At 33.3% G+C, this 144,179-nt stretch overlaps 2 protein-coding genes across 2 annotated transcripts; both read right to left on the bottom strand.

The window, feature by feature from the left end:
* Positions 1–23,425: 23,425 nt before the first annotated feature.
* LOC134691509 (caspase-7-like) lies at positions 23,426–34,373 on the bottom strand. Its single transcript, XM_063552056.1, has 4 exons — positions 34,356–34,373; positions 32,683–32,767; positions 30,729–31,028; positions 23,426–25,977 (listed from the first exon to the last, which is right to left on the bottom strand). The coding sequence occupies exons 1-4, from the start codon at positions 34,371–34,373 to the stop codon at positions 25,754–25,756; spliced, it is 627 nt and encodes a 208-aa protein (XP_063408126.1). The 3' UTR covers positions 23,426–25,753.
* An 18,558-nt stretch (positions 34,374–52,931) lies between these two features.
* On the bottom strand, positions 52,932–113,010 carry LOC134691505 (uncharacterized). The gene is made up of 11 exons (XM_063552042.1): positions 112,891–113,010; positions 112,466–112,564; positions 111,755–111,862; positions 110,070–110,141; positions 101,529–101,580; positions 86,853–87,110; positions 81,888–82,337; positions 78,945–79,102; positions 77,275–78,498; positions 74,193–74,277; positions 52,932–53,149 (listed from the first exon to the last, which is right to left on the bottom strand). The coding sequence occupies exons 1-11, from the start codon at positions 113,008–113,010 to the stop codon at positions 52,932–52,934; spliced, it is 2,844 nt and encodes a 947-aa protein (XP_063408112.1).
* Between the last annotated feature and the right edge of the window lie 31,169 nt (positions 113,011–144,179).

The raw sequence follows: 144,179 nt of genomic DNA, 5'->3' as shown, positions 1-144,179 counted from the left end.
CGGGCAATAGATAACAGGATTTCGCATTAACACAAAACTTCCTACACCAGTCTTTTCGAACAATAGATGACAGGATTTTCCTTTAACACCAAACTTCCAACAGCCTACTCTTAGGACAAAAGACAACAGGATTTACCATAAACACCTAACTTCCAACACCTGATTCTTCGGACAATAGATAACACACAAAGATAGCAAACAACGAACAACATATGGTTAACATAGTCTGACTTGGTACAGTAACAACATGCAGTGGGGTTAAACCAGTTATACAAACAAAGATAAACAACAACAAACAACATATGGTTAACATAGTCTGACTTGGTACAGTAACAACATGCAGTGGGGTTAAACCAGTTATACAAACAAAGATAAACAATAACAAACAACCCATGGTTAACATAGTCTGACTTGGTACATGATCAACATGCAGTGGGGTTAAACCAGTTATACAAACAAAGATAAACAACAACAAACAACACATGGTTAACATAGTCTGACTTGGTTCATGAACACCATGTAGTGGGGTTCAACCAGTTACTTAGTAAATAAAGTAAAAAGACAACTAACAACACATGGTTAACATAGTCTGACTTGGTACAGTAACAACATGTATTGGGGGTTAAACCAGTTATACAAACAAAGATAAACAACAACGAGCAACACTTGGTTAACATAGTCTGACTTAGTACAGTAACAACATGTATTGGGGGTTAAACCAGTTATACAAACAAAGATAAACAACAACGAACAACACATGGTTAACATAGTCTGACTTGGTACAGTAACAACATGTAGTGGGGGTTAAACCAGTTATACAAACAAAGATAAACAACAACGAACAACACATGGTTAACATAGTCTGACTTGGTACAGTAACAACATGTAGTGGGGGTTAAACCAGTTATACAAACAAAGATAAACAACAACGAGCAACACATGGTTAACATAGTCTGACTTAGTACAGTAACAACATGTAGTGGGGGTTAAACCAGTTATACAAACAAAGATAAACAACAACGAACAACACATGGTTAACATAGTCTGACTTGGTACAGTAACAACATGTAGTGGGGGTTAAACCAGTTATACAAACAAAGATAAACAACAACGAACAACACATGGTTAACATAGTCTGACTTGGTACAGTAACAACATGTAGTGGGGGTTAAACCAGTTATACACACAAAGATAAACAACAACGAACAACACATGGTTAACATAGTCTGACTTGGTAAAGTAACAACATGTAGTGGGGGTTAAACCAGTTATACAAACAAAGATAAACAACAACGAACAACACATGGTTAACATAGTCTGACTTGGTACAGTAACAACATGTAGTGGGGGTTAAACCAGTTATACAAACAAAGATAAACAACAACGAGCAACACATGGTTAACATAGTCTGACTTGGTACAGTAACAACATGTAGTGGGGGTTAAACCAGTTATACAAACAAAGATAAACAACAACGAACAACACATGGTTAACATAGTCTGGCTTTGTACAGAAACATATATGGCAAGCCGCTTTTTCCTTCTATTCTTACTTCAAGATATCTTATATAATATAATATATAAGATATCTTATATAATCTAGCTTTGATAAGATATCATCAGACATCTTCTAAAGTTTAAAAGTTATCTTATAAAGTATTTTAAATATCTTATAAATATTTTTGATATAAGATATCTTATAAATATTTTTGATATAAGATATCTTATAATATATTTTTGATATAAGATATCTTATAATATATTTTTTATATACAATATCTTATAAATAGTTTTTATATAAGATATGTAATAAATATATTTTTTTAAAAGTTGGTCTAGTTCTAATCAGAATAATGTGTCAAGATAGCTTGACATGTCTACCAGTAGACTGTTACCTTGTGAACTACCACTTTAAATGTATGCTTGTCGGTCTATTACTTATCAGAATAATGTGTTCTTATATTATGACATGTCTACCAGCAGACTGTGAACTAGCACGTAAAAGGTCTGTGCGTGTCGGTCAAGCATTACTCAGTATAATGTTCCAAGAAAGGATAACATGTCTGCCTGCAGACTGTAACCTTGGTAACTAATATGTTAAAAGTATGTGTGTCAGTACAGTACTCATCAGAATAATGTGTTCTTATATGATGACATGTCTACCTGCAGACTGTTGCCTTGTGAACTAACACGTTAAAATTCTGTATCTTAGTTCAATATTTATACCAATAAAAATAATTTTCAAAGGTTTAATTGCATTGTTGAATAAGTAACCTTTTAGAATAAGTTTATTTAAAGGATTGATAAGTTAACCGAGATCGTATCTTAATTTCCGGTCTCGGTTAACAACATCGCTTTAAAATTTAAGATGTGCTATTCCGTTTGAAATAAGTTTTCTACAGGTACAGTCAGACTTCTTCTGTTCTTCATTAAAACTTTCATAAGACGAAAACAAAATCATCTAAATTGCAACAGAATACTTAGTTAGATATTAACTTTGAGAAATTCTTTAAGGTATGTAAAACTATAGATTTGTTTTTTAAATCATGTTTCGCCTTATCGTAACTGATTGTATCGACAAGTGTTACATGAATTGTCTGATACACATAAAACCACGTAAGTCCTTAAGATACGTAGTAATCGTAGTACTTATTTGTCGTCGGGCATGTAGAAAAATCCCTCCGTTCGGAACAAATCTTAACTTAAGCAGCTTTATGCATACGAGCCCAGATCTTTATGAATGTATGATTAATTATCGCCCAGTGGCAAATAGTGAATGGATATTTTGGACTAGCTATATATACGTGTACATGTGAATGAAAAAAGATGAACGCTGAACAATGACCCTTTATCGGTAAAATTCTGTGCAATAGGACAAACTATGTAATGTTCGTTAGAATTTAAAAAAAAAAATGAAAATGGGGAATGTGTTCATGGGACAAAGATGAAGCCCCCGCTTACATATCATATAAAGTTATAAAGGGAAATAACTGAAGAACGGTACAAGTGACGCTACCCAAAGTTGTACTAGATCTGAGTTTTGTGGTAATAAGTATATTGTATAAGTTTCATAAAATTTGGTTGAGGCAAACTTAAGTTAGAGAACGGAAACGAAAAATTCAGCATTTTTTTCATTTGTTAAGGGGCATAATTCTAGGAACAGTAAGAGTGATACCACCAAAATTCAAACTGGATCTGTATTTTGTGGTAATAGGTAATGTGTATAAGTTTCATAACATTTGGTTGAGGCAAACTTAAGTTAGAGAACCGATACGAAAAAATCAGCAATTTTTCCATTTGTTAAGGGGCATAACTCTAGAACGGTTAAAGTGACGCCACCAAAATTCAAACTTGATCTGTATTTTGTGGTTATAAGCATTGTGTATAAGTTTCACAACAATTGTTTTAGGCAAATTAAAGTTTGAGAACGGAAACGAAAAATTTGGCAATTTTTCCATTTGTAAAGGGGCATAACTCTAGAACGGTTAAAGTGATACCACCAAAATTCAAATTTGATCTGTATTTTGTGGTAATAAGCATTGTGTATAAGTTTCATAACATTTGGTTGAGGCAAACTAAAGTTAAAGAACGGAAACAAAAAATTCAGCAATTTTTCCATTTGTAAAGGGGCATAACTCTAGAACGGTTACGCCACCAAAATTCTAACTTGATCTGTGTGTTATGGTAATAAGAATTGTGTATAAGTTTCATAACATTTGGTTGAGGCAAACTAAAGTTAGAGAACGGAAACCAACTTTGGGACGTACGTACAGACGGACAAGGGTAAAACTTTATGTCCCCTCCGCTACGGCGAGGGTCATAAAAAGTAGGAATAACAACTCTTTTATTTTCTCTTTTGCTGTAAAACTTTTAGTTTTATTATTTTGAAATGTAAAGACTATTGTGTTTTGGTTTACTAACGTGAAAAGTCTCAGAACGAATAATGTAAAAGATATCTCCAATTGTAAATGACCATCTGTATGACGGAACTTCTTACACTTAAACTTCGATTGTTTCTGATAATAAATAGAACTATACATTTTAATTATAGTAAGTGATTCGTAAAATATTATAATTATCCAAGGGTGCAGTAAGTATAACTATCTTTATCAAATATATCTCCAGTATCAACCATATTATTTGAATAGAACACAGCACATGTCCCTTCTTTAATTGAAATGTGTATTTTATATGCTTAGCTTGGCCTATTAATCATTGTTTTATGAGTTAGTCTGAATTATGGCTTCGTTTGGTCTTCAATTACAGAAATCCTGCTTGGCCACTTCTAGTTAACGTCTGGATTTTTATAATGACTTGTCATTTTATCATTGTTGCCATACCATTTGTTTATGTCTCGATTAATTTTATTTCATTTAAGAATGTGGGCTTTATATCAAGGAATTTACTCATCCAGTATTAAGAAGTTTCAACTCTCTGGATTTATTTTCCTTTGACCTTTTAAACATAATATGTTAATAAACATATTAATATAATAAACACAAGAATAACATGTAATATGGGAAGAACTCTTTGATCTAACAAATATTACGGTAGGAGAGACAATACATTTTGTGTAAGTGTGAAACGAGTAAAAACCTAAAGTAATCCTGTGAGAAGTCAACGACACTTATATTGTTACTGAAATTACACAGAGATACATGTATATATTATTACGCCCATTAAGTAAGCTTTAACATAAACAGAAGTGCTAAGTGGTGTGACATTAATTATACACGAACATGTAACTTAAATCATTCCGTCAGTTTTCACGCTTGAATTGTTTTTTTATTTCTATTTCGGTGCCTGTTAAAGCTTACCATGCGGTATGGCATTTGCTCATTGTTGAAGGCCGTAATATGACCCATACCAGTTGCTAACTTCTACGTCATATGATCTCTTGTGAAGAGTTGTCTCATTGGCAATCATATACCATATCTTCTTATTTTTCTATTACGACGACTATCTTGCGTAAATTTCACTTCGACATTAAGGCTAAGCATACGAGCAATCTGTGTGCGTTCCTTAATCAAAATCAGTTAGAAATAAGAGATGTAAGATAATTTTATGCGCTTTTGTGTCATATTCATATTTACTGGTATCTTCTGTAACATTTTATGATTTATTAGTTTTTACCTACAAACACATGTGCAGTAAGGTAAATTATTAGTTTTTACCTACAAACACATGTGCAGTAAGGTAAATTATTAGTTTTTACCTACAAACACATGTGCAGTTAGGTAATTTATTAGTTTTTACCTACAAACACATGTGCAGTTAGGTAAATTATTAGTTTTGACCTACAAACACATGTGCAGTTAGGTAATTTATTAGTTTTTACCTACAAACACATGTGCAGTTAGGTAAATTATTAGTTTTTACCTACAAACACATGTGCAGTAAGGTAAATTATTAGTTTTGACCTACAAACACATGTGCAGTAAGGTAAATTATTAGTTTTTACCTACAAACACATGTGCAGTTAGGTAATTTATTACAAACACGTGACTGTACAGTTAGGTAATTTATTATGTATTTGTCGACATCAATTACAACGATATTGGTTTGTAGTTTTTCTTGCACATCACTTTGATTGATCGTTGTTGGTTAACTAATGCAGTATCGTTGATTAGGGTGTTCGCTGCAAGTGAAAAAAAGGGGGTGGGGGTGCACGATGATAGAGAAAGTGATAGAAACTCTTTCTTTATTAATTCATTTATTTTGAAAATAAAAAGGAACATGGTTTCACAAAGTATGCAGTATTTTATATAACTGCAATTAAAGCAAATTATGGAGCATGGTTTCACACAGTATGCCGTATTTTATATAGATGCAATTGTAGCAAATTAGGGAACATGGTTTCACACAGTATGCCGTATTTTATATAACTGCAATCAAAGAAAATTAGGGAACATGGTTTCACACAGTATGTAGTATTTTATATAACTGCAATTACAGCAAATTAGGGAACATGGTTTCACACAGTATGCAGTATTTTATATAACTGCAATTAAAGCAAATTAGGGAGCATGGTTTCACACAGTATGCCGTATTTTATATAGATGCAATTGTAGCAAATTAGGGAACATGGTTTCACACAGTATGCCGTATTTTATATAACTGCAATCAAAGAAAATTAGGGAACATGGTTTCACACAGTATGTAGTATTTTATATAACTGCAATTAAAGCAAAATAGGGAACAGGGGTTCACACAGTATGTATTATTTTATATAACTGCAATTAAAGCAAATTAGGGAACATGGTTTCACACAGTATGTAGTATTTTATATAACTGCAATTGAAGCAAATTAGGGAACATTGTTTCACAAAGTATGCCGTATTTTATATAACTGCAATTAAAGCAAATTAGGGAACATGGTTTCACATAGTATGCAGTATTTTATATAACTACAATTAAAGCAAATTAGGGAACATGATTTCACACAGTATGCAGTATTTTATATAACTGCACTTAAAGCAAATTAGGGAACATGGTTTCACACAGTATGCCGTATTTTATATAACTGCAATCAAAGAAAATTAGGGAACATGGTTTCACACAGTATGTAGTATTTTATATAACTGCAATTAAAGCAAATTAGGGAACAGGGTTTCACACAGTATGTATTATTTTATATAACTGCAATTAAAGCAAATTAGGGAACATGGTTTCACACAGTATGTAGTATTTTATATAACTGCAATTGAAGCAAATTAGGGAACATTGTTTCACAAAGTATGCCGTATTTTATATAACTGCAATTAAAGCAAATTAGGGAACATGGTTTCACATAGTATGCAGTATTTTATATAACTACAATTAAAGCAAATTAGGGAACATGATTTCACACAGTATGCAGTATTTTATATAACTGCACTTAAAGCAAATTAGGAAACATTGTTTCACATAGAATGCAGTATTTTATATAACTAAAATTAAAGCAAATTAGGGAACATGGTTTCACACAGTATGCAGTATTTTATATAAGTTATAGTTATTGACCAAGCAAGTCGGTATGTATCATTTAATCTGCACAGCTCAGGTGACCCTTATTCATCCGAACGACGTAGGAGTTCGGGTTAAAGGGTCATCCTGAGCGTGCAGATTAAATTATATATACCGATTTGATTGGCCAATAACTGTTTTAACACATGACCGTGACGTTATCAATTTACGTGAACATTTGGGGAATATGCAGACGATATTCCGTAATCCACGGCTCGTAGAGAAGTTTCTTGTAGGGTAAAGAAATACGCATTTATGTAGTTAAAGGTTGGTACGTATTAAGATATTTTAACCTTTTTTTACATTATTTGTACATGATGTAGAATTGCGATTTAATGGTAGATTTTTTTAATCGTTTCTGTTAAATTTATTCACAATTTTATATAAATAAGTAACGATTTAGAAATTGCCATATTGTGTAGACACCTATCTTTTGTTGAAAAACTATACAACATGTATATGACATATATGTTTCCCTCTAGTAGTCATTAGTTTGTTTGATTGTTGTCTTACATCTCCTTGTTCAGTTTGATGTACTTTTAAATCTGTGTTTAAAAAATCATAACTGAAAGGGTTATTGAATATATATCAATTGCCTTTCTTTCCCTCAATAATATGCTTAGAGGAAGATGAACCGAGGAGAGATGTACCTAAATTTAAAATATGAAGTAAACAGAAAAAATAATGTTTCATTTTTTAATCTTTGACTTCCCCCTTCCTCTCTATTTTTTTCTACTGTATTGATTTTTGAAGACATGTCGCATCTAAACAAATGATCTGCAACTTTTCCCCCTCTCCCCGCTGTTTTGGTACAAACTTAAATATGATCCTCATTACATTCGATCCCAAATAGTCACTGAAAAGGCATACATATCAAATTAGTCGTAAGACAGTCCAATGAGCACACAACTAATTCAAATCAAATTTTATTTGTTTTGATATTCTAAAATACATTTCTTTTTTGGCAGAAATTACAAAAAATAATCATTATCTGATTTGACCGTGAAACACTGATTTGAGATTTACATTAATGCATTATACACAAAATATTATAAAATATTTTGCGTCCAACCATAAGATTGGAAAACATTAATCATGTTTAGCATAAAATCGTCAAAAATTGTTATAATTGTCGCTATACTCGGTGATATTTTTGTAATTTTAAAGAATAACACCCCTTTCAAAATCCAGGAACCACCCCTAAAGGTCAGAGTACTGATGAACTGTGCAGTATAGCTGAGGTAGTAAATGCACCCCTTAGCTGTGCATTATCCAGTGATATTATAGCACAGTAAGAACAAAGAGAATGATTTTACCTGTGTCATGTGTTAACTGCAATTAAAGCAAATTAGCGACAAAACATACATTACTAATCACAGTGACACCTACATGTGTTGACATTGTAAGACATAATAGTGTCCTGTGAAAAAAGTGTCCACCTGGACAGTTTTTCATAGAAATTTAGTATTTAATAATGTCCATTGCCATCAAATATTGTACCTCAAGTGGACAGATTTTTACTGCAAAAGTTATGAAATAGTGTCCATCCACAGGACAAGTTTTCATAGTAGTTGCTATTAAATTGTGTCTTCCAAGGGAAGTAATATAAAAGTCATTAAAAAGTTTTATTATCCTTGAATTTTAATAAAATCTGAACGATTGATTAGAAATTGATTAATATACAAATGTAAACAAACAAATAATGGATGGAAGTTAATATAGAGACAGTTAAGTTCTAAGAAATACCCAGTTATAATGCTGATGACACTGAAAGACGAACAATAAGAAGGAAGTGTGTAAAGTACATGTATAAAATCAAATGTGAAGACTTTTACTATGTATATTATGAGAAGAAGGGTAACATAATTTTGGTACTAAATAATGTCCAATTGCCATGAAATATTGTCCCCTAAGTGGACAGCATTTTACAGAAACAGTTATGAAATTAAGTGCACCTACAGGACAATTTTTCGTAGTAATTGTTATTAAAAATTGTGTCCCCCAAGTAAAATAATGCTGAACAGCATCTGTTACTTATTTGAATTTAAATCATTATACATGTATATATATAAAAAAAGATATAAATAAGAAGATAAAGATGGTATCATGAGCGCCAATGAGACAACTCTAGATCAAAGTACAATGTAACAATGTATGCAAGTTCGCAATTATAGGTAAAAACACGTCAAAGCAATGGATATCATTTAATACTTTAATCATATCAAAAAATGTCGTGTGAAAAAATGTCCAACTGGACAGAATTATGGTATTGAAAAATATCCATGTCCATGGAAACTTTTTTTTTTTATAGCTGAGGACATATTTTCATAGGAAATTCTGTCCGGGACACATTTAAATAAGTAAATATTGTCCATGGACAGTATTTAATATGAAATAATGTCCAGTGGACATTATTTCATGGGAGACATTATTAAATCATACATCATCACTAACAATACTGTTATTCTAGTGATTTGTTTGCAGCAGTAAATCAACGACATCCATATTGTCTTAATGTGACACATTTGCAGGATTTCATGTTTCGCCTATATTAAACATGACTTTTCTGTATGCATCAATGTTTACTATATATTTCCATAACATATATAATTTTATAATCGCAGGATTTCGAATTGATAGATTCTTCTAAACTTGAGGCAGATTTTCGCTTATCAAGGATGAAGTTACGTCTAATTAGTTTCAAGTCGTTCCAGAAGTCTAAAAGTAAAAAGAAAAAGACAAAGGAAGCTTCAATTGAGCAACACACTACACCTGTCGATGCCAATGACAACCTCGTAACAGCCGCCGACAGCTGCAAATATTTCGACGTCGCCCAGGACGTATCTCTTCGCTGCTCACTTCGTAGGTATAAAACATCTGATACTCCACGTAACAAATACATTATCACAAACCGGCGAACAGCCATTTCAGAAGATGAGGAAGAAACCGACAATGGTGTGCTATATGAACTCGACCATATAGACAAGGTTTTGAATTCAGTCCGTAAAGAGCGCACACGCATTAAAACAAATCCTTGGATCTCTCCGCGTAAATCTGTGCACGAAGAAGACTTGATTGATCTTGTACCGGAAGGTGCCAACACTCAGGATTATTTGAACGTTTGTATCCTATCTGAAGAGGTGGGAAAATCTTATAATTCTACAGAATCTACCCTGACAGCAGCCGACACTCCAATGATATCGAAGTGTGTAGAACGACAGCAGCCGACACTCCAATGATATCGAAGTGTGTAGAACGACAACTAAGTTTAACATTTGTTAACTGATCTGAACATTAATTTATGGTCCATTATCTCTGAAGTTGATTTGGATATAGAACTCAATTCTCCTACAATTGAAGAACTGAATGAACGATTTGCAAACATCGGTCAATGATTTATTGGAGGACTATAGTGAGGTACAAATGTATCATCCGATACATCTAACAGTAGCATTGAAATCTCAGACAATACCAGCTGCACTGGCTCATACAGCAGTGAAGGGTCAATAGAAAACCAACTTCCGGTTTTCTCGACAAAGTTTTCAGAACGACCTGACCGAATGGAAGAATCTATTGATGCTGGTTATTCAAGTCTTAGCCGCGACTCACGATTCCCTTCAACATCTGATTCCGATAATGCTGAACATTCCGGTAGTGACTGCGAAGGAGAAACAAATATGACTCTTGTTGATAGCGCATGTGCAGAATGTGATTCCGCCAGAACGATCCCAGATATCAGAAACAGTCTACAAGACAAAGTGAGTCAACTTAGAGCTGAAAAAAAATGATCGCTGGGGAAAAAATCCGCGAAGCGCAAGAAGACGATATAATTCGTCTAAAAGATACTCAGCGATTGCGACGCCATCTACCTGGTTACAAGAAACAGATGTTGTTGAAAACATTGACCAGTCTGAAGGAAAGACTTGAAAATCAAAGCCAAATATTACAGAAAAGTTATTCAACAGTGTTATCAATGCAAAGAAGATTTGCTCAGTGACACAATCCGTTTTTCATTGTCCCAAACACAAACTTTAGTTGAGAAAAGTAGTACTATTGCGGATGAATAATTAGTGCTATGTTTGATTGTATGTAAATATGAATAATATTTATTTATTGCTAATGCTCTATAAATGAGGAATTGAGAATACAGAACAAAGTGATCATAAGACTTGGAAAACAACTCGTTGTAAACTTTTCATTTTCTGGACTATTTTCGATATAAATCCTGTGTCTTCTGCAAAGAATGACTGTTGATAATTTGTTGTTACCTTTGAACTAAATTGCAGTTCAAACATTGTTTATGTTGCGTGGTGCTTGTACAAAATTAATTATTTATTGAATCTCTATATAAATGATACTGTATTTTTTTAATATACCTCGCCATGATTAATGGCATTACAACTACATTTCCTGAATTTGACATATTCCCGTAATTCGCATAAACCGCTATTCTATACCCTGCTCAAATACACACAAAACCGTTATACTATACCCGCTCCAATACACAAAACCGCTATATAATGCCCCGCTCCAATACACAAAACCTCCAATACACACACAATATATAAACTTTACCCCGCTCCAATAAACAAAACCGACTATACTTTACCCCGCTCAAATAAAAAAAAAAAAATACTATACAATACCCCGGCCATTATTATACACAGAACTGCTATACCCCGCTCCAATACACACATAACTGATATACTATACACCGCCCCAATACACAAAACTGCTATACCAGCTCCAATACACAAAACCGATAAAGCCTATACTAAACTTCGCTCAAATACACACAAATGTACAACATAAAAATGAAAAGCAAGCAAACAGAAAACAACCGGTACATATATGAATACCGATGCACGAGTCAAAGAATACGAGTTACAAATGTACTCCGATAATCAATGTACGTACAAAAGAGGTTATCTTCAATCAATTTCTTCAAAGATAAAATGGTCGGTTAATCGAATCAGGCCAATGTTGTCACTCCTCAAATCAAGAACACTAGCCACTTGCTCAAACTGTCTGTACAAAAATTGAGAGATATCTGTATTGTATTTCAAACTCCGACGGCATTAATTGATGATTTGATGGTTGCAAATTAAGTTTACTGGCGACGCGTTAGCACATGAAAGACAAGAATGTGTCCATAGTAGACGAATGCCCCACTCGCACTATCTTTTTCTATGTTAGTGGACCGTGAAATTGTGGTAAAAACTGTCATTTGACATTGAGATTAGAAAGATCATATCATAGAAAACATGTGTACTAAGTTTCAAGTTGATTCGACTTCATCTTCATCAACAACTAAATTGACCAAAGTTTTTAAAAAAACACTTTAACCTGAAGCGGGACAGACGTACAAACGGACGGACGGACGGACGAACGGACGCACAGAGCGAAAAACATAATGCCCTTAAATGGGGCATACAAAAATACAATAGATCTGACATGATCAACTTTGAAGGCGTGATATAAATTATCTAAAATTTGAGGTAAACCTATAAGTGGCTCTTTAAGACGATAACTATCTGCTGCAGTATTAGAATGCATGCATCATGTCTGCATATATCATTTGTATTGTTTAAACGATGGCTTATTTTATCTGATTGACGAGACACATTCTGCTTTAGCTGGTGTTCAGATAACAAATCCACGAAATCGGTCATGTCCAGTATTGTGTTATACCTAAGACACGCATTCTTCAATAAGTCGAAACATTGTCAGCAGATAAAATGTCGATGGTTAATTAGATGGCGTCTAGACTAAAATAAACACGAAATGTTGATACATATTATCGAGCCCATGCATTATAAATAGTTTATTTTAGACCTTTTTATAATTTGGATATACGTTTTAGTATGTTATAAATCAAATATGAGAATTTGAGTCAAACCAGTGAAAATGAATCTGACAGCTAATGCCCCTTTAACTGAAATGTACTTATCATATAGAAATGGTCAGTGGTCAATCAAAGTTGCATGCTTTTGAAACGTTCACATGGTTTACAATTATGGCTTTTATCATTACCCCTCCTTCGAAAGCTGATTTGAGCAGTTTCTATTCATATGCATGCCATATTTTATATTGCTCATATAATATGTCTTTTTTTAATAACTATGTTTGTTAAATGAAGAGAATGATAAAATATATGAATGTTCATATAATTCAGCTCATTGATTGGTCTAAAACACAGAACCAGAAAGGTAAGTGCAAATTTAAGCTTTCATAATCTAAAACAATACTCGTTTTCAATTGTAAGCAGACACCAGAAACTTGTTAACTTCCTCTGTTTTGACAAACATCTTTTTTTTTATCCTTTCCCATTTAACAAAAATCAGGTGAACAATTAAAACCGTTAAGTTTCTTCCAGGGAAAATAAGATCGAGTAAATAAAAGATAACACTTTTATGCTAACCCTGTAGTCGGCAAGTTTATGAACTAAAAAACTCGGTGATTTTCATTTGCATTTCGTACATGTGACATAATATAAAATCATTGTGTTGTTCTGCTACGTCTCACTCATGCAGATATTAACAGATCATATTTTTGTCGTTACCAACTTCAAAGTCAGTTAATCCAGCATAATATTTAAACATTATTTAATATGATATGAAATATAAAAGATAAAGCTCCAGTTCTGTACGTAATGTAAGATTGGAAGCCTTACCATGGACACTAAGAATAATGTTTATCATACTCATTTAGTTTATTAAGCATTGCATTTGTATTGCTTTTCTCTTTTTTTATAATCGTATGACAAATTTACTAACTTAGCAGAACCTGCAGAAAGTCCAGTTTAAAAGATATGTTAACATCTTTACGGTCATACGATTAAACATACCGGTAACACTCTGTGAAATGATTAAACGAAAATCGCATCAGGTAATTTAAGTAATTAAATTAAAAAAAATCCGTTTAAAAAACTAAATTGTACACTTTAAACTAAGCTACATATTAAAGCAATTATTCGAAGACATTACAATAAGCTACATATTTAAGTAATACCAATTATTCGAAGACATTAAACTAAGCTACATATTTAAGTAATACCAATTATTCGAAGCAACCCGAATTTTCCTTTTTATGTCTACCGGAGTTGATAATTTGCAGAACTTTAAATAAATTATCTATTAGGAGTAAAATAACATTGTAGTTTCAATTGAGAAAAGTTAATTTCTTTGAAAATTTTGAAAAACTTAGTATTCCTATATCTTTTATAATTAATTATAATTAGTGTCGGTATATCTTCCATGTTTTGTTAAAACTAGCATAAAAGAGAGGCGAACAGTACCAGAGGGACATTCAAACTCATAAGTCAAAAATAAACTGACAACGACATGGCAAAAAAAGAAAAAGAGCAGCTGACAAACAATATATCACAAAACACAACATAGGAAACAAAAGACTGAGCAACACGAACCCCACCAAAAACTATAATATATTCATATGCTACCTAACAAACAAAATCATTACGAGAGAGGGAGAGATAAATAAGAATTTGTAAAATGATAGTCATTAATTATTTTTTCACAATCCGGGGATACTCTATATAGGCAGGTTTAACATGATAACATACACATGAATACCTCGTGATCATGACTTTTCCAAGTAGATACCAAAAATAAACCAAACAAATATAAGATAAAGAAAGAATAAAACAAAAGAGCAAAGAAAAGTTAAACCTTAACATAGAAATGTTGCATTTTTTCTCTCTGGAAATAATAAAAAGGAGACAGGAATTTCAACTTATGAGAAAGATTGTTGAGAAAAGTGTGGTTGTTTAATTTGTGTTTTGCGCTAAATTGCTCTACGATGTATTTTCATTTGCTCCTGGATAACAGTAAAAAGTAAGAACTATCGAGATCTATTATCGATAACTATCCAGTTCTAACAAAACAATATATAAGCAGGTGCGCAGGATCCCTGTATCTTTTCAGTAAAGGTAACGATGGTTAATATAAGCATCCGATTAAAAAATAAAAAAATACAAGTCAAAGACTCATAATAAGTTAATGATAAAAGAAGGAGTACCAAAAACTTAAGCTATCAAAATTATTAGTTTATTTCATGGATGCGGAGAGTATGTATTTCTGGCTTCAGCGGTTTAATATGGAAGCTATAAAAAAGAAAGGAGGCGATTACCCACCTAAATCTCTATATTACATAATGTGTGGTCTACTCAGACACATCAGAGACATGCACGTTAACGACAAAAACTTTCAGGATGAAAAGGATGGTCTCTTTGCTATGTTTAGGCGTGTATTAGATGCCAAGATGAAAGATTTGCTGTTCAAGGGACTAGGAACGAAAACGCGCAAAGCCGATCCAATATCACACGAGGATGAAGAACTCTTGTGGGTTAATGGTGTTTTTGGAAAGAGTAGTGCTACAACTTTACAATACACCGTTTTCTTTTATAACTGCAAGTTATTTGGATTAAGAGGCCGCGACGAGCACAACAATCTTGATTATTATCAGTTTGAAATTGGTATTGATTTAACAGGAAAGTTTATTAGATTCACCGGGAGAAATAACAAGAAATTTAAAGGTGGACTAGGACACATGCAATTAGCAAATAAAGATATAAAGCACTATCCACAGGGCGGTAAGTTGTTTAATTTACATAAAATAAACACGGAAAATTGTTTCACAAAATTATTCTACGCGTGTATCCGTTTCATATACCTTTTTTCAATTTAAATTTCATTCTGAAAAGAAATATTTTATTCAACCCGATGTCCACAAAAAAAAATGACCGCCAGGATATGGCCAATAGTGCTGAAAGTGGCATTGAACACCAACAATCAATCAATCAATCAATCATATTGAAATCAAGATCACATACGAAATTATAATATACACGATAAGGTTTTCTGAATATACATGCACTGCTATAATATTTGATTATTTGAATAAATTATTCTACGGATTTATCAGTTACAGTATTATATTCTTTTAAATATCATTTTATTCAACCCGGGTATTTCGACTTCAGTTTCCAATAAAAAATTTAAAAAAACCGGACCACTACTGTATGGCCAATAATGCTGACAGTGGCGTTAAACAGCAACAACTAATCAATCATTTAAAACCAAAAGCTCATATACAAAATTATATAAAAATACACGATTAGTTTTGCAAAATACTACTGCAACTGTTAAAATTTTTCTTTGAATTGAAGCAAGCGGAAAAAAATCTCGATTTTTTTTTTACTTGTAGGTCCAAGATGCATAATTGCTTACTACGACGAGTACTTGAAAGCTGTATGCTCCGGAACATTTTATTGAAAACCGCTCAACATAGATGGTAAAGATCGTTTTCGGTTTTGAAAATCAGCACTTGGAGTAAATAAATTACACGGACAAATGCGCGAGATATGTCAAAAAGGTGGACTTTTAGGGAACTACACGAATCATTCCGGAAAACGCACTTGTGCAACCGCCCTATACCATGCAGGTATTGATGAACAAGAACTGGTCACCGCTCCACGGCATCAGTGAGAGCTTACAAAACTAGCCATGGGACCATTCAAACTAGGAGCCTGTGTCGCTCACCTTGGTATATGTGAATATTAAACAAAGGACGCATTTGAATTCATGACAAAATTGTGTTTTGGTGATGGTGATGTGTTTGTACATCTTCCTTTACTGAACATTCTTGCTGCTTACAAACATTCTATCTATATTGAACTTGGCCTAAGAGTTTCAGTCGAAAATGTTAATTAAAATTTACAAATTTTATGAAAATTGTTAAAAATTGACTTTAAAGGGCAATAACTCCTTATGGGGTCAATTGACCATTTAGGTCATGTTGACTTATTTTTAAGTCTTACTTTGCTGTACATTGTTGCTCTTTACAGTTTATCTCTATCTATAAAAATATTCAAGATAATAACAAAAAACGGCGAAATTTCCTTAAAATGACTAATTCAGGGGCATCAACCAAACAGCGGTTTGTCCGATCCATCTGAAAATTTCATGGCAGATAGATCTTGACCTGATAAACAATGTTACTCCCTGTTAGATTTGCTCTAAATGCTTTGGTTTTTGAGTTATAAGCCAAAAACTGCATTTTACCCCTATGTTCTATTTTTAGCCATGGCGGCCATCTTGGTTGGTTGGCCGGGTCACGCCACATATTTTTTAAACTAGATACCCCAATGATGATTGCGGCCAAGTTTGTTTAAATTTGGCCTGGTAGTTTCAGAGAAGAAGATTTTTGTAAAAGATTACTAAGATTTACGAAAAATGGTTAAAAATTGACTATAAAGGGCAATAACTCCTAAAGGGGTCAACTGACCACTTTGATTATGTTGACTTATTTGTAGATCTTACTTTGCTGAACATTATTGTTGTCAACAGTTTATCTCTATCTATAATAATATTCAAGATAATAACCAAAAACAGCAAAATTTCCCTAAAATTACCAATTCAGGGGCAGCAACCCAACAACAGGTTGTCTGATTCATCTGAAAATTTCAAGGCAGATAGATCTTGACCTGATGAACATTTTTACCCCCTTGTCAGATTTGCTCTAAATGCTTTGGTTTTTTAGTTATAAGCCAAAAACTGCATTTTACCCCTATGTTCTAATTTTAGCCGTGGTGGCCATCTTGGTTGGTTGGCTGGGTCACGCCACACAATTTTTAAACTAGATACCCCAATGATGATTATGGCCAAGTTTGGATTAATTTGGCCCAGCAGTTTCAGAGGAGAAGATTTTTGTAAAAGTTAACGACGGACGACGACGGACGCCAAGTGATGAGAAAAGCTCACTTGGCCCTTCGGGCCAGGTGAGCTAAAAAATGTGACAAAAATCTTGAACCCACCCGTTCTTTCGAGCGACTGTTTCAAATACAGGTTAATTGGATATCGAGTTTGCAAAGGTGATACGGGGTTCACAGGACATCATTCAGAAGGGATGACAGAGTTTGCGAATGTACTACATGGTTCACTGGACATTGTTCAGAAGGGCGACGGAGTTTTCAAAGTGCTACAGGGTTACAGAACATCGTTCAGAAAGGACGCAGAGTTTGCAAAGGTACTACAGGGTTACAGAACATCGTTCAGAAGGAAGGCAGAGTTTGCAAAGGTACTACAGGGTTACAGAACATCGTTCAGAAGGGACGCAGAGTTTGCAAAGGTACTACAGGGTTACAGAACATCGTTCAGAAGGGACGCAGAGTTTGCAAATGTACTACAGGGTTACAGAACATCGTTCAGAAGGGACGCAGAGTTTGCAAAGGTGCTACCGGGTTACAGAACATCGTTCAGAAGGAAGGCAGAGTTTGCAAAGGTACTACAGGGTTACAGAACATCGTTCAGAAGGGACGCAGAGTTTGCAAAGGTACTACAGGGTTACAGAACATCGTTCAGAAGGAAGGCAGAGTTTGCAAAGGTACTACAGGGTTACAGAACATCGTTCAGAAGGGACGCAGAGTTTGCAAAGGTACTACAGGGTTACAGAACATCGTTCAGAAGGGACGCAGAGTTTGCAAAGGTACTACAGGGTTACAGAACATCGTTCAGAAGGGACGCAGAGTTTGCAAAGGTGCTACCGGGTTACAGAACATCGTTCAGAAGGAAGGCAAAGTTGGCAAAGGTACTACAGGGTTACAGAACATCGTTCAGAAGGAAGGCAGAGTTTGTAAAGGTACTACAGGGTTTCAGAACATCGTTCAGAAGGAAGGCAGAGTTTGCAAAGGTGCTACAGGGTTACAGAACATCGTTCATAAGTAAGGCAGAGTTTTCAAAGTGCTACAGGGTTACAGAACATCGTTCAGAAAGGACGCAGAGTTTGCAAAGGTACTACAGGGTTACAGAACATCGTTCAGAAGGAAGGCAGAGTTTGCAAAGGTACTACAGGGTTACAGAACATCGTTCAGAAGGGACGCAGAGTTTGCAAAGGTACTACAGGGTTACAGAACATCGTTCAGAAGGGACGCAGAGTTTGCAAAGGTACTACAGGGTTACAGAACATCGTTCAGAAGGGACGCAGAGTTTGCAAAGGTACTACAGGGTTACAGAACATCGTTCAGAAGGAAGGCAGAGTTTGCAAAGGTGCTACAGGGTTACAGAACATCGTTCAGAAGGAAGGCAGAGTTTGCAAAGGTGCTACAGGGTTACAGAACATCGTTCAGAAGGAAGGCAAAGTTGGCAAAGGTACTACAGGGTTACAGAACATCGTTCAGAAGGAAGGCAGAGTTTGTAAAGGTACTACAGGGTTTCAGAACATCGTTCAGAAGGAAGGCAGAGTTTGCAAAGGTGCTACAGGGTTACAGCACATCGTTCATAAGTAAGGCAGAGTTTTCAAAGTGCTACAGGGTTACAGAACATCGTTCAGAAAGGACGCAGAGTTTGCAAAGGTACTACAGGGTTACAGAACATCGTTCAGAAGGAAGGCAGAGTTTGCAAAGGTACTACAGGGTTACAGAACATCGTTCAGAAGGGACGCAGAGTTTGCAAAGGTGCTACAGGGTTACAGAACATCGTTCAGAAGGGACGCAGAGTTTGCAAAGGTACTACAGGGTTACAGAACATCGTTCAGAAGGGACGCAGAGTTTGCAAAGGTACTACAGGGTTACAGAACATCGTTCAGAAGGAAGGCAGAGTTTGCAAAGGTACTACAGGGTTACAGAACATCGTTCAGAAGGGACGCAGAGTTTGCAAAGGTACTACAGGGTTACAGAACATCGTTCAGAAGGAAGGCAGAGTTTTCAAAGGTACTACAGGGTTCACTGGATATTGTTCAGAGGGATGACAGAGTTTACATAGGTGCTGCAGGATTCACTTGACATTGTCTAGAAGGATGAACTATAGTTTGAAAATATGTTTTATGGTTCACTTGATATATTCCATAAGAAATTGATAGTTTCAAAGGTCTGACATGGTTCACTGAACATTCGATTCACAATGAGGGCAGTGATTTTTGTTTTTCTTCACTGAACATTGGTCAAAATGGAAAAAGGGGTATAATTAACAAATGTGCTGGATGATTAGACCCAGTAGACAATTATAATGTACAGGTTTAAACAAAATTACCTGTCAATTAGTTTTTACAAGCAGGGTAAATTTGGACAGCATTATGTTCAGATGCTGCATAATCCTGTTAAGTACACCAAGCACACGTGAAGCAAGTAACATCTTGAGCTGTTGGTTAAATTTCATGAGAACAAAGGTTCCTACATTTGTTTTAATAACAGACCACTGTTGCTTCTCATTTTCTTTCGGGTTCATTATGTCGTAGATTTTATTTAACATGGTCTGAATTTATCCCAATTTTGGTAATTACATGTAAGAAAAGTAAAAAAAAATTCACGTTGGATAGTCTGGAAAATATAATCAGGAACTTTTAATGCGAGACTATTAGGAAATAGTCTGACTGGTTTAGTTGTCTGAACAGAAGTATAACAACCAATGTACTACTGATTGCGTATGTACATAATATAAGAAAATTATTTTTCTATACATTTATTTCTCAAGAAAGACTAGCTGCAAATGAAATTTCACAAATGATGACAAATGATAGTTAAACCAACACATAAGTCATTATACATATCATATACATGTAAGGTAAACGAACAATACACTATATATATTTAAAAGATATATAAATTGAAATTAGAATCCTGAATAATTTTACAATATTGATTGTCTCTTTAATGTCAGTGCTAAAATATGTCAATTATATGTACAATGATAGTGATAAAATCCGTCTGTTATTATATGTAAAATAAAACAACATGCTAAATTCTTGCAGTTATACATGTATGTACAATCATAGTGATACAATCTGTCAGTTATCTGTACAATTAAGGTGATAACAGTTATCTGTATAGTGTCAGTGATAAAATATGTCAGTAATCTGTACAATGACAGTGATTAAATCTGTCAGTTATATGTAAAATGTCAGTTATAAAATATGTCCGTTATCTGTACAATCATAGTGAGCAAATCTGTCAGTTATCTGTTCAATGATAGTGCTTTAACATCTGTTATATGTATAATGTTCTATGCAATGATAGTCCTAAAATCTGTCAATCGACCATTTTCGAGTTCATGCATTTCCATCAAATATTTAGGTTTTAGTTGACATCATTCGTATTGTCACTTCCTTCCCATATTGAGCGGTTGAACAAATATGATCCTATATATATTGCACAAATTGTTCGGCAAATTAAATTCTTATAATTGATTATCAGCACTGCTGTCATTATGGAACCTATGGAAAAAACATTATATTTAGTTTATCCTGCATAAAGACAATCCCAAAGATGATTGGTGAACTTGATAGTACAGGGCCCATGTATGTAGTGACGTTTTATATTTCAATGTATTACTAGTAAATTATAATGTCAGAGATTTTGTAACCAAATATTACTTAAAATATTTCCAAAATTTTTCCATAGATACAAAAATTGAGTTTGCAAGTTTGGCTGTACCTGTAGAATACTTATTTCAAACGGAATATTAAATTTTGTCGGTGATGTTGTAAACCGAGCCAGGAAATTAAAAGTAGATACGGTCCAAGTAAACTTTAAATAACTTATTCTGAAAGGTTACCAATATCACATTGTAATTAAATCTTTGAATGTTGTTTTTATTGTATAAATATATATGTGTTTATCAGTAAATTAAAACCATACTTAATATTATTGTTATACACATGTTTATTTCACGGTACAATCTGTTGATACCTATATTTTGGCATTGCAGAAGATCATGTTTTTCCCTGACTCTTAATGTCATCTTTACACAATTCAGTGGGTGTTGGGTGTGTACTGAATGATATTTCATTAATTTCAATCTGATATACATGATTTTTCTTATTCGTTGCTATTGACTTTGAATTAATTGTCAGTAACTGGGAGGACTATCAAATCTATAATTAGTGTCTTATTTGTTGTTAGGGATGAGGGATGGATAAATACTCTGCCACGTCCATTTTATATTTTTTTTTCTGCCTGGTATCGATCTGATGAGTTAATTATCCCTCTGAATTTATAGTGTGTTCGTACCATTGTCCCAGGTTAGGGCGTGTTTGGCGCTCATAAATATGAATAACCCTGCCACATAATGTATGTGCCTGTCCCAAATCAGGAGCCTGTAGTTCAGTGGATGTTGTCGGTCCATTGTCTGTCATATTTGTTTTTTTAGTAAATTGTTCTGTTATGAATTAGGCTGTTTTCTAAATTGGAGCGTTTCATATTTTTCATGTCAGAGCCTTTTATGGCCGATTATTTAAGGTATAAGTTTCTCATTGTTGATGGGTGTGCGGTTGCCTGAAAGTGCTTACACCCACTTCATTTGAACTTTGGTGGATAGTTGGCAATTATACCACATCCTTTTTTTATAGTGATATATACTAAATGCTAATTTTTTACAATTATTTGTAAATCTGTTAATTCTTTGTGAAATATTATATCTAAAATTTGTCAATTATATGTACAATGGCAGTGCTTAAGTCTGTCAATAATATGTACAATGACATTGTTAAAATATGTCAATTATCTGTACAATGAAAGTTCTAAAATACATCCTTTTATATGAACAATGATAGTGCTAAAATATGTCCATTATATGTACAATGATGGTGTTAACATATGTCCATTATATGTACAATGATAGTGTTAACATATGTCCATTATTTGTACAATGATAGTGATAAAATATGTCCATTATTTGTACAATGATAGTGTTAACATATGTCCATTATTTTTACAATGATAGTGTTAACATATGTCCATTATATGTACAATGATAGTGTTAACATATGTCCATTATAGGTACAATGATAGTGATAAAATATGTCCATTATATGTACAATGATAGTGTTAACATATGTCCATTATATGTACAATGATAGTGATAAAATATGTCCATTATATGTACAATGATAGTGATAAAATATGTCCATTATATGTACAATGATAGTGATAAAATATGTCCATTATATGTACAATGATAGTGATAAAATATGTCAATTATATGTACAATGATAGTGCTAAAATTTTCCATTATATGTGCAATGATAGTGCTAAAATATGTCCATTATATGTACAATGATAGTGTTAACATATGTCCATTATATTTACAATGATAGTGTTAACATATGTCCATTATATGTACAATGATAGTGTTAACATATGTCCATTATATGTACAATGATAGTGATAAAATATGTCCATTATATGTACAATGATAGTGATGAATCTGTAAGTCATGTGTAAAATGATACATGTAGTGCTAAATTTAGCCAAATATGTGTAACATGAAACTGCTCTATTTAACCCATTTTTCTGACGTCAGTCTATTGTTCTAACAGTGGATTATTTTTCAAGAATCCACTGACCACCATGTTAACTTAAGATTAGAACTTCTAACTTACGATAGTTTATACCCTCAAAAACGGGGGAGAAATGAAAGGTTCGAACTGACGCGTATTTACGACAGTAAAGTCTGTAGTTCATGCATGATACCACTAGACCACGAGTGATGATATAAATTATTAATTAAATATCACTCTTATAGCGTATATCTGTCAATGCATGTCAATACACTGTATTTCTGTCGTTTTGTTATCTAATAAAATATATAAACACTATAAATCAATGAATTATGAATATTACTTATTAGTACAATTCCTAAACATCCATGTACAAGTTACACTTATCACTTTTAAAATACAAGGCCTTTCCCTTTTCATCATAGCAAATGCTTACTTTAAGTTTTATGATTATTATGATATCAAACTATGGTCACTTAGTTTTTCTTTGATTGATTATACATGGTCCAAATATACATCAACATTCAATTGACACTCATATGAATAAAGTGTGATAAGCTACAACTGCAAAAATACTTCTTTGACGGTGAAACCAAAAACAAACTCGTCAACTTTATAGTAAAAATGAAATATAGATACCTTTAAGATTAAAACAATATGTGAGTAGAGAAAAACATTACAAAAAATATCATCCCGGGTACTAGCCTTGAACTCAGCACTGTTGGTAGTTTTATGTTCTTTCGGTACCAACTACTAGACTAGACTAGACGATCACGGCTATGAACAGCTTGCATGTTATCGTTTACGAATCCACTACTTCTTATCAATTCTCTACTACATAATGATCATACAAACTTGTAAATTCTTAATGAAAGTGAAAAATCTGTAAACTATCTGAATAAAGATAGTGCTAAAATCTGAAACTATCTGAACAATGATAGTGCTAAAATCTGTAAACTATCTGAACAATGATAGTGCTAAAATCTGTAAACTATCTGAACAATGATAGTGCTAAAATATTTCAATTGTTATGTACAATGATAGTGCTAAAATATCTCAATGATATGTACAATGAGTGTGCTATGATCTGAACGTCTCATTCATTTGTTAATGAAAAAATTCTATACAAACCAAAAACATGTATCAACAATAATGATCAATTCTTTAAAGATGAACACTGTATATAAAAAAAAGATTTTAAAACAAGAATGTGTCCAAAGTACAGGAATCCCCCTACCTGCACTATCATTTTCCATGTTCAGTGGACTGTGAAATTGGGGTCAAAACTCTTATTTGGCATTAAAATTAGAAAGATCATATCATAGGAAACATGTGTACTAAGTTTCAATTTGATTGGACTTCAACTTCATAAAAAACTACCTTGATTAAAAGCTTTAACCTGAAGCGGGACAGATGAACGAACAAACGGACGGACGAACAAAAGGACATATAATGCAGAACAAAACAAAGGTATATTAGATGAACTATCGCTCACAAAAGTTTTTCATAATAACACCACTAATGGCGAAAGGAAAGAAAATAAAACTGGACCTCCCACTTCGTATCGAGAACAATTGTTTGTTTTACCATCTAAAACATTGAAATAAACAGTATAACATATATACATGTGGAAGTTTCTCTCAACATCACAGCTACAACTAAAATTGTAGAACAGACAATTTCAATTGAATGAAATTTAATCTGTCTCAATATTAATGTAGTCACAAATTTACCACAATGCAACAAAAGTTTTCAAGTTCAGGTTATCCGTGACTTTAAATCCCGTACGGGGCATGTGCATTTGATTATAATCTTAATTGACTAAGATTGTCAGTTTTCCTACCTAATGTCGTGGTTCTCTCCAGGCACTTCACCTACCTCCACCAACAAAACCTGACCTCCTCAAGGTAGCACATTAGTGTTGAAAGTGGCGTTACACAGCACTCAATTTATCAGTCAATCAATCAATCAATCAATCAATCAAGTAATCGGTAGGATCTTCACAGCACCCCACATCATGGCCAATTACATGTCTTGCATAATAAACAATAATTGGTGCCACATTTGTCAAAACAGACATGCATACGTTATTAATATTACTAGTCCGTATTATCTTTCTCTAATTATACAAACAACTCTGAACATTTTGAACTGCTTCCGATTTCAGACTTTATAGTTATATCTCTCCCCTGTCACAATGCTAACTTAACCAGGTATCTAAATGACAAGCTGATCAACATAGATTATAATCAAACAGACTGGCGTTTATTTTAGTTGACATAGAATAAAGTTGAGACGCTATTTTCAATGTTTCATGAATAAACAAAAAGGTTCCATTTATTCATAAAAAAATGAGGATTTAGTTGCATGAATCCTTGAACTTTGAAAAATATACTTAATTTATGATATAAATGGTTTGATAACAATTTTCCTCCCAAATAAGTTTAATTGAACTGTCATTACAAGAAAAATTTCTTCGTAGATGTAGTCTCCAACATTCCCATCTGACATTTTCCTGCCAAGCTTCCAGATTGTGGTGCATATTCTGGATTCGTAGCTAATTCATTTCTCACATTTCTTAATATCTCCTCGATATGTTCCTCATTGTATTTATTCTTGGCAACAGACAAGAAAGCTCTTATGAAAAATGCTCCTTCATGTATATTTCGAATTGATATATATCCTGTAATTTAAAAGAAAAACTGTAACTTTTATAATTAACTAGTTGTTCCAATATTTTGTTAGATGATGGAATTTTAATTTGTTGTTGTGAAAATAGATCATTCATACTGACCCAAAAGACTGCATCAAACAAATAGAATAGAAGTAAACATGTATCACTTTATATAAATGAAGTATTTCCCACCGTAATAGAAATAAATATTGCATGCATTATCTGCTTATTGAGTCAGCAACATCTACAGAAACAATTTGCAAAATTGTAACTCAGACAAGAGTGCACATGCTGAAATGTCTTGCCTTCTTCACTTATCATTGACATATATAATGTATATAGTCCTAAATATAAAGCTTTACTACAACTATCACATACAATTAACATGATCCAAGAAAATGAGGTCAAGGTCAGATAAACCAAACGAGAAATACATGTACACCTTACAATCATTGACATCACTATATATTAGGGATCTCAACAAGTACTCGATTATCGCTCGGTTCCTCCGAGTATCGAATACCAAAATGATACTCCACTAATCAGTTTCTGTTAGAATGTTGTTGATTGATTAAAGGAAATATTTTCTATCAAGAGCGCCTCCTGTGAAATTAAATATTATTCAAAATAAAGTAAAATACGTTTCGAAAGTTGGCGTTTAATTGTCATTTAAAATTCCCTCGAACAGAGGTAGCTAGCTACGTAGAAGAGGACATTTCCAATGCTTACACTTTTAGCTAATCGTGTCTTATTCATTCCACCACCTCTGTCAGAGCAAATATTTTTTATCAGCAATACTGTTAGTTACGTTAAAAAGTCGAGAAATTGACTCGTCCCAGAAAAGTTGAAAAGATAATATTTCTAAATAAAAACATAAATAAAAAAATATTTGTACAACCCTGTGTCGACCCCCAGAGAATGGTTAAAGCCATTATATGATTAGTAAGTCATAATTATAACACCTTTGATGATCACTTAATGTGTTTTTGCACGATTCACAAATACTGTTGTTTGAGTTTACAATTTTCTAAAGATGTTTATTGATTAATTGATCAGATAATTGTCAGTTTACATAATTAGTGTATGTAGTAAATGAGCTAATTAGGATATACAATTTCTGGGACTATTTAATGAGGTCCTACATTTATGTATCTAATAATGATGAGAGTTTAACATCCATTAGACAACGAATAACCAACAATAGGTAACATGGATATAGTTTTGTGTTTCCATTTTGTAAATATTTTACCGAGCCAATACTTGAGTATCACTCGGTAAATCAAACGAGTACCCGATTAATAAAACTTCACCGAGTTCAGAGGCGGATTTAGGGGGGGGAGCAGGGGCAGAAAAAAATTGGTTGGTTATATAGGAAATCAATGAATCGTGACGGATTCCCCCCTTAGGCAGTCAGTGGTCCCCCTCTTATGAAAATTTCTAGATCCACCACTGGAGTTGACATCCCTACTATATATATTTGACCTATTACTTATAGTTACTAAGAAACAGACTTAACCAAGCAAACTTAACATTCATGATTGACCAATGAACCATGATAAAAGTTCAAAGTCAGATGAACCATGCAAGGCAGACATGTACATCTTACAATTCTATATATGCATTAAATATAGTTGACCTATTGCAAATAGTATATAAGAAACAAACGTAACCATGAAAACTTAACATTGACCAATGAACCCCACCAAAATTAGGTCAAGGTCTGATGATACCTGCCAGACAGATATTAACAGCTTACAATCCTTCCATACACCAAATATACTAGACATATTGCTTATAGTTAAGAAAAACAGACCAAAACACAAAAGGTGAACAGTAAGTTACGAAACGTGAAAATGAGGTCAACGTCGAATAAACATGATAAAACCTGCGAGACTGACATGTACATAATAAAATATGTCTATACACCAAATATAGTTGACCCATGCATTGCATATAGTGTTAGAAAAAAAGAACAAAACTCAACAATACTATACTTTGACCATTGAACCATGAAAATAAGGTCAAAGTCATATGACACCTGCCAGTTGGACATGTATACCTTACAATCAATTCATACACCAAATACATTGTATAGTATACCTATTGCATACAGTATAAGAAAAACCTGACCAAAACACAAAAACTATAACCACTGAAAATGGAGTCAAGGTCAGATGACACTTGCAGTTGGACATTTACACCTTACAACCCTTCCATACACTAGCTATACTAGACCTATTGCATATATAGTATCTGAGATTCGGACTTGACCACCAAAACTTAACCTTGTTCACTGATCCATGAAATGAGGTCAAGGTCAAATGAAAACTGTCTAACGGGCATGAGGACCTTGTAAGGTACGAACATACCAACTATAGTTATCCTATTACTCATAAAAAAAAGAGAAATTAACATTACAAGAAATCTTTACTTTTTCCCAAGTAGTCACTGAACACTGAAAATAAGGTCAAGAACAATATACATGTGACAGACGGAATCTTTGTTACATATAGATGCCTCATGTTACAAAGTTTCTGTCTGTCACATGTATATTGTCCTTGGCCTTATTTTCATGGTTCTATATACAAAGTATGCAGCATACAGGTCTTCCACCTTCTTTTAAGAAGCTACTTAACGCCGTCGCAGTCGGATCACTATCCATATGTCGAGCTTTCTGCGACAAAAGTCGCAGGCTCGTCAAAAATCACATTAAATCTCAAGATATTTTGTATTGATGTATTTAATTACACTTTTTAATGGCCTCCAAAAATTCAAAATATAATCCACAAAACCAATATTACCAATGAGGGTATTATATATGAAATCTGATATAACTCCATTTGAGCGTTTTACAATAACATAAGGAATGTTATGACATTTTCTTAAAGAATAAACTAATAAACAAATATCTTGAAGAATAACAAAGACAAAGATCAGCATTGAAACACTGCACTTTTGAAAAATGATTATTTGTTTACTAAGTCTTACCTTCAATATTGCAATATACGATAAAAGAGTCCATATATCAATGAAAACTTCACTTATGTTCATACCGTCCAGCAGTTAAAAAGAGTATATACCCAGTTAATGGGTAGAATGTACTCGAAAAGCAAATCAGCATTTACCCAGAATGCCCTAGACAACGATCATTTGCAGTCTCTTTTTAACTTTTTATAAGATATTAAGACAAACTGTTAACTCCGCTAGAGCATCTTACATTATGTTGATATTAAATACCACTAGTCCTTATAGACTAGACGTTAAAAGTGAGCAGATCACTGATTCAACAGATGGTAGCCTTGAAGTCAAAAGTGACCAGATCACTGTATCAACAGATGGACACCGTGAAGTTAAAAGTGGGCAGACCACTCTATCAACAGATGGAAGCCGTGGAGTTAAAAATGGGCAGTTCATTTTATCAACAGATGGTAGCCTTGAAGTTAAAAACGAGCAGTTCAATCTATCAGCAGATGGTAGCCTTGAAGTTAAAAGTGAGCAGATCACTTTATCTACAGATGGTAGCCTTGAAGTAAAAAGAGAGCAGACCATTCTATCAACAGATGATAGCCTTGAAGTTAAAAGTGAGCAGACCATTCTATCAACAGATGATAGCCTTGAAGTTAAAAGTGAGCAGATCACTAAATCAACAGATGGTAGCCGTGAAGTTAAAGGTGAGCAGACCATTCTATCAACAGATGGTAGCCTTGAGGTTAAAATTGAGCAGACCATTCTATCAATATATGGTAGCCTTGAAGTTAAAAGTGAGCAGATCACTCTATCAACAGATGGTAGCCTTAAAGTTAAAAGTGAGCAGACCATTCTATCTACAGATGGAAGCCTTGAAGTTAAAAGTGAGCAGACCATTCTATCTACAGATGGTAGCCTTAAAATTAAAAGTGAGCAGACCATTCTATCTACAGATGGAAGCCTTGAAGTTAAAAGCGAGCAGACCATTTTATTAACAGATGGTAGCCTTGAAGTTAAAAGCGAGCAGATCACTTTATCAACAGATAGTAGCCTTAAAGTAATAAATGAGCAGACCACTTAATCAACAGATAGTAGCCTTGAAGTTAAAAGTAAGCAGATCACTATATCAACAGATGGACGCCGTGAAATTAAAAGTGAGCAGACCACTCTATCAACAGATGGTAGCCGTGAAGTAATAAATGAGCAGACCACTTAATCAACAGATGGTAGCCTTGAAGTTAAAAGCGAGCAGACCACTTAATTAACAGTTGGTAGCCTTAAAGTAATAAATGATCAGACCACTTAATCAACAGACAATCATCGACAAAACGCATAAAGACAGTTGAGATACAGTTGAACACAAGCATTGGCTGGCACTCAATTACCAGTCGATGATGTTGAAAAAAATTACCATTTCACGTTTCGTTCTATTAACAAGAACTACAATGAATCTCATTTAGAATATAATCCCAATGGTCAAGAACCGACCAAAAATCTACTTATAGAAACCTATTTGTATTTGCCTGGCCTGTTCAACAGATTTGAATTTTGACATGTTGAAAGGCATCAACCCATTTCTGCTGAAGCGAGGTTGGAGTCATATCAGTTTTTGTCATCATGTTTTCCCGTTATACTATTGCACTTTGTATTTCTTATCTGGTCTTTTAATGTTGAAAAAAAGTTTTATTTTCCAACCCATCAACATAAACAGCATAACATTTTCACATATCACATGTATCACGTAGAAAAAGTAAGTCAACTTAAACATAAACAAAGTATTAAATACAGTTTACCTGGTGTTGTTGCATATGCTACAATAATGTCAGCATCTGTTGGAACATGTTCAGAATAATAACTATGAGCATCAGTAGATAACACTTCTGATAAGCCAGATGGCTTACCTACAAATCCTGGTTGAAACACAGACATTTCAACAGAATTTCTTCTTTGCCTGTTTCCACATGTTCCAGGAAATTCATCATACCCTTCAACATGTCCAGTATGGATTTCAGTTTCAAAACAATCAGACACAACCACTTTTTCCTGCTCTTCTGTTTCACGACAAGCTTGAATGAGGAATACTTTTGGTTTACCTGAAATTAAATTAAAAAGTTAATAATACTTGACGTTAATTGTCGAAATCAGTTTTATGGAAGGTCGTTCACATTATCCCAACCAGTTGCAATCCTCATTGATGCTTCATTCATGATACAATACTTCAATGACAGTTGTCACTAGTCATACTATTCGAACCAGTTTTACTCCTCAAGTATGTAACTATTCATGATCCAATACTTCAATAAAATTTATTATTGATATTTTAAGAAATTTTCCTTTGATCTTACGGACAGATAATTTCCTATCTCAGCACAGTAGAGTAATATGCAAAATTATCACTAGAAACAAAGAGCGCACGTGCTTGTTGTCAATGAAATTAACAACTATCATAGGTAAAATAGTGATAAACAGATTATCATTGGACATCTCAACTTGATTAGTTTTCTCACATTCTGGCTCAAGCGAGAAAATCAATCTCGTTGAGATGACAAACGATGATCTATAATCACTAGTCATACTATTCCAACCAGTTGTACTTCTCATACATGTAACCATTCATGGTACAATACTTCAATAAAAATTGTCACTTGTCACGTAATGTGATGAACATACTTAGCATCTAAGGAAGTAACGTTGACAAGCAAAACTAAAAATAAATGTGTAACTAAGAAGGTTGTATTAAAGGACGTCAGTTAAACCATAATTATCTGCTTTATTTCAAGTTACTGTTTGAAAAAAAAAGATATCTGTCAATACTTTGAATAGTTCTTAAAGTACATTGACAATATATGGAAACAATTAAATAAGTTTTGATAAAATACCCGTTTGCACTTTTGTCTAATGTTTTGATCATAACTTTTTGTGCAAACTTGACTGCCATTTGATGTCAGAGTGTCTTTCAAGTTTCATCAATGCAATCTTTACCACATCCGATACAATACTTGCTCATGAAAACCATTTTCAAAAGCACAGATGAAAACAGACTATATTGTTAAGTTTGACCTCGTTTAATATAAATTGAAAATCCACACATCTTTAATAAGGAAGGTAGAAAAATTCACAAAATTTGTTTGAAAGCCTTAATGTCAAAATCTGTCAACTAGTCAGGTACATGTTCATATCAAACATAAATATCCTGTTTGGAACACCGTCTAATGCATTTATAACTGCAGAACAGAAATTCAGAAGAACTAACAGGCCGCATATTTACCAATTAAGACATCACAAAACCAGTTATAATTGAGTAAACAAAGAATGGAAAAAATTCAGTAATTCATGGACTGCAGACGGTTGAACATGTTTTTAAAAGATAGCATCAACTGTGATATGATTTCGAAAATCAATTCCAGGATTTGTCGTCGACACATTGGTTGATTGATGGTGTTTTAACGCCACTTTTCGGCTATTTCGTGACGACCAGTTTCTATTGGTGGAGGAAGCCGGACTCCCCGGAGAAAACCACCGACCTTTGATTGGAAAACTGATATCCCTAGTCAATAAAGCATGCAGTCGAGTGCACACTCGCAAACGGGGTTCGAACTCACAACTTCAGTGTTGACTGGCTAGTGTTTACAGTAGTAAAACTACTCGGACAACTTGGCGACCGAGACCTTGGTGACACATTTATGTAAAAGGAATGATGTCAAATGACCATTTTCAATTACAGTGTAAATAGAGGTTAACACTTACCATTAAATTTGCCTCCGGTTTTGTTTTTGAATGGCTTTTTTATTTCTTCCACTGTTATTAATTCATTTTTTGTAAGAATTCCATCCTGAAATATTTCACAAACAGTTAAAATGTAAATGTCTCCTTGTATGAACTATTGTTTACAATATCCCAGCTCCATGTCGTTCTGCTCCCAACAGAACATATTCATTGTCAACCATAATAAAATAATATATGCTTATGGTTGTGAACTGTTTATACTCTTATGATTGTGCACCGTTATCTATTTCTTGCATGTAAAGATATGTCTCGTATCACAATGCACGGGGGAGTGTGTACGAAAACTGTGTTCATTTGATTGGCTAATCCAGCATCATGAGACAATATAAAGACCCATTTGCTATTTATAAGGTCATCAGCTAGTCACACTAGAAGCTCGATTTCAGTCTGAAACGGTCATTTTTGTCTGATCACATCTTGATTGACTGGATTTACCGCTAGAGAAATTCGTCAAGATATTTCAGATCGTTGAGTCGCCGTTCAGATCGATAGCCTCATCAGGTAAATCAGTTCATTAAGGCGTATCAAGACGGATAAGACTGAATCGTCTAGCGGGTTGTTTGGACCAGTTAAGACCATGTCAGACCAAAACAGACCATGGATACAAAGTTACGTCAAGATGTTGTCAGACCGTGTCCAGTCGTGTTCAGATTTTAATCATTTGGACACAAAACGAGTGAAACTTTCTCATTGTTTATCAGGGGTTGCTCCCCTTTTAAAAATAAAATAAAAGTTAGAAAGAAGACGGTTTATGTTAACTGAAAGTCTACCACGTCCCTTTAATCATGTTAATTAAATATAAAAAAAATCAATCAATTTGAATTCTTACTACATCCTATTTAACATGTTTTGTATATTTTAAAAAGTAGCTCAAAGTCATACTGCTGAACAAACCGCCGCGAAATGACTAAAAAAAATTCAACAGATTGCCGAAATAACATTTATTCATTGAATGTAAGCACCTGAACCTTTATATTAAAGGTTTACAAGTGATTACAATACATGTTTTTGCAATTACAGACTGTCGTGAGTGGTGAAAAATTTGTCATGTTGACGCAATAGATCATTTTTACACCCTTATTAAATAATTACGGATGTCGGTCGTGAACACTTGAAAACGCGTGATCTTAATAATTATGTTTAATTAAATTTAAGATGTAACATTTTTTAATATTGTAAATGAATGCATTCATTTAACTTTTAATGTTGGCTATATAAATTGCATTTGAGTGAGGCAGGGGAAAAAAAATATATATATAACTAGAATCTATGTCTTTTCTCGTTTTCCGTTTACTGTCATGCCATTGTCCGTTCATTTTTGCCAGACTCATGCGTTTGACTTTCCATCTTTATTTTTCAATTAGTCTATAATTCGAGAGCCTTTTATAAAAAAATATTACACACCAGAAGACTTTGTTAAAAGATAAAGTTTGAATATTATAGCAGAAAAAGGCCAGTGTACCTGAAGTACATTTGAAGACCAAGTTATATATATTACATGAATACAGCATAATAAAGCTGGTTTAATTTGAATTACTATCCATTCGGGACATTTTCCGACGATAATTAATCAAATCTGACAAGTTTGATTAAAAACGGAAAATACGCCCGTAAACGATTTAACGTTACCGTACCCTCTTTACTTGTCGCATGTCGGCATCTGCAAATTTACTTTACACAAAATCGTTGACATGCCATGATGGTAGATGAACACTACAGCACAATATAAGCTGAGCTGGAATTACAATTGGTGAGTAGAAATGAATAATATTTTAAAACATGCCTATCAGACATGAGAATAATCATTGATCCGGCCAATAGTTTGAAGGAAAGATGTTTACATTTGTTACATTTGTGCATACAGGTATGAATTGACTTTCTAATACACTACATTATTGTACAGTAACTTGTTCAAAGGCAAAGTAAGAATTTGGGCTTGTAAAAAAAATTATTCCTGTGATTGGACCCCCCCCCCCCCTTTTTGGAAGATCAATGCATGATTTGAAAAAGGTACATATAAACTATGGTTTAAATCCCCTCTTTTAAAAAGGGCTGGATACACACCTGTGTATTGCCTAAACCATTGTGTGTATTCACAATGGTTTGGTTGGGGGGGGGGGGGGGGGGCTATTACCAGACCTAACCCCCTGATGGAGTAACCCTAGTCCAAATAATTATGACGTCTGGCAAGGCTATTTTATTTTTTTCTGGGACGCCTTCCTACGACGACGTTGTAGGAAGGCGTCCCAGAATTTTTTTTAAATAGCCTTGCCAAACGTCATAATTATTTGGACTAGAGTAACCCTACATATTCATATGTATTGTATGTTTAATAATGAATTGATAACTGTCACGTCCTAAAATTTGCATGAAATATTTGTCACTGGATTTTTTATAACTAATAACCAACCAATCTTCACATGTATGTTACAATGATGATGTACCTATTTATATAGCCACTGGTGGGTGATGTACAATAATTATAATTTATCACATATTTGTTATGAATACCTTCAAGGTTTGGGTTTGCATATGCAATAACCTCTAAATTGCCTGGGGCAAAAAAAAAAGAGTATATTAGTATTGTGCCCTGATTCCAAATGATGTGACAGCATTGCGTCCTTAACGACAATTTTTTACACTTTTGTGATAAGAAATTTAAGATAATTTACCAGGCATGTTTCATTAAATTGCAGGCGCGGATCCAGAGGGGGGGTTCCAGGGGTTGGAACCCTTTCTTTTTTTGAGGATCAATGCATTTGAATTGGGACATGTAATTGGAACCCCCCTTTGTCCTGGTTTTCAAAATGGCTGGACTCGCCCGTGAATTGTTATCAATGATTTGTTTTGCTCTACATTTTGTAGAACTTAAATATAACATGTTATAATCTATGCATACCATTGCTTTGTCATGTATGTAGTAATATTCTACAAATTCTATTTTGAAATAAAAAAGTATCATTAAAAGAATTTGTTGAATTATTATTACTACAAATATCACAAATCAAAAACATGTAGTTACTGCAAATTCAGAAATTATTGCTTGCATTTATTATTGCGAATTTTTCATTTTAGACTTAAATGCGATTTTAATTTTTACGATTTTGTGAAAAATCCTGTTTAATTCATATAAAATATCACAAAATGCGCGTTTAAATTATTGCGTTTAAAACTCAGTCGCATTTTTCGCAATAATAAAAACCTCACATTAATTTCTGAATTGACAGTAGTATATAAAATAGTATTAATGCTATTTACTTATTTAATTTTATACATGTTATAGAAGTCGCATGTAATACAAGTTATAAATACTTAATTCTTAATGTATATTTTTTTTGTAGATAAGATATCACATTGGTTTGAGCATGATTCCCAGCAAGATTATGAAGGGGCATATATATCATATATACATAGGAAATATATAGTGTCACTAAATTACTCTCATACGGTACCTCACTTCTGTAGCTGTAAATTGCGAAACGGTGGATTCATTCATAATTTTGAGTTACTTATTGCAATTGGAAATAACGTTGATAAAGCTAACAGCATTATGCCATGATGTTGATGGGATGTTGTGATTGGACAAAAAGGAAATTGTGAATTGAACAAATAGCAAACTTGAAATTCATAGGAAAAAAGTAGGAAATTGGAATAATGAAAATTCATAGTTTCAGTGATTATCTTACAATCATCATGATCATTGTCAATACTACGAGTGCATCATCATGATCATATATATCTGAATTCACCTTGGATAATTACTAGTATTCATTTAAAATAAGAATTTGGATATAATAAGAATTTCTATGCTGACGTTGCTACTGTTGGCTTCATGTACCACCTGCAGGGAGTGTTAAACCTTTTTGACCTTTCGTGAGGGTCTGTTATGGTCCGTCACTATTGGTTAGTGTCATATATGCATGATTATGGAAGTTTCACCAACCTAGACAAGCTTTACAGCCCTGGCACGGTTGTTGGTTGGACTTAGAGTCAAATGACAGCTTGCTGTATACATTTGTAGTTCAAATAGTCTGAATGAATCTACATGTATGTTGACAATCTTCTATATTACTGTTCATTCTGAAACTGGCATTTTATACTAGTACATGTAGTAGTCGAACATATTAAACAATACATGTATCATTTTATTTTGTGAAATTGTCTCGCCTTACATGAAAGTCATGAAAGTTGGTTGTATATATGCAAGAAATAAACCTAACCATGTTAACATTGTATTAAACTGAAAAAACCTAAATCACTTAAATTATCCATGAAATAAAATTAAGGTCGGGTCAACCTAACCTGATAGACAAGTAGACCTTGCAAGGTACTCATATACAATAAAATGTAACCAATTAAATGTAATAAAATGTAACAGTATATTTTACACTCATTCACTGAACCACACATCCAGCTCTTTTAGCTTTTATAAATGTAAAGCTCTATTAAAAATAGCTTACGTCACATCATCACCCCAAGACTGTAATTGGATACATTTTATTGTATATGAGTACCTTGCAAGGTCTACTTGTCTATCATGTTAGGTTGACCTGACCTTAATTTTATTTCATGGATAATTTAAGTGATTTAGGTTATTTCAGTTTAATACAATGTTAACATGGTTAGGTTTGTTTCTCAGATACTTCGTAATGAAATTAGAGACTGGAAATGGGGAATGTGCCAAGACAACAACCCGACTACAGAGCAGACAACAGCAGAAGGTCATCAATGTTTGAATTGTTTCTCAGAAGCTGTAAGCTACATTGAACATGTTGGAAACAAACATAATTTCATTTTGCCTAAGGAGATATGGTATCAGGGGTGAATCCAGCCATTTAAAAAAAGGGGGGGGGTTCCAAACCTAATACAAAAGGGGGGAGGGGGTCCAACTATATGTCCCCATTCCATGATCGTCAAAAAAAGAGAGGTTTCAACCCCCTGAACCCTCCCCCTGGATCCACCACTGGGTATGAATTTTGATAAGACGACTTTCATAACTTAAACTATAAACCATGTAGACCAAGTGATTTTCTTTTTAGTCACTATATAATAGGTCACTGCACACCCTTTAGCAAAGACCAAAAACTTAAACTTCATAATGATCACCCTATAAATGGCTCTGCTTGGAAAGAGCTAGGCTTCTAACAGAGTTAATGTAAAAAATTCAGACGAGAAACCCAACAGTGATGACAACTTGATGTATATTAGTATACATGAGCTACAAACAAACAAATATGTGATAAACAGCAATCAACAAAAACACTACAGACAAAAAATTAAGGGGAGACTATTTAAATATAAAAAAGAAGATGTGGTATGGCTAAAGGTATTACTCCCTGATGTGACACCTCCAGGTATTCAATTGATATCCTGTCGGACTTGCAAGTTCATGCATCATTTCACTTCTGTCAGTGTACACGACCGAAAACTTGAATCTTTATATTTTAAACTTTCAGGTGCATAGGTAATTATTTGATAATATACATCTCTGTCCTGCGTGTCCGATAGTGATACACCAGTCATTACTGTTTATAAATAACATTTCTGGTGTAAAGAATATTATTCATAAAAATTTAAATAATTCCAAAAAAGAGATTTGATAAAATAAAAATTTGCTTACACATTTTTTCCAATGGTAAATTTGGGGAAATGTAAGTACTCGTTGTCAAAAGTGAAGGCCAGTTTGAAACATACAAGAAAAATTTATTTAACAAAAATATACGCACTTAACGACCATTCTTTTATACGCCTTGATAGAAAGTTACGGAACTATAGATAGTTGCAATTTAAAATTATATACATTTTTACATTGAACATAAGAAAGAAATAAAATTCAGAATGGAAATGGGGAATGTATCGAAGAGGAAGCGGAAGGTCACCAACAGGTCTTCAATGCAATGTAACGAGAAATTCCCGCTCCTGGAGGTGTCCTTTAGCTGGCCCCTAAACAAATATATACAAGTTCAGTGATAATGAACACCATACTTATTTCCAAATTGTACACAAGAAACTAAAATTTAATAATACAAGACTAACAAAGACCAGAGGCTTCTGACTTGGGACAGGCGCAAAAAATGCGGCGGGGTTAAACATGTTTATGAGATCTCAACCCTCCCCCTATACCTCTAGCCAATGTAGTAAAGTAAACGCATAACAATACGTACATGTAAAATTCAATTCAAGAAAAGTCCGAGTCTGATGTCAGAATATGTAACCAAAGAAAATAATCAAAATGACAATTAAACATAAATAAACATGCATTTTGCCCCCTCCCTTTTTGGAAAAAAAAATGGTTGCTTATATAGGGAATCACTGAACCGTGACTGGAGCGGGCCCCCTCTTAGGTCAGTCAGTGGGTCTTCACTTACGAAAATTCCTGGATCCGCCACTGAGCATGTTATCATGGGATGTCGATGGACTATCTTATACCAAAAGAAGAAGAAGAGAACCAATTTGATTTAAAAACAGGTCGATATTTAACCTGCTGTGGTTCGTCGAAGTAATGGACAAAGTAAAATCACAGATTTCTATTTAAATAAAATTGTTCTCGAACAAAGAAAGGAATTCGTCATCACAATTGTTGGGTATAATGTATTATAATGTGAACATCGTTTTGAAGTACTGTATGCCAAATTTTCTGTTCCGACATGCACGTTAATATATATATGCTACTGGACGTCCCAAGAGAATTTTCAGTTCCGACATGCATGTTATCAAGAGATGTGAATATTTTCTTGGAAAAGTATTCAGTAACAAAGTTTCAAATTAATATCGGGATTTATTTTCTTGGTATATTCAGTAACAGCAAAAAGAATAACTTGACTGCTTGTCCGCTAAATTGGGCTGTTCTTGCCAGATAAAAGACTTATAGTTATATAACTCGGAAAAATTTTAATTTATATTTTTTTTATTTTTTATTTTCATCACTAGATAGCTGAAATTTATTGGGAAACTTCTTGCCAGATAAAAGACTTATAGTTATATAACTCGAAAAACTTTTAATTTGTATTTTTTTTATTTTTTATTTTCATCACTAGATAGCTGAAATTTATTGGGAAACTTGCATTTCGGGCATATTATTTGCTTCTAATCAGCTCGAATTAAAGAGTTTTATAAACTTTTTCAAATGTTGAATACGCAACCAAATCTCCAAGTATTATTTATGTTTCTGGTAAAGGCGTTTCATTGGGTATTAGTTTGAGGTAGGCGTGGTTTCGGAAACATTCCTCCAATCAGACCTATTTGACATACATGTGTGCGCTGATGCGTGTACACTGGCTATTGTAACGGCACGTGTGACTGTCTCATATCGAAATCTGTCGAGCGTGACCAATGTTTATTGTAGTTTTTTGGCATGTGGTCAAATTATTTGACATACAAGTTTTAAAGGCTGAAACTTAAATTTGCATTTTGAAAGATTATTTTCGGAAGTGGTCCCTATATACTATTCTAAAGTGTTAGAGAAAAAAACAAGACTTTAAAGGAAAGATACATATCAACGGAGAATATAACCTGAGAAAACTATACTAGTCTACTAACATAATAGTCAAAGATATAAAACATGTATTATAAGGCTCTGATATTAAATTTAACGTGTTCTGGAAAAAATATATGGGTGCGATTATTTGAATTACCTGATAAAGGCATCTCGATTACAATTGACAAAATATAATTGCACGAATTTTTAATGGATCGCTGACCTTTAATTCTAGAAGTGACTTATGACTGTTATAAACATGCAGAGACAATTCTATGCATTATGGTTTAAGTTTACAATGAACACACTATAGTTATACATTTTCCTTTTAAATATCAAATAGACAATCACCTTTCGGACAGACTTGCTTTTTCTTTCTTTTCGTAAAAATTATCATTCGTTCATTTAGAGACCTACATTACAAGTTATATATGTCTCTGGTTTATATATTTGATTACTTCAAAAATGCTTCAAAATACTATGAGCCTGTATTGGGGTCCCAACCGAGCACAAAAAAAAAGGGTCGAGTTCCAACTATATGTCCCCGTTCAAATGCATTGATAGTCTTAAAAGTTTATGACTCAACGGTTTCCTCCAACAATATGGTTTGATAAATTTCTTTCGAAGTTCATTATACTTTTCACATACTAAAATAAAATGATATTCATCTTCAATTACTTGTTTATCACACATATTACAAAATCTCGGATATGTCTCAATATTATAAAATCGACAAGTTTCTATATTCAAACAGTGAGCAGATATATGCGGTATTTACAAATGAATGGTTTTATAAATATAATTTACAGCATGAGCTAGATAAAATTGTTGGGGTCAAATACATCTATGCAACATACATTTAGGCGAGTCTTAAAAAAATAGTACATTTCACTATTAAAGCTACCGTTTAATCTATCTTTGAATTCAAATTAAAACAAATTCACTTTTTTTACACCCTGATGTAACCGTATTTTTAAAGCGTTGTCATCCGTATCAATAAATTGTTTAATAAAATTGAAGTGCATGAGTATTATTAACGTCTAGGATAAGTGTGAGATTTCTCTGTTGATGGGAATAAACAAAATTTAGCTGAATTTGTATTATTTAAATTAATGAAAAGGCAAGCTAGTGTGTGTTTGAAATGATATTGTTGAAATGGATTTATAGCATGAAAAATGTGTGTAACCTATTTTACGTTGACTTGGACTGCGAATTTGAAAATAATATATTTGTGAAATCACATTCCACAAGATGACATATTATAAATTTATGTGTGGTATGCGTATGAATTTTCGGATCTATTTTAGTCTATTGTTTAACAATAGAATAAACTAGTTATGCAAATTAGTAAGGTATATAATAGATAGAAAACGGGTTTTTAAGTTTATCGAAGGCTGGGCGGTGACCACTCGACTTGCAGACAATTTTTTTAGATGTCCGATTCAGAGCTAGACCTCGACGATAGAGAATTAACCAAGTCTCCTGACAAGTCAATTGAAGCTTTACGTTCTGCTGCTGAACCAACAAAGAGAAAAGGTAATTCAGAGCAAGATAGGGCACCTGAAGTTTCAAACGCAGATTTGTTTTCTTTGATGACAACTTATTTCAATAATAAACTTTCCGGTATAGAGAAGAATTTCTCAGATACTACAGAGACGTTAGTAAAGAGAGCAAAGAAGGCAGAGAATACCTTTAAATTTAAGGGGAATCAGTTACAATTTGAGCTTAACTCTGACATTCAAGACAGTATAAGCACGGCAATAGGCTTCATTGAGAAGAATCGACCTAAAAAGGCAGTTAGGGTTTTAGAAGATTCGTCTGTCCAGCTCAAGAAGAGAAATAAATTAATTAGAATCGCGGATAAGTCCGAGGGCGGTTGGAGAACGGTGAATGAATACCTTTCAGATGAAGTGGTCAGTGACTCGGAAGACGAGAAAAGAATACGCGCCGCAGATAACAGGGCAGTTAAAAAGATCAAAGCAGAGAAAACAGATAAACGCAGCAGTAGAAAGCGTCCGGCAGAAGCATCTGGTTCAACAGCTCAAATGGCACATAATGGTACAGGTGGTTCTGATGCTACATTTCGCCTGCAACCCTTTCGAGGGGGCTTGGCCGCCAGCGGCCAAAGTTTCGGCAACCAAAATAGCTTCAAGACCTCAGACGTCTGTTACAACTGTGGCATGCAAGGGCACTGGGCAAGAGACTGCAGGAAGGGAAAGGCAAGGACAGGACCTTCCAGAGGATCTTCTTCTTAAAGATCATAACAGTGACATTTTCAAGGTACAAGATTATGATATTGTTGAAACATTTTATGAATATGAAAATTGTAATTCTGATATTTATGTTAAAGGTCGTTTGAAAAAATCTATTAACTTTTGGAAACAAATTAATGCTTCAGATTTCATTTTGAATGTTATTACAGATGGTTACAAAATTCTTTTGCTTAACGAGCCTGAAGAAATATTCTTAAGAAATAACAAATCAGCATTTGATAACAATGAATTTGTCTCGAAAGCTATTTTAGATTTAATGAAAGGGGGCTTGATACGAGAGGTATCGAGTAGACCGCACGTGGTTAATCCTTTGACCGTCTCGACTGCGAAAAATAAACACAGGTTAATTTTAGATTTACGACATGTAAACAAACAGGTAGTCGATAGCAAGATTAAATTTGAAGATTGGAAAGTAGTTAAACAGTATTTATCTTCTAATTGTTTCGGATTCGTTTTTGATAAGAAATCAGGATATCATCATATTGATATTTTTAACGAACATCAGAAATATTTAGGTTTCTCCTGGAAATTAGGAGGTGTAACAAAGTTTTTCGTTTTTACTGTACTTCCTTTTGGTTTGAAATCTAGCGGATATATCTTTACTAAAGTAGTTAGACCTTTAGTAAAACATTGGCGAAAGAAAGGAATCAAAGTCGTTGTTTATTTAGATGACGGGTTCGGTTTAGCCGATAATGAAAACACATGTAAAATGCATTCTGATATAGTAAAGTCAGATCTTATATCATCGGGGTTCGTACCAAACAGAGATAAATGTCACTGGACACCAACACAAACATTAGAGTGGTTAGGTTTTATATGGAATTTAGACATATGTAAACTAGATATCCCAGATAGAAAAAAGAATGATTTAATTGACTTAGTTAATGTTATACTTAACAGTTCCTTCAAAATGAAAGTAAGATTGTTAGCAAAAGCAGCTGGTAAAATCATTGCTTTTACGCCTGCTTTAGGTCACATTACACAGATCATGTCGAGAGGTTTATTTGAAGTTATAAATTTAAGACAAGATTGGAACCAATCTATTAATATAAATCATTGTAACGCTTGTATCAGAGATCTGATATTTTGGAGAGATAGCATTTGTAAGTTAGAACCAGTTTCTTTGTTAGGATTGGATTCTGAATTTTACATATTTACAGATGCAAGCAATACAGGGGCTGCTGGATATATTGATAATCTAAAACAGATTATGCATAAATCTTGGTCTGACGATGAGAAATTAAAGAGCTCCACTTGGAGGGAAGTCAAAGCAATAGAGTTGTCTATATTAAGTTTTGCACGTTTGCTTAAACATTGCACGGTATCGTTTTATACAGATAATCAAAACGCTGTAACAATAGTTCACAAGGGTAGTAAAGTACCAGAATTACAGTCTTTAGCTTTATCAATATACGATTGTTGTCGTAAAAATGATATTACTATTTTTGTTAACTGGATTCCAAGGGAACACAATGAACAAGCAGACATGTTAAGTAGAATTGTCGATATTGACGACTGGCGTATTTCAGATGAATTTTTCACATTCTTGAATGATTTATGGGGTCCATTTTCAGTGGATAGGTTTGCTAGCTTTGAAAATACGAAATTACAAAAGTTTAATTCTTTGTATTGGAACCCAGGTTCTTTATGCGTCGACGCTTTCACGTGCGACTGGTCCGGTGGGAACAACTGGCTAGTACCTCCAGTAACTGAGGTTAGCAGAGTTATAAATCATTTAGTAAAATGTAAAGCTAAAGGAACTTTGATAGTTCCGAATTGGCCTTCATCGCCATTTTGGCCGTTGATTTTTGACACTGGTCTAAAATATAGAAAGTACATAATTGATGTGCTTCAGTTCAACGAACCAGAGAGAATTTTCGAATCTGGAAATAATTTGAAATCTGTTTTTGTGAGAGGAGATTTCAAAGGATCTGTATTAGCTATTTTGTTAGACGCTTCATATTGTTAATATTAAGTCTTTTTATTTACAGAATTGTTTTTACTATATGAATATTGATGTAATATGTGATTGTTGGAAGTCACTGGACGTTATACTCTTTGGTCACTGGACTAAATCTTTTAGTAATACTGTATGGTCACTGGACCTGATTGATATGCTTTGATTCAGGTAAATATGTTATGTAATAGAATTTTTATCTTTTTACAAAAAGATTGTAATTACTGTATATCTATTTTTAGAACATTTTTTCGACTGGATTCTGGTCACAGTTAAGTACGGTTAAGCACACAGAACTCAGATTACTTTACTCAAATCTAAATGCAACTGTCTTAGATTCGAGGGCCAAGACAACTGTTACAAAATATATTAGAGGTTTCAAACGTTTTCTAAAGTGGACACAAAAATACAAAGAGATAACTTCAGTACTTCCGTGTAATAAACTTTATGTGGGTTTATACTTGCAACATTTGATAGAGTCATCCGAAGGTTTTAGTTCAGTAGATACAGCATTTTATAGCATAAAATGGGCTCATCGTATTGCTGGCGTAACTGATCCATGCGAATCTGAACTAGTCAAGAGTATACTAGAAGGTGCTAAGAGAATACTATCTCGTCCGAAAAAGAAAAAAGAACCAGTTGACTCGAATTCGATGATTAAACTGTTTGATAAATATCAAGATCGTAATTCACTAAAAGAAGTGCGTTTATTGTTAATGTGTTCGTTAATGTATACAGGATTTTTGCGTTTCAATGAGTTATGCAACATCACAGCTAAAGACATAGTTTTTCATACTTCGCATGTCAACATTTTTATTCGTAAGAGCAAAACAGATTGTTATAGACATGGTAATATTGTTGTAATTTCTAGATTAGATAGTTCTTACTGTCCTGTAAAGCTTTTGCAAAGTTATCTAGTTTTAGCTAAGATTGAGAATAATTCTGAATTCTTTATATTTCGTGCATTGTCTTTTTTCAAGAAAACTAATTCTTTTATATTGAGAAGTAAAAATGTAAAAATTTCGTATACTCGAGCAAGAGAGTTAGTCAAAGAGGCCTTATCACAAATCGGTTTGAATGTAAACAAATTTGGTTTACACAGTTTCAGAGCAGGCGGTGCCACAGCGGCCGCTAAACATGATATACCAGATAGACTTTTTAAAATACACGGAAGATGGAAATCTGATTTAGCTAAAGATGGTTACGTATCAGATAGTTTAGAAAAACGATTATCAGTTTCTAAGAATTTAGGTTTATAACATTTTCACTGACTGCTTTCTTTGTACGTCGAAATGGTCACCGTGCCTGTTAGTATCAGAACTATTCTTGTCTTATTTATATACATATATACAATATGAGTTAGTTAAGAACAGAAATTAGAAGCAGAGTTGTACAAGAAAAATAGAGCAAGTTAGCACATAAATATGTTATGTTCGTTTGAACATCGTGAATTAAGAACATAAATAAATTTATGTGTGGTACGCGTATGAATTTTCGGATCTATTTTAGTCTATTGTTTAACAATAGAATAAACTAGTTATGCAAATTAGTAAGGTATATAATAGATAGAAAACGGGTTTTTAAGTTTATCGAAGGCTGGGCGGTGACCACTCGACTTGCAGACAATTTTTTTTTTGTGTATTGTTAAATGTGTATATACAGTATACTGATTTGTAATGTTTATTTTATAGATTTGATATGATGAAGTGTTTACGCAGAGATGTTTAGGACATTATTGTTTGATGAAATGAAATGAAAAGACATTTATAGAAAATTGATTACTAGTAGATTGTGAATTATGATGAATAAATAGAAATGGTCACCGTGCCTGTTAGTATCAGAACTATTCTTGTCTTATTTATATACATATATACAATATGAGTTAGTTAAGAACAGAAATTAGAAGCAGAGTTGTACAAGAAAAATAGAGCAAGTTAGCACATAAATATGTTATGTTCGTTTGAACATCGTGAATTAAGAACATAATTGTAAGTACGTTATACTCTATAACCTTTTATTATAATTATAGTGTCTTTGAAATGCATTTTATAGCGGACTATGCGGTATGGGCTTTGCTCATTGTTGACGGCCGTACGGTGACATATAGTTGTTAATGTCTGTAATTTTGGTTTCTTTTGGACAGTTGTCTCATTCGCAATCATACCACATCTTCTATTTTATATTTATATAGCTATTACTTGCAACTGCCATGTGTACATGTTCCAGACTCGTGTCGCTGAAAATTGTCTCCTTTCAAGTTTGAAAATAGGTGGAAAAAAGCCACACCCACTTATAAGATATATACATGCTCTGACTGTTGCATTTTGAACAAACGAGTGAACGTCCAGCGCCATGTAGAACAAAATAGTTTCAACATTCATTTATCATTATCATGATCTTGACCTGCATGGATATATGCATTTAACTTGCATCTTTACGGTTAAACAAACCGGTTATTGATGGCTGCACAATTTTTTTTAACCTCAGACAAAACATGAAATTAACTGTTCAGGAAAATTGAAGTCCATCTAGTAGTAAAATACGGAAAAATGAAAATAAATATATGCAAAATGTTCCCCTGGATACTGTGTTTTGGACATAAAGAAGCCAATATCCCAATTTTCCGAAATTCCATTATGTTTGACAACGATTTTGATGTAAAACAAAACTTTAACCACAGACTGAACCTAAATGCTGAATTAGTCGGCGTGAATGCTGACGACGGAACCTTTATTTTTTACCATGTGGTAATTAACATAATTTGGAACGAAAAAAAAAAATAAAAGTTTTAAAGAGCAAAAAATTGATAAAAAAATAATGAATGAGTAAATAAGTAAATAAATTAAAAGTTAATTACAGTTGGGTACGAATCAATTTGCGCCAATTGCAGTTTTGAAAAGGTATTAATTGCGCCACTCTCTTTTAATTTGATGGTATTAATTGCGCCAATTAATTGGGTTTGTGGGCGCATGACATTTGCGCCGATTTTGAAAACTTTCATTATTTCATTTGCGCCGATTTCATTTTTTCATTTGCGCCGATTTTATATTTGTTCCTAATTGGATTTACAGGTAAGTTACAGGTAAAATTGAGAATGGAAATGGAGAATGTGTCAAAGAGACAACAACCCGACCAAAGAAAAAAACAACAGCAGCAGGTCACCAACAGGTCTTCAATGTTGCGAGAAATTCCCGCATCCGGAGGCGTCCTTCAGCTGGCCCCTAAACAAATGTATACTAGTTCAGTGATAATGAACGCCATACTAATTTCCAAATTGTACACAAGAAACCAAAATTAAAATAATACAAGACTAAAAAAGGCCAGAGGCTCCTGACTTGGGACATGTGGAACTCTTGGTTTAATAGCTCCCTTATGAGAAAATGCGAACTCTAGAAATGCCCCCACCAGTACGTATGCCAGACAAATTTCACTGAATAGTGGATGCTATTGGTGTTGTTACAAACAGAGACATATGATAGTATTATGTCTCTGTTACAAACAAAGATGATGACTTTGTATTGTGTAACGATCCAGAAAGCGGGATAATTTTATTAGGATGCGAAGCTAATTTAAAATTTGAAATTTTTGTCTACAATTTCAGAGGAAGTTTTTGCTGGTATCTATAAAATTTGTCCAAAATATTTCAAACAACTTTATACTATACATGCATGGCTTCATAGGACATTATATATGTGTCTATTCTCAACTACAAATACCAGCCTTTAGTTCAATGATGTACAGAGACATTTTAAGGTGTAACTGTGTATATATATACAAGTGAACGTTTTAATTCAGCATACTTTTTGTTATTAAAATGGCTTTAACTCCGCCAGTCGGTAAACTGCCGATCCCAAGCCCGGATAAAGAAGGAGTGAAGTCAATCATTTAGTTATTTTATATAAATAAAAAAAAAATTGGCGCAATTAGATGATTATTTTATTGGCGCAAATGATACCTATAGTTTTGAAAATTAAGTGGCGCCAAAGAAGTATTGGCGCAATTAAGTTGTGGCGCAAATAGATATCGCCCGAAATAATAGCTTAAACCCTTTCAAACTATTCTAGTAATCTCTCCATGCCGTATGGCATAGGTTATGATTAGCCCTCGGGGAAAAACAGTCAAATGAATGGGGAGAGATCCGTTTGCGCCAAAAATGCGTCCTTTTGCGCCACAACTTATTTTCTCAAATGCTACGTTTGCGCCACATGTTTTAAAATTAGATGGTTTCATTTGCGCCAAAAATAAAACATACGATTGCGCCAGTTAAAAGAAAATTACTTCCTTACTTCATTATTCGGACTTGGAACCGGTAGTGTAACACGGCACATGTTTCCTTTTCTGAAAAATATGTTTTTATTACTGCTACTGCATGTGTACTTCCCAATTTAATGTATGTAGTAGCTTTAAACTTCTTTTTTTTGTCTAAAAACACAAACATTAAAGGATGAAATCCATAAAATAGTTAATAATAGTTCATAATAATAATAAAGCCCATACGCATGGTAGGAACAAAGCTCTGTGTCATCAACATTTGTGGCTAAAACATAAAGAGCAAAAACTTCTATTTTCTATATTGGCATATCTTTGTTAAGCATTAAATTTTATTCTCTCTCTGTAAATTGACTGTCTAATGCTGCTTAAGTCATTTAATTCTCTTCAGAAACTCGTCTTTACGGTGAAATATCTTCTAACATGTGATATCTGAATGGATAATTATTACAAGTACGTGTATTCCCGACAAACAATGAAAATTACCAAATTCGTTCATTACATGTAAATGAATGCATTTTGTAAAAACATTAAATCTGTATTTATATAACTGTACAAATCACCCATGCAGAAACATATATACACATGGAAAAAAGTATTGCAACACCTTGATTTTCTAAAACATGAAAAATAAGTCTCTTATTTTTGGATGGAATATGATAAAATATTTGTAAAATAATATTGAAACGTAGTTAATGATAACATTGGAAGCAAGCAAGCAATCCATGGTAAAAAAGACAATTAAAGGGCACATATTTATCTTTCGTCTGACAGCACGTATACACCACAGTTATCATAAATTATATAAACATATATAAAAAAAAAAAAAAAATAACACTATTTTTGTAAGACAAAACAGAGAAAAGAACTGATAAGTGCGGGTATTCCATGCGCCTTGCCTCCTTTATGTTTCGATATTTTAGAAATTATTTATTCTTTTATCTATTATAACACGTGAAAACTACACCGGTGAGTTCCATATATGTCTTCAACTTACAGCTGGTCCTAAAAATGCATGAAATATTTGCCACTGGACTTTCAACAACCAACAATCAATCACACTACAACTTAAAGTATATATAGTAGTGAAATACAAAATGAATATTATAATGATACAATTAGCAAAATAAAGAGAATACAAATACACACTACTTTATTTAACTGACACAATTTAAAGGAATACTCTCTAAACTATATAAGTAGAGAAGCGAAAAGTTTCTTTTGAATACTTCCGAACAGTTCATTTTTTTTTGCTCAATTTAAAAACTTGAAAACATAAGCATGTATATTAAAAACTGACGATCAGACATCACTAATACGTGTATACACACATTCATTAATTCTTTATTAACGTTTAGCCCTACGGCACCTTTCTATTAAGAATGATGATGAGAGTAATTGTTATATATAATAGGCATGTACTTTCTTACGTTACGGATCATTGATTTTGTTACCTGTTGACCCGGTTGATTACTAGCACGTGCCATCGAACTCGACCATTTTAACTAAAACAGATTTTGTTTAAGTTAACGCCATATGTATACTAAGTACAATATACCTGTCATATGGATTAGAAAATAAATATTATACGGTGATACTTTAACACTGTCCCGACAGAGACTGAATGAATGCAGTATGATGATCAGGTTTCGGGATCCGAGAAGTCTTTTGTCGAATTTTCGGATGTCGGGAATATTTTTTTCCAACTTAAATAGAGTAAATCGCACTAAATTAATAAACATGCAAACAAAAAGCAACAGCTTCAACGGTTAACTAGGACATATATCAACTGAAAACGAATTAAAGCAAATGTCATACATAAAACAAAAATATGCATGTGTTAATTTGCCTCCGGTGCATTTCTGTGGATCCTTAACTTTTTTTAGGTTACGTTTAGGATTTTCCGTTACTAATCTTTAAATACGAAAAACATTTTCACCGGTGTTCACAACATTTTAAGGTTGATGGCATACATTCTGGTGTGTATACAATTAACATACGTCCTTGCATTTAATTACCAATATATATTTATATAAACTAACATTTATTAAAAAATAAACAACGTATATAGACGAATAATTTATTAGTTCCTCGACAAAACAAGAAAAGAAATAAAGAATCAACAGAAGATTTAATTTTTCTTTTTAATTAATCAAAATATACTTCAAACAAATCCTAATATAAAAAAAAAACATATATACAAATTAATCTAAAATGCATTATCGAGTAGAAGGGGCGCAACTCGTGTTATTAAACCGGTATACTAAACGGATCTAAACAGGGTCTGAACATGTTGAACGTAATTTTGTATCCATGGTCTGTTTTGGTCTGACACGGTCTTAACGGGTCTAAACAACCCGCTAGACGATTCAGTCTTTTCCGTCTTGACATGTCTTAACGAACTGATTTACCTGATGAGGCTGTCGATTTGAACGGCGACTTAACGATCTGAAATATCGTGATGAATTTCTCTAGCGGTAAATCCAGTCAATCAAGATGTGATCAGACCAAAATGACCGTTTCAGACTAAAATCGTGCTACTAGTGTCATTAGTGGCAGGAACTTAAATTGTAAACAATTAATAATAAACAGCTTAGCCATGACCGCATGATACGCTCGTCGCTTTTTCCAAATAAAGGTAAATAACTTCTCAATGTCATATCAAAATTCATAAACAACTAAAGTGAGGTTAACGTAATAGATATAAACCAGTTACCAAAATTTCATGATATAAACTGCTCAAAGCATTGTCCGAAAACTTGGAAATCCCCCCTTTTTAATGAATAAAATCACATAATAACTTTTCAATGTCTAAAAGCTCAAGTCAATAGATATAAATAATTCACCAAAGATTCATGAAAACTGCAGAAAGCATTTTGAGTTTAATTGTTGGAAATATGTAAAAAAAACAAACTTTGTTAATGAATAAACCCCCCAATGGCCATAACTCGGAACACGTAAAATCTAAAAATTATAAAACTCGAAAGGGAGCCTATGTCAATAGATATAAACTATTAACCAAAGTTTCTTGCAACTTGTCCGAAAACTGGAAAATCCCACTTTTTAATGAAAAAAAAACCCCTCAAAACTCGGTAATTTGAAATCTAAAATTTATAAAAAATGAAAGGCAGCTCACGTCAAAAAATATAAATAATTCACCAATGGAAAGTTTCATGAAAACTGCAGAAAGCATGTTTGAGTTTAATTGTTCGAAATATGGAATAAAGACCTTTGTTAATGAATAAACCCCCCATAACTCGGAACAAGTAAAATATAAAATTTATAAAACTTGAAAGGGCGCTCATGTCAATAGATATAAACTATTCACCGAAGTATTTTGCAAATTGGTGAAAGTGTTTTTGATTTATTGTCTGAAAACTGGAAAATCCCAATTTTTTAATGAAAAAACAACCCTCAAAACTCGGTAACTTGAAATCTTAAATTTATAATATAAGATATAAACAATTCACCAAAGTTTCGTGCGAATTGGTTCAAGCGTTTCTGAGTTATTGTCCGACAAGTTGACGACGGACAGATGAACGGACGGACGGACAACGGTATACCATAATACGTCCCGTAAACGGGCGTATAACAATAGAAATATAAAACTTCTAGTTATTCAACATAGTATATAACAAAACAAATAAATAAAAGTGCCAGTGAGCTGGTGCGTTTGGACCTTCTTCGACGCATGCAATGTATTGATGTACACATGTAATGTAACATCTGTATTGTATACTGAAAAGGCTATATTGACAGTTGCTGCACAGCAGATGATCAATCTCACAATAAAGAAAACATTCACAGAATTGTGTTTTGAAAAATGCGATACAGATATGTCATAGCTTCTAACCAAATCATGTGTTTGTCGACCTATAAAAACAATGACTTCAAATTAACAACATTTTCCTGGTATACAGAACACTGCATCCAAATAAACTCAAGCCCTGAACTATTGCATCATCTGGTTGCATTCATAATGCAGGTACTGGTTCAACTGGTGTAATGGAAAGATTTACAGTTGGAAATTTGAAAATGGTGGGGAAAAGCTCATACCAGCACTACATTTCTTGTTTGAGGTTTGTTGTGACTTTGAATTAATTGTCTTATATTGGCTAATATTCATTATTGCTATCAATAGGATTTGGAAAAAAAAATTTGTTTTTTTCGTTGAATGGATTGTGTCTGTATCGAAAAGACAAGGCAGTATACTGAGAGCAATGAAGATAATTTTTTAGTATTTAAATTCAATACATACCACTTTTCCATGACTCATAATTACACAGATAAAGGAATGATAATCCTTTGACTTCTCTGTTAAGTATGTTCTGGCAATTTCTTGGAAATAATCCTGTATTTCAAACTTTGTCATATCTCTTGTTGTACATATCACCTGATACTTTAGTTCTTCTTTAAAGAAATTTGTGAGATTCTTGCAATCCACATCAGAACCTTGAAAACAATTACAAATCATGATAAACATAAATAATTCAAAAAGACCATGATATCGATTTATAAACTGATAAAGATCAAAATGCATAATAACTTCTACAGGCATGCTTGAGAGGTGCGGGAAAAATAAAACGAAATGCATCACAGTACAACTAAAAACACCAAACATCATGAATATATATATTGATCATTGAACAAAAATTTGAGGTCAAGATCAGTTGAAAGCCATAAGACAAACATGCACATCATACATACAATCATTATAATAAAATACATCACTGGGAGCAGCTTGATACGAGCGCAGATGACGAACCCTGAACAGTTTGGACAACATTTTCATTAAGGTAAAACACAACATTTAAGGTAAAAATAGCTCTGAATTTGGATTTTTGATTGAATATTTGACACAGCATAGGTTTGTGGGAGATAAATTTGGTAAAAAAAGTAAAACATTTGAAACCGGACATTTATGGTCCAATTTCCAAAATCTAAATACATGGTTACAATCAGAATATCAAGGAACCACACAAGTTAATTTTTTTATGAAATCAACCAAAATTTTATTCTAAGACCCTAATGACATCATTGTGGACCAATTTTATAACGGAGCCCAAAATCCAAAATATTAATACACGGTTAGAGTCAGCATTTCAAAGAACACTATACATTCATTTTTTGTTGAAATCAAACAAAATTTAATTTTGGATGATTTGGACAAACTTGAAAACTGGGCCCAAAATCAAAAATACAAATAATGTTTATTAAAAGACAATATAAGCTGAGTTTTAAAAAAAGTTTGCATCATAAAAAAAAATGAATAATATATAGCATTAAGAAAATTGGTTTATACAGAATAATAAACAAACCTACCACAAAATTCTTCAAGAAAATAAAAGAACAGTTCCAATATTCCATGCGTTGCACATATTTTATCTATCAAAGGTACAAGGCCAAAAAAACAGACGGACTCCTGGTATTTCTATGTCCTCCCAACGCGTTGCACGAGGGACACAAATAATTTCAAAAACATCATTTGTCATTAATACAATGTTCAATAAATTGGGAATGTGTTAATCAGACACAGATGATGCTCCCGCTTGCATATAGCAATATAAAGGAACATAACTCAAGAAAGTTAAAGGTGATTTAGCCACAATTCGTACTAGATCTGAGTTTTGTTGTAATTAGCATTGTGTATAAGTGTCATAACATTTGTTGAGGCAAATTTAAGTAAGAGAACGGAAACAAAAAATTCAGCAATTTTTCCATTTGTAAAGGGGCATAACTCTAGAAAATTCATTATAAACTTTCCTTCATTCTTTTTAATGTGCAATTTCTATTATATGGTTATTAAGATGTTACATGTAGATATTATTTAAAATATCTCATAATGTAGAGTAAATTTCAAACTACATGTATATCTATACATAATTTCTTCTCTAAAATTAGATGTTACTGCTGATTTCCATCTATGACTCAATCTAAATATTCGATTAATTGCGAAGTACATTTCCAAATTTAGATTATGATTTAATATTACCGGGAACCATCGATAATTTCGTTTCATTCAAAACTTCCTGTTTCAAATTTCGTTTTTGTATTTCTTCGAGTAATCTAACGAAGATGATTAAGTCGACACATTCTGCTGCTCTATGAGGACAATATCATTTAACGAGAGTAGAGATTGATAACAAGAAGGGCATGAAATATTCGAGTTACGAGTAAAACACCTTGTCATTGAACGCAAATTGCGGTATAGTCACAAGTGAATCGAAAACCGTGTTTTTTTCTTTATTTATTGTTCACACAATGACTTTGTGTCAGGAAATTTGGACTGTGAATGATACCCAGAGCGCAAGAATCGTAGAACAAATTGGTACAAAACACATGACATGATTAAAGGACACAAGCACGAACTTGTTTGATTTATGGCCTTATATTGAGAAAAAAGTCGACAAACACGCCGCTGATTTTAATTATAACAAGCCCTTATATTTACCCATGGCTGTTGTTTTTGTTGACAAACAGCAAACACCAACTGTAACTGTCCTAATACCCTCAATTTAGTCACTAAACAACTACTACTTTTTGAAGGTCATGTTTTGCATCATATTAATTACTTTCAACACTGAGTTTACATTTTATTCCGTACTCATAATACTTGTGTTGCATACAATTTTACCAATACATTTTATTGGTTTTATGGGGACTACGAATCATTGCTTAGAAAGCAAAATAAATTTGGTGTAGGTATAGTCCAACTAAAGAGAGCATTTCTCTTCTTTTTGATATATACTATAAATAGGTTTCTAAAGCGGCAATTACATGTATAACAGTGGTTGTCAATCAGGGATTTTTATTTTAAAGTTTAAAAAATAGTGTAGGATTTTTTATACAGCCTGTATAAACATTAGACAAGCTGGTTTTGCACTAGCATATACCCCGCGGTATGAAGAACTCGTGACAAGGGTTTCATATGAAATAAAATTTAAAAAATAAAATCCTCCCACCCGCCCCATTTTTTTCAAAAATTTGGATGAAAATCTACTAATTAATTTTAGTTGGCCTAACCAAAACTAAACATTCATGGTTGACCAATGAACAATAAAATGAGGTCAAGGTCAGATGAACCATGCCAAGCAGACATGTATAACTTACAATAAATCTATGCATTAAATATAGTTGACCTTATGCTTATAGTATCTAAGAAAGAAACTTAACCATGAAAACTTAACATTGACCAATGAACCACCAAAGTGAGGTCAAGGTCAGATGAAACCTGCCAGCCATACCTATACAGCTTACAATCTATAGCTGACCTATTGCTTATAGTTTAAGAAAAACAAACCAAAACACAAAAACTTTACTATAATCACTAAACCATGAAAATGAGGTCAAGGTGAGATGACACCTGCCAGTTGTACATACCCTTCCATACACCAAATATACTAGACCTATTGCTTATAGTATCTGAGATATGGACTTGACCACCTAAACTTAACCTTGTTCACTGATCAATGAAATGAGGTAAAAGTCAAGTGAAAACTGTCTGATAGGCATGAGGACCTTGCAAGGTACAAACACTAGTAGCACGATTTCAGTCTGAAACGGTCATTTTGGTCTGATCACATCTTGATTGACTGAATTTACTGCTAGAAAAATTCGTCAAGATATTTAAGATCGTTTAGTCGCCGTTCAGATCGATAGCCTCATCAGGTAAATCAGTTCGTTAAGACATGTCAAGACGGAAAAGACTGAATAGTCTAGCGGGTTGTTTAGACCCGTTAAGACCGTGTCAGACCAAAACAGACCATGGATACAAAATTACGTTCAAAATGTTCAGACCCTGTTTAGATCCGTTCAGTATACCGGTTTCATAACACGAGTTGCGCCCCTTCTACTCGATAATGCATTTTAGATTAATATGTATATATGTTTTTTTAATATTGGGATTTGTTTGAAGTATATTTTGATTAATTAAAAAAAAATTAAATCTTCTGTTGATTCTTTATTTCTTTTCTTGTTTTGTCGAGGAACTAATAAATTATTCGTCTATATATGTTGTTTATTTTTTTATAAATGTTAGTTTATATAAATATATATTGGTAATTAAATGCAAGGACGTATGTTAATTGTATACACACCAGAATGTATGCCATAAACCTTAAAATGTTGTGAAGACCGGTGAAAATATTTTTCGTATTTAAAGATTAGTAACGGAAAATCCTAAACGTAACCTAAAAAAGTTAAGGATCCACAGAAATGCAGCGGATGTAAATTAACACATGCATATTTTTGTTAAATATGTATGACATTTGCTTTAATTCGTTTTCTGTTGATATATGTCCTAGTTAACCGTTGAAGCTGTTGCTTTTTGTTTGCATATTTAATTTTTTTAGTGCGATTTACTCTATTTAAGTTGGAAAAAAATATTCCCGACATCCGGAAATTCGAAAAAAGACTTCTCGGATCCCGAAACCTGATCATCATACTGCATTCATTCAGTCTCTGTCGGGACGGTGTTAAAGTATCACCGTATAGAAATTTTCATTCAAACAATGTATCCTTATAATATTTATTTTCTTATCCATATGATAGGTATATTGTACTTAGTATATATATACATATGGCGTTAATTCAAACAAAATCTGTTTTAGTTAAAATGGTCGGGTTCGATGGCACGTGCTAGTAATCAACCGGGTCAACAGGTAACAAAATCAATGATCCGTAACGTAAGAAAGTTCATGCCTATTATATATATTACAATTACTCCCATCATCATTCTTAATAGAAAGGTGCCGTAGGGCTAAACGTAAATAAAGAATTAATGAATTTGTGTATACACGTATTAGTGATGTCTGGTCGTCAGTTTTTAATATACATGCTTATGTTTTCAAGTTTTTAAATTGAGCAAAAAACATGAACTGTTAGGAAGCCGTTTGTTAAGTATTCAAAAGAAACTTTTCGCTTCTCTACTTATATAGTTTAGAGAGTATTCCTTTAAATTGTGACAGTTAAATAAAGAAAGTTGTATTTGTATTCTATTTATTTTGCTAATTGTATCATTATAATATACATTTTGTATTTCACTACTATTTATACTATAAGTTGTAGTGTGATTGATTGTTGGTTGTTTAAAGTCCAGTGGCAAATATTTCATGCATTTTCAGGACCAGCTGTAAGTTAAAGACATATATGGAACTCACCGGTGTATTTTTCACGTGTTAAAATAGATAAAAGAATAATTAATTTCTAAAATATCGAAACATAAAGGAGGCAAGGCGCATGGCTTACCCGCAATTATCAGTTCTTTTCTCTGTTTTGTCTTTAAAAAATAATGCTATTTTTTTTTTTTATATGTTTATATAATTTACGAAAACTGCGGTGTATACGTGCTGTCAGACGAAAGATAAATGTGTGCCCTTTGATATTCGTCACCAATTTGTCAATTTTTACATAGATGACAAACACGGTTTTCTCTCTTGTTTCAATAGGCAATTTGTTATTGGTCGTTCGAAATCGGCAAAGAACAACGGCGTCTTTAAAGTTCAAAATGTTAAAATATTCCTCAAATTCCCAGTTTTTCTTAAAAATTTTGTAGGTAATATCTTTTGGCGAATTTTGAATTCATGAATTTCAATTCTGAAGAAACTGGTCTAACAGTCTTTGCTTTATTACAGTTTTTAACAAATCTTTATCTATAAAATTTTGTAGAGAATGAAGGATGCAAGTCCAAGCTTTGAATTAAAATGGTCATTAAATAGACACACAAATAAAAGAACAAGTGTATAAGTGTTGGAATGACATATACAATATATCACAATGTGCATTGTCGAAGAAGTTAAATTTGATTTTACTTTGGTAACTGGACAAAATTAAAGAGAGGCAGCCCAATCTTTTCTCCTTTTTATTACGAGTACAAATAAACTGTTCTTAGTTATTTCGTAAAGCATTTCCTTAAAATAATAAAATCGCGCACGATCTAACAAATACTCACATTGCAGTGTACTATACTGCTTTCGATACAAATTATATCAAATTATAGAGCAGTCTAACGGCTCCAACTCAAAATTTGAACCCTTCTATGTTGGGGGTTGGGTCTACCATTTAGTTTGAAAGCTCCAATCATACAAGCTGTTTCACCCTTTTTTTGTGATGATTGGGAATTTGCATTAAGCCGTTGGTCACGTGCCGAGTGGCACACGCTGATTTAAAAGTCATTTAATTTCACAATTACTATAGCTATTGATACCATATATTTGGATTATATACTAATATTCTCTTATATCCATGTTCCCTGGGGCCTTAAAACGTCGTTTCAGTGAGAGCCATTAGTGCTAAAACTTTCTTCTTAGTGTACTAAGAAATGTTTTAAAGATTAAAGCCTGTATTATATACTAACAACTACCAAAGGCTGATAATTATGGCATCGAATCATTTGTCACTCATACACAAAATATTCACACTGTCGTTTGCTAAATATGGACTATGGTATATAAAAGCGACGTTATCGTAAAGATAGATATAAGAAGATGTGCATTGCATATGTGGCATGCGTAGATGTACAATAATTGGCTGTTTGGCAACAAAATAGTTCCATGTTTTTAAAATCAAAGATTTTGGCATCTTCGCTAGCCAAAGGTTACGATCCACTCTGGAGAGCGGGCGTTGATCGTGACCCTTAGCTAACAAAGATGAGGTTTTGGATGTCTTCGATTTCACCGTACCTGGTGAAAAAATGTCCCTGACCTTACCGAACGTTGACTTATTATACGAGCTAACCACTATCACACGTACAGTTCTTACAAGCATGGCCCGTGTTATTACTTATAATGCCATACAGCTAGTTTTGTTTTATCTACAATTATGTATCTTGTATTCGTTATTTTTTTTATCTATTTAGTTATTGCTTGACCCACTCAGAGTTCTATGTCGCGAAAAAGCTTTCCCTGAACTAGTCTATTGGGAAAACTTTTAGGTATGTTGGTACTAAATGTTCTTCAACTTCGTACTTTATTTGGCTTCCTTTGATTTTTTTATTCGGGCGCCGTGACTAATGAGTCTTTTTTTTTTAGACTTAACGCACGTCTGCCGCGCGAAAATATATGATGAGTTTATATACCTTTGTGTCAATAGAGAGAAAATTCTTTGATTAAAACACACTTGGGAATAGCAAGACAGTTTTCCAAAAGAGTAGTGGGAACTTTACTGGTTTTTTTTTATTATATACTAGTATATTTCTGATAGTTTTCCCGACCTCTCCACCTATTTTCAAACTGGAAAGGAGACCTCTTTCAGCGGCATGAGTCTGGAACATGTACACATGGCAGTTGCAAGTAATAGCTATATAAATAAAAAAGAGAAGATGTGGTATGATTGCGAATGAGACAACTGGCCACAAGAAACCAAATTTACACAAATTTTCACAACTATATGTCACCGTACGGCCATCAACAATGAGCAAAGCCCATACCGCATAGTCAGCTATAAAATGAATTTCAAAGATACTATAATTAGAATAAAAGGTTATAGAGTATAACGTACTTACAAAATATGTCATCTTGTAGAATGTGATTTCACAAATATATTATTTTCAAATTCGCAGTCCAAGTCAACGTAAAATCGGTTACACACATTTTTCATGCTATAAATCCATTTCAACAATAACATTTCAAACACAAACTAGCTTGCCTTTTCATTAATTTAAATAACACAAATTCAGCTAAATTTTGTTTATTCCCATCAACAGAGAAATCTCACACTTATCCTAGACGTTAATAATACTCATGCACTTCAATTTTATTAAACAATTTATTGATACGGATGACAACGCTTTAAAAATACGGTTACATCAGGGTGTAAAAATGTGAATTTGTTTTAATTTGAATTCAAAGATAGATTCAACGGTAGCTTTAATACTGAAATGTACTATTTTTTGAAAACTCGCCTAGATATATGTTGCATAGATGTATTTGACCCCAACAATTTTATTTAAATCATGCTGTAAATTATATTTATAAAACTATTCATTTGTAAATACCGCATATATCTGCTCACTGTTTGAATATAGAAACTTGTCGATTTTATAATATTGAGACATATCCGAGATTTAGTAATATCTGTGATAAACAAGTAATTGAAGATGGATATCATTTTATTTTAGTATGTGAAAAGTATAATGAACTTCGAAAGAAATTTATCAAATTATATTGTTGGAGGAAACCGTCGAATCATAAACTTTAACGACGATCAATGCATTTGAATGGGGACATATAGTTGGAACTCGCCCCTTTTTGTTGTGCTCGGCTTGGACCCCAATACAGGCTCATAGTATTTTAAAGCATTTTTGAAGTGTTCAAATATAATAAAGCAGAGACATATATAACTTGTAATTTACGTCTCTAAATGAACGAATGATAATTTTTACGAATAGAAAGAAAAAGCAAGTCTGTCCGAAAGGTGATTGTCTATTTGATATTTAAAAGGAAAATGTATAACTATAGTGTATTCATTGTAAACTTAAACCATAATGCATAGATTTGTCTCTGCATGTTTATAACAGTTACAAGTCACTTCTAGAATTAAAGGTCAGCGATCGATTAAAAATTCGTGCAATTAAATTTTGTCAAAAGTGATCGAGATGCCTTTATCAGGTAATTCAAATAATCGCACCCATATATTTTTTTTCCAGAACACGTTTAAGTTAATATCAGAGCCATATAATACATGTTTTATATCTTTGACTATTATGGTAGTAGACTAGTATAGTTTTCTCAGGTTATATTCTCCGTTGATATGTATCTTTCCTTTAAAGTCTTGTTTTTTCTCTAACACTTAGAATAGTATATAGGGACCACTTCCGAAAATAATCTTTCAAAATGCAAATTCAAGTTTTACCCTTTAAAACTTGTATGTCAAATAATTTGACCACATGACAAAAATTTCTACAATAAACATTGGTCACGCTCGACAGATTTCGATGTGAGACAGTAACACGTGCCGTTACAATAGCCAGTGTACACGCATCAGCGCACACATGTATGTCAAATAGGTCAGTTGATTGGAGAAATGTTTCCGAAAACACGACTACCAAAACTAATACCGAATCAAACGCTTTTATCAGAAACATAAATAATACTTGGAGATTTGGTTGCGTATTCAACATTTCAAAAAGTTTATAAACTCTTTAATTCGAGCTAAGAAGCAAAGAATATGCCCGAAATACAAGTTTCCCAATAAATTTCGGCTATCTAGTGATGAAAAAAAAATGAAATAAAAAATAAAAAAAAAAAATTAAAAGTTTTTCGAATTATATAACTATAAGTCTTTTATCTGGCAAGAACACCCCAATTTAGCGGACAAGCAGTCAAGTTATTCTTTTTGCTGTTACTGAATATACCAAGAAAGAAAATAAATCCCGATATTAATTTGAAACTTTGTTACTGAAGACTTTTCCAAGAAAATATTCACATCTCTTGGTAACATGCATGTCGGAACAGAAAATTTGGCATACAGTACTTCAGAACGATGTTCACATTATAATACATTATACCCAACAATTGTGATTACGAATTCCTTCCTTTGTTCGAGAACAATTTTATTTAAATAGAAATCTGTGATTTTACTTTGTCCATTACTTCGACGAACCAGAGCAGGTTAAATATCAACCTGTTTTTTAATTCAAATTGGTTCTCTTCTTCCTCTTTTAGTATACAATAGTCCATCGACATCCCATGATAACATACTGAGTGGCGGATCCAGGATTTTTCGTAAGTGGAGGCCCACTGACTGACCTAAGAGGGGACCCGCTTCAGTCACGGTTCAGTGATTCCCTATATAAGCAACAATTTTTTTCCCAAAAAGGGGGGGGGGGGCAAAATGCATGTTTATTTATGTATAATTGTCATTTTGCTTATTTTCTTTGGTTACATCTTCTGACATCAGACTTTTCTTGAATTGAATTTTAAATGTACGTATTGTTGTGCGTTTACTTTTCTACATTGGCTAGAGGTATAGGGGGAGTTTGAGATCTCATAAACATGTTTAACCCCGCCACATTTTTTGCGCCTGTCCCAAGTCAGAAGCCTCTGGTGTTTGTTAGTCTTGTATTTTTAAATTTTAGTTTCTTGTGTACAATTTGGAAATTAGTATGGTGTTCATTATCACTGAACTTGTATATATTTGTTTAGGGGCCAGCTAAAGGACACCTCCAGGAGCGGGAATTTCTCGTTACATTGAAAACCTGTTGGTGACCTTCCGCTGTTGTTTTTTTTTCTATGGTCGGGTTGATGTCTCTTCGATACATTCTCCATTTCCATTCTCAATTTTATTCTTTCTTATGTTCAATGTAAAAATGTATATAAGTTTAAATTGCAACTATCTATAGTTCCGTAACTATCAAGGCGTATACAAGCATGGTCGTTAAATGCGTATATTTTTGTTAAATCAATTTTTCTTGTATGTTTCAAACTGTCCTTCACTTTTGACAACGAGTACTTACATTTCCCCAAATTTACCATTGGAATTATTTAAATTTTTATGAATAATATTCTTGACACCAGAAATGTTATTTATTAACAGTAATGACTAGTGTATCACTATCGGACACGCAGGACAGAGATGTATATTATCAAATGATTACATATGCACCTGAAAGTTTAAAATGAAAAGATTCAAGTTTTCGGTCGTGTACACTGACAAAAGTGAAATGATGCATGAACTTGCAAGTCCGACAGTAAATCGCTTGAATACTTGGAGGTGTCACCTGCCAATACACCTGGGAGTAATACCTTTAGCCATGCTGGTGATCAGACAAGGGAAGGTCTGAATTTATTTAAATAAGTTTATTACATAAAAGAATTATGGACAAATAAGATTTTTGAAAACAATTTTCACGGAACGTCAGGGGCGGCGTTATGCATTTGCGCCGATCTGCATTCATTTGCGCCGATTTATTTACAGGTAAATAACAGGTAAATTACAGGTGAAATGATATAAGAAGATATCTCTCCATCCCAGTAATGTTATTTTAATTTATCATTAGAGACCTCTTCCTTTAGCCAGTTGTACGTATGTTATGAATTGTCAATCATAACATGTAATATAACTGTTGTCTCCTGCTTAAAATCAAGAAGTAAAAACTAAGATAAAAGCACTTTGTTTATACTAAAATGACGAATTAAATATATATGTACAGCATTCAAATCCATAAAAACGGAGTCCATTCCAATCATAAATCTGTTTTTGCCTAGTATGTATAGTAGGCAACACATCTTATATATTCCTTTCTTATGATTTCGTCTCTTCTATATTTGGCGTAATTGTCGATAAAGAAGGCCATCTTTTCTTTGTCTGGCATAAGTACTGGTGGGGGCATTTCTAGAGTTCGCATTTTCTCACAAGGGAGCTATTAAACCAAGAGTTCCACATGGTGCAGTTGAAATCATCCCTTCGTTAATTTTATGGACGCCATCACGAATTGGTTGACCGTTATGGAATGTGTACTTGTACGTTGTCTACGAATGTATGAAATTTGTCGTCAGAAGGAGCGTCAGAAAATGTCAAACGTGAAGCAGTCATCGATTTCATTTAGGGAAAGGTATGGTAACCCGAAACATTGGGATAGCCATTTACTAATTGCAATGTCACTTGATTTGTCTTTATACTCTGTGCTCGGCCAATGTGAAAGTATGAACTTACCTGTAACTTACCTGTAAATCCAATTAGGAAAAAATATAAAATCGGCGCAAATGAAAAAATGAAATCGGCGCAAATGAAAGAATGAAAATTTTCCAAATCGGCGCAAATGTCATACGCCCATCAGGGGTAATACTTGTACAAGACATTAGTTAATTTTATTTACTTTACATTAAAGTAAATAAACCCAATTCAGGAGCCTGTTATTCAGTGGTTGTCGTTTGTTTATGTGTTACATATTTGTTTTTGTTCATTTATTTTCATAAATAAGGCCGTCAGTTTTCTCGTTGGAATCGTTTTACTTTGTCCTATCGGGTCTTTTTATAGCTTTGTTTATAGTGTTGGAACCCCCCTTTTTTTGGACGATCATGGAATGGGGACATATAGTTGGAACCACCCCTTTTGTGTTGGGTTAGGAACCCACATTTTTAAATGGCTGGATTCAGCCCTGATACCATATCTCCTTAGGCAAAAATAAAAATTATGTTTGTTTCCAACATGTACAATATAGCTTACAGCTTCTTAGAAGCAATTCAAACATTGATGACCTTCTGCTGTTGTCTGCTCTGTAGTCAGATTGTTGTCTTGTTGGCACATTCCCAATTTCCAGTCTCTAATTTTATTACGAAGTATCTGAGAAACAAACCTAACCATGTTAACATTGTATTAAACTGAAATAACCTAAATCACTTAAATTATCTATGAAATAAAATTAAGGTCAGGTCAACCTAACCTGATAGACAAGTAGACCTTGCAAGGTACTCATATACAATACAATGTATCCAATTTCATGTAATAAAATGTAATGGTATATTTTACACTCAGTCACTGAACCACACATCCAGCTCTTTTAGCTTTTATAAATGTAAAGCTCTATTAAAAATAGCTTACATCATCACCCCAAGACTGTAATACATATTTCTTGCATATATACAACCAACTTTCATAACTTTCATGTAAGGCGAGACAAAATAAAATGATACTTTGAAGTACATGTATTGTTTAATATGTTCGACTACTACATGTACAAGTATAAAATGACAGTTTCAGAATGAACAGTAATTTAGATGATTGACAAAAGACATGTAGACTACGGTATTTGAACTACAAATGTATACAGCAAGCTGTCATTTGACTCTAAGTCCAACCAACAACTGTGCCAGGGCTGTAAATCTTGTCTAGGTTGGTGAAACTTCCATCATCATGCATATATGACACTAACCAATAGTGACGGACCGTGCCAGACCCTCATGAAAGGTCAAAAAGGTTTAACACTCCCTGGTGGTACACGAAGCCAACAGTAGCAACGCCAGCATAGAAATTCTTATAATATCCAAATTCTTATTTTAAATGAATAATTATCCAAGGTGAAATCAGATATATATGATCATGATGATGCACTTGTAATATTGACAATGATCATGATGATTGTAAGGTAATCACTGAAACTATGAATTTTCATTATTCCAATTTCCTAATTTTTTTCCTATGAATTGTAAGTTTGCTTTTTGTTCAATTCACAATTTCCTTTTTGTCCAATCAGAACATCCCATCAACATCATGGCATAATGCTGTTAGCTTTATCAACGTTATTTCCAATTGCAATAAGTAACTCAAAATTATGAATGAATCCACCATTTCACAATTTACAGCTACAGGTACAAATGAGGTACCGTATGAGAGTAATTTGGTGACACTATATATTTCCTATGTATATATGATATATATGCCCCTTCATAATCTTGGTGGGAATCATGCTCAAACCAATGTGTTTTCTTATCTACAAAAATATATACATTAAGAATTAAGTATTTATAACATGTATCACATGCGACTTCTATAACATGTATAAAATTAAATAAGTCAATAGCATTAATACTATTTTCTAATTCAGAAATTAATGTGAGGTTTTTCTAATTGCAAAAAATGCGACTGAGTTGTAAACGCAATAGTTTAAACGAGCCTTTTGTGATATTTTATATGAATTTAACAGGATTTTTCACAAAATCGTAAAAATTAAAATCGCATTTAAGTCTAAAATGACAAATTCGCAATAATAAATGCAAGCAATAACTTCTGAATTTACAGTAACTACATGTATTTGATTTGTCATATGTGTAGTAATATGAACCAAGTGATATAGACAGTGGGACGACCGATAAGATACCTTATTGACTGAGGGGCAATAGCTGTCAAATTCACCAAATTCTTTTAATAATACTTTTTTATTTCAAAATAGAATTTGTAGAATAATACTACATACATGACAAAGCAATGGTATGTATAGATTATAACATGCTATAATATGTATATATTTAAGTTCTACAAAATTTAGAGCAAAACATTTAAATCATTGATAACAATTCAGGAGCGGGTCCAGCCATTTTGAAAACCAGGACAAAGGGGGGTTCCAATTACATGTCCCCATTCAAATGCATTGATCCTCAAACAGAGAAAGGGTTCCAACCCCAGGAACCCCCCTCTGGATCCGCGCCTGCAATTTAATGAAACATGCCTGGAAAATTATCTTAAATTTCTTATCACAAAAGTGTAAAAAATTGTCGTTAAGGACGCAATGCTGTCACATCATTTGGAATCAGGGCACAATATCAATATACTCTTTTTTTTGCCCCAGGCAATTTTGAGGTTATTGTATATGCTAACCCACATCTTGAAGGTATTCATAACAAATATGTGATAAATTATAATTATTGTACATCACCCACCAGCAAATGACCAGTGGCTATATAAATAGGTACATCATCATTGTAACATACATGTGAAGATTGGTTGGTTATGAGTTAATATAAAAAATCCAGTGACAAATATTTCATGCAAATTTTAGGACGTGACAGTTATCAATACATTATTAAACATACAATACATATCAGTGGCGGATCCAGGAATTTTCATAAGTGGGGGCCCACTGACTGACCTAAGAGGGGGCCCGCTCCAGTCACGCTTCAATGATTCCCTATATAAGCAACCAAATTTTTTCCCCAAAAGGGGGGGCCCGGCCCCCCTGCCCCCCCCTAAATCCGTCTCTGCATATGAATATTTAGGGTTACTCCATCAGGGGGTTAGGTCTGGTGATAGGCCATCCCCACAACCAAACTATTGTGAATACACACAATGGTTTAGGCAATAAACAGGTGTGTATCCAGCCCTTTTTAAAAGGGGGGATTTAATCCATAGATTATATGTACCTTTTTCAAATCATGCATTGATCTTCCAAAAAAAAGGGGGGGTCCAATCACAAGAACAATTATTTTACGAGCCCAAATTCTTACTTTGCCTTTGAACAAGTTACTGTGTAAGAATGTTGTGTATTAGAACGTCGATTCATAACTGTATTCACACATGTAACAAATGTAAACATTTTTCCTTCAAACACTTGGCCGGATCAATGATTATTCTCATTTCTGATAGGCATGTTTTAAAATATTATTCATTTCTACTCACCAATTGCAATTTCCAGCTCAGCTTATATTGTGCTGTAGTGTCCATCTACCATGTCAACAATTTTGTGTAAAATAAATTTGCCATTTGAAGATGCCGACATGCGACTGGTAAAGAGGGTACGGTAACGTTAAATCGTTTACGGGCGTATTTTCCGTTTTTAATCAAACTTGTCAGATTTGATTAATTATCGTCGGAAAATGTCCCTAATAAATATAGTAATTCAAATTAAACCAGCTTTACTATGCTGTATGCATGTAATATATATAACCTGGTCTTTAAATGTACTTCAGGTACACTGGCCTTTTTCTGCTATAATATTCAAACTTTATCTTTTAACGAAGTCTTCTGGTATGTAATATTTTTTTTATAAAAGGCTCTCGAATTATAGACTAATTAAAAAATAAAGATGGAAAGTTAAACGCATGAGTCTGGCAAAAATGAACGGACAATGGCATGACAGTAAACGGAAAACGAGAAAAGACATAGATTCTAGTTATATATATATATATTTCCCTGCCTCAAATTTACTCAAATGCAATTTATATAGCCAACATTAAAAGTTAAATGATAATGCATTCATTTACAATATTAAAAAATGTTACATCTTAAATTTAATTAAACATAATTATTAAGATCACGCGTTTTCAAGTGTTCACGGCCGACATCCGTAATTATTTAATAAGGGTGTAAAAATAATCTATTGCGTTAACATGACAAATTTTTCACCACTTACGACAGTCTGTAATTGCAAAAACATGTAGTGTAATCACTTGTAAACCTTTAATATAAAGGTTCAGGTGCTTACATTCAATGAATAAATGTTATTTCGGCAATCTGTTGAATTTTTTTTAGTCAATTCGCGGCGGTTTGTTCAGCAGTATGACTTTAAGCTACTTTTTAAAATATACAAAACATGTTAAATAGGATGAAGTAAGAATTCAAATTGAATATTTCTTTTATTTAATTAACATGATTAAAGGGACGTGGTAGACTTTCAGTTAACATAAACCATCTTCTTTCCAATTTTTATTTTATTTTTAAAAGGGTAGCAATCCCTGATAAACAATGGGAAAGTTTCACTCGTTTTGTGTCCAAATGATTAAAATCTGAACACGACTGGACACGGTCTGACAACATCTTGACGTAACTTTTTATCTATGGTCTGTTTTGGTCTGACATGGTCTTAACGGGTCCAAACAACCCGCTAGACGATTCAGTCTTTTCCGTCTTGACACGCCTTTACGAACTGATTTACCTGATGAGGCTATCGATCTGAACGGCGACTTAACGATCTTAAATATCGTGACGAATTTCTCTAGCGGTAAATTCAGTCAATCAAGATGTGATCAGACCAAAATGACCGTTTCAGACTGAAATCGGGCTACTAGTGAAACATACCAAATATAGTTATCCTATTACTCATAATAAGAGAGAAATTAACATTACAAAAAATCTAAACTTTTTTTCAAGTAGTCACTGAAACATGAAAATGAGGTCAAGGACAATGGACATGTGACAGACGGAAATTTCAAAACATAAGGCATCTATATACAAAATATGAAGCATCCAGGTCTTCCACCTTCTAAAATATAAAGCTTTTAAGAAGTTAGTTAACGCCCCCCGCCAACGATGACTATCTCTATGTTGAGTTCTCTGCGACAAAAGTCGTAGGCTCGACAAAAATGGACATTTACCAACATGACCAATTATGGTCCAATATCCAAAGAATAAATATATGGTTGTATTCAGAATATTAAGGAACCCCAAGAATTCAACAAAGTTTAATTTTGGATAATTTGGACCTTAAAGTGAACCAATTTGATAACATGACTCAAAATCCAAAATCTAAAGACACACTTTTCCAGCATATCAAAGAACCCCTTGTATTTAATTTCTGTCAAACTTAAATTAAATTTAATTTTGGACATCAATTTCATGCAATTTAAAACTGTGCCTATTAAAATGCTGATGTAAGGAATATTAATGTTAAGTTTCTGTGGGTGTTACATTTCAATGTTGTGTTTCTGATGTGTCGTAGTTCTCCTCTTATATTTGATGTATTTCCCTGATTTGTTTTTTTCTCTCTCGACTTATGAATGTACAGTATACTACTGTTGCCTTTATTTATTAAACTTTATTATGTATGGCAGTTTCTATTTTAAGACTTTTATGATGTATCTTTAAATGGTTAATTTTGGTTGCAAACTCCATTGGAAATTTGAAATGAGAAAATTACCATATTTTGTTAAAAAATAGGGGAGGGGGGAAACATTTTTTTTTTGGGGGGGGGGGGGTCAATTCAAAACAGCAAAGTGTATTGCACAAAAAATTGAAGATAAATTCAAATTATATAACAAGTTCTAAGTTCTTTGACTACAATTATTCTGTTTCAGAAACCTATTATGTGTCAAATATTTAATTACAATCCAAATTCAGACCTTTATCAAGCGCGAATATTGTGTCCGTTTTTGCCCCAAATGTTTAGGGTTTGACCTCTTCGGTCGTATCTAGCTGCACTCGACTAGGCAAATTTATTCCATTTGTAAAGGGGCATAACTCTAGAACGGTTAAAGTGACTCCACCAAAATTCAAACTTGATCTGACATTTAACACCAACATCAATCAGATAATCATGAATTCTAATAGTTGTTCACAGTTACTTGTTTTTCTCATTTATATAAACATATATATTTATTGAAAAATGCTAAATATATATATAAATCCAATGCAGATTTGTCACAGGTCAGGGATTGGGTTTTGAGTATTTGTTAACATTTCAAACCTATTCATTTTCTGTATGTGCTTGACCCAAATCGTGAACCACTAATTTACTGCTGTTAATCATATTTGTTTTTCATCTAATATTTTTACATAAAAGTACAGGGTAGTAATGTCCTTTTTTGTCAGGCGTCAAACGGTCATTTTCTTAAATTTTTCATCAGACCTAGACATATAATACATATTGTCTGAAGTTTAGTGAATGATTGACGGCAACGAATTATTTGGTTCCGTACTCGAGGGTCATAATGGGTGAACCGTCATGACGAAAAACGGTAAAAAGCTGGACTATTTATATAAGTTATATGTTTAATCCCTTTTTTGATCGCATGTTTTATAAAACTCGAATATGCCTGATATGCTTTACAGATCTGAATACAGACGGAACAACTAAATCTGTGATTTTTTGTCAAGAATCATTGAGTTAAAGTCGTACTCTCCGGGTATATACATGAAATTAACATAAGATGCATTGTTTGAATTAATGAAAATTCAGATTATCATTTTCTTGAAACTTTCGGATGCACAAATAAATTTCCCATGTATGCACATGCACAGATACGTCACCAACGTAGATTAACCAGAATAATCCAGTTGTTACATTCCGATTACCATGATTACTCCGACGAGGAAAGGCAATGGATAGAGGCCGCTGATTTCTGATTGTAATTAACGTGTGCGTACTACCAAATCTACTTTACACAAGCATTATGAGAGTATTGCATGGCATTATTCATTATACTGGAACAAAAATGATAATTTGTTCTATAACTTGTCATGGTGTAAACAAAAAGAAAATATCAAGTCAATATCTTCAAGCATGACTAAAAACAGTGTGGAAAACTGTTAACATGAGTGAAATTTTCAAGTCCAAGGACTATAACTCTGTACAAAATAATCAGACCGAAACAAAAATTTGAACTTGATCTGTAACTTGTCATGATAAAACTATATACCAATTATCAATCAATATCTTCAAGCATGCTGGAAAAAAAGTGTGGAAACATTCTAACATTATATATGATTAATTGTTCTCTAAAATTAGATATGATTAATAGTTCTCTAAAATTAGATAGGATTAATAGTTCTCTAAAGGTGTAACACCACTAATTCGGGCCCGGCCAGAAAGCACATACCAGAAAGTAGTACATATTTAACACAAAATAGTTCCTACGCATGAGTGTAACTTTCAAAATATATAGAATATTTAGGTATTTTTGGCATCAAATGAAAGCTGAAGGACTGGTGATCATTGTAGAACACTTTTGGACTTAAAATTTTGAATATTAAAAAAACTGCACCAAATTTTAAAAAGAGGGTACATTTAGTCTGTTTGTCAGATCTGAAGTACCTGTTTTGGTACATCCGTAGTTACGGGAACCAGTTCTTTCTTATATGCAATTAAAGGTATGTTGATTTTTTCAGTACAAAACACAATAAAGTGTTGCTTTGACATGCAATGATTGCTACTTTATTTGAACTTAAAATGAAAGAGGTGTGCCTGCTTGAAATGGAGGAATTTAACATAGAAAGCAATGGGACCATGAATTAGTGGTGTAATTCCTAAAATTAGATATGATTAATAGTTCTCTAAAATTAGTTATGATTAATTGTTCTCTAAAATTAGATATGATGTATACAATGTATATTTATTTTCAAGTTATAATCAAACATAATTAATAGTTCCTGATATTTTTTCTTTCATTTGTCACTAACTAATATAGATTTGTAACTTATTTATATAATGTCAACAACTTTTGTCTATACACACTGTAATTTAAAGAAATATATACCTTAATAAAAATAGATTATTATCTTTCACTTCATAATTTTTTTTTATGTATATAGCATTCAGAAAATTAGTTTATACAAAATAAAAAACAATTCAAACAATTAACCAGAGAATGTCTTTAAAAAAATGAGTTATCTCTCTTTGTACAGAAATATGGTTTAACATACAAAATGTAGTACTGTAACATCAGATATGAACCATGATTACTCTAGACTACATCATCAAACCAGAACAAAATTCGAACTTGATCTATAACTTGTCATGATAAAACTAAATACCAAATATCAAATCAATATGTTAAAGAACAAAGAAAAAAGTGTGGAAAGCTGATTTGACGGACTGACGGATGAACAGACGGACAAACAGACAGACGGAAGGAGTGCAAACCTAAAGTACCATTCGACTTTAGTAGGGGACTTAAAAATCCGGTTACAAGTAAATAAATATCGTACATGTAAGATGAGATGAAATCTTATAATTGACATAATAAAAAGGTAGATCATTATTAAAACATTAAAACACGAGAAATTATAACACTAATGGTAGTGATGGTTTTTTTCAAATCTAGCTGTACATTTGTTTCATAAAATCATAAAAATGATGCAGATGTTATTTGACAAACTTGAAACCGATCATGTATAAACATTGATGTCAAGATATGGCACGAAGGTTATAAAATAGTAAAGCACAGTAAAGGATACGGCAACACTACTAGTGACGCTTTAATGATTTTACAGCCGGCAGTATAGGATTTCAGAAGAATTCAAAGTCCTCTTCCACCAAAAACTGGGGATGATCTTAGGTGCTTCGGAATGGTAAGCAGATCCCGCTTAACATGTGACACCCGTCGTGTTGCTTATGCTATTAAAGACGGCGACTGAAGATATCAACTATGTTGACTTATTTGTAGAGATCCTTGAGTCTGATGATAATTTTTGCCTGAACAGTTTCTTGATAAATGTAACACACCAAATTACTTCGAAACATGCATTATCATAAATTACTAAACTGAAAAAGTGAGTATCAACTCTGTCAATTATGAAACAAATACCAAGACTTCAAAACTTTATTTTGTTTAATATTGTGGCTTATCAGATATTTACAATTTCAGACAGGTATTGTATATTGATTTTTGTCGAGCCTGTGACTTCTGTTACAAAAGCGAGACGAAGCGATCCTACATTCCGTCATCAGTGGCAACTACAATTATTCACTCTGTGGTTAGAAGTTTTAGAAATTTTAATAATTTTCACAAACTATAATGGATTTCAACCAAACTTGGACAGGAGCTTGCAAAACAATATCCTGTTTATCCGCATTTTACTTATAAATGGACTTAGTTTTTTCTGCCAGTTAACATAACATTCACTGTGGTTAAAGTGTGAAAAATTTTAATAACTTACTGAAACTATCCTGTATTTGTACCAAACTTGGAAAGAATCTTGTTTATGATCAAATGCTAATATCTTGAAGGAAATTTAATTCCTTTTCTTTTCGTATATTACTACGAAATGGACTAAGTTTTTATTCCAGTTAACATTACATACAGTCTGCAGTTAAAGTTTTTAAAACATTTATTAGATTCATAAAGTAGGCGAGACACTGGGTTCCGCGGAACCCTTATGATTGTTTTCAGTCTTTCAGACCATAATGAATGCAACCTGAACTCCTTTTCACAGAACATAAATATGAGAAATCAAAATTCATATTGTCAAAGAAAAAAAATGATGATTGTTATGTTTTATCTCATTCTATCAATTTGACTTATTACTGAATGGAACATGATTTAATGAATAAATTTTGATTTTAAATTACCTTTTCTCTCAGTTGTCCCACCATGGAACATGAAGTTAACAATCAGGGCAAGTCCTCTCTGCCCCGGTTTCTTCTCATACTTATCCTGAAAGATGAATTATTCTAAATAATAAGGATGTTCTTATCCCAGGCTGAAAACCCTAGACCTATTTGGCACAACTTTTTGGAACTTTTGGTCCTCAGTGCTCTTCAACTTTGTACTTGTTTTGGCTTTCGAACTTTTTTCATCCGAGCGTCACTGGTTAGTCTTGTGTGGACGAAACGCAAGTCTGGCGTATTAAATTTAAAACCTGGTACCTTTTGTTAGCCATTATTCGTGTGTTTCTCTGTCCTTTATGTTCTCCCATTTATTTGTATTGTAGTCTTGTCAACTCAATGTAATATTTAACATTGCCATAAAAGCGGAAGGTTTGGCATCCCACAAAACCAGGTTCAACCCACCATATTTTTCTTAAAATGTCCCGTACCAAGTCAGGAAAATGGCCATTGCTATGTTATAGTTCGTTTCTGTGTGTGTTAAATTTTAATGTTGTGTTTCTGTTGTGTCGTTGTTCTACTCTTATATTTGATGTGTTTCCCTCAGTTTTAGTTTGTAACCCGGCTTCGTTTTATTCTCTATCGATTTATGAGTTTCGAACAGCGGTATACTACTGTTGCCTTTAATCATTATTATATAAATGTTGACCATGTTTTGTTATTTATAGTTTCTCTTAAAAATGTATTTAATGTAAACTTATTTGTATCTCATGTATATCTTGCTCTGTTGATGATTTTTGTATGAAGAGTAACTCTCTGTCTACTATAGCTTTTGTAAAACACAAATAAGGGGCAACAATTGTTTTTCAAGCTTTCTAATCTTATAAAGAGACAACTGACTATATAGTTTTCAAGATGATACCCAAAATCAACCAAAATTGGTAAAACATTTTTGGGCAATAACTCGTAAAAGGAGTCATCTGACAGTTTGATTTAAAATGGTATGATGGTATAACCTAAAATCTAAAGCTTTTCTGCCCTTTTCATGGATTGATGTTGAACTCCACTTTCAACACTATTTTGCTAATTCGTGGCAGTCAGTATTTACTGGTGGAGAAGGCAGGAGCACCCGGAAAGAACCACCGACCCTAGTCTACCTCTGTTATATCATATATCTTTTATGGTTTACCTAAAGGGAAGTGTGCTATAATACATTTATGATTTCAATTACTCAAACAGATTTCTTTAACTTTATGGGACCCTGAACGTAAAAAAAAGTTTCAGATTTGGTTTAAGGGTTAGGTTAGAGTTTTGTAGGTTTGAAATAGGGCTAGTGTTAATGTTAGATTTGGTTTTAGGGTAGGGATTAGTTCACAAAATGTAGTTCAGACATAAATGTTTCCTAAAGTACCGCTACTAATGCTTATAAAAGTAAATGTGACGATGGAACACAGATTTCTCTGCTTATACATATTCAGCAATATCCTTAATTTGTTTTAATTTTCAAAGGGAAACTCAAGAAATGCAAAAGCGACTCTTCCATACTTCAACTTGATCTGTACTTGGTGGTAATAAGTATTGTGTATATGTTCTATAACATTCAATTGAAACAAAATAAAGTTAGATTGCAGAAATAGCAAATTTGAAAAATTGTTCACTTATAAGACCCTTATCAAGGGACATAATTAGAGAACGGTATCATTGACCTAATCGAAATTCAAACTTGATCTGTGTTTGGTGGAAATAAGCATTGTCTATAAACCTCATAACATTTTGTTGAAACAAACAAAAGTAAGACAGATGGCCACAGACCACAATTAAATTCTCTATTAGTTCTTTACAACATTTTGTTTCATTAAAAAAATTGCACCTCATCTTTTTGTCAAATTTTCTGTGTGTGTAAAGTACAGTTCTAGTCCAAAAATATATCCAAAATTCAGAAAGATTGCTCCTCTGTATTTTACAAATTTAGCCAATACACATCCATACCTCTATGGACAAGTCAAGAGATGTTCCGAAAACTGAAATATCACCTTTTTGGCCACAGACCACAATTAAATTCTCTATTAGTTCTTTACAACGTTTTGTTTCATTAAAAAAATTGCACCTAATCTTTTTGTCAAATTTTCTGTGTGTGTAAAGTACAGTTCTAGTCCAAAAATATATCCAAAATTCAGAAAGTTTGCTCCTCTGTATTTTACAAATTTAGCCAATACACATCCATACCCCTATGGACAAGTCAAGAGATGTTCCGAAAACTGTAAACATGGCCTAATCACTCTTTCCATATCAAAATCAGTTAAAATAAAACATCCAAAAGTTTATTTCAGCTCTCTTCTTTCATTTCCACCCCAGAAAAACTAATAAATGTATGAGAATGGGAAAGAAAAAAAATAAAGAAAATATACATTATAATTAAAGGGAACTATATTCGTGGACAACGAAAAGCGGGATCATTAATTGTGGTCTTGGGCCAGATAGACTAAATTTTGGATGGACAGACAGACGTACAAACAGATAAACAGTCTAACAAGGGTAAAACTTAATGCCTACTCCACATATACACAGCAGCATCAACATCGATATAAGATGTTATATTGCAATCATTATATGTTAATTTATGACATTAATGTACCAGGTTTGTCATGCACCTAGTACTTTTTGTTGAACATGTGAAGTCTAATCTTCCATATATATAGTCTTTGTAATTTTTCATAATTATATTTATCATTTCAGCCAAAATTAATTATAATGTTGGCTACAATACGATTTCTTAAAGATGAAAACATGTATAAAAAATATCTATTTCGGTAGAGTTTTTGAATAATATCTATGTTGGCAAAAACCGTCAGGAAGTCAAAAAGTCATGTCACCTTATTTATGCATTTTCATGGCGTTGTAGCAAAATCACATTTCTGCACTTAAGTCTCAAGGTTATACCAGACTGCTCATTTATTAATAAAGATAAAGCTATTATAACCTTGCTTTGCAAAGCATACACATTTTGTAATTTTTGTTTGAAAAAATAACAAACATTTCTAGCTTTCCGTGACTTTTCATGAAAATACTTAAATCCAATAAAATAATGTAATATGTAATCACTTACAGACAGAGCTTTACTTTCTATCTCTGACCATTCGCCATCGAATGTGTGGGGTGTTTTACATGTCCCGCAAAAATATTCTGTAATCTGCTCCTCACTTAATTCAATGGATCCTGTCACCAATTCAGGTTTGGTATGTCCACATTCAATTTTTTTCTCGAATTCTACAGTGGACATCTTGAATCGTGTATGTATTATCTTCTCTAACTCATCTGTTACGAAGTCCCCAACGTCTTTGAACAAACCTCTTTTGATGATTGAATCATTCCCGAATTCCAAAACCTGAACCTGAATAAAATTTGGAGATGTCATTACAAGCAATTTTCTTAAATGTGTTTTCTTCTGTAACTCAAAGACTGCAATACCTCCGAAAAGAGCAACTGACTTTTTCTTTTGATTTGGAACAACCACTTCTGCAATTTCATACTTCCGGCTCAGTGACGCAATCAAATGGTTCATTAGATGTGGTGGCTTGAATTTAAATTTGAAACATAACCAAGCTGATTTTTTACAGGTACAGTCTGTCACATTAAATATTTCATAAATGTCACAGTGTGATTCTGTTTTAATCAGGCAAGGTACATAGTAGCAAGGCTTCTCGTCAGCAGTCTCTGACGTGTTTGGACGTATAATGATATCAAATCTCTCCATTACATTCAGAATATGGTCCTTGTGTGTGGAAAACATGTTATCCCTTTTTTTAAATATGTCTTCTAAAACCTCACTATGTAATGTGCCTCTACTGTACAATTCATCCCATTTTTTTCTATTTTTGATACTTATGGCTCTAAATTTCTTTGCAGTAACTATATATCTAAAAGCGTCAGATAACCACTGGGTATCTAAAATAATATAAGAAGGAAGATCTTTGAAATAAACTAAAGCTCTGATCTCGTGGTGAAATTCAAGGAACAATCTTAGTTCTTCATCATTTAGTGGCTTAGGTGTATCACTAGCGATATTCTGAATTTCCTGAAGGGAAATAATAGGTAACTCCTTCTTCTTTTCTTGAAGTTTTGTTTCCAGCTGAATGAATTTTAAAGGATAATCTTTGTTCCATGTTTTCATTTTTCTGGCTAAGTTAAGGATGTCTTCTCGTATTTGCTGGAAAACACTAGGATCATCTTCTGTGTTGGAGATAAAGTATTCTTGCCTTATATGTCTTAGTTCATCTTCTGACATATTCTCCGTATACTTTAATATACTTTCACTGCATGCATCATCAATCTAAAAGAAAAAATTAAGTGTGTTTGCTTTCTCTTTGCAAAACAAAACATTGAAACACTAAAAAATTATCAATCTATATAATGATATTCAAAATTATGGATCGTCAAAGCTGTTCCCCTTTGTACCTTATTTTTGCCTTTTAATTATTTTTATTAGAACATCATTTATGAATTGTGTAGAAGAAACACCGTCTGGCAAACAAAATTTCAATCATTGTTTCTATAACGAGTTAATTGTACTCTTTTTTCAGATATTATTGAAAGATCTAAGTTTCTGTAAACTACTAGAAAATATTGTTATCCTTTAAACACTTTAAACCTTAAAATCTGATAAAGTTATTTTGTTTGAATATTGTCAATATGTTGGTCTAGTATAATATAAATCAGTTCACCATGGTCCTGTACAAATAAACACTAACATCTGACAAAATTGGCAATTTTCAATACCTCTTGTACATCAGAGATCAAAGCATCTTTCCAAGTGCCAACAATAACTATCGGTGGATCAAGATCATCTGATGTTTTCTCGTTAACATCAGATTTATGTCCATCCTTTTCCAGTCTACTGTAACAATGTATAGAATCCATCCACAATTGGAATAAATCTACAAAGAAATGGGTATAAGAATTCTTATCACCATTCATTAAAGTCTTATGTGGTATGATTGATAATAAGACAACAATTCACCAAAGAACAACTGACCAGAAGACTAGTCATCCAGGTTTTCAGATAACAAGAATGTAGAAAAGATATACAATTCACAAAATAATAGTTATTACAAGATAACAAACTGCCTGGCTAAACCAACTTTTCTCAACTTTTAAAATGATCTGTGTCAATCATTTCCATTTATCAATTGATTATTGACCTTTTTATTTAAGTATAATTTAATTTTGGATGTAACACATCTTCTGATTGGCTGACGTTGTTTTGTTTATCAGTTCATAGACATAATTTTGTCATGAGACAGTGATGTCATCAACGGTTTTTCATGATTTACTCCAGTTTAAAATGGAATTAAGAATTAAATTATAAGAAACAACTGTACTATTTTGTCTGCCTATTCGAAATAACATAAAAAAAATGTGGAGCACACTTTAAAATAACCCGATACGCCGGTTATTCAGCGTGCACCACATTTTTGATGTTATTTCTGCATAGACAAAGAAAATATTTCAGTCATTCCTTAAATGAATGAAAGACCCCTGTCAATCAGATCTTCCAATGAGTCAATAAACAATATAAAACTGAACTCTCACTAACAGTGAATAGCAAGATTATCTGGATAGTAGAAACCTTCTGTGAACAACTGACGTTTAAATTATCCGCCTTTAAATGAAATACAGACATTTTAATTTTACTATATATATATATATATCATCAAAATCATTGTCAAAAATAATTATTTCAAATGTAATTAAAGTCCATTGTTCAATCATGGTTTTCTGGCAGATTGGCAGTTAATTGCATTTTTCCATGATGGCAAACAAGTTATGTATATATACTGTCTCTTTTTGTCTGAAAATGTCTTAATTCTTTTGAGTTTGTCTTACTGATTTGGTGTGTCTGAGACACTTTTGTAGATACACATGATTAACCTTCATCAGGAATGCTCAAATTCCAAGATTTGAATGCCAAAGATGTTTTAGATCTAAACATGTTCAGAGCTAAAAGGCACATAATAAATAGAAAATTTCATCAAAGGTGAACTTTGATTGATGAAAATGGAACCTTAATAAATTCTTAATTTATCAAAACACTTAGGAAAGTTATAAATCATGTTTTACATCAAGTTTAATTCAGAATTTTTGAAAATGTCTCATTTTTTCTGAATGTGTTAGAACTATGTTCCAGAATTGATGTAAGACAGATTAAGAATTTCGTCATTAACACTATAAAGTCTAAAGTATCTGAACAATTTTAGAAAAATTGCTAAAATACATCAATTCAATAAAAAGAAGATTTCGAAAACATTTGATTTGGGTTATTAGCAAAGGGATTTACAAAACTTTGTATATCACAATTGACATGATTGAAAAAAGTTAATTTAAAATAAGATTTCAAATATTGTAACACAATTAAGTTAGAATTTTTAATTCCCTGTCAGCCCTGAAATTCACACAAAAAACAGTTTCAGTTCAATGGTTTTTAACACTCAACATTATCTAATTTATAAACAAATCATGATTTGGACGTGTAATCACACATTACAATCCATAAATATCATACTCTGAGAAAACTTGATAAGACATTTAATGTGAGTACAAATTTGTCAATGCCATCATTTATAATTTATGACTTATTAGTTTGAATGTCCTTTTTGACCCATGGGGCGGCTGAGGGCACCCAGGGCGCGGTGCCCTTCTTTTCTGGGCTAACGAGACCACTGAAGTTAATATCTTTAGGCATGATGAAAAAAGAAGCGGAAACTGATTTATTCGGGTCAATTTTCCTAAGGACCATAACTCTGCACAAATCATCAGACCAGAACAAACAAGTCCAAGGACCATAACCTGCACAAAATCATCAGATCCGAACAAAATTCACAGTTGATCTGATCATGATAACACTGTATACCAATTATCAATTTAATATCTTCAAAAAGAAAAAAAGAAGCGGAAAACTGAATATTTGAGTGAATGGACAAAATCATCAGAACAGAACAAAGTTTGAACTTGATCTGTAACTTGTCATGATGAAAATATATACCAAATATCAAATCAATATCTTCAAGCATGGTCGGTCAGACCGATGGAAGGACGGACGGACGGATAGACAAACAGACAGACATAATGCAAACCTTAAGTCCCTTTCGACTTCGTCAGTATGGGACTAATAACTAGGCATTTGGCAGAACCATCAATGATAACAGAACAGGCAAAACCTACTTCAGCTAAGGTAACCATTAAACCTGGCATTCTCGTCATGCCAGACGAAAACTTTAAACCATAAGTCATTTGTGTACAAGATTTGGATTGTCCAACTGGTCTATAGATATAGCTACCTTATGGAAGATATAGAATCACTGACCAGTATCATATACATATAACAGATGTGCGACTGATACATTTGTTCTTTAAACAAAAGCTTAAATTAGCTCTTTAACGTTTGAATTAGGTTTTGGATTTTCAAAATTTTTTCATCAAGCATAACCATCATCACCGAAGAGACATTCGTTGTTGAAGGAATGCATATTTGGATTTGCATTAGTAAAGTAAATCAAATTTATTGACTGATTGTTTTACATGTTTTCTTCTGTACTCATATTACTTGGAGCGAAAGTGTGTATATAGTTCTTGACATCTATTTGAATCTTAAGCTAAGTAAAAATAAAATGAAATGTTAAACATTTTAATTCTCACTTATCGTATCTATATATGAAATTTTACCTTGTGCTTCTTTGTCGCCAGCCTCATTGAGTTTTGTAACAACAAGATAAATTGCATCTGGGGATAAAAAGGTTTGATGTGTATGGTAAAATTCTTCATCTCCTGCAAAATCCCACAAAAATAATGTGGCATACTTCTGTTTGTCATGTAAATCTACATTAGATTTAAGCATGGTTTCAATATCCTTTTTTGCCTGTTCTAATGATTGGTTTGGTTGCTGCGAGGTTACTGGAGGTTCAACTTGAGATTCAGTGGTTACTAGAGGTGTCATTATTTTAGGCTGCTGATATACTGTCCCTGATTTCTTTGATTCATCAAAACTTGTTGCTGGTGTGTTGTCCTTAATAGCAATGTGGGATGCTACTGGTTGCCCTAATGTTCCTTTGTCCTGAAGTTTTTCCTCGTATTCTTTCAATAGTCTTGCATGAATTTCAGATTCTTCATAGTTTCCTATCAATAGAAAATAAAATAATTGGCTTTTTTCCCTTCTTTCTGATATTGTGTCTAAGGGAGATCAGGTGTAGAAAACAACTGGTCTACATCTTTATTGAAATATGCGATTTTGAGATACTATCGTAATTCATTTGTAGGATTTTTCACCTAAAAATGTGTTTTATCTTATAATTAAAACTGTTTCAACATATAATCAAAGTGCTGGATAGCACCTGTGGAAAGTTTGCAACGGTTGATTGTAATATTTCAAATAGGTTGTAAATGTGTAGATTGCGTGGTTAACTTCTTTTCCTACTAAAAAAAAACCCCAACTTTATACAAGAAATAAGTGTGACAGGATGCTGCTACGAAGTCTCCATCCAAACAAAGCTCTCAAAATTAGTCATTCCCATGGTCGCCTGACATCGGGCAAAGTCCAATACAAATTGGTCTGGTCTAGTAAAGTGATATTCACAAGTGACGTCTAGGTATTACATTTGTAAGTCATTCAAATCTTCTTTAAATCATGTACAGTAATATTCATGATTTAGGGGTGGGGATCTAGACAGTTTACAAGTTCTCGAACATGCAGGAGGTTACTAAGGGGTAATAGTGACCCTAGGGGACTAGCCTTTGATTTCATCTGATTTGTTTCATTATTCCGTACAAGAATATATGTTTTCAGTGTGGGGATTTCGACAGTTTTCAAGTTTCAAAAAGAAGGGGTGGATCTTGACTGTTTACAATTTCTCAAAACAGGATGGGGTGGGGTGACACCGAGGGACTCTCCTAATATTTCATTTTATTCGTTTTATTGTCCAATACAAGAATATATATGGTTAAGGGATGGGGATCTCAACCGTTTACAAGTTCTAAAACATGAGGGGGTGGGGATGACCCAGAGGGACTCCCACTATATTTCATTTGATTTGTTTTGTTGCCACATACAAAAATATATATGGTTTAGGGGTGGGGATCTCAACCGTTTACAAGTTTTCAAAAAGAAAGGTGTGGGGTGACTGACCCTCTGGAGGTCCTCTATATTTCAATTGATTTATTTCATTGTCCTATACAAAAATATATATGTTTTATGGATGGGGATCTCAACTGTTAGCAAGTTCTCAAACAGCAAGGGGTTGGGAGTGACGGCAGGGGACTCGCCTTTTATTTCATTTGATTTGTTTTATTGTACTGTATAAGAGTATATATGGTTTAGGGATGGGGATCTTGACTGTTTTTAAGTTCTCAAACATGAGGGATTGGTTGGGGTGACCCCATGGACTCAACTTAAAATTTAATTTGATTTATGGTCCTGTGATCATTACTGAAAACCATGTGTGTCTGTCACTTATTGTTTTCAAGTTAAAGTCATTTGAAAATTTATTAAAAAAATCCAAAAAAAATCCCATAGGGTTCTATAGTTTATTCATCCCTTCTGTTGGCCACTGAAAATACACCTAAATAGACCACAAGAAAAAAAGCAATAAGAACTGAGCAAAAACTTTGTTTACGAGTCTTAATTGCAAGTAGTATAAGTATGAATTTTGTTATGGTCCGATTTTCTAATGCCGAATATGTAAAAGACCGAGTTTGTTGTGGGCCGAGATGAGATGAGATACATAAGATACCATGATACTTTCGATACTCTCGGGCTTTTATGTTTAATGTATTCATTAAACATTTGTAAAAATCGTAGTCAGCGTCGAAAAATGTTCATTCATGCAATATTTTAAACACAGTATTAATTTTCAATTCAACCGTAGAAAAGGTAGGAAACCTTTGAAACCGGGATTATAGTACTCCCGTTGGGAGGCACACATATATGGATCTGACGCATGTCTGGAGAATACCGATAAAAACATAACGTAGAAAATGCTGTTTTGTGTGTATATTGATTTTACTCTCCGCGTAGCCCAGATCCGCGTAGTAATATTTGTGGTTGCCATTTTCAAAACGAAGTTGAACTATTTGATTTATCGATGAAAATTCATTTACATTTTAATTCAAGCTGTATGCTGTCAAAATAGAAGAGCTCAAAGTTTCAAAAGCATCTTTCTATTACAGCGAAACCTGATTAAACCGAACCCTGAATAAACCGGAAACCTGTCTAATCCAAACTTGTTCTGAAGACCAATCATATCATATTTTATGCATTGTGAACCTGATGAAACCGAATACCTGCCAAAACCGAACAACATCTCATGTCCCGAAAGGGTTCGGTTTAGTCAGGTTTTACTATATTAGTTTTCAAACACCAATAATACATTATCTAGAAGTAGGACACACTTCCTAAAGTAAAATAGTCTTTCTCTCGATCTTTACATATTTTGTTTGGTAGCAAGAAAACAAGTTCTGCCACCGAAATTTTTCATTTTATTTTAAAAATTTCTATCGTCTAGTTTACTTTCTATCATTCAAAATTAGTTTTCACTGTTTTTAAAATCTGTAGAAAATCTGACAATTTTGTTCAACCTGAAGCTTGAAAAAAAGTCCTGTCACCTATACTTTCTATTAAAATTTTGAAAAAAAGCATGATAATGATAAAACTACATTTTGGCTACTAATTTAAAAAATCTATCGAATTTAATTTAGACCCTTATCACCCCGAAGAAAACTGTTTATTTAGTGAAAGGTATAAAATAAGCAATAAACAGTTACAGAATAAAATTTTGGCATGTTGTTCCACACTGAAACAGCTGTTCTTACAAATAAGGTAATAATTTTCAAAAAAATGAAGATCCAAATTTCTGGAAGGATCAGCAAAAGTTGTCTTTCTGTCAGGCCTGTGTCTGACAGAAAGAAATTCAGTTTAACAAACTATGTATAGGGGTCTAGGTAAGGGACAGATGAACTTGAAAGATTGCATACACTAAAATGTCTAGCCTGTGTCTGACAGAAAGAAATTCAGTTTAACAAAGTATGTATAGGGGTCAAGGTTAGGGACAGTTGAACTTAAAAGATTGCATATACTGAAATGACTAGGCTATGTAACTGATATGATTGAATTTGATATTGAATGTCTTTAAGATTTATAACTGATTGATTGTTGTATGTTTAGGACGAGAACAAATTAACAAGAAATGTTACCTTCTAACAGGTCACATACAGACCCATTAAAGTGTTGTTACAATGTTAATGTACAGAGGGCTTTGAATCTCTCTACAAGAACTATTTGAATTAACGTCACCATTCTGACTGGTCAGGCTGCAAAGGAGTAGGTCCGGCAAGGCCCCTTTTTGGCCCCAAAATATAGCAGTTTTACATAATTGTTAAAATGTAAACTTATAGTTATCTATTGGACAGTAAAATGTTTTTGCTACATAAATATGAGCTGTTTTTGACCATACAATACACAAATATCGGGTAATAGCACCATTAAGTCATACTAAACTACTGAAAACTTCACAGTTATAGCATTTTAGTTAAATTTTAGACAGTTTTCGTGTAAAACAAAAGTGGCCGCATTCGTTTTTATCCTTAATATTGAAATGTAAGTTGTATTTTATGATAACACATACATATATAAAGGTTGAGGATGAACACGGATGCGGCCACTTTCATTTTTGACAAATACCATCTGCAAAGTGACATTTTTCAGCATATTTGGTAGATTTTTCAGTTTTCAGCTTGAATCGGTGCGTTTTTTATGACTAAATCAGTTAAAATATTTCACAAAACTGATTGGTTCAAATAAAATAGACAAGTAAGTGTTTAAAAAGTGGTCAAAATTTTTCGTAAGATGAACTTGAAATTTGAGGCCAAAATTGGTCCTTACCGGACCTTCTCCTTTATTCATTCCACATAGCCGAACGGACAACCCACTTTGGCATGGGTTTCAATGCCCGTCAGATGTAGACAAATTTTAGAGATTACCTTATTTCTATACCCCAGTCATTTCTAGGGTTAATGTCCTAATACAGGTATAAAATAAGCTTTGCACAATAAATGATACATGACAATTAGGTCAAAGTCAAATAAACCCATTCAGATGGACATGTACCCTTGCAATTGTTCTATACACCACGTATAGTTGACTCATTACTTAAAGTATCTAAACATAGATCTAATCATGAAAAGGTATGTGACCCAAAGAAAAGGAGGTCAAGCTTAGTTGAACCCTACCAAAAAGAAGATGACATGGTACCTTTAGTATCTCAGAAAAGGAAATAATCAGGAAACTACAGAGCCTAAAACAACATATATATTCCAGGCTGAAATCTCAGATGATTAGGCATCAGTGAACCAGATAATGACAAACCAGCCCTTTATTCTTTTGAAATCTAGAGCTTTATAAAAGAGTTAATATGGCCACTGCCGCTCGGAAAGCATCCTTCTGTCTTAGGAGGTACAATAAGACCTTCACCTGACATAAGACTTGCAAAGGCTTGTTGTTTTCAATTGCATCCACAGGTGTTCATATTTAAAGTTACATTTTGTCAATACAGATCTGATCGTAAAATGAAGTATTTTGGAATTGATTGATTCATAGTTTCAAAACTTTTCTTGAATTTGTTTTAACTTTAAACATCATACCATCTAATTTATTCCATATTCCATCATCAGACATTGCTTTGCATTTTATTTTATGAATTTCTATTCCATTTGTACTGGTAACATCTGTTATATCTTCACCAAACAATCTTTTAATCAATGAAGTCTTTCCCGCCCCTTTCTTTCCAACTACTACTAAACGTATGTCTCTCTTTTTCTCAGAGCCTGACTCAAGTAATTTAAGGTACAATTCGACAGATCTCTTGTCTGTCATTAATCTTATTTCAGTTGGGACTTCATCTACAAAGTCAAAGATATAAAGTTATTTTAATGAAAAAATACTATTTTACACAATTTATTATAATCAAGTATTTTCTATTATCATGATTATGCACCTTTTTAATTGTTTGTAAATATAAAATATTTAGTTTTTAGCAAAATTAGATGATTAAATAAATAATTAAGGGCCCTTTTGAACCTGAGTAACAGTCAGGTGAGGATTTTTGTTGAAGGCTTCATTGTGACTTTGTCGATTATGTCCTTTTCAAAAGTAATTTACTGTAAAGTTATCTAACAAGAATTTTTATGGATCTCGAAGTGACCACAATTTTAAAATGGCTTTCCCATTTTACAGTGAAAATGTTGGGCAATTCATGATTATCATAGTATTTGTAAAATTACTATGCCAAATATATTTCATAATTTGTTGATATGAATACAAGCATAAAGCGTTTATATAAAGTAAAACAGTTGCATAGATTACTTTAGCCATATTTGGCACAACTTTTTAGAACTTTGGATCCTCAATGCTCTTCAACTTTGTACTTGTTTGGATTTATAAATATTTTAATTTGAGCGTCACAGATGAGTCTTATGTAGAGATAGTTATGAAAGGTACTATGATTATAATTTAGTAAGCCAGACGCGCGTTTCGTCTACATAAGACTCATCAGTGACGCTCATATCAAAATATTTGTAAATCCAAACAAGTACAAAGTTGAAGAGCATTGAGGATCCAAAATTCCAAAAAGTTGTGAAAAGGATACAACATTTGTATATGCATATGGTTGAAAGAATAAAATGAAAAACTATAGTCATTTGTTTTTAAAATCAGTTAAAATAAAAGTGCATATAGTCTCCCTAATTCCAACAACCATGTAAATGAAATAAAAACGTTACATATTTATGATCCAACCCGCTTTCATGAATTTACCTTCCTCAGCTAGCGCAATGATTAAGTAAATTGTAAACATGGTAAAGAGTTAATTGATCCTAGCATAGTGATTTAATTCACAGGTATATTCTTTTCTATATATTAGGCCAATTAAAATTAATTGCTAGATTTTCATCCCCGCCCGCCCCTCTGAAATCGTCCTGCGCCGACAAAAATATGATTTCCGGATTTTGTTCATGTCCGTTACTGGGAACCATCGATAATTTCATTTCATTCAAAACTTCCTGTTTCAAATTTTTTTTTTGTATTTCTTCGAGTAATCTAACGAAAATGATTAAGTCGACACATTCTGCTGCTCTATGATGACAATATCATCTACCGAGAGTAGAGATTGATAACGAGAAGGGCATGAAATATTCGAGTTACAAGTAAAATGCCTTGTCTTTGAACGCAAATTGCGGTAGTCACAAGTGAATCAAAAAACGGTGTTTTTTTTTTAATTTATTATTTACACAATGACTTTGTGTCAGGAAATTTGGACTGTGAATGATACCCAGAGCGCAAGAATCATAGAACAAATTGGTACAAAACACATGACTGGATTAAAGAAATTGACACAAGCACTAACTTGTTTGATTTATGACCTTATATTGAGAAAAAAGTCGATAAACACGCCGCTGATTTTAATTATAAAAAGCCCTTATATTTACCCATGGCTGTTGTTTTTGTTAACAAACAGCAAACACCCACTGTAACTGTCCCAACACCTTCAATTTAGTCATTAAACTACTACTTTTTGGTTAAGGTCATGTTTTGCATCATATTAATTACTTTCAACACTGAGTTTACATTTTATTCTGTACTCATAATACTTGTGTTGCATACAATTGTACCAATACATTTTATTGGTTTTATGGGGACTACAAATCATTCTTAGAAAGCAAAATAAATTTGGTGTAGGTACAATGTATAGTCCAACTAAAGAGAGCATTTCTCTTCTTTTTGATGTATACTATAAATAGGTTTCTGAAGCGGCAATTACATGTATAACAGTGGTTGTCAATCAGGGATTTTTATTTAAAAGTTTAAAAAATAGTGTAGGATTCCTTATACAGCCTGTATAAATATTAGACAAGCTGGTTTTGCACTAGCATATATACCCCGCGGTATGAAGAACTCGTGACAAGGGTTTCATATGAAATAAAATTTAAAAAATAAAATCCTCCCACCTGCCCCATTTTTTTCAAAAATTTGGATGAAAATCTACTAATTAATTTTAGTTGGCCTTAGAATAATTACAACAGACAGACTAGTAAAGACATGAAGCTTATTTCGAAATTACAATAGTCACAAGTAAACGCAATAGGGTCTATACACATTATACATTGTTTTATTTACGATTCATGGACCTTGTCAGACAAGAAACAAAAACAGACTATATATAAGGGTGTGGATGGAGTATACAGAATAGAGAACAATGGCCAAAAAAATATAGAGAAAAAAAGGTAAAAACTACAGAATAATTGGGCCAACATTAAAAATATCTTTGTTTCCCCTCCCCGACTGAGGTTATCAGGGTATGGGTAGGTAGGTAGGCAAATTATTTTATTTTATTTCTTTATATATTATTTTTCTATATTGAACTTTTACAAAATTCAACAGGTAAAATAAGTCAAGAAAGTGGGGTATTCCCTGTATTCAATGTACATTCAAATTTTCTGGTGTTAAAAACAGTATACAGGGACCTCCTTTTTTCCTATTTATTTTATGGTATGCAATCTTCAAAAGCACACATTCTTCATGTGATAACAATGTTTAATGAAAGCAAGTGTTTAATTAGTAAAAAAAATCAAGCTTATCTCAAGTCTAATTTGATGCATAACTCACATGAACAAAACAATTCCTGTGTTCACCAATCCATACCTTGATCATCAATTATGAGATGACAAAAAGATATGTTTATAATGACTTGGGAATTAAAATTCAATGAATAAAAATTTTCAATAGAAGTGAACATAATTCAGTTATGTTCAGTTACACCTGGATCATGCAGCTTGGTCAATTAATTCCTAAACACAAGATTTGTATGTGTTTTCGAGTTCTAGAAAAAAACAAGGCTTCACTTATTCATGTTTTGTTGTTCCTAGAATACTTTGAGTATTTACAAATTCAACTGATGCAGTTATAACGTAAAACGTGCCCTTTTGTAAATTTCATGCCATAAATTGAAAAATAAAAACACATTTAAACTGGTCATGTTTACACCAGAACGCAGGGAATTCACGTATCCAACATTTGACTTGTGCCTAAATTGTTTGAAGTCGAAGCCAAAGTAGATTGATTTAAAATCACGATTCAGACCATTTTTACTCAAAGATTTTACCCTTTAAACAAGAACTGAGGTAAAACACAAAGCCAATCAATATGCACTCAGTGGGATGAAAGATTCTTCAGATTTTTTATTTTCAAATATCACCCTTGCACACAACACAAATCGTGTGACAAGGCATTATGTTTGTTTTCCTTGATTCCGAATCATATAGACGCTTCAATGCAAAAATGTCTTGATTTAAAACGCTTGTTGACTACATCGGAAAGGTATGACAAAAAAAACAACGCACGTTTACTACCATTTGGCAATCCTCGGTATAATCCGCTACTCTCCTTCTCGACCGAGTTGAGACGAATGGTTTACTACAGCATCGGAAAGATATCACCAATCAAAGCGCTGTAAGCACTGTAGGCAGTTAACCAAAAACCAAGGCAAACATAATTAAAAATAAAAAACTGTGGCAATGTTGCTTCAACTTTTTTTAAAGATTTAAAAGAACAAACATTAAACATTCATATATAATTGTACATTTATGTTCATTTGATGAATTAATCATTAAGGCAAATAATTCATATTTTATCAAGGTTTTCAATAGCAGTGGCCCCACGAACTCCACCTATATTTCATATGATTTGTTATATTATCCCATACATGAATATATATGGTTTAGGGGAACTTGACCGTTACCAAGTTTAGGTAATTTTTGTCTCTTGTGGATAGTTGTCTCATTGGCAATCATACCACATCTTTTTTTTTTATATAAGAAACTTCCAGCTATTTTAACTGACCTATCAAAATTAAGAAGAAAACAAGAAGTACTGTTACGAAGTCTCCCAAACAAAGCTCCCATAACTCGCCATTCATATGGTCCCATGTTCATTTGATTTGATTTTTTGTCCCATACAAGAATATATATGGCTTACGGGTTGGGATCTCCACCATTTACAAGTATTCAAACAAGAGGGGGAGGGGATGACCCCCAGGGACTTTACCTATATTTCTTTTGATTTGTTTTATTGTCCCCTACAAGAATATATATGGATTAGGGGTGGGGATGTTGACCATTTGCAAGTTTTCAAACAAGAGGGGGTGGGGTGACCCCCTCAGGACTTCCCTTTTATATCATTTCATTTGTTTTATTATCCCCTACAAGAATATATATGGTTTAGGGGTGGGGATCTGGACCGTTTACAAGATAAAAACATATTCTCAAATTGAACAGAGTGGTGGCAACCCCAAGGAACTTCCCTTTAATTTCATTTGATTAGCCAAATCATCCCATACAAGAATATTTATGGTTTAGGGGTAGGGATGTTGACCGTTTAAAAGTTTTCAGACAAGAGGGGGTGGGGCGACCCCCTAGGGACTTCCCTTTTATTTCATTTCATTTGTTTTATTGTCCCCCACAAGAATATATATATGGTTTAAGGGTGGGGATCTAGACCGTTTACAAGATTTCAAACAAGAGGGGTGACCCCCTCAGGACTTCCCTTTTATTTCATTTTCATTTGTTTTATTGTCCCCTACAAGAATATATATGGTTTAGGGGTGGGGATCGCTTACAAGATAAAAGTACATTCTCAAATTAAACGGGGTGGGGGTGACCCCCAGGAACTTCCATTTCATTTCATTTAATTAGTTTTATTGTCCCATTATTATTAGCCAAATTGTTCCATACAAGAATATATATGGTTTAGGGGTAGGGATGTTGACCGTTTACAAGTTTTCAGGCAAGAGGGGGAGGGTTACCCCCTAGGGACTTCCCTTTTATTTCATTTCATTTGTTTTATTGTCCCCCACAAGAATATTTATGGTTTAGGGGTGGGGATGTTGACCGTTTACAAGTTTCCAAACAAGAGGGGGTGAGATGACCCCCCACAGACTTCCCTTTTATTTCATTTCATTTGTTTTAATGTCCCCTACAAGAATATATATGGTTTAGGGGTGGGGATCTGGACCGTTTACAAGATAATAGCATGTTCCCAAATTGAAGGGGGTGGGGATGACCGCAAGGGACTCCTCCTATATTTTATGTGATTTGTTTTATTGTCCTATAATCATTTCTGAAGACTACATGTATCTATCACTTACAGTTTTCAAGTTATATTCATTAAAAAAAATTAGAAAATAAAATCCCATAGGGTTCTTAGTAAACCCCACCCTTCTTTCTGCCCCCCAAAATACCCCTTAATAGACCCCAATGCACAAACAAAAGATTGATGGCTCACCTAGACATATTAGTCTAACATTCTATGAAAGCTTAAGTTAAACTTTGTTTGGGATACTTGAAAATACCCCTTGAAATTGCAGTAATATGTTCAACTTGAAAAGCATTTAACATCCATTACCAACATTTATCACTGATAAAAAAAATTTATACTGTTACCAGGATCATATATATATTGTTAGATAAACTGTTCCCAGCTGTAACAATGTATTGGATTTTCACATTAAAATTGGTGTACAAAATATTTTCTGCTTTTTCTTTCTTTTTAATATATGTCTTTTGGTTTTCAATTCTAGTGTTTGTATTTATTTACCATGCATAGATGTATTTTGTCACCTGTCTGGATTTTTTTAGAAGCCAAATCCGGGATTACCCTTATCCGCTTCCGGAATCGAATCCGATATTGTAATCTCGTGGCCATTTTGGTTTCAATGTTGTTTTTGACACATAGTGAGATACGATTTTACTCGGATTTACACATTACTTCTCGGCGATTTTATATATAAAGCTAGCGGTTGAACAAATTGAACATCGCTGTCATGAATACTAAATGATTAAAAAAAAATTTGAGATCATTTATTAGGAAACTTTGGTAAAAGTGTTTGCAAAGTTATTTTTTATATTCTTTCAAGGTCCATCGGGCATGTGCGTAGCTAGTTACCAAGTAGAAAGTCCGACTGCAAAAGTGGAAGGTCACAGACCTCGCTAATTTGAACTTCTGCGTCCAAATTATAAAGATAAGAAAATTTCGTCTACTTTTAAAATCAAAATTGCCGCCAACAGCGTGATCAGTTGAACTTATATACGTAGTTGATTACGTATTGACGACACACAATATTCCTACGCCTTTTGCAATTTGGGAAATCTTAACTACTCTTCTTTAGAGATTTTTGGCGATTAGATATTTCATACATTTGTTCTTTGACATCGTAGCCAAAAGCTCAAGGGATAATAAACAACATAAGGATTACTAATGTGCTCTACTTCCTATGTGCAACTTCAAAACTTTTGGGAAAATCGACGATTATTTAAGGTTTTTCTGGTCATTTTTTTTGTAATCCAGAATGAAAAGTATAAAAAAAACTGTCCAATAAGTTACAAATAATATAGTAGCCAGCTAGATGATAACAATGGCACGTATTTCAGCACTTATTGGGTAGCACACAAATCAAGGGCGCTCGCATAAGGCAGCTTAACTGCCTAAAAACCAACATAGCAACAACAAAAAATTTTGGACAAGAATGGCCGATAAAATTTTTCGAGTCGCGGCAATTTTACCGGGTCAGTAGTGGGAGGGGAAACAAATAATATTTTATTTTTGGCCTTGGGATTACAAATAGAAAGAATAAGTATGGAACATAAATGAGTTAGGTAATACAATGCGGATTACCAAAATAAATGAACAGAATAAAAGAAATCTAATTACAAAAAGTTGAACTTTAAAATCATTTTAACGAGAAATGTAAACTAGAGGCTCTAAAGAGCCTGTGTCGCTCACCTTGGTCTATGTGAATATTAAACAAAGGAAGCAGATGGATTCATGACAAAATTGTGGTTTTTTTTATGGTGATGTGTTTGTACATCTTACTTTACTAAACAGTCTTGCTGCTTACAATTATCTCTATCTATAATGAACTTGGCCCAGTAGTTTCAGTGGAAAATGTTAATAAAAATTTACAAATTTTATGAAAATTGTTAAAAATTGACTATAAAGGACAATAACTTCTTAGGGGGTCAATTGACCATTTCGGTCATGTTGACTTATTTGTAAATCTTACTTTGCTGAACATTATTGCTGTTTACAGTTTATCTCTATCTATAATAATATTCAAGATTAAATAACCAAAAACAGCAAAATTTCCTTAAAATTACCGATTCAGGGGCAACAACCCAACAACGGGTTGTCCGATTCATCTGAAAATTTCAGGGCAGATAGATCTTGACCTGATAAACAATTTTACCCCCATGTCAGATTTGCTCTAACTGCTTTGGTTTTTGAGTTATAAGCCAAAAACTGCATTTTACCCCTATGTTCTATTTTTAGCCGTGGCGGCCATTTTGATGGCCCGGTCACCAGACACATTTTTTAAACTAGATACTCCAAAGATGATTGTGGCCAAGTTTGGATTAATTTGGCTTAGTAGTTTCAGAGGAGAAGATTTTTGTAAAAGATAACTAAGATTTACGAAAAATGGTTAAAAATTGACTATAAAGGGCAATAACTCCTAAAGGGGTCAACTGACCATTTCGGTCATGTGTCTTATTTGTAAATCTTACTTTGCTGAACATTATTGCTGTTTACAGTTTATCTCTATCTATAATAATATTCAAGATAATAACCAAAAACAGCAAAATTTCCTTATATTACCAAATCAGGGGCAGCAACCCAACAACGGGTTGTCCGATTCATCTCAAAATTTCAGGGCAGATAGATCTTGACCTGATAAACAACTTAACCCAATGTCAGATTTGCTCTAAATGCTTTGGTTTTTGAGTTATAAGCCAAAAACTGCATTTTACGCCTATGTTCTATTTTTAGCCATGGTGGCCATCTTGGTTGGTTTGCCGGGTCAACGGACACATTTTTTAAACTTGATACCCCAATGATGATTGTGGCCAAGTTTGGATTACTTTGGCCCAGGAGTTTCAGAGGAGAAGATTATTGTAAAATTTAACGATGGACGACGGACGCAAAGTGATGGGAAAAGCTCACTTGGCCCTTCGGGTGAGCTAAAAAAGAGCGTTATTTGTATTAGACAAAGAAAATTTCGTTGTTCACGAATATAGTCCCTAGTGTTGACAGTGGGTTACTTGCCAGTAATTTTTATACCCCTTCCAAATTTATGTCTCCATGTTTAATGCCTCAAATTGCAAGAAGGGGGTGAAATTACACTGTCAAAAAAATTGGGTCCAGAATTTTAAAGGAAAGTAGTGATTTGGTTCAGCTGAAAAAGGTTAAAAATTAGCACTTCGGAAGCTGTCAAAAGATTTCAATACGCCCTCAACATAAAAATGTCCATATTTTGAGTTAGAGCTGATGAGGTTTTCTATAATTTTGATATAATTTGTCCCAAAAGTAGTACAACACACTGTTAAAATTTCATTGAGAAAGCGCAGGTGGGATTTTTTAAATTTTCATTTACGTTCTAAAAGAAATGCACTACAAACTAATTGTGGTCTCGGACCTAAGGCCGAGAAAAAAAAGAACGATGTTTCCGGTAACCCTCCAACCCTGTTTTTCAGCCCCGACCCTAACTTTTTTATTGGATCTTCAAAAAAAAAAAAAAAAAATTGTATCAACCGACCCTGTTTTTGACACAGGCTTTTGATAGATGACATAATATTTTTTCTCTCTTGCTTCTACTTGCATAGAAAGCCAGTAAAACATTTTATTAATGTCAAAAGTATTCCAAATAGGTTAAAATCCAAGAAATTTGCACAGCAGGTGCTTCAAAAACATTGCAAATGGCACACTTCCGGTTTTTGAAACTAATTACGGATCCGGACTTGGAAAAACCATAATAATTTTCCGGATTTCATTTACGATGTCAAAAAAAAATTAAAAAAAAATAAAAAATAAAAAAAATCCGACCTACCGACCCTATTTTTCAAATGATGTTACCAGAAACACATATTATTTTTTTTTAGGCCTAAGAGGTGAAATCTGTAAATATAGAATCTGTACTTTGGTAACATCCCTAAATGATATAATGGTGTCAATTTGTCAAATAGCATGAAACTAAAGGATTTAAACTTTTATTTTATAGAATTTCTGCAAAAAAGACAAATTTTGCTATTTTATGGTCAAAATAGGCATTTTATAGATTTTTCATTATTGATGCATAAATGGCATCTTGACTTTCTATCTGACAGGTTTTAATGTGTCAATATTTGTGTTTCTATGCCTTTATCTAGTTCTTTTTTTTATTTATGAACTCTGAATCTATAGAAAAGAAGATTATCTCAGACAATATGTGCAAAATGAGTTGTATAAGTGACCCTCGTCTAACGCCCTGTTTGGATAAAGTCAAATATGGGGAGCTTGGTACATAAAATTTGAAGTCCATAATAAAGACCTCACTAAATTTGTATCAAAAGCACTTTACAATGTCTATTGTACCTGTTCCATTTCACATAATATCTTTCTTTCCTTCTGTAGGATAGCAAGTGGTTTAAATATAAGCCTGTTGAGACTAAAATTGCATTCAATTTTTTCACTAAAAAGGCAAAATTCTTTGTATAAGGCCATACTGTCTGCAAGAAAAGTTAATTGCAAGAGTCTTTTTGTGCTCAGATTTGTTGTATCATGTCACATGAGTATAGAAATAATAAAAAAGACACACATTTTCATTTCTGATAGCCTCAATATGCATTTTTTAATGTAAATATGTGGCACAGCCTAAATTGACCCTATTTTTTTTCCAGTCTTACTTGGCCTAAGACCCTTTTAAACTAATATAATATGTTATTTGTAACTTTTCTTTTCATTTAAAGTACATACAATACATATGTAAGGATTATTTTTAACCAAAAAGCTTCACAAATTTAAAATTGCTGGAAAATATTACATCTTCATGTAAGGCCACCCTTCATTGAAAAACCTCAATTTTTAGGCGCAGGCTCATATAAATTTGATATTTGAATAATTATGCTAAGTCTGATGAATCAAATGAGTACTCTATTGCATTTAGTACATGATACATTATATATTAAGGCATTTAATAAGTAGTTTTTTGCAATATTTTAATTTTTAAAGCCCCAAATGTTGATAGTTGAAATTTTTCAATTTTAACGTCAAAATTTAACACGCAAAGATGAGTATAACCTTAAGTTATTGTCTATAATATACATCCTATTGTCATTAAACTTTGTAAGCAGTGTTATAATTTATTAGGCTTTGGTCATACTAAGTTTTTTTAAGATTGGTCAACTCTTTCTATCCTATTAGGTCCGAGACCACAATTGTCGTCCCTTGATTTTCGTTGTTTACGAATATAGTCCTTAGTGTTGACAGTGGGTTACTTGCCATTAATTTTTATACCCCTTCCAAATTTATGTCTCCATGTTTAATGCCTCAAATTGCAAGAAGGGGGGTGAAATTACACTGTAAAAAAATTTGGGTCCAGAATTTTAAAGGAAAGTAGTGATTTGGTTCAGCTGAAAAAGGTTAAAAATTAGCACTTCGGAAGCTGTCAAAAGATTTCAATACGCCCTCAACATAAAAATGTCCATATTTTGAGTTAGAGCTGATGAGGTTTTCTATAATTTTGATATAATTTGTCCCAAAAGTAGTACAACACACTGTTAAAATTTCATTGAGAAAGCGCAGGTGGGATTTTTTAAATTTTCATTTACGTTCTAAAAGAAATGCACTACAAACTAATTGTGGTCTCGGACCTAAGGCCGAGAAAAAAAAGAACGATGTTTCCGGTAACCCTCCAACCCTGTTTTTCAGCCCCGACCCTAACTTTTTTATTGGATCTTCAAAAAAAAAAAAAAAAAATTGTATCAACCGACCCTGTTTTTGACACAGGCTTTTGATAGATGACATAATATTTTTTCTCTCTTGCTTCTACTTGCATAGAAAGCCAGTAAAACATTTTATTAATGTCAAAAGTATTCCAAATAGGTTAAAATCCAAGAAATTTGCACAGCAGGTGCTTCAAAAACATTGCAAATGGCACACTTCCGGTTTTTGAAACTAATTACGGATCCGGACTTGGAAAAACCATAATAATTTTCCGGATTTCATTTACGATGTCAAAAAAAAATTAAAAAAAAATAAAAAATAAAAAAAATCCGACCTACCGACCCTATTTTTCAAATGATGTTACCAGAAACACATATTATTTTTTTTTAGGCCTAAGAGGTGAAATCTGTAAATATAGAATCTGTACTTTGGTAACATCCCTAAATGATATAATGGTGTCAATTTGTCAAATAGCATGAAACTAAAGGATTTAAACTTTTATTTTATAGAATTTCTGCAAAAAAGACAAATTTTGCTATTTTATGGTCAAAATAGGCATTTTATAGATTTTTCATTATTGATGCATAAATGGCATCTTGACTTTCTATCTGACAGGTTTTAATGTGTCAATATTTGTGTTTCTATGCCTTTATCTAGTTCTTTTTTTTATTTATGAACTCTGAATCTATAGAAAAGAAGATTATCTCAGACAATATGTGCAAAATGAGTTGTATAAGTGACCCTCGTCTAACGCCCTGTTTGGATAAAGTCAAATATGGGGAGCTTGGTACATAAAATTTGAAGTCCATAATAAAGACCTCACTAAATTTGTATCAAAAGCACTTTACAATGTCTATTGTACCTGTTCCATTTCACATAATATCTTTCTTTCCTTCTGTAGGATAGCAAGTGGTTTAAATATAAGCCTGTTGAGACTAAAATTGCATTCAATTTTTTCACTAAAAAGGCAAAATTCTTTGTATAAGGCCATACTGTCTGCAAGAAAAGTTAATTGCAAGAGTCTTTTTGTGCTCAGATTTGTTGTATCATGTCACATGAGTATAGAAATAATAAAAAAGACACACATTTTCATTTCTGATAGCCTCAATATGCATTTTTTAATGTAAATATGTGGCACAGCCTAAATTGACCCTATTTTTTTTCCAGTCTTACTTGGCCTAAGACCCTTTTAAACTAATATAATATGTTATTTGTAACTTTTCTTTTCATTTAAAGTACATACAATACATATGTAAGGATTATTTTTAACCAAAAAGCTTCACAAATTTAAAATTGCTGGAAAATATTACATCTTCATGTAAGGCCACCCTTCATTGAAAAACCTCAATTTTTAGGCGCAGGCTCATATAAATTTGATATTTGAATAATTATGCTAAGTCTGATGAATCAAATGAGTACTCTATTGCATTTAGTACATGATACATTATATATTAAGGCATTTAATAAGTAGTTTTTTGCAATATTTTAATTTTTAAAGCCCCAAATGTTGATAGTTGAAATTTTTCAATTTTAACGTCAAAATTTAACACGCAAAGATGAGTATAACCTTAAGTTATTGTCCATAATATACATCCTATTGTCATTAAACTTTGTAAGCAGTGTTATAATTTATTAGGCTTTGGTCATACTAAGTTTTTTTAAGATTGGTCAACTCTTTCTATCCTATTAGGTCCGAGACCACAATTGTCGTCCCTTGATTTTCGTTGTTTACGAATATAGTCCTTAGTGTTGACAGTGGGTTACTTGCCATTAATTTTTATACCCCTTCCAAATTTATGTCTCCATGTTTAATGCCTCAAATTGCAAGAAGGGGGGTGAAATTACACTGTAAAAAAATTTGGGTCCAGAATTTTAAAGGAAAGTAGTGATTTGGTTCAGCTGAAAAAGGTTAAAAATTAGCACTTCGGAAGCTGTCAAAAGATTTCAAGACGCCCTCAACATAAAATTGTCCATATTTTGAGTTAGAGCCGAAGAAGTTTTCTATAATTTTGATATAATTTGTCCCAAAAGTAGTACAACACACTGTTAAAATTTCATTGGGAAAGCGCAGGTGGGATTTTTTAAATTTTCATTTACGTTCTAAAAGAAATGCACTACAAATTAATTGTGGTCTCGGACCATATATGTCCTCAACAAAAGTTGTATTGTGTAGTCTAGACTAGTGTAAACATTTAATTCTAGTATAAAGATGGGTTGTCAGGTTGGCAGGTATTTACTCAGGTGATTGACAGATAACAAATCAAACATGATTTCTTATTTTCATTTACCTGATTATAATATGACGTATTTTATTCCATAGTTGATGTTTTTCTAAAATTGTTTAACATTCCACAGCGGTTTTATACTTTCACTTTAATCCTCACTTATTTTTATAAACTATGTAGTTACATTGTATCACAGATCAAATGTATTCGTTCATTGCATGTAAATTTGTGTTACTATGTTTCTTGATTGAGTTAAGTCATGCCAATTGATATGTTTTAGTGTGCCTTTCTTTGTTGCGATATTACACATGTATTATACTATTCTTTAAAAATCGGGAGAAGGTTTGGTACCATTGAAACGTTAAAACCCGCTGTAATTGTTTTCACCTGTCCTAAGTCAGCAATCTAATGACAGACAGCCGGACAGACAGACGGACAGAGTACACACGTTAAATCCCCTTCGACTTCGTGCAGGAAATTTATAAAAATGACCAAATTATTGATATTCTTGTCATAACCGAAGTGTTGACTACTGTCTGGGCTGGTGATAACCTAGGGGACGAAACATCCATCAGCAGTGGCATCGACCCAGTGGTGTAAATAGTTATCAAAGGTACCAGGATTACGATTTAGTGAGATGTTCACTCTACCATCATCACGAAAACCAAATATAGTTGACCTATAATGTATTGCTTACAGGATCCGAGAAACGGACGAAAACAATGAACCATGAAGATGATATCAAGGTCAGATTAAGGCTGCCAGACAGACATGTTCATCTTACAATAATTCTATACATCAAATATAGTTTACATTTTGTTTATAGTAACTTAGAAACGGACTTGTCAACAAAAGCTTTACCTTGATGACTGGTGCATGACATGATTGGAGTGTTATGTCTTACTTTCTATGACTTGGGTCGCAGGTGAGACAAAAATAAATGTTTTCTAACAGCTATTATGTCAGCGTATTGTCTGTACAATGGCTACCTTTTTCCTTGGGGAAATAATTCAAGCAAAGTAGAATATGGCTTGCAATTACAAAGTATGTATGAACATGTATTATAGCATCCTATAGAAGACCATATATTTGAGGGTACTTACTATGTGGTGTATTTCATATATTGGAAAGCTGCTTACACTATATAGCTCCATAGTTTGTTATTATCTATTCTATAGTGATATATCTCATCAATACATTGCATTTAATTGCATGACATCGTACAAAAAAAAAGTTGTTATTTTGCAATTCCTAGCTAGAGTATTATTAATAATAAACTAATAAAAATACCTTCTATTCCTATTCCAGCATTCACGCCTGAAGATTTCTCTGACATGACAGTCTGAAAAATAAGGAATATGCACTGTGAATATATCTTTACTCATGTCACTAGTTGCACTATAAACATTCTAAAATATCAACCCCCAAAAATATACTTTATAAAACAAATGTTTCACATTATATAATATTTATTTCGAACAAATTTTCATATTTTTCAGGAAAAAGGGTAGCCCAGAGTAATAGAGATATATAGTTTAAAGTGTAAAGGTGGTTTTTGAATTTGGAACATCCCCTTGTAGACATAATCTCGCTTCATGTTGATTTGCAAATGCATTTTGAATGCACCTTTAAATTGAAAATTGTTCCAACTGTAGAATATCCCAATATTCCGCAGTGATCTCACACTTGTTATCATTTGTCTTGATAAAATTTATCCGTTCACTTTTGGATAACCTCCATTTTAAGCATATGTAAAATCGAGTAAATCAAGTATCTAAAATTGTTCCATCATATAAAAAAATTGTCCTTTAACATAGTATTTAGGGTATAAACCAGCTAGAGGCTCGAAGGTGTCTGGATATCCCTCATCTATCATGTTTGCCCCAAAAACTATACAATGCAATTAGGCATTTTGCCAAAACAAAATTAGATTGATTGATTGTTGGTGTTTTAAAACATCTAAATCCCAGCCTGCCCTTTGATATATGGAAGCTTAAGGTACAATTTCAGAGAGATCCATACACTTACACACAAGATATTATCCAGAAACTACAAAAATGCTTGTTTTTGGCCCCTATTTGACCCCATATTCCTAAACTGTTAGTACCATAACCCCAAAATCAATCCCAGCCTTCCTTTTGTGGTATTGAACTTTCTGGTAAAATTTCATAGAGAACCATTCACTTAAACTAAAGTTATTGTCCGGAAACCAAATATGTCTTTGGACGACAACCACGACATGATAGTATTATAAGAACGCATTTTTTTGGCGGTCGTATAAAAACCTGTACCATAAAGTCAGCTATAAAAGGCCATGACATGAAAAATATGAAATATTCAATTGAGAAAACTAACAGCCTTACTTAAATAAATATGAGACATTCGTTTCAGAGGAGATGATCTTTGAAAAATTATAAGATGGACAAAGAAAATTGGTCAAAAATCATTGTTTAAGGCTGTTACCTTGATTACTGCTTTTAAAGGAGTTATCCAATTGCTTTGTTAGTATTGACATTTTTGTGGATCTTGCATGCCTGATTTTTTCAAATAACATTTTCTATCTATCTAAAATAGTTTTCAAGATAATAGACAACAAGAATGTGTCCATAGTAAATGGATGCCTCACTCACACTATCATTTTCTATGTTTAATGGACCATGAAATTGGAGTCAAAACTCTTATTTGGCATTAAAATTAGAAAGATCATATCATAGGGAACATGTATTAAGTTGCAAGTTGATTGGACTTCAACTTCATCAAAAACTACCTTGACCAAAAAATTTAACCTGAGGCGGGAAACAAATGGACGAACAGACGGATGGACGTACGGATGGACGTACGGACGGACGTACGGACGGACGTATGTACAGACGGACAAGGCTTAAACTTAATGCCCCCTCCTGATCCGCTACGGCGGTGGCATAAAAAGGGTCAAATAAAGTACAAAGTTGAAAAGTATGGAGGACCCAAAATTCAAAGAGTTTTTGCCAAATACAGCTAAAACTATCTTTTCCTGTGGTAGAAAGTTCTTAGTATTCATCAAATCTGAAAGTTTTGTAAACAGCTAATTTGTCATTATTACCATAATTATAATATCACTAATAATTCATGTCAACACAAACATGCTTACTAATCACTTGGCTTCCGTCGTGATAAACTTATCAGCTGTACATGATCTACAAAAATGTCAATATGACAAAGAGCAATAAACAACAGGAGTTATTGACCTTTAAAAATGACAAATTTTGACTTATAATAGTGTTCATTTGTCTGTGTGTCGGTTCGTCTGTTTGTCCATCCGTTCATTCCTCCGTCCGTCCGTCCGTTCGTCCACCCGTACATCCAAAATTAAGTTTCCGGCCTCAACCAAATGATATAAAACTTATACACAATGCTTATTACCACAAAATATATACAGATCAAGTTTGAATTTTGGTGGCATCACTTTAAGAGTTATACCCCTTTACAAATGGAATAAAATACTTCGCTGAGCGCAGCCTGATACCACCGCAGAGGTCGAACCCTGAACAATTGATGCAAGTTTGGACACAATATTCAAGCTTGATACTGTCTGAATTTGGATTGTGATCAAATTTTTTGACATAATATAGGTTTCTGACACAAAATAAATGTGTTGAATTATCTAAAAAAGTTTAAATGGGTTAAAAAAATTGTATTAAATTTCAATTGAAGATTTCTTTCTATTGCGCAATACTGTGAAAAAGAAGATTTCTTTCTATTGCCCAATACTGTGAAAAAGAAGATTTCTTGCTATTGCCCAATACTGTACAATTGAATATTTATTGCAGTTGCGCAATACTGTGCGATTCAATATTTCTTGCTACTGCGCAATACTGTGAATTTGAAGATTTCTTGCTATTGCAGGGGTTAAAAAATCCACTAGCCCGACGCCCGCGACTAGACATTTACGTCTCGGGCAACCAAAACTTATAACCCAGTATGCCCGACGGACTAGTAACAAAAAATTCTTGGCGTGTCTAAAATAGAAAGTGGAAAATCCCTTCATCACTTTTCTGTCTTAGCCAATCAGATTCAATTACGTCATCCGGGATTCCAAGAATTTGAACTGGTTTGAACAGGTCCTCACCTCATGCACAGTAACATGTTTTAACCAGATGCTCCGCAGGGCGTAGCTTTATACGACCGCAGAGATTGAACCCTGAACGGTTGGGGCAAGTATGGACACAACATTCAAGCTGGATTCCGTTCTAAATTTGGATTGTGATTAAATAGTTGACACAGCATAGGTTTCTGACACAGAATGAATGTATTCAAATGAACTTAAAATTTTTGTTTTCTCTTAGAGCAATTCACTATGCTGTTGAATATTAATCCTCTCAAAAAAATGTTTGAAGAAATTTTCTTTTTATTTATGAAATTTCAAATGAGAAAAAAATTGAACCCAATTTTTTAATCACATCCCCCTTTCCCTTATTCCAAAACTAATTTCAATTAAAATATTCTAATGGAGTTTGCAACAATTACTACTCATTTAAATACATCATAAAATATTAAGATGTAAAAAAACTGCTTGTTATCACTGAATGGTAAAGATTATTTAAATTTATCACTTGGTAGTAAAAAGTGAATATACATTGTATATTGTATATAACAAAGATTTAAGTTGATTCTGGACAAAGAAAGATAACTCCAATTAAAAAAAATTCTTGCAGATATTTCTTGCTTACTATACTGGACAAAGAAAGATAACTCTTAATTAAAAAAAAATTTGCTATTTCACAATATTGTGAAATTAGATATTTCTTGCCATTGCACAATACTGTGCAATTGAAATGACTTGCTATTGCACAATACTTAATATAATAATTTTAGATCCTGATTTGGACCAACTTGAAAACTGGGCGCATAATCAAAAATCTAATTACATGTCTAGATTCAGCATATCAAAGAGGCCCAAGAATTTAATTTTTGTTAAAATCAAACTTAGTTTAATTTTGGACCCTTTGCACTTTAATTTAGACCAATTTTAAAACTGGACCAAAAATTAAGAATCTACATACACAGTTAAAATTGGCATATCAAAGAACCCCAATTATTCAATTTTTGATGAAATCAAACAATGTTTAATTTTGGACCTCGATTTGGGCCAACTTGAAAACTGGGCCAATAATCAAAAATCTAAGTACATTTTTAGATTCGGCATATCAAAGAACCCCAAGGTTTCAATTTTTGTTAAAATCAAACTAAATTTAATTTTGGACCCTTTGGACCTTAATGTAGACCAATTTGAAAACGGGACCAAAAATTAAGAATCTACATACACAGTTAGATTCGGCATATTAAAGAACCCCAATTATTCAATTTTGATGAAATCAAACAAAGTTTAATTTTGGACCCTTTGTGCCCCTTTTTCCTTAACTGTTGGGACCAAAACTCCCAAAATCAATACCAACCTTTCTTTTATAGTCATAAACCTTGTGTTTAAATTTCATAGATTTCTATTTACTTATACTAACGCTATGGTGGGAAAACCAAGAAAAATGCTTATTTGGGTCCCTTTTTGGCCCCTAATTCCTAAACTGTTGGGACCGAAACTCCCAAAATCAATACCAACCTTCCTTTTGTGGTCATGAACATTGTGTTTAAATTTCATTGATTTCTATTTACTTTAACTAAAGTTATTGTGCGAAAACCAAGAATAATGCTTATTTGGGCCCTTTTTTGGCCCCTAATTCCTAAACTGTTGAAACCAAAACTCCCAAAATCAATCCCAACCTTTCTTTTGTGGTCATAAACCTTGTGTCAAAATTTCATAGATTTCTATTAACTTAAACTAAAGTTATAGTGCGAAAACCAAGAAAATGCTTATTTGGGCCCTTTTTGGCCCCTAATTCCTAAAATGTTGGGACCAAAACTCCCAAAATCAATACCAGCCTTCCTTTTATGGTCATAAACCTTGTGTTAAAATTTCATAGATTTCTATTCACTTTTACTAAAGTTAGAGTGCGAAAACTAAAAGTATTCGGACGACGACGACGACGACGACGACTGACGACGACGACGACGACGACGAGGACTGACGACGACGACGACGACGACGACGACGACGACGCCAACGTGATAGCAATATACGACGAAAATTTTTTCAAAATTTGCGGTCGTATAAAAATAGAACAAATAACTCCGGGTGGCCCGGTATCATGTATTGATCGTAGTTATTGTACTTTCAATATCGATTTCTCGTTATATGTTATAACAGGGATATTTTTCATTGGTTCTGTCGAGTTTTTCAATTAACGGTACCGGGGGGTATAATGTATTGATAAGTATTGATCCGTCTAGACTCTGGTCGGACAACTGTTTAAGCAGGGAGCACAAAACTGTCAATGCAACAAATTATCAACATATTTTACTACGGCAAGCGCAGAAACTTCATCAACTTCAAGTTCAAAGCGAAAATCGGCAAATGAAGGGGATTCTAATGAGGCTGATACATCTAAAAAAAAAATAGAAAGTACGATCGGGACAAGCGAAAAAGAACGTTCATAGCGACATGGAATGAAAGATTCCCGTGGGCAAGGTCGATTGTTGAGGATGAAAAGCCCGAGACTGTCTACAAATGCCCTTTCAAAACATGACACATTCCCAGCGTCTTATGCAGCACACCCTGAGTGATTTGTAAGTTATACTTGGGCTAGCAGGTTGGTTTTGATGGGCTAGCAGTTCTTGAAACAGGGCTAGTAAAATCCCCCTGCCAAAAAGTCCTGGGCTAGTTAGCTGTAACAAAATTTTTTAACCCCTGTATTGCGCAATATTGTGCTATTGGATATATTTCTTGCTATTGCGCAATACTGTGCAATTGAAAATTTCTTGCTATTGCGCAATACTATGCAATTGAAGATTTCTTGCTATTGCGCAATACTGCGCTATTGGATATTTCTTGCTATTGCGCAATACTGTGCATTTGAAAATTTCTTGCTATTGGGCACATATACACCTTACAATTATTCCATACACCAAATATAATTGGCCTATTGCCTATAGTATCCAAGAAAGAAACTTAACCATGAAAACTTAATATTGACCAATCAAAAATGAACATGAGGTCATGGTCAGGTGATACCTACAAGACAGACATATACAACTTACAATCATTTGATACACCAAATATAGTTGACCTATTGATAACAGTTCAAGAGAAATAGACCAAAACACTTAACACTGAGCAAAGAGCCGTGAAAATGAGGTCAAGGTCAAATAAACCAGAACTAACCTACACATTTGTGATCAGACGTTACCAATTTTATCGTAGAGATTTGACCAGGCACCCCACATGCAATTCCTAGGATATATCTGCTACCTAGTTACCATGCTTACTCCATATATACATATAAAGACTACTCAGAAGATTTTTTCTTGGAACAAACCACAACAATATGTTATTTAGAAATGTATATTTACATGTAGTGCTGTTATAAGTGGTTTCTAATTTATGAACATTTTTGTTTTGCAAAGTAATCAAATTGTTAAAATATTGTAGAAAAACGTGAATGTATATTCTATTCTTTTTAGTTTCAGCAAATTAAGTGCTATATTTATGATAAAATATATATACACTAGAACACCCCCCCGAAATCGCGGGCATAAACAGCTTGTAAACAGTTGTAGGATGATTTTTTGGTAAAAGATATTATGTATGGAGAATTTCATAAAAGGTATCAAAAGCTCTCTCCCTTTTTCCAAAGTCCGATATTTGTTTCCTTTCTGTTAAATTAAATTATTTTCATGTTTCTGGCCTCAGACCACAATTATTCTTCTCCTTTGCTAAAATGCAACTTTTGGTAAAAGTCAAATTAAGTTAAAAATTTGCACCGCTTCAACTGAACATGAAATAAATGTAACTGCTTATATATAGACCATTATTAGTCTAATAAAATATGCTTCTAGGACAATCCATCAGTGGTTTTTCTTTTGAGAGCCTTATTAACATGCCAATGGTAGAATTTGAATCTTGTATAAATGACTAAGACCGACTGAGGCTTATTTAAGGGGTGGTCGGAGGGGTCCTGATCCCAAAATCCCAGGCATAAAAAATGAAATCCGGAGATGCAGAATTTAAAGAAATTCATATCCCGAAATCATAAAATATGTTCCCAGATCCCGTAAGGATCAATACCCAAATTCTGAGATTAAAAACACCCGATCCCTACGTCCCGAAAAAGGTCCTGCCTCCCTCTAATCTCTACCCTACTTTCATTTTTGCCATATCACCACTTTCACCAATATATTTTTATGCCCCATTTATGAGCATTACGTTTTCAAGTCTAGTCGGTGCATCCGTGCGTTCGTTCGTTCGTTGTCCGTCTGTCCGTCTGTCCCGCTTCAGATAAAAGTTTGTGGTCGAGGTAGTTATAAATGAAGTTGAAGTCCAATCAACTTCAGTAGTAAATATAGTGCCGATGTGGCACCCGTGAACTATGGACACATTCTTGTTTCCACATGTTTTACTTATTTTAATATATATATGCAACTGGTACGATCCCTTAAATAGTAAACATTTCAAAGAAATCAGTAGACAGAATACAGAGATGCTATATTTATCAATTGAAAGTAGTATAATCATATAATCGTAGTTTACATGTAGATAAAACACGAAAAATAATTGTCCACTACTTTAAAGGAGGTGGTTCTTGCAACCTAAACACCATGATATGTGATATGGAGAACGCTCTGATTAGCTTATTTATTTTTCAATTTTGTTATCTATCATATGATTGGTTGTACTTGTGCATGTTTTAAACCGGAAGTCTTTCCTATGACTAAAAAAAGGTCAAATAAACCTGCCAGACTGACATGTACATCGTAATTTACTTCCATACACCAAATATAGTTGACCTATTGCATATAATATTAGAAAAAAAAGAACAACACAAAAAATCAAATTACACCACTAAACCATGAAAATGAGGTGAAGGTCAGATGACACCTGTCAGTTGTACACCTTACAATCATTTCATACACCAATTATAGCAGACTTTTTGATTATTGTGTCTGATATATAGACGTGACCATGAAGACTTAGCCTTGTTCACTGAACAATGAAATAAGATTGAGGTCAAATGAAAACTGTCTGACAGATATGGGGACCTTACAAGGTATGCACATACTAAATAAAGTTATCCTATTTATTTAAAATGAATAAAAAAAGGTTTATCCACGACATGAAATATTTTATTTTTTCATATTGAAAACAAACGCAATTTTAGAATTTTTCATCAATTTAATTAGAATGTAATACATTGTGTAATAAAAATCAGGATTAAAAGATATTTTGCAAAGTAATTGATTAAATTAAGTGATTTGTAATTTTTGGTTGATTAATGATTACAATGATTACTCAAATTTTTTTAATAAATTATAACCGACTAATGCTTACAACTCCAATTACCCCAAACCTGATCTGAGATAAGACAAGTTAACCATGAAAATGAGGTTATAAACAGACTGTTGGTGTAAGAATCTCAAATAGAGTTTTGCCAAGCATGTTTTCGCCTTAAACACTCTTGAATGAAATAAAAGACATCTACTAATTGTGTTTATTATTGAAGAAATCACAAACCAATAATTTCCTGAATTCAAAAAGTGCCTTAGCTTTGTGAAAGGCCGGTAAAGCGTTGAATTTAGCGTCTCAAATATATGATTTTGTCCAATCAAAATCGTAATAACAAATAAATTGCATTAGAATTTGAAATTTTTAATTCAAGACATAAAGAATGTCCCCTGTAGTATCCTGGTTTTGTACCGGATTTATTCTAAGTGTAAGCATTTGTAATTTAAAAGTATGTGTACCTGTAAGTATTCCATCACTTCTTTATGCGGGCCGAATACTCCTGCTGCTGCCAGATCGTATGGAGTCTTACCCTGAAATACAAATCTTTATATTGCCTTTATCTGATTATTACAAAGAAGACTTTTGTTACACATATCATACAATAAACAAGACCAGTAGCAGCTGAGTGATGTCTTATTTTGTTTTTACAGGTGCAAACCATATTATGTTCATTTATAAAATATAACTCATGAACAACATTCTGATTATTTTTATAACTTTTTCTGTAGCCTTTAAGAAGAATTTTACCTTTTTTTTCTTAAAGCATTTGAAATAATTTAAGTCTGTCAGCATTTGGTCTTTGTAATTTTTTTTCGCGTTTTTTTTAAATCGGTTAATGCATCCTTATGTCTAGATGGGGGTTATAGGATTTGGGGGTCTTTTTAACTTTTTATTTTTAAATTTTAGCACCCCATTTTTCTTTATTCTTTATATTTTTTTTCACCCCATTATTTTCTATTCATCATCTTTTTGCCCAATTCTCTCTTTTCCTGAAGTTTTTTTTCTATCATTCATGATTTTCTACTCTGTATACCCTATCCATATCCTCCTATAACTATATATTGTTATTGTACAGATTTCATAGTTTTTAGTTTTATCACTGACACCGTATCAATAAGGAAATACATGAATTATGGCACAGATGAGAGATTTTTTGCAACTATTTCAACTAGATAGCTTAAATACAAAAATATGAAGAACTTTGCAGTCTTGAGGAGGCTGGGGTGTCCTCTATCTTGGATTTTGAAAAAACAGACAACAAACAGTCTAAATCTTTAGTGAAATGTGCAAATTTCGAAAGTTGAATGTAATTTATGTGTAAGACTTTTCATGTTGATATAGAAAATTATGTGTTTTATCATATTTACGGCTATATTTTACCAAAAAAAACCAGATTAGTGTTGTTATAATAATTTATTTAAAACTTTGCCATATAAGGGGGAGATAACTCAGAGAAAGTAACTTTTACAATTGAATGATTTTTTAATTAATATGTAATTATCAATATACGATGAACTTATTTTAATGTATTGCTTAAGACTATTTTGATACTATCTAATAACTTTGTTATCATTGTCACAACAACAGATTGGTGTGTGTGTCTTTTGACAGTTTGTTTGTTTACATTTGGGTTTAATGACAACAAGTGTCATATTCAGGATATTGCGAGGTCTAATTTTGAATCAATACAAATGATTATTTTTTATATCAAAAACTATTTTATCCATTTACTTATAGGTTATTACTATTGCTTCTTTTCCCTAAAACTGAGATATTCATATAATTTGGCTAACAAATTATGGAATTATAAAATTATCTCCTTTTAGTATAACTAATTACCCAAAAAGTGTTAGTGGTCTATAAACAAAATCGTTTTATTTTTGAAGATTTTGAAAACAAATACTGGATTTCTTTTATATGATCATCTATGTTCACGTGTTTTATAGTAAAACTAAGCCATCCAAGTCTATAAAACACTTTAATATTTTTTGTCCAATTTAAAGGATCATATGACATATGTGTAACTATAACCTTGAGAAAAAAATTCCATTTGACCAAAAATATCTTAAACATTATTTTAGTGATGCATTACTTACTTCATGTAGCAATAGTTGAATATTGGGCATTTACTATATAATATTACCTGATGTGTTTTAACCAAGGGACTGATATCTCCTTCTTCTACAAGACATCTTGTGACCTGTAGACGTCCCCTCGCAGCAGCCAGATGTAAAGCTGTTCTTCCATCTATCTATAATATAACCAAATAGCATGTAAATATTGTGGATAATACTTTGTTATCAATATCAATAATATACAACATATCCTACAACTGACATTAAAACTTGTCTGATAAACTGGATAATGTTGTGTAATAAATAAAAACAAAATATATATCACATGAATCAGTGGTCAAAACTGAATAAAATGACCAGTCAAACTTGTATTTGTATTGTACATAAACAACAAATGTGGGACGTCAGAACTTCCATCAGAAATGTCATGTTAACAAAATAAAATATTTTTTCATGAAATGAATAAAATATATATGTCAATGGATTCAGTGCAATGTACTGCGATAAATGAGATCTCACTTTATATAATTCTAGCAAGTATTTGTTGATATAATAATGAAATCTGTCTGATTAACATGGTTCAGAATAATGATCAATTTAAAAAAAAAACTTTTTCAAAGATATATGAAAAAAAGTTACATTTCCTGATTAAGTACGAGGAGACAAACAAAATGAGACTTTATATGATTCTGACAAATATTTGTCCATTAAACCTGTCTTATTAACAACATGATTGTGTTCATTAAAAGTAATGTGATCAGATTTAGTAGATAACATACTGATGTGATATCTTTGTTACATTTGTTCTCCAGGAGAAGTCGACACACTTCCACATGTCCTCCACTGGCAGCCCACATTAATGCTGTCCCTCCATAATCCTGGAATAATACAACTGACATCAAAACCTGTCTGATAAACTGGACAATGTTGTGTAATAAATATAAACAAATATAAACTGTCACATTAATTAAAACTGTCTGATTAACAACAGGATTTAGTGTAGATTCAGTTTAGTCATAAATTTTATTTTTCAAAGAAAAAAGACAAAAGTTACATTTTCTGATTCAGAACAATACTATGAGTAAAATGAGACCCCACTTTATATAATTATTACAAATATTAGTTGTCAATTAAACCTGTCTAATTAACAACATGATTTTGTGTTGATTAAAAGTAATGTGATCAGATTTAGTAGATAACATACATCTGTGATATCTGTTTTACATCTGTTCTCCAGGAGAAGTTGACACACTTCCACATGTCCTCTCATGGCAGCCCACATTAATGCTGTCCATCCATTTACCTGGAATAATACAACTGACATCAAAACTTGTCTGATAAACTAGACAATGTTGTGTAATAAATATTAACAAAAATAAATAGTCACATTAATTAAAACTGTCTGATTAACAACAGGATTTAGAATTTTAGTGTATATTCAGTAAAATCATTAATTGTAATAAAAATATTTTTTTCAAAAAAATATGAAAAAAGATATATTTTCTGATTCAGAACAATACTATGAGTAAAATGAGACCCCACTTTATATGATTCTAACAAATATTTGTTGTCCATTAAACCTGTCTAATTAACAACATGATTTTGTGTGTAAAAAGGATTTAGTGTAGATTCCATTTAATCATTAATGTTAATAAAATAAATTATTCAAAAAAGCATGAAACAAGTTTTATTTCCTGATTTAGTACAACATAAAGAAAATGAGACCCTCTTTAAATAAAGATTATTATTATTATTATTATTATTATTATTATTATTATTATTATTATTATCATTATTATTATTCATACAAACATTTGTTGTTCATTAAATATGCCTAATTAACAACAGGATTTAGTGCAGGTTCAGAATAATCATTAATCTTAAAATTAAAATAAAAGAGTAGTATTTTCAGATTCAGAACAATTATATGAGTAAAACAGAATACACATTTAAATGACTCTAACGACTATTTGTCCTTTTTAAAAGATGTTTCTACATTAGATCTTTATATATATCACTATCTGATCAAAGTTGTTAACACAACACCAAGTAAAACCTTAGTGTAAACAATTGTTTCTTGTCAAGAAGCAAAATAAGAACTTCACTATCCATAACTTAAACACAAACAAAAATATTTTAAAATCAAACCCTGCATACATTTTTTTCCCATTAAAACTGTCTATTCAAATTTAGAATTTTGATTTAATGCTGATTCAGTATAATAATTAAGTATCAGTTAACATACAGACCAATGGTATTTGAACAGTGCAGGGTTTATTATTCTGTGTTTTATTTTTAATACCAATGGTCTAGATAGGCCAAGGGGGAATTGTACTAAAGCAAATATGGTTTAATCTCTCCAAATTTTGTGCCTGTACCAAATCAGACAACCTGTACCATGTATTGTTTGTTGTTATATTTGTCTATTTACTCTGAGTAGTCAGGTCCAGACCCTGGTTGTGTGTTGTTATATTTGTTTGTCTATATACTCACAGTAGTCAGGTCCAGACCATGTGTTGTTAGTTGTTATATTTGTATGTCTATTTATCCTGAGTAGTCAGGTCAGGTCCAGACCATGTGTTGTGTGTTGTTATATTTGTTTGTCTATTTACTCTCAGTAGTCAGATCAGGTCCAGGCCATGTGTTGTATGTTGTTATATTTGTATGTCTATTACTCTGAGAGGTCAGGTCCAGACCATGTGTTGTTTGTTGTAATATTTGTCTATTTACTCTCAGTAGTCAGGGCCAGACCATGTGTTGTTTGTTGTTATATTTGTATGTTTATTTACTCTGAGTAGTCAGGTCAGGTCCGGACCATGTGTTGTGTGTTGTTATATTTGTTTGTCTATTTACTCTGAGTAGTCAGGTCAAGTCCATGTATTGTGTGTTGTTATATTTGTTTGTCTATTTTCTCTGAGTAGTCAGGTCCAGACCATGTGTTGTTTGTTGTTAAAGTTGTTTGTCTATTTTTACTGAGTAGTCAGGTCAGGTCCAGGCCATGTGTTGTTAGTTGTTATATTTGTTTGTCTATTTACTCTGAGTAGTCAGGTCAGGTCCAGACCATTCATTGTTAGTTGTTGTATTTGTTTGTCTATTTACTCTGAGTTGTCAGGTCAGGTCCAGACCATGTGTTGTTTCTTGTTATAGTTGTTTGTCTTTTTCTCTCAGTAGTCAGGTCAGGTCCAGACCTTGTGTTGTTAGTTGTTATATTTGTATGTCTATTTACTCTGAGTAGACAGGTCAGGTCCAGACCTTGGTTGTGTGTTGTTATATTTGTTTATTTACTCCCAGTAGCTATATATATAGTCAGGTCCAGACCATGTGTTTGGTTGCTATACTTGTTTGTCTATTACTCTGAGAGGTCAGGTCCAGACCATGTGATGTTTGTTGTAATATTTGTCTATTTACTCTCAGTAGTCAGGTCCGGACCATGTGTTGTTATATTTGTATGTTTATTTACTCTGAGTAGTCAGGTCAGGTCCGGACAATGTGTTGTGTGTTGTTATGTTTGTTTGTCTATTTACTCTGAGTAGTCAGGTCAAGTCCATGTATTGTGTGTTGTTGTATTTGTTTGTCTATTTACTCTCAGTAGTCAGGTCAGGTCCAGGCCATGTGTTGTTAGTTGTTATATTTGTATGTCTATTTATTCTGAGTAGTCAGGTCAGGTCCAGACCATGTGTTGTGTGTTGTTATATTTGTTTGTCTATATACTCACAATAGTCAGGTCCAGACCATGTGTTGTTAGTTGTTATATTTGTATGTCTATATACTCACAGTAGTCAGGTCCAGACCATGTGTTGTTAGTTGTTATATTTGTATGTCTATTTACTATGAGTAGTCAGGTCCAGACCATGTGTTGTTAGTTGTTATATTTGTATGTCTATTTACTATGAGTAGTCATATCCAGACCATGTGTTGTGTGTTGTTATATTTGTTTGTCTTTTTACTCTCAGTAGTCAGGTCAGGTCCAGACCTTGTGTTGTTAGTTGTTATATTTGTTTGTCTATTTACTCTGAGCAGCTAGGTCCAGACCATGTGGTGTGTGTTGTTATATTTGTCTATTTACTCGAGTAGTCATGTCCATACCATGTGTTGATTGTTGTTTTATTTGTTCGTCTATTTACTATGAGTAGTCAGGTCAGGTCCAGACCATTCGTTGTTAGTTGTTGTATTTGTTTGTCTATTCACTCTGAGTAGTCAGGTCAAGTCCATGTGTTGTGTGTTGTTATATTTGTTTGTCTATTTACTCTGAGTAGTCAGGTCCAGACCTTGGTTGTGTGTTGTTATATTTGTTTATTTACTCTCAGTAGCTGTATATATAGTCAGGACCAGACCATGTGTTGTGTGTTGTAATATTTGTCTATTTACTCTGAGTAGCTAGGTCCAGACCATGTGTTTGGTTGTTATACTTGTTTGTCTATTACTCTGAGAAGTCAGGTCCAGACCTTGTGTTGTTTGTTGTTATATTTGTTTTGTCTATTACTCTGAGTAGTCAGGTCCAGACCATGTGTTGTGTGTTGTAATATTTGTTTGTCTATTACTCTGAGTAGTCAGGTCAAGTCCATGTATTGTGTGTTGTTATATTTGTTTGTCTATGACTCTGAGTAGTCAGGTCAAGTCCATGTGTTGTTTGTTGTTATATTTGTTTGTCTATGACTCTTAGTAGTCAGGTCCAGACCATGTATTGTGTGTTGTTATATTTGTTTGTCTATTACTCTGAGTAGTCAGATACAGACCATGTGTTATTAGTTATTGTATTTGTTTGTCTATTTACCCTGAGTAGTCAGGTCCAGACCATGTGTTGTTATTTGTAGTATTTGTATGTCTATTTACTCTCAGTAGTCAGGTCCAGACCATGTGTTGTTAGTTGTTGTATTTGTATGTCTATTTACTCTCAGTAGTCAGGTCCAGACCATGTGTTGTTAGTTGTTGTATTTGTATGTCTATTTACCCTGAGTAGTCAGGTCCAGACCATGTGTTGAATTTGTATGTCTATTTACTCTGAGTAGTCAGGTCCAGACCATGTGTTGTTAGTTGTTGTATTTGTATGTCTATTTACCCTGAGTAGTCAGGTCCAGACCATGTGTTGTTAGTTGTTGTATTTGTATGTCTATTTACTCTCAGTAGTCAGGTCCAGACCATGTGTTGTTAGTTGTTGTATTTGTATGTCTATTTACCCTGAGTAGTCAGGTCCAGACCATGTGTTGTTAGTTGTTGTATTTGTATGTCTATTTACTCTCAGTAGTCAGGTCCAGACCATGTGTTGTTAGTTGTTGTATTTGTATGTCTATTTACCCTGAGTAGTCAGGTCCAGACCATGTGTTGTTTGTTGTTGAATTTGTATGTCTATTTACTCTGAGTAGTCAGGTCAAGACCATGTGTTGTTAGTTGTTGTATTTGTATGTCTATTTACTCTCAGTAGTCAGGTCCAGACCATGTGTTGTTAGTTGTTGTATTTGTATGTCTATTTACCCTGAGTAGTCAGGTCCAGACCATGTGTTGTTTGTTGTTGAATTTGTATGTCTATTTACCCTGAGTAGTCAGGTCAAGACCATGTGTTGTTTGTTGTTGAATTTGTATGTCTATTTACTCTGAGTAGTCAGGTCAAGACCATGTGTTGTTAGTTGTTGTATTTGTATGTCTACTGTGGATTCATTTATTTTCGTGAGTATCAATTTTTAGTGGATAGAGAAAAAAAGACGTTTCGTGGTATACGTAAATTCGTGGATCGCTGATTTCAACAACAAAAATCAGATACGTAATTCGATGATTTCTTTTTGATTTAGGAGATCATATAACCAACCTCCTTGGTTTGATCAATAATAAAACAAACAAAAAAGAAGGAATTCATTAAAAAAGTTTTGAATTGTCAAAATCCTCGCTTGGTCATTTTAGGTTAAAGTGTTCATTAAAAACTTCTATTACAATAATGGACAAAGATAACTAATTATTTGTTTGTTTTACAATTTATAAATGCTTGTCGGGATTCTATAAGGCAATCAAAGTTTTATGATTGAAAGCTCATTTCCCTAATCACGATATAATAAACAGACATATAAGTAAAAGGTGTGAAAATAAATGTACCTGTCATAAACAATATTACCTACGGGCAATATCCCCGTACTTAATCCTATTGATTTTTAATTACTAGTAAACCAAACTTGCAGTTATTTTCCATGAACAGTTTTAATCAATTTTAAAAAGTAAATTACCACTGATATTCGATATATTTATTATGGATTTAATTAAAATACTTGTATCTTCTTTCAATAAAAAACATGTTCTATGTTACAATGTTTATTGCTAGTCAACACTATACTAGAACTGCATAACGTAACCGGAAATAAACATCTGACTCCAAACACATTTATCGGGATTATTCTTCGTTGAATTCTTAAATTCGTAGTTCTCTGTGACCCACGAAACCCAGGAAAATTGGTATACCACGAATAAAAATAAATCCACAGTATTTACTCTGAGTAGTCAGGTCCAGACCATGTGTTGTTAGTTGTTGTATTTGTTTGTCTATTTACGCTGAGTAGTCAGGTCCAGACTATGTGTTGTTAGTTGTTGTATTTGTAACTCTATTACTCTCAAAAGTCAGGTCCAGACCATGTGTTGTTAGTTGTTGTATTTATTTGTCTATTACTCTCAGTAGTCAGGTCAAGACTGTGTGTTGTTAGTTGTCATATTTGTTTGTCTATTTACTCTGAGAAGTCAGGTCCAGACCATGTGTTGTTAGTTGTTATATTTGTTTGTCTCTTTACTCAGAGTAGTCAGGTGCAGACCATGTGTTGTTTGTTGTTATATTTGTTTGTCTATTTACTCTGAGTAGTCAGTTCCAGACCATGTGTTGTTAGTTGTAATATTTGTATGTCTATTACTCTCAGTGGTCAGGTCCAGACCATGTGTTGTTAGTTGTTGTATTTATTTGTCTATTTACTATGAGTAGTCAGGTGCAGACCATGTGTTGTTAGTTGTTGTATTTATTTGTCTATTTACTATGAGTAGTCAGGTGCAGACCATGTGTTGTTAGTTGTTGTATTTATTTGTCTATTTACTATGAGTAGTCAGGTGCAGACCATGTGTTGTTAGTTGTTGCATTTATTTGTTTATTTACTCTCAGTAGTTAGGTCCAGACCATGTGTTGTTAGTTTTTGTATTTGTTTGTCTATTTACTCTAAGTAGTCAGGTCCAGACTATGTGTTGTTAGTTGTTGTATTTGTTTGTCTATTTACTCCAAGTAGTCAGGTCTAGAGCATGTGTTGTAAGTTGTTGTATTTGTATGTCTATTTACTCTCAGTAGTCAGGTCCAGACTATGTGTTGCTAGTTGCTGTTATATTTGTTTGTCTATTTACTCTCAGTAGTCAGGTCCAGATCATGTCTTGTTAGTTGTTGTATTTGTTTGTCTATTTACTATGAGTAGTCAGGGCCAGACCAAGTGTTGTAAGTTGTGGTATTTGTATGTCTATTTACTCTGAGTAGTCAGGTCCAGACCATGTGTTGTTAGTTGTTATATTTGTTTGTCTTTTTACTCTGAGTAGTCAGGTCCAGACCATGTGTTGTTAGTTGTTATATTTGTTTGTCTGTTTACTCTGAGTAGTCAGGTCCAGACCATGTGCTGTTAGTTGTTATATTTGTTTGTCTGTTTACTCGAGTAGTCAGTTCCAGACCATGTGTTTTTAGTTGTTATATTTGTTTGTCTATTTACTTGGAGTAATCAGGTCCAGGCCATATGTTGTTAGTTGTTGTATTTGTTTGTCTATTTACTCTCAGTAGTCAGGTCCAGACCATGTGTTGTCTGTTGTTGAATTTGTATGTCTATTACTCTCAGTAATCAGGTCCAGACTATGTGTTGTTAGTTGCTGTTATATTTGTGTGTCTATTTACTCTGAGTAGTCAGGTCCAGACCATGTGTTGTTAGTTGATGTATTTGTTTGTCTATTTACTCTGAGTAGTCAGGTCCAGACCATGTATTGTTAGTTGTTGTATTTGTTTGTCTATTTACTCTGAGTAGTCCGTTCCAGACCATGTGTTGTTAGTTGTTTTGTTTGTTTGTCTATTTACTCTGAGTAGTCAGGTCCAGACCATGTGTTGTTAGTTGTTGTATTTGATTGTCTATATACTCTGAGTAGTCAGGTCCAGACCATGTGTTGTTAGTTGTTGTGTTTGTTTGTCTATTTACTCTGAGTAGTCAGGTCCAGACCATGTGTTGTTAGTTGTTGTATTTGTTTGTCTATTTACTCTGAGTAGTCAGGTCCAGACTATGTGTTGTTAGTTGTTGTATTTGTTTGTCTATTTACTCTGAGTAGTCAGGTCCAGACCATGTGTTGTTAGTTGTTGTATTTGTTTGTCTATTTACTCTGAGTAGTCCGGTCCAGACCATGTGTTGTTAGTTGTTGTATTTGTTTGTCTATTTACTCTGAGTAGTCAGGTCCAGACCATGTGTTGTTAGTTGTTGTATTTGTTTGTCTATTTACTCTGAGTAGTCCGGTCTAGACCATGTGTTGTTAATTGTTTTGTTTGTTTGTCTATTTACGTTGAGTAGTCAGGTCCAGACCATGTGTTGTTAGTTGTTGTATTCGTTTGTCTATTTACTCTGAGTAGTCAGGTTCAGACCATGTGTTGTGAGTTGTTGTATTTGTTTGTCTATTTAATCTGTTTATCATGTGTTGTTAATTGTTGTATTTGAGTCACTGAGTTTTCAATATTTGTGGCAATTCATATAAACCATTTTTATGAACTATCAAGAATATTACTTTTTCTTATTTACATATATAGTGTTGAGTTTTGATATTCAATGTTACAAGTTTACCTTTTTAATATTCAATGTTACAAGTTTACCTACTTGATAATCAATGTTAGCTCCATTTGCTAGGCAAAGCTTCAAGTCCTCTACGCTCCCATTTGTAGCAGCTTCATAAAGTTTCTGTAAGTAAGAAATAGAGATTACATTTAGCAGAATGTGAAGAGTTAAGTTACTTAAATGGTTTTAACTCTAACACCAGAGAATAATTATCAAACACTTTCAAATTACAGATTTTTATTGGTAAATACAAATAGACATTTAACTCTATCCAATTTCTCAACTGGAGACATCTTTTTGAATGTCACTTTTTCGTGCAGACCAAATAAACATCAATACTTTAAAAGACAACAAACTGAATTTACATCAATAATTTCAAAGATAATGCTCATTTTGGCCTCACTCCTTTTTCATAGTCTGTCAACATCAAAAAGACATCTTGATTCAACATTGTTATTTTTCTAATAACTGTAACAATGTTATGTACATGACGTCATAGTCAAGTACTTTCAATTTACAATTTAAAAGACAATAATCACAAACATATCAGCACAATAAATTAAATAACACTTAGCTGAGAGGGTAATAGAGCAAATTGTAACCCGTTGAAAGAAACGGAATTTTTTAAATAAAACCAAACTGCTGAAAATTACAGATGTTCTATAATTTCAATTTAAACCAAAAACCACTTGGTCGTTTTGTGGTAGCGTGTTCTCCTCTAAAGCAGAATTGATTGGGTTCGTTCCCAAGACGGGTCTAAACCAAAGACTAGAAAATTGTTTTAGCTGCTTATCTGCTAAGCAACATTTCAGTCTACAAAAGATTGGTGACTGATAAATTCAATTATTCACTGAGCATGCTGAGGGATATCAAAGAGTGAGGCCCTTATGGGGGTGTCCAAGTAATCACAAAATCACAAATTTTTAAACATCCCTACAAATTATAACATGCTTATATTTTCTATCAGATAAACAATAAAAACACTTGACAGTTTTGACTTTAAAGAAGAAAAAATCTTACGTAATTCAACTCTTCCATTATCTCCTAAAATAGAAAAAAAACATATTTATAAACTGTTGAGTAATTATTGTTACTGCTTCATGCAACTGAAAAAAAATATACTGTTTTTGGACTTATAAATACTGACCTATCTACGTATTCAGATATACACAACTAAATCTTTGTATCAACTAATAGCTCTATAGTGATCATCTACCTAAATATTGAAGGGACATAACTCTGGAAGAATAAATGCAAAAGGAATGTAACCAAGGCTATGTTTAAAATTTAAAAAAAAGCAGTTTGCTATAAAAAGCCACAAATAACAATTGTCAAACAATTCAAACTAGCAAACTAACTGCCATATTTATGTAAAAACAATCAAAATTAAAAGAAATATGATATATACAGAAACAATAAACAACCACTGAATAACAGGCTCCTGACTTTGGACATGCTCATTCATTACATTATAAGAATGAAGCTTCTAAAGTAAACATAATTAATGAACGTGCTACTATTGTATAATCACTATATATAAACCTTTGAAGCATAGCTTCACATGCATCAAATAAAAACAATTGACCAAAGTTTCTTGCAAATCGGAGAAAGCATTTTGGAGTTATTGTCCGAAAACTGGAAAACCCCATTTCTCGGAAACGTAAAATCTAAAATTTATGAAAAACGAAAGGGAGCTCACGGCAATAGATATATACCATTCACTAAAGTTTTATACAAATTGGGTAAAGCGTTTTGTGTTGACGACGGACAGATGGACGGACGGACAGAGGTATACAATAATACGTCCTGTAAACAGGCGTATAAAAAAACTGCACTGTAATGTACAATAAATCATTTCAACCAGTTTTATTAGTTGGCTATTCTTTTCACACTCATTAAAGTCTGAATCAAATTGAGAAGACAACATTCTAATAGCTAAAAATTGAAATAATTTCTACAGCATTTAGTATTGATAGAGTTAAACGAAACTTCTATCATACCAGATTTTAAACCGAAGCTTGAATAAGTGACATACATTAAATAAGCTCATCACATATCTGAATTTATACCATTATTATTGTCTGTTCAAATTATGAATCAAATGCATAATTATAATATAATGTTTAACCTCATTTTGGTGACAAGAGATCATGCATCACATTCACTTTTCTGATAGAAAGTTGTCTTATTGGCAATCATACCACATATTCCTGTTTTTGAATCAATATCAAATTCAAAATGTAAAGATAAAACATTGCAATAGTATAAATAAGAATTCTACAATAGAGGGAATTTACATATCCAATAAAAAGAGTGAAAATAGCTAGTGAGGAGATTTCAATGCAAGAGTATATATACTAATAAATTTCTAGATCAAACCAGTGTGATCACTGAAGTGTAAAAATACATGTTTCACTGCTTTGCTTATTAAAAAAATAATTTAAGTCTTAAATAAACCCTACTTGCCTAACATAAAAAGACATTAAATATGTACTTACCAAAAATAAAGTGAAATAAAATCTGCTGAACTTTTCAACCACTCTTTATAAATTTTCAAACAAAATAATTGCAAAAAAAAGTTTAATATCTACAGGTACTAGTAATTGCACTGAACATTAATCTATATTTATTAGCATAAGTAAAATAAACAAATGGGGAATGTGTCCAAGGGACACAGATGATGCCCCTGCTTGCATACAATATTATAAGGGACAGAACTCAATAATGGTAAAACATGTAAAAGTGATGCCACCAAAATTGAAACTTGATCTGTGTTTTGCGGTAATAAGCATTATCTACAAGTTTAATAACATTTGGTTGAAGGACACTTAAGTTAGTGAACGGAAACCAATTTCGGGAAGTACAGAAGTATGGACGGGCCGACAGACAGACAAGGGTAAAACTTAATATCCCCTCTGCTACGGTGTGGATATAAAAAAGGAATACATATATGAATCACATTATCATTTCGTGTAATAATTGACTATCCCCCTGCTGACCCCTTTCCCTCCTCAAACACACACTACTGTGAATAAAACAAGAATGCTGCTGCACATGCTGAAATGTCCTGCCTGCTTTACTTTTATGATTTACTTTATGTTGAAAGTGACAAAAAGACGAATGAAGCTGATTTGAACTTAACATTATCAATGATCCATGCAAATGAGTTCAAGGTCAGAGAAACCAAGCCAGACAAACATATGTACATTCTACACTCATTACATACACCAAATATAGTTGATCTATTGCCATAGTATACAAGAAACAGACACAACCATGAAACTAAATATTGACAAATGTACCATGGAAATGAAGTCAAAGTCAGATGAACACTGCCTTACAGACATGTACACCTTATATTACAATCATTCTATACATCAAATATAGTAAACATAATTGCTTATAGTATCTGAGAAACAGAACTAACCAGGGAAACTTATCACTGACCAATGAACCATGAAAATGAGCTTAAGGTCAGATGAACCCTGCCAGACCGACGTGTACACCTTTAATTAATTTCGTACACCAAATATAGCTGACATATTGCTTGTAGTATTTCAGAAAAGGACTTTACTACTGAAACTTAATATTGAACCTTCTGAAATATAAGGCTTAATACAAATAGTTTATGGCACTGACGCGTAATAGGCATTTTACACCTAGGTTCTATTTTCAGCCGTGTTGGCCATGTTGGTTGGCAGGCCGGGTCATGTGACACCTTTTTTAAACAAGATACTCTAATGATTTTTTTTTAATTTTATGGCCAGCATCATGAAAATCTAGACCTTGTCATTTGAAGATATTTTGTATTTATTGACTATATATTGACCTCTACATATTTCTGTTCTTGCTTTGTTGGGTTGCCTTCTCATCGATATATACTGTTGAAATATTGCGGGAGTTATAATGTTGTGTTGTACCTGTTTAATATACGGTTGATATCAGTGTGCTGTACACAATGTAGCCTTAGCACTCAATTTTTTTTTCTATCCTTAACCCAAAGTTCACACATAAGTTTAACCTATCTATTTTGAAGAAAAACAATTTTGCAATGATTTCATGTTCGTGTGTCTCTCATTTACTATAAAATATTGGTCTTGGGTATTATGAATGTTAAAACAATTTAGTTAATTATCTCCCCTTAAAGAGTTTGAATATTTTACATTTGAAACAAATTTCAGTATTAAAATGATCCTTTATAGTTCATATATGATGTACTTACCTATAACAACAGCCTGACTGGAAAGGGATCAAATCCACTGGACAAGGATAAACTTGACTGGACAAGGATAAACTTGACTGGACAAGGATCAAATCCACTGGACAAGGATAAACTTGACTGGACAAGGATAAACTTGACTGGACAGGGATCAAATCCACTGGACAAGGATAAACTTGACTGGACAAGGATAAACTTGACTGGACAGGGATCAAATCCACTGGACAAGGTTCAACTTAACTGGACAAGGATCAACTTGACTGGACAGGGATCAACTCCACTGGACAAGGATCAACTAAACTGGACAGGGATCAACTTGACTGGACAGGGATCAACTCCACTGGACAAGGATCAACTTAACTGGACAGGGATCAACTTGACTGGACAGGGATCAACTCCACTGGACAAGGATCAACTAAACTGGACAGGGATCAAATCCACTGGACAAGGTTCAACTTGACTGGAAAGGGTCAACTTGACTGGACAGGGATCAACTCCACTGGACAAGGATCAACTAAACTGGACAGGGATCAAATCGACTGGACAGGGATTGACTTGACTGGACAGGGATCAAACAAATACTGATGATATATGTTTAAAATGAGAATATGAATGTTTCTATTTCATGTTGAAATATAATTATAACATATTATAAAGATGCTTGTTTATATTGTTTGATACAAATTTGGTTGCTGTCTCATTGATATAGAACTCTAAACCTTCATTTTTACAAGATGTTTTTAGGGTCTTGTTTATTACATTAAAAAAAAACTATTGTTGATATGTAAAATATATCTGTTAATTATCTCCCCCTGTCAGAGTAAAAATTATACATTTGCCTCTTTTTTTAAACAAATTTCAGTAGTAAATCATTCTATCTAGTTCACATACAATTAAGCTTACCTATAATAGGAAGTCAACTGGACAAGAATCACATTGACTGGACAATGGTCACACGGACTGGACAATGATCACAAGGACTGGACAATTATCAAATAAAAATGAATAATAGACATGATAGATGTTCAAACTGAAAATATAAATGAAATAAAAACAACACTTTATAGAGACACTTGTCTATTTTTAAATAAAATGTTGACCTGTTTTGTTGATTGGTTGCTGTCTCATTGACATTGGTCTTGGGTATTTTGAATGTTGAAACAATTTGTTGATTATTGTGCAATTAGATATTTCTTGCTATTGTACAATACTGTGCAATTAGATATTTCTTGCCAAAGTTAAGTACAGTTAATCAGGTATTGCCAAGATTAGGCTGAGCTTGTCAGTTAAAATTTGTACTCAACATTACTGGTTGAGCAAAAAAAATGGTCTTTTCAGACACTGAGTAGTGAATGTACTCAAAACAGTTAATATGGTTTTTGCCTTTTGCCTATAAACTACATTTAGTAATTCGTCACATTTACAGTTTCTCTACCATGAGTTTACAGCTACAGTGTATGAATATTTCAACAACATGGATATGAAATAGTTTATTGCTTTATGCTCGACACAAAACTTAATTATAGCTAATAGATTTATCATAAACAATGTTTTTATATATGCAACTAAGATCACTTTTCTCTGATCTGTAGTAAATTAAATCAGTAATGGCTGATTTCATTATAACTAAATACTGTTTATATAAAGGTTTAAATACTCTGAATTAACTGCACAATTTACCTGAATCACTTTCCTCCTTTCTATATAACAGATCTATGTAGGTCACATGTATATATCTAACAGGACACAATTTACCTGAATCACTTTCCTCCTTTCTATATAACAGATCTATGTAGGCCACATGTATATATCTAACAGGACACAATTTACCTGAATCACTTTCCTCCTTTCTATATTACAGATCTATGTAGGCCATATGTATATATCTAACATGACACAATTTACCTGAATCCCTTTCCTTCTTTCTATATAACAGATCTATGTAGGCCACATGTATATATCTAACAGGACACAATTTACCTGAATCACTTTCCTCCTTTCTATATGACAGATCTATGTAGGCCATATGTATATATCTAACAGGACACAATTTATCGAATCACTTTCCTCCTTTCTATATAACAGATCTATGTAGGCTGTATGTATATATCTAACAGGACACAATTTACCTGAATCACTTTCCTCCTTTCTATATAACACATCTATGTAGGCCGAATGTATATATCTAACAGGACACAATTTACCTGAATCACTTTCCTCCTTTCTATATAACAGATCTATGTAGGCCGAATGTATATATCTAACAGGACACAATTTACCTGAATCACTTTCCTCCTTTCTATATAACAGATCTATGTAGACTGTATGTATATATCTAACAGGACACAATTTACCTGGATCACTTTCCTCCTTTCTATATGACAGATCTATGTAGGCCGTATGTATATATATATCTAACAGGACACAATTTACCTGAATCACTTTCCTCCTTTCTATATGACAGATCTATGTAGGCCGTATGTATATATATATCTAACAGGACACAATTTACCTGAATCACTTTCCTTCTTTCTATATAACAGATCTATGTAGGCCGTATGTATATATCTAACAGGACACAATTTACCTGAATCACTTTCCTTCTTTCTATATAACAGATCTATGTAGGCCGTATGTATATATATATCTAACAGGACACAATTTACCTGAATCACTTTCCTCCTTTCTATATGACAGATCTATGTAGGCCGTATGTATATATATATCTAACAGGACACAATTTACCTGAATCACTTTCCTTCTTTCTATATAACAGATCTATGTAGGCCGTATGTATATATCTAACAGGACACAATTTACCTGAATCACTTTCCTTCTTTCTATATAACAGATCTATGTAGGCCGTATGTATATATCTAACAGGACACAATTTACCTGAATCACTTTCCTCCTTTCTATATAACAGATCTATGTAGGCCACATGTATATATCTAACAGGACACAATTTACCTGAATCACTTTCCTTCTTTCTATATAACAGATCTATGTAGGCCGTATGTATATATCTAACAGGACACAATTTACCTGAATCACTTTCCTCCTTTCTATATAACAGATCTATGTAGGCCACATGTATATATCTAACAGGACATTATTGTTGTTATGTTTCTGTTCTCTTTTCTTCAGCGTTCACTACTTTTAGACCTAAAAAAAAAGAGTTTATCATGTATATTGAGTTGAGTATAAATAACATTTTGTTTGTGCTGAAAAAAAACCAAATATAGTCCCAGTTTCAATTCTAAAATAAAATAAGTTACCCCTTTATAAACACATTAGACATGTGTCTGTTTCAAGTCAAAAAGATTAATGCAAGTTGCGGAGCCAAATATTCTCCATGAAAATGGAATGTGCTAATGCTTATATATATATGCATACCAATTAACATTGGCCTACCACTTGTGGGTCCGCTTGAACTGACCAAATCACAAACAAATACATGTAAATGAAGCAAAAGTTTTAACGTCAATAGACCATTACTAAGGGGGCAGGTCCAAATAATCTCCATGGAATCTGTGTTTTGTAGTGATAAGTCATGTACAATTTAAGTATTGTAAAATTGAGAATGGAAATGGGGAATGTGTCAAAGAGACAACCTGACCATATATAAGACAACAGCAGAAGGTCACCAACAGGTCTTCAATGCAGTGAGAAATTACCGCACCCGGAGGCGTCCTAATCAGCTGGCCCCAAAACAAATATATATCAGTTCAGTGATAATGAACGCCATGCTAAACTCCAAATTGTACACAAGAAACCAAAATTAAAAATAATACAAGACTAACAAAGGGCAGAGGCTCCTTTTGTATACATTGTAAGTTTCATAACATTTAGTTGAGGCAAACTTAACCTCCTATGTGCCATAGGGCTGATTTGGCCGATCTTGTTATGCTTCCTTTGAGTGCCAAAGATCGGCCCAGCCAAATGTTTGAATTTGGTTTATCGTCACAAAGTATGTGACGTCACAGCCAAACCTACGGCTGTCAAAAATGGCCACACCGGGAAATCAGCCAATTTGGTTCCGTGTGTTTCCACCAGAGGCAGAGCAGAACATGCCAATTCACGGAGACGCATCTGGACCAATTAGGATGCCAGCAAGAGAGATTCACCTCCTATTCTGCACGTTTATCTACTCTTTTCATTGTTGTGAAGCAAAGAAACAACTACAAATTTTGAAAGATTTTTATTCAGAGCTTTTTATTCTTATTATTCAGCTTTCACCAATTTCTAGTTTCGGAACCAAAGGGAAAGTATTTTGCAGGAAAAATGATCGATTATCTAATTATTGAAAATTTAAAAAAAAAAACACAAACAAAAGGACTAAGTCAATGAAAACAAAAGTTTTTTCACAGGAAGAACGAGTGATAATATTCCGATAAATTGAATAAAATATGTTTTTGGATGGGTTTTCACTTATATGACAACATAGAATAATTTGTGTCAGCTAAAATTTTTCTTTCATCAAATATTCTTTTTGAAGGACATAAAACTTGGCAAACGGGAAAGACAGTTGACATTAGGATTATTTCCTCCGGTAATACATGTAGGCTTAAAAAGGTGCTTTTTCTAAAAAATATTTTTACTTAATTGAATATAAACTCTCAATTACAATCATTACAATTTTCAGATATGCTTCAGACCTGTATGACAGAACTAGACCTCCAGACTGATAGATTTTCCAGGAAATGTCAGTGGAGAAAAGAAGGAAAGCTAACAATTTCCGAGTTCAAGGATTTTTTAGGCGTTCTTTTCAATATGGGATTAAATAGAAAAAGTTCCATAAAAGAGTATTGGAATCGAAAAAACATGTCTCAATCTACGCCATGGTTTAGAATGATATTTGTCCGCAATCGCTTTCAAAATGTTTCGAGATTCTTACATATTGTAGACTGTAAAAAGATCCCAGCAAGAAATAACCAAAACTACAATCCGGCTTCAAGAATTAAACCATTAATTGACTTTGTAAATCGTAAATTTCTGTATTACTATAGACCGAGACAGGAGTTGTCAGTCGACAAGACGTTGGTCGGAACAAAGGGTAAAACGGTAATGTTGCAATACATTCCGAGCAAAAGATCCCGCTTCGGAATAAAATTCTGGGTTCCCCGGAAGCTGTTAAGGGGTACGTTTTACAAATGCACATTTATCTCGGCAAAACTTTTGAACCCGCTCTCCCAGCTGGTATATTACAAGGAACAAACGTGGTAATTAAATTGTTACAATCTGCTGATCTGCTTAATACATGGTATCATGTTTTTACGAACAATTTCTTCTCATCCTTAAATCTTGCAAGAACACTCCTTTTTCAGAAAACCCACCTTACAGGCACTTTACAAAAAAATCGACCCATGCCTAACATGATTAAGAACGCTAATCCCGATCCCAGACAGACAACTTATGCTAGACAGGGAAAATACTGTTGTGCTCTCTCCGAGACCAGAATCGACGTAAGCAGGTAAAACTAGTGTCTACGTATTATAGCCCTGCCCGGGCAATGAATGCAAAACCACTTATCGTTAACGCGTATAACAACTTCATGGGCGGTGTAGACCTTTCGGATCAAATGATGGCATTTTATAACCATTACAGAAAACAAACCAAAGTCTGGAAAAAAATTATATTACACATGTTTCACAGAATACTGCTTAACTCTTACATCCTGTATTATCAGCACACATCCCATAACCCAATATTATCAAGATTTGAATTCGTGAAACAAGTCATCGAAGGGCTCACTGAGGAACATCTATCAAATAGACAGCAGAATCCTGGACAAAGACAAAAAATACGAAAGGTAACGGAAAGGTTAGAAAAAGACTGTACTGTGTGTTCCGACAAGAAAAACGGCAGACGAAGAAGAGCAAGGACCGAGTGTTCACGCTACGTGAAGGGACTGCACAAGTTGTGTGTTCGTAGACATGAATGTTAGTAAAGGAATTATGACTTTCTTAAAATTATTTTGTGAATAATGTAAAAAAATAAATATGAATGCATTAAAAGTTGTATTTTATTTTCAAACGACAAGGTTTTGTCTTCCCTTTACTTATGGAACGACCAATTTAGACTCGGAGGAAGGAGTGCATGTTATTTTTTTCGGAAATAAATTATTTGATTCTACACTTGAAAAAAATATATCTGTCATTCAAGGGAAGAACACAATCTAAAAGAGAATATTTAACATAAACTATAATGTCAAACAATGAAGGATATATGTTGCACCTTGCAAAAAAGTAATTTGCATGAAATTTTCGTAGAAAAACAAGGGAAGAAAAAATTATTTTGAGAGAGAAATTTTTGCAATGAAATATAATGTGTTGCTTCGTCTTTCAAATATAAATAATTTTGAGAGACATTGGAAAAAAAACTATTTTATAAGTTAAATAGTTCGTCCCTTATAAACTCAAAAAGATGAAGAAGTACTATACACAGTCTAAAACGAAGAAAATATAAAAACAAACATATGCATAGTTTTAGAACTGTCATATATATGTTTGCATGTTAAAACCGTCAACAAGTGAACTTTTTCTATCCGTCTTTTCGTCTGAAAAATGCCTGTCACAGAACAAATTAATTTCATTGACGTTTATGACGTTGAATAATAACTACGTCTATGACGTTCTTACAAAAAAAAATTTTTGGGCCGATTCTTGGCACTCACAGGGAGTAATCACAAACATTCCTGGCACTCAAGGGGTTAAGGGAATACAATACAGTAGCAGGGGCAGATAATAATGTTTTCGAAACTGTTCGTGTTGTTTTCGCAACGTTGGTAACCAGAACGTTGTAATTTCACGGTGTTTCTAATAAGAACGTTAACATTTCGTGACGTCGCTTTAAATGAAGTCATATTTTCACGGAATATTCACTGACGTCATAATCAGGTTGCGTGAATTTCAAGAAAAGTACCTGCTAAAAAAGCGGCTATGTCTTTTCTAAAAGACGGCGAAATCCACCGAAGAGCAGTGAGATCAAAGGAAATACTGGAGATGAACAAAAATAAACCAAATACAACTTTGCATGACGAATTGCAGAAAAGGTAAAAGACACAGAAGAGAGTTCTGAACTTCTGACAGTGTAACATGGAAAGACGGAAGGAGAATTGTGGAGATTTTTAGTCTGGCAAAAGCACTGAATAACTGCAAAACTGTACGGCCCAGCGGAATCTGTTCAACTTACTAAGAGAAAGAAAAATTGCAAGGGTTTCGGAGCTATCCTACTAATCGTTGCTTAAACTGTAACATGCTGAATAACATTTTAACAAATAAGACACATTACGGAACAAAAAGACCTGCTATTTTTGACATCAGCACAAACAGGACAAAAGCTGCAATAGCTAATTATGAGTATAGATTTTATATAGAATGGACCGTTGGTTTTCCCGTTTGAATGGTTTTACACTAGTAACTTTTAGGGCCCTTTATAGCTTGCTCTTTGGTGTGAGCCAATGATCCATGTTGAAGGCTGTAACTTGACCTATAATGGTTTACTTTTATAAATTGTTACATGGATTGAGAGTTGTCTCATTGCCACTCATACCACATCTTCCTATATCTATTAATAACTGCTTGATGTCCAGCGGCAAATATTTAATTGCACATTTATGATATCAAGATGTTATTTTCATGAAACTAAAAGAAATGAGAAAACGTATGAACCCGTGATAAGAAAAATAAGAAAATTTTAACAAAATATAATCGGGTCTTTGTTGGAAGATTTGAAATCCATACACAAAAGTCATTACTACGGCGTGGGGTACAGCTGTGCAATATTTTTCATGACAAGAACATTTATTTTCCTTCATTGATAATGAAGTCAATAATACTACATGTATCTTGAATTAAAAGATAATCAGAATCAAAATAGTGTGTGTCTTCATTTTTTTTCTTCTTCAATGTATAGCATTGGGCAGACTGCAAATTGAATAGTGAATTGTTATCATGGTTATTGTACAGCCAAAATTAACAGACAATCAATAAACTAACATAACCGACTGCATATGCGAGACCCTCATGGGTGGACAAGGTCGTACAACACCCCTATTCGTAAATAAAATTATAAATAAAGAAGTCTCTCATCCTGTTCTGGACTTGCTTTGGTACATAAAAAAATTGAAGAGTTTTATTGATTTTTTAAAAATAAATGATATTATATGTTTATATGTCATGTATGTGTATGTAGAAAAGGTGTCAATAAAAGTCCGTTAAAAAAATTACATTGGTGTCGTTTTTGTTTGAATTTAAGCAAAATATTTGTTTTATTGGGGTTTTTTTGTGTATATTAATCTGGATGTTTTAGACCAAAACAAGAAAACGCCCGTCCACATGGTGTAAAAAGAGCTTGCAATCCAATGGTGTCGTTTGTTATTGTATATCATATTTGTATTTCGTTCATTGTTTTGTACTTAACTCAGGCTGTAAGTTTCCCGTTTGAGTTGTTTTGCATTTGTCATGTCATGCATGTAGGGTCTTTTCATAGCTGACTATGCGGTATGGGTTTAATCATTGTTGAAGGCCGTCTGATGTCCTATAGTCGTTTACGTCTTTGTCATTTGGTCTCTGGTTGAGATTTGCCTCATTGGTAATCATACCACGTCTTTTTATTTGTATAAGCATCTCCCTTTTGTACTGAAGTATCGACAAATGTACACTAATTGTAGACAGACAGACAGATCAGAAGGTGTACACACAAAAAGTGACACATTAAAACTTGTCGCTGTCAAGCTGATGAGCAAATATGAAGTCATGCAGTAGCATTGTTTCTGAGAAAAGTAACACAATTATAGTTAGACGATCGGACAGAAGAACAAATAAAGTGTTTTCAATATAGCTCTACTTCTAGACAAACAAGTACGCCAATATTCATACAGTTACGCCGTATGAAAGGTAATGCAACTTATCTATTGATAAAGACATCCTTGAATATTATTCTCTAATACTAGCTGCTGTACTTCCTATGAAATGTTATACTACAACTTCATTTTCAGTCGACTGAGGCAATTATGACATGAAATTGCACAAAACAGCTCAAACTAGAGAACAAGAAGTACTCCTTATAATCTAAATTTGAAAGATGATTATCATGATTATCTTTTGAATGTAAAAAGAAAAAAAAATCCAAGTACGTCAAGGCCTTTTAAAGCTGACAGGTTTTGTCATTGTTGAAGGTTATACGGTTGTTAATTAATGGTATCACCTCACTAATTTATAGTTGGTTCACATTTTTCCATGTTAGCGCCTTTGCAATAATGTTGGCTATCCTCTGTCGGTACATGAAGCAATTTAAAACTAATGTCGGACGGAGCTGCACCTTTATTCTTCTATAAGATTTTTTTTGCCGTACATCTTATCTGCTGGGATCTTTTTTTTTCTTATGAAAAGGTTCCTCACAGTCCAAATTCCGTTTCGTAGATATTTAGCCTCATGTTTAGCACAAATGTCATGAATGTATAGCGATTTTACGAATAACCATCTTATGAATTTTTATGATAAGTATCAACGCTTTGGAAAACACCTTCATATACTTGACAGCATAGTTGTGTACGGCGGGAATGATTACACGACATTGGTGCAATTAAAACTTTATATAACGTAATTTAGCGCCATACTGACAGATGTCGTAAAAAATAAAGGTATATGGCTTTTATTGAAAAAACAAGCACATGGACCCATATTTTTTTTCTTTTGCAATCAATCAAGTACTGTTTCAAGAACACTCCGCCAAAATTTCAAGAAAAAATCAACGATCAAATTTTTTCTGCACTTCCGAAAAGACGCACAAATATGGTCAATTTCTTTATTTCGCATATATCAATCTAAATCTGGAAAATGATAATTTGATTTAACCTTAAACTTGTCTCAGCATTTAGATGTCATGGATCAAGGGAACGTTTTACAAAAAAAACGGTTAAGTTATGACTTTTTGTTCAAAAGTATTGTTACTTTCTTTAAAAGTCTTTATTTATGAATTTTCTGGGATTTTCTTCCAAATACATGAAATATGCAAATTTCGAACCAAATTATCTCAAAAAGTAATTCATGAAGGTACTTTTTTCTTTTCATATTTAGAAAGTACACATTGAAATTGACCTACTATCAAAATTTTAGGAAAAAATCAATGAGGGATCTCTACTGTATCGTATGCCCTTAAGTAAGAGAACGGAAACGAAAAATTCAGCAATTTTTCCTTTTGTAAAGGGGCATAACTCTAGAACAGTAAAAGTGACACCACCAAAAATCAATCTTGATCTGTATTTTGTGGTTATAAGCATTGTGTATAAGTTTCATAACACTTGGTTGAGGCAAACTTAAGTTAGAGAACAGAAACAAAAAATTCAGCTTTTGTAAAGGGGCATTACTCTAGAACGGTTAAACTGACATCACCAAAATTCAACTAGATCTGTATTTTGTGGTAATAAGCATTCATAACATTTGGTTGAGGCAAACTTAATCTAGAGAATGGAAACCAACTTTGAGACGTACTGCATGATGAACATACGTATGGACGGACAAGGGTAAAGCTGAATGCCCCCTCTGCTATGACAGGGGCATACAAACGGAGAGGGAGAAATACAGAGAATATGGAAAAATGAAAACGAGAATTTGATTGATTGATTGATGGTTGCCTAACGTCCAGTGGCAAATATTTCATGCATATTCAGGATGAACAAAAATTTGAAAAGTCATGCTTAACAGATTTCCCCTGCCCTTGACTCTCCAGTAAACATGGTAAAAAAACTTCTGAAATAAATTTTAATTTTTGCACAATTTGTAGAAAACACCCACATCTTGCTAATTAAAAGTATATACAAATTATTACAATGTATTAATTTGTTGTCAATTTAATAGATAAAAGAGACACTTAATCATTTATGATTATAAATACATGTATTAATTAGTTATTTCTTCGCTCGTTTCAAAACTTATAATATGTCATGGATCTATCTATACCATGTATACTGGCTATCATTAAAAAAATATTGCAAAATTGCCCTTCACATGTCTTTTGGTTGTTTTGCTGTTGGGTTTCTGTCTTATTGAAGTTAACCATATACCTCATTTATTCATACGCATAAAAAAATATCACAAACATACTTTTTTTTGTGATAGTTAAAAATTAAGAATCATACAAGCTTACAATAAATTACATCAATATTTATTGGGAAATTCAGGACAAGTAACTTTTTTCTCGACAAGTAAAATTTAGTTTTACTTGCCTAGGGACAAGTTCTCACAACAAATATTTCCACAACCCTGTTCATTTCTGTCAATCATATTTGTTTTTCATAAATTGTTTTGTTATAGTTCAGGCCGTTTATTTTCTCCTTTGAATTGTTCCACATTTTTCATGTGGGGGCCTTTATAAGCCAACTATACGGTATGGATTTTTCTCATTGTTGAATCCTTACCGTTGCCTATGTTTGCTGACATCCCCTTCATATGAGTTGTCTCATTGGCATTCAAACTACATCTTATTTTCATATAATGACATTATCCTTTTATAAAAAAAACTCAACATTCCCTATTATGATATTGCATAACTCAATCAGTTAGTCTACAATTAAATCTCAAGTTAAGGGAACGACCATTTAACTTCAAGGGGGGGGCTTATGTTTTTTTTCCTAGATCCCCAATTTCATCTGAGACTACTATGACATATTATTAGTAGTTATAGTAGTCTCAGATTTCATGAAAAAACAAATATTCTGCTTCAGGAGATGACAAAAAAAAATATTCTGAATCCAGATTTTCCCCATACCTGATAGTGTTAAAGTTTGAAAAATATAATTTGATTGATAACGTTGAAAAACATGTAAAACTAAATAAAATTGTTCAGGCTTTGTTCAAAGGGACTCAGACAAAAACCCATACCCCCCTTTTTTAAGTTGAATGGTTGCTCCAATACATTTTTAAAAAACACCACTTTAAAGAATGACTTTAATGCATGTTTCTTGATAATTTATTTACCCTCAATTTGTTTTCTTCTTGTTTCTTGGTGCTACATAATCATTAGCAAGAAAACAGTCCAAGAGTTTAAGTTAAGGGGAGACAACTCGTAAAGTTTAATAATTGATGGCATGTCGACTGTCGTTCTAGAAGAACCAACTTTTTTTCGATTGAAGTCTGTTTTATTTTCACTTACTTTTCTGTGTTCTCACAATATCTTGGTTATATCTTAAAGTATATCTTAACAAAATCGTCTGTTTTTTCTATTTCTTTCACAATTACAGGAAACAGACTTTTTTTGACAGGGGGCGCGAAATCTGGTGCGCATATATTGTACAACTCGTTTCAGGACTTATTTCTCCGGAAAATCTCATGATAAATATATCAGACAAGGTTGCAGTCGCAGTGGCGGATCCAGGTTGACGTAGGGGTCGTACACTCTCCCCTTTGAACGAAAAAAAAAGAGTTCTCATGTTACTCACGATTTATATGTTTTTTACAATAAGTTGTCAAAAAAAAAAAAATCGGCTCGCTCCGCTCGACGGTATATAAATTCCGTTTTTGGAAATATCCCTCTCAGTTTCAAAAATCCTGGATTCACCCCTGAGTTTAGTATACTAACTACTTCATGGTATTAAATATTGAACAGCTGATCTTTAAAAAAAAAAGCCCCAATAAAATGCATCATGGACAGGAGGCGGCTGAGAAGTTGGATGAGCCGGTCTTTCATTTCTATAGTCTTTAATTTTTCTTACTTTTTGTCCATGTTTTGCTATTCTTTATATTTTAGCGCCTCATTATTCTGTATCCTTTATTTTTTGTGTCCATTTTTCTCTATTCTTTATATTTTAGCACCTCAATATTCTGTATCCTTTATTTTTTGTGTCCATTTTTCTCTATTCTTTATATTTTAGCTCCTCATTATTCTATATTCTTTATTTTTTGTGTCCATTTTTCTCTATTCTTTATATTTTGCCCATTATTCTCTATTCTGTTAACCCCACCCACGTGACTCTCCTATAGATGGGCGTGGTTTTGGGGTTCTTCGGTAGTGAGCCAGAAGAGGTCAATATCTGTTTGTATTTCTTTGCATTGGAAATATCTTCTGTCTCTCTTCTACCTCTTCCTTTTACATATACAGTTTAGACGACACATGCATAACAAACATGATGCGTTTAGTCTAAATAGCATTAATAAATTTATGAATGCAGATATAATAGAATGTGAGCTGTGTGATAAACGTTTTCATGGTAAGGCAGCCTTAGTAGAACATCCCTGTGAGGGACGATACGCTGTATGAGTATTAAAACTACACGGAAAATAACAGTAAGGGTACGACTATTTATATTCTGGGGAGGCGAGGGGGCATGAGGATATTTTACTGATTTATTATTTCAATTTCAATTTCAATCTGTCGCTTAGCTTGCCATTTTTTTCAGCTCTTACCAGACCATCATAATTATTCATATTCAAAATCATCGGACTTAGATTCAGCGGCAAAATGGGAAAAGGACTGGTTAATGTCATTCCATCCAGACAAATGTTCCATTCTAAGAATCACACACACAAAAAAAACACATTCTTCAAACTGATGCAGCTACAAAATATTTATGCCTACATGTAACCATCCTATCAGATCTCAAATGGAATAAACATGTAGATAATAGAACAGAAAATGCAAATCGACAACTACATTTTCTAAAACGTAACCCGTAAAAGAATCATCCAAACAAATAAAATAAAGGGCACACATGTCGTTAGTAAGACCCAAGCTTGGGTACAGCTCTTGTGTCTGGGACCCTCACAACAAAACCAAAACAATCAAATTGAGATGGTCCAGCGAAGAGCTGCCCGCTTTACATGTAATAGACACCACAATATAAGCTCTGTCTCAAATATGCTCAAACGCCTACAGTGGCCTTCATTAGAACTGAGACGAATACAGACGAGACTAGTGGTTTTCTATAAAATTACACACCACCATTTAGCAATCTACTCTGAAGATCTTCTCATTAAATTAGACAGCAGAACAAGACATATATAAGCATACCAATCACTATATATAATTATAAACAAATTCAGTCTCAGACCAGTAAAGATTCTTACAAATTCTCATTTTATGCGCATATAATAGTACAATGGAACTTACTTCCAACCTCAGCAATCCTTTGTACAACAGTTGACGACTTCAAAGAGCAGATTTCTATATCTGCTCTTTCGCAAATATTCTAAACACTGCATAACATGTACACAGTTTTACCAAGAAATATACATAGGATAACAAAACAAAAACATTTTTTTTAAATTAAATCACTTATATATATATATTTTTTTTCTGTTCACCAATATAACGTAATAATACTGAAAAGTTTATTTCTTTTAAATTGTAAATAAGCCACGCATGCACCAGCACGTACTAGTCAAAGTTGTGACTGAGTGCGGGAATAAGAAGATAGATAGATTTATCACGTGTTTAAATTGATTCATTGATTTGTGGTTGATTATTTTTGAAGTCCAGTGACAAATATTTCATGAAAGTAATGGAAAACACGAGTTCAAAAGTCAGGTAGATAATATAGAAAAGGGAAGTCTGGTATAGTTACAATCCATCAGAGTTCAAATGAGGTGGATTTAAGCAATTAAAGGCACCCTTTCGGCCTTAAACAATGACAAAATCTCATACCGTATAGTTAGCTATGAAAGGCCCCGACATAAAAAATGTGAAACAATTCAAACGAAAACTATAACGGTCTTATTATATAACAAAACAATTTACAAAAATCAAATATGAGTCAAAAGACATGAACCAACGACAACCACTTTTAGAACTACATGCTACTGATTTAACACAGTCACATATTAAAAAAATATGGCAGGGTAAAACATGTTTGTGAACGCACAATCCTTCCATAAACTGGGACAGTGGCGTAATAGTACAACATAAGAACAAATTTTTAAAATTATGCAATTGCAATAGGATAAACTCAAAAGACCGGTACGTTGTTTCTGGCGGAGAGTTGTCCCTGATGGAGAGTTGTCTCTGGCGGAGAGTTGTCTCTGATGGAGAGTTATCTCTAAAAAAGGATTGTCTCAGACGGAGAGTTGTTTCTGGCGGAGAGTTGTCCCCGATTGTGAGTTGTCTCTGATTGAGAGTTGTCTCTGAGGGAGAGTTGTCTCTGATAGAGAGTTGTCTCTGTTGGAGAGTTGTCTCTGAGGGAGAGTTGTCTCTGATAGAGAGTTGCCTCTAATGGAGAGTTGTCTCTGATTGAGAGTTGTCTCTGATGGAGAGTTATCTCTGATAAAGAGTTGTCACTGACGGAGAGTTGTCTCTGATGGAGAGTTATCTCTGATATTGAGTTGTCTCAGACGGAGAGTTGTCCCTGCTTGAGAGTTGTCTCTGGCGGAGAGTTGTCTCTGATGGAGAGTTGTCTCTGATGGAGAGTTGTCTCTGATGGAGAGTTGTCTTTGATAGAGGGTTGTCTCTGATGGAGAGTTGTCTCTGATGGAAAGTTGTCTGAGAGAGTTATCTCTGATGGAGAGTTGTCTCTATTAGAGGGTTGTCTCTATTAGAGAGTTGTCTCTGATAGAGAGGTGTCTCTGATGGGAAGTTGTCTCAGACGGAGAGTTGTCTCTGATGGAAAGTTGTTTCTGATGGAGAGTTGTCTTTGTGGTAAGTTGTCTCTGTTGGAGACGGAGTTCTCTAATGTAGTGTTGTTTCTTATAAAGATTTGTTTGTGATAAAGAGTTGTCTCTGATTGTGAGTTGTTTCTGTGGAGAGTTGTCTCTGATTGAGAGTTGTTTCTTATGGAGAGTTTGTCTGATTGAGAGTTGTCTTTGGTGAGGAGTTGTCTTTGTGGAATGTTGTCTCTGATGGAGAGTACATTGGTTCTGATGGAGATTGTTTCTTATAGGCAGTTCCCTCTCATGGAGAGTTGTCGCTAATGGAGACTTGTCTCTGATAGAGAGTTGTCACTGATGGAGAGTTGTCACTGATGGAGAGTTGTCTCTGATGGAGTGTTGTCTCTGATGAAGAGTTGTCTCTGATGGAGAGTTGTCTCTGATGGAGAGTTGTCTCTGATGAAGAGTTGTCTCTGATAGAGAGTTGTTACTGATGGAGAGTTGTCTCTGATGGAGAGTTGTAACTGATTGAGAGTTGTCTCTGATGGAGAGTTGTTACCGATTGAGAGTTGTCTCTGATGGAGAGTTGTCTCTGATTGATAGTTGTCTCTGATGGAGAGTTGTCTCTGATTGATAGTGGTCACTGATGGAGAGTTTTCTCTGATGGAGAGTTGTCTCTGATGGAGAGTTGTCTCTGATGAAGAGTTGTCTCTGATGGAGAGTTGTCTCTGATGGAGAGTTGTCTCTGATGGAGAGTTGTCACTGATTGAGAGTTGTCACTGATGAAGAGTTGTCTCTGATGGAGAGTTGTCTCTGATGAAGAGTTGTCACTGATGGAGAGTTGTCTCTGATGGAGAGTTGTCTCTGATGGAGAGATGTCTCTGATTAAGAGTTGTCTCTGATGGAGAGTTGTCTCTGATGGAGAGTTGTCTCTGATGGAGAGTTGTCTCTGATCGATAGTGGTCACTGATGGAGAGTTGTCTCTGATGGAGAGTTGTCTCTGATGGAGAGTTGCCTCTGATTGAGAGTTGTCACTGATGGAGAGTTGTCTCTGATTAAGAGTTGTCTCTGATGGAGAGTTGTATCTGATGAAGAGTTGTCGCTGATGCAGAGTTGTCTCTGATGGGGAGTTGTCTCTGATGGAGAGTTGTCTCTGATTGATAGTTGTCACTGATGGAGAGTTGTCTCTGATTGATAGTTGTCACTGATGGAGAGTTGTCACTGATGGAGAGTTGTCACTGATGGAGAGTTGTCACTGATGGAGAGTTGTCACTTATGGAGAGTTGTCTCTGATTGATAGTTGTCACTGATGGAGAGTTGTCACTGATGGAGAGTTGTCACTTATGGAGAGTTGTTTCTGATTGATAGTTGTCACTGATGGAGAGTTGTCACTGATGGAGAGTTGTCACTTATGGAGAGTTGTCTCTGATTGATAGTTGTCACTGATGGAGAGTTGTCACTGATGGAGAGTTGTCTCTGATGGAGAGTTGTTTCTGATTGATAGTTGTCACTGATGGAGAGTTGTCACTGATGGAGAGTTGTCACTGATGGAGAGTTGTCACTTATGGAGAGTTGTCTCTGATTGATAGTTGTCACTGATGGAGAGTTGTCACTGATGGAGAGTTGTCTCTGATGGAGAGTTGTCTCTGATGGAGAGATGTCTCTGATTAAGAGTTGTCTCTGATGGAGAGTTGTCACTGATGGAGAGTTGTCTCTGATGGAGAGTTGTTTCTGATGGAGAGTTGTTTCTGATTGATAGTTGTCACTGATGGAGAGTTGTCTCTGATGGAGAGTTGTCTCTGATGGAGAGTTGTCTCTGATTGAGAGTTGTCACTGATGGAGAGTTGTCTCTGATGGAGAGTTGTCTCTGATGGAGAGTTGCCACTGATGGAGAGTTGTCACTGATGGAGAGTTGTCTCTGATGGAGAGTTGTAACTGATGGAGAGTTGTCACTGATGGAGAGTTGTCTCTGATGGAGAGTTGTCACTGATGGAGAGTAGCCACTGATGGAGAGCTGTCACTGATGGAAAGTTGTCACTGATGGAGAGTTGTCTCTGATTGAGAATTGTCTCTGGTGGGAGAGATACCTCTTTGGCAATCACGTACAATTTTGTATCGAGAAACGGTATGCATCATTAATAAGAATATTTAGCTTTAAAAATCCGTTTTATGATCCTTCGTATGTTTTGTATACTGAAAAAAAAAAATTTGCAAAATCGTGACCTAAATATTATTGGCCTCGCAGATTTGAAATCACATAGAAAAGTTTAAGAAAAGCCTGAAATTTGGTTAGATAATTGCATGCGATACTTATATAAGTACTGAGAAGATGCGGTATGATTGCCAAAGAGACAACTCTCCACAAGAGACCAAATGACGAAGGAGTTAGCAATTATAGGTCACTATAAGATCTTCAGCAATGAGAAAAAGCCTTCACCACATATCAAGCTGTAAAGGGTCTTAAAGTTACAAATGTTTCAGACTGATCGAGTATTAGTTCAGACTTTTAGGTATTGTCTAGATTGTGTTCGAGTACAAATCAATATATACCAGTATGGTTAAGATTGGGGTCAAGTACATTTCCAGTAAAATTTAGACTTATTCAGAATGATCGAGTAATAATCTATACAGTAGAGTACAATTACTGCTAGTTTTAGACTTTCTGGTTTGTAATGATGGGTAAAAGTAAGATTTATAGAAAGTTTTTAAAATAACTTTGCAGTATGAACAAAATGTAAAAACAACTTTCACATTTTTGGGGGGAGGTAATTTAGTTTATTGGCATTCCTGAAGTCGCCTATTGATAACAACCTTCAATACACGTAAGAAAACTAAGTAACATGTTTACCCTAAAGCTGTAATTCAAATTAATAAAAAAGTCGATTTGGCCTCAAAACTTCTCATTAAGTGGAAGTTTCATTTATTTGTAAGAGTAGGTTTTCTCGCTACATTGAAGACCCATTGGTGGCCTTCGGCTGTTGTTTGCTCTATGGTCGGGTTGTTGTCGCTCTGACACATATCCAATTTCCTTTCTCAATTTTATTTACATGTTCTAAACGCTAATTGAATGAATTAGTGGTGGGACACCATACTGAGGAATCGTTTTACTCAAGTTAAAAATCGAGCACATGAGATATCCATTACGATATTATTTTCTTTGCAATTTCAGAAATGACTTTGAAAAAAACTATATAATACAATTCAATTACTAACATGTAATACTCTGTCTACGGGGTGCCGAATGGGACTCTTGTGGTTTTGTACAAAATTCAATTCTGTCATAACAAAATCATTTTTGTCTTACAAAACTATGTGCTACAGACTTGTTTTGTGAGAACTTCAATTTTGTGATGACAAAATTCATTTGTGTAGACAAAATTCATTTTTGTCATGACAAAATTCATTTTTGTAGACAAAATTCATTTTTGTAGACAAAATTCATTTTTGTAGACAAAATTCATATTTGTCATGACAAAAGTCAATTTTTTTCTTAAAGGTATGCAAATATAAACATATTTGCATACAAAATTGACTTTTGTTACCTGATATGGAAATTAAATCACAAAAGTCAATTGTGAAACAAAATTAACTTTTGTGAGACAAAATTGACTTTTGTGAGACAAAATTGACTTTTGTGAGACAAATTGACTTTTGTGAGACAAAATTGACTTTTGTGAGACAAAATTCACTTTTGTCATTTTTGTTGAGACAAAAGTCAATTTTGTTAATTTTGTTGAGACAAAATTCAATTTTGTCATTTTTGTTGAGACAAAAGTCAATTTTGTTAATTTTGTTGAGACAAAATTCAATTTTGTCAATTTTGTCGAGACAAAAGTCAATTTTGTCAATTTTGTTGAGACAAAAGTCAATTTTGTGTAACAAAAGTCAA

Source organism: Mytilus trossulus, chromosome 11 (assembly GCF_036588685.1).
Source record: "Mytilus trossulus isolate FHL-02 chromosome 11, PNRI_Mtr1.1.1.hap1, whole genome shotgun sequence".
In the NCBI taxonomy this organism is placed as follows: domain Eukaryota; kingdom Metazoa; phylum Mollusca; class Bivalvia; order Mytilida; family Mytilidae; genus Mytilus; species Mytilus trossulus.
This window is presented reverse-complemented; position numbering and strand designations above follow the sequence as displayed.

Excerpts from the sequence above, each read along its gene's own strand:
- LOC134691509 (XM_063552056.1), bottom strand. Across the intron at positions 31,029-32,682 it reads AACCGGAGGCAAATTTAATG|GTAAACCAAAAGTATTCCTC; the intron begins GTAAGTGTTAAC and ends ATTTAATTTCAG. Across the intron at positions 25,978-30,728 it reads AGCATATGCAACAACACCAG|GATATATATCAATTCGAAAT; the intron begins GTAAACTGTATT and ends TTTAAATTACAG.
- LOC134691505 (XM_063552042.1), bottom strand. The coding sequence starts at position 113,010 with ATGTCAGTTGTATTATTCCAGGTAAATGGATGGACAGCATTAATGTGG. Across the intron at positions 82,338-86,852 it reads AATATGGAATAAATTAGATG|GAAACTATGAAGAATCTGAA; the intron begins GTATGATGTTTA and ends TTCTATTGATAG. Across the intron at positions 78,499-78,944 it reads TGATCTCTGATGTACAAGAG|ATTGATGATGCATGCAGTGA; the intron begins GTATTGAAAATT and ends TTTTTCTTTTAG.